Source organism: Lissotriton vulgaris, chromosome 3_2 (genome assembly GCF_964263255.1).
Source record: "Lissotriton vulgaris chromosome 3_2, aLisVul1.2, whole genome shotgun sequence".
NCBI lineage: Eukaryota > Metazoa > Chordata > Amphibia > Caudata > Salamandridae > Lissotriton > Lissotriton vulgaris.
Genome location: NC_141690.1, coordinates 64,879,949 through 65,024,127, shown reverse-complemented (window position 1 = coordinate 65,024,127; position 144,179 = coordinate 64,879,949). Strand labels below are relative to the sequence as shown.

Sequence of the window (144,179 nt, the reverse complement as noted above, 5' to 3'; positions counted from 1 at the left end):
AAAACACACAACAATCAGCACAATCCCATGCCATTCATGCCCTCCATGATGTTTACATTAAAGAGACCCCACAGAAAGACTCAATCCATACACCACCTAGTACCCCTGGGCAAAAGGCCCCAACAACAGCGCAAACATCCAAAATTCCAAAATTGTAGTTGCAGCAACTGTAATGCCCCAAACAAACTTACTTGTGAAATTTCTGATACAAAAGTGATCCAGAGAAAGTCAAAAAGGCCTCAAATCCAAATATCCAGCAGCATCCACAAAAAGTAATCCTTCCAGGTCAAGATCCAAACAAAAGTGACCAGCACATGAAAAAAGCCCTGGGGGGAGCCTGCTGGACAGGAACAGGAAGTTGGAGACTGTGGGGCACTTCCTCCCCCCCCCCCCAAAATGGACTCCTTGCACAAAAAAGTGCAGGCAAATGTCAACCTGAGGAGTTATTCTGATAAAAATCATAATTTTCAGAAGGTTTATGCTGCTTGCTGGTGGATTTCTTGTGCAGAATTGCAAATTTAGCAATTTCGCGAGTGCGAGATTGTTGCTGCCCGCCGCATCTACGTGTTCACAATTGCGAGCTCTTGCGATGCGTGCTGTGCAAGTAGGCAAGCTGCGATGACGTAATCGCCGTCGCCAAACTCCCGTGGGATCCCGCAGCAAGATTTAAAATGGTGCAGCACACGCAAAATATGGAGAAAAACAACTCTGCAAACGCTGAATGACGGTAAGTGAACGCCGCGCGCTGCAATATTGTATCACCAAGGAAAAAAATCCGCTCCGTGCGAATTCGCGAATTTGTGGCAAATTCGCGAGAGTTCGCGGATTGCGAATTTGCTGAAAATCCGCAAATTCCATGAGTGGAACGGATTTTACGCCCATGCTTAGTTATGATGAACTCTCCAATGAGTACAGATGTCAATGTGTGACAGGGCAGACCAATTCACAGTGATGAAGGTCTGACTACACATTGTGCATATGTCACTGTATACTTTGCTTGGCTCATGCATATACTTGTTGTTACCGCACAGACTGTGCTCATTGTGTTGTTGATGTGTGCCCTGTTTGACATACGCAAGAAGGTGTGGCCAGAACAGCAACTAAACAGGAGACAGAAGTGTTGCAGTTCACACATATGCTGTATGAACTACTCTCTGGGGCTGCTCATGCATGATGTGGCCAGATCCCTTTGGGAATTCACATAGTCAGATATTGTTTTTGAGATACTCGCTGTGTGAAAAGTGGACAAGTGCACGACTAGTGTAGCTGAAGGTGTCCCTACATGTAAGTTGTGCCATAACTGAACTGTGAGGACAGTCATTGTTTGTGTTGTGTCATTCAAAACTTAAGATGTTGGACACTCATCATGGTGGATTGCATTGACATTTGTCCCCTTTCATCGCACCTAGGAGGCGACCAAATGTGCATCGTCCTTTCACAGTGCTGGTAGACATGGACGGTGAGGAGGTCATACGGAAATTCTGTCTGGATCGGCCAACTCTACAAGACCTATGTGCTCTGTTGGATCCCCACCTGCGGCCTTGCAGAACATATCCGACTGCTTTAACACCAGTGTCTAAGGTGATGCCGGCCCTGCATTTTTTGCTACTGTATCATTCCAGTACACAGTGTCCAGCGCAGGTGGGATGTTGCAACCTATGTTCAGCATGGTGCTACGTGATGTCCTGTCCGCTATGATGACCTACAAGGACAGATACATCCATTTACCCAGGAGGCATGACTTGGCGGCTGTAAAGGCAGATTTTTATGCACTTGGGCACATCCCCAATGTTGCCTAGTTCCACCACAGGTACGTGAGCACATCAACAGGAAACATTTCCATTTCATCAATTTGCATGGGGAAACATCCTTTACAACGCAACTTTTACAACGCGGTGCCTTTACGACGTAACTTTTACAACGCAAACCATTACAATGCATTGCGCTGGGGGGCGCTCTAGGATAGGGAATACGTTTAATTTTCTATCCAACACCTTCCCTAGTGTCCACGGGGACTGGAGTTGGAATAGTAAATTAAAATATTCACTATCCAGCACCCCAAAGTGATATTCGTTGTAAAGGTTTGCGATGTAAAAACCGCGTTGTAAAGGCATGAGTGGTAAAAGCATGCGTTGTAACATCATACATCCATTTGCAAGTGGTGTGCCAGGCAGATATGATTATCTCCCACGTCTGTGACAAATTTCCTGGCTCGGCCCATAACTCGTGCATCATGTGTAACAGCATTGTGCCACAGATGATGGCTAATCTGCTTCCTGAACGTGCATGAATTGTGGGTGAGTACGCAGAGTCAAGTTGCATGCTGTGTGTGTGTGACATTCTGTCCTCTGCCACAGTTGATTTACAAAGTTGGTCTGCATAACTCACACTTAGGTGACTCTGCATATCCCAACCGTCCTTGGTTGCTGAGGCCACTGAGGAATCCCAAGACCCCAAGTGATGTCCGCTACAATGATGCCCATGGGAGGACACGTCGTGTGGTGGAGCGTACTTTTGGCCTCCTAAAGTCATGATGAGGTGCACTGATGTACTCACCCGAGGCCCCCGCTTGCAAACCAATCCATGTCCAGTGACGAGGATAGTGGAGAGGAGGAAGGTGTCGACTTGCATCAACCGCTCATCAACCGTTACTTCACTTGAAGGTGAGTGACAATGTACAACAGGGCCCTTGTCTGCTGATGTCGTTGTTGGTGTAAAGGTTTGTGTGGGCTTTGTGACTGCAGCATGTTGTTGACTCAGTGCTAACTGCCAAAGTTTCTGGGACAGAGTAGTTATGCACAGCTATAGGATGTCTATTTCGGTACTGTTGCTCATTGTAATGTGTGCAGATTGGAGTACCTTGATGACAAGTGTTGTGTGATGGCTGTTTTGGCACCGCCTGACTAGTGAATGCTGTTCTGTTGTGTTCCCTTCAGGCTCTCCTTGCCTACAAACGATCCGTGCTCATGGTACATTGTGATCATAGTGAACATTACACATCCTGTGATAAACACGGAGCAGACACAACGACATATAAAACAATAACCTAGGCACACATAATAGTGGGTTAAACAGTATATAAGTAAGTACAAGAACCACAGCATAATATCAAACATTAAAAGAAATATCTTCGGATATGTTGAATAATGTTCAGTCTTTTAATTTGTTTTTTTAGTTAAGAGCCAATGACCAGAAGAAAACCAGCCGACACGTGTTTCATTGCATGTGGAAAATAATTCCACAACTTCCTCAGGGCTGTATACAGAAGATGAAAGTCTTGGTCATCGCTCAGCCGGTGATAATTCCAACCCGGCTGGGCTTGAACATTCAAGTAAACTTGGGTCGCTCTAAAGGTATCAGACGTGCCTTTTGGATGGGTTGACTACAATTAATCAGTGGACGAGCAGGGTAACTGTAGCCTGTGTGGCGGGGCACAGTGAGATTTGCTTGTGGAATGGATAATTCCAAGGACGTGGGTGATCTTAAGGCGAGTAAGCCAAGGAACCAGGGTTGTGGCCCACCAGGTGGAGGTGGAGGTGTTATTTGTACTGCAGGCCTTTCCCTCAGAACTGCCACTAGCTGGCCCAAGAGGTCCACGATGTGGCCCATACAGGTGTTGATGGACCTCAGCAGCAGGCGGAGCTCAAGGGAATCCTCCTAAGCCTGGCCCATTTGTCCCTGGGCCCGTTCATAGGCCCCTAGGACTCTGGTGATGTTGTCCGGGGCTTCGGTCCCGGTGTCGGGTTGTCTTTGACTCCCCCTTGCCCTCCCACCTGCCCTGCTGTCACAGACCTGTTGCCCCACCACTGTATGCACCCACCTATTCTCCCTAGCCTCCTCAGTTGGTGGGGTGGTCATCCTCTGGGGCAGGGAGATTTTTGCAGGCAGCACTGGTGGTGGAGGCCACACAGGTCGTAACAGCAGGAGTCAGCATTGTTCTTGTTGCTGATATGGTGGTGGGGGCACAGTGGGTTCCTGGGACCTGTTGCGCCCCGGCATGCCAGGTGGGCCAGCTCCTTGCTCCGCATCCTCGAAACCCAGGGAGTCATCATCAGAGAGTCCATGTTCCGGGGGTGGAAACTGGCTCTGCAGGTTGGAGTTGTCATCCTCTGCAGTCGGTTTTTAATCACCGACGGGACAGAGTGGAAATGGTAATTGACATTCACCCCTCAAGTTTGGTGTTCACTGTATCTTATTTCCAGGTTATGCAACAAACAGTTTACTAGTTCTCACATTGTATGTCTGCACAGTAATGTGCTTCATGACATGACGTGGAGGTACATATATTATTTTTCCATGGGGTGACGTGCCAATGGGTAGCATGCCTCACGTGCAGATTTTGTGATTATGAGGACACGTCATCTGACAACTAGCAGCACTGCGACTTGATGTAAAACATCTTTGCTGATTACTCTGCCTGTCAGGCGTTACAGCTGCTCATAAACTAACCATTGTTATCCCATTTATACCTTTGCCATATCGTGTGCTATGATGTATTTGTTCTACAGACCATGCTTGCTTTGTTTTCATATGGCCCTTCAAGCTCAGCCCCCATGGAACTTACAGACTGCATTCAGTGCTGTGCATGTTTTTGCCCTGATTTTCTCCAACATGGGATTTGGTGAGTCACACTTTTGTTTCTGTGACAGTTACATATGGTTAGCTGTCTGCACACTGTAATTTCTTATTGTATCAGGGTATATTTTGGTGGGATTGGAGGGCTGGTGTTGTCATTTGGCTCCATGCTTTTTGAGAGGAATGGTGTGTTGCATGCACTGTCTACTCACCTGTTCTGTTGTCATATTGGGGTGTACTTTCTGACACATCTCTCTGGCTGTGTATTTGAGTGCTCCATCCTGCTCACGGGTGGGAAAGAAGCCCTGGTGGGAGTTGTGGGGCAGGACTCACACTCCCAAACAGCCCTCCCTAGGAAGATGGCTACCTATCTGTAAGTTTGTTTGCTGCAGTCCAATGGCTGCCACATGCTTCTGGGTAGGGGGTGTGCTACATCCTGTTCAGGGATGTGACATGGGGGCCTAGTGGGAGTTATAGTGCTGGCCTCCCACTCCCAAACAGCCCTCCCCATTAAGATGGCTATCTACCTGTCAGTTTGATGAGGGCAATGCAATGTCTGCCACATGGTTGGGGGTAGGGGATTATTTTATCCTCCTCAGCTGTGGGACAGGGGGCCTGGTGGGAGTTGTAGTGCAGGCCTCCAACCCACCAGCAGCCATCCCTGGGAAGATGGCTACTTACCTGTTAGTTTTTTATGAAGGGAATGCAATGGCTGCCACATACTTATGGGTGGGGGTGAGTGCTACATCATGCTCAGGGATGTGACATGGGGACCTCGTGGGAGTTTTAGTGCTGGCCGCCCACCTCCAAACAGCCCTCCCCATTAAGATGTCTACATTCCTGTTAGGTTGATGAGGGCAATGCAAAGTCTGCCACATGTTTGGGGGTGGGGGGAGTGTTCTATCCTGCTCAGCTGTGGGACAGGGGGCCTGGTAGGAGTTGTAGTGCAGACCTTCCACCCACCAGCAGCCCTCAGTGGGATGATGGCTACCTACCTGTTAGTTTGATTAGTTAGCATCTGCTAGAATGTTATTATCTTCTGCTCAGCAGACCAGCCTATCTAATAGGATGCATCCAACCACCTTGACCAATAAGGAGATTGGCCTATAGCAGTGGGTTCTGTCTCTATTTCACTTTTTTAAATACTGGGATTATAGTAGATATGGCCCAGGAACCAGGGAGACGGTCCTTACCACAGCATCAATGACCGCTGTAAGGGCCAGTACCCACAAATTCAAGTTGAATTTGTAAAGATCGGGGGGATCCCATCTGGTCCTGGTGCCTTTTTACTGGACAGCCCAACAATTCCTTTTCTTACTTTTTCAGTTGAAAATACCAAGGCAGATTTCTTTTCACCCAATCCAGGAGCTGTGATCTTGTCAGGGGGACACTAAAACGTGTCCTCAAAGTAGTGCACCCATTCGTTCTCTGTTATATTGGCCCAAAGGCATTTTTGGCATCCCCTGTCAGGAACTGACTATTTATGATGCTCCAAAACTTGATGCTTCTCTTTAAGGTACTTGCCTCGATTCGTTTCCTGAATGCTTCCTCCTTCAGTGCAGCCTTTGACCTTGCTAATTCAACTTTATAGGACCTTTGACTAGTCTTAATTAAAGCAATGTCCCTCAGTCATTGGCCAAAGGCCTCCTTCAACTTCCTCAAAACACCAGACCAGGCAGAATCAAACCATCTGGGGGCCAATTCGGAAGGTCGCCATGCAGAGGCACTAAGAAGGTCTGTTATTGTACAAGAGATTACATTAGAGGCCTCTGTGATATCACATGGTTCCACCAATGGGGTTGTGCAAATCGCTAGCTTTTTCTGGTAAAAAGCAGATAATGTTGCATAAAGGACTCTGAAACCAAATGAACGCATTTTAGCCTTCTACCCTCATCTGTGGCTTTCAGTAAACCCCTCTTTCCTGCCCCCTTAGTTGGAGCTAATGGTGGCCAGCTAATTAGAACACATAGGGGATTATGATAGATATATATATATATTTTTTTAAATTTTCGCGGGGTAAGCGATGGGTGCATTCCCGGGTACGCTCTCTGGTATGCGCACCCTGAGCGCACCACGGGGAAAAACAGTGAAAGAAAATAGTTTTTAATAATAATTTGGATTGCTTAGAGGTAGGGTAGCTCTAAAAAGAGCTGTTGTGTTATGTCGGTGATTTCAGTACCTATAAGTAGGTACTGATGCAGAGTCTAAAATTGAAGAGCAAAACTCTGTTTTCCTCATCTGAGAAATGTATATTGTTTCCTTTGTAGATATCTTGCATGTTGTAATGCAAATTATTGTGGTATATTCAAATCAAACCATAGACTCAGGAAAGCAGAAACAGATCCTTTTCGGACCTCCTGAGAAGGTCTAGGGGGTGAGGGGCACTCTACCCTGCTCCCTTTTCAAGTTTTGAAGTATTACATTTCACTCTTTTTGGGAGAAGGGAAGTAAATGTTGCACTCTATACTATAAGTCTTACTTCATACAACAATCATTGTGCTACTATCTCATAAATTACAAATAGAATAATAAAAAAATGTCTCAAACAATTTATAATTTCTAAATATAAATTTATTCTTCAGAATTTTCATAATTTGAAAGAACTTCTAACATTAACTGATCAGGAATCTCCTCATCAGAAGTCTCCATACATGAGTCCTGGAACTCAATATAGTCCAAACATTTGATTAATTCAGCATCCAAAGTCTCATCATTAAAATCCCCCATTCCATCATCTCTCAAAAAAAGGTCTTCTTCATGGATAGTGTTATCAACAGGATCATTCAAGACCTCAATAAAACTCGCCTCAACAAAAGTCGCAGAAATTTCAAAATTAATATCAACGGTGTCCTCATTCAGATCCATATTCTTTTCAAATTACTTGCTGTAAATTGCAGGGAAAAAAATCACTTTAATTTATCGTTTTCCGTAATAGATAATATAAAACTAGCTTTATCAAGTATTAAATTCCCCTTACAAATTAACAACTCACCTTTTAGGAAGCAGTAGAAGAGTTAGTACTGTGTAAATTTCACACCAGAAATAGAACACCAAAAATTCTTCACAAATGTACCTCAAAGAGTACTATCACGAAATGGCTGTGTTTCCCTCTCATTTTTCATGTATATTCATGTAGAAAACCAATGAAACTTCATCACACACAAATTTAAAACCAAAGAAACATTTTAATTGGTTCTAAATTTCAAAAGCTAATTGGCTCTTGGGTGTCTGTAAACATTCTAAATGGTCTGCATAGTCCGTCATCTTGTGACTCTGAAGAACAGAGACACAAGAGGTGAAAAATAAAAGTGGAAAACGTTGATAGAGGGCAGGGTAGAGACACCCTGCCCCCTTTATGTTTAATCAGGGGGGCCTAGGTTGACTCCTAAGAGCAAAAAAAGTTTGAGTTTAAAAAAAAAAAAATTTGCAGAGTAAGCTCAGGGTGCCCGCACATGGGTGCTTACTGGTACGCGTACCCTGAGCGCATCACGGGGAAAAACAGTGTAAAAAATGAGAGTGAACAAAATAATTTAGAGTGCTTAGAGTGCTGTTCCCTTACTCTGGTTCCCTCACTACCCTTCATTCTCTATCCTTTATTCCCCTTCCCCTTACTTTCATTCCTCAGTCACGTTCTCTTAGTACCTCTGCTTCAGTCCTGTTCCCCTCTGTTCCCTTTCTTCGCTCCCTCATTCTTAGCCTTTCTCTCACTCACCTTACTCCGCTTCACTCACTCCTTCTGTCACTCCCTCTGTCCTGTCACATCCTCATTCTCCTTCCCTCACTCCCTCTGTTTTAGCCTCACTCCCTCTGTCCCCTCACTCTCTCAGTTCCCTTTCCTCATGCTCACTCCCTTTAACTCTCCCACACTCCCTTACTTACGTTTCTTTGCTCCCTCTTTCCTTTATTCCCTCTTTCTCCTCACTCTCTCAGTCCCCTAGTCTTATTCTCACTTGCCTTTATCCACCCTCTATTACCCCTCTTTACTGATCCTCACTGCCGGTCTCTCACCCTCCCTCACTCCTGTTCCCTTACTCTGGTTCCCTCACTTTCCTTCATTCCCTATCCTTCATTCCCCTTCCCCTTCCTTTCATCCCCCAGTCACCTTCTCTTAGTACCTCTGCTTCAGTCCTGTTCCCCTCTGTTCCCTTTCTTCGCTCCCTCACTCATTGCCCTTCCCTCACTCACCTTAGTCCACTTCACTCACTCCTTCTCTTACTCCGTCTGTCCTTTCACATCCTCACTCCCCTTCCCTCACTCTCTGTCTCTTAGCCTCACTCCCTCCGTCCGCTCACTCTCTCAGTCCCCTTTCCTCATGCTCACTCCCTTTAACTCTCCAACACTCCCTTACTTACCTTTCTTTGGTTCCTCTCTCAGTCTCCTTCTCTCACTCTTTCCTTCACTCCCTCTGTTTCCTCACTCCCTCACTCCCCTAGTCTCACTCTCACTTGCCTTTATTCACCCTCTATCACCCCTCTTTACTCATCCTCACTGCTGTTCTCTCACCCTCCCTCACTCCTGTTCCCTTACTCCGGTTCCCTCACTACCCCTCATTCTCCATCCTTCATTTCCCTTCCCCTTACTTTGATCCCCCAGTCACCTTCTCTTAGTACCTCTGCTTCAGTCCTGTTCCCCTTTGTTCCCTTCCTTCGCTCCCTCACTCTTTGCCCTTCCCTCACTCACCTTACTCCACTTCATTCACTCATTCTCTCACTCCCTCTGTCTTCTCACATCCTCACTCCCCTTTCCTCACTCCCTCTCTCTTATCCTCACTCCCTCTGTCCCCTCACTGTAACTTCCCTTCAATTACCCTCACTCATCTTCAAACACTGACTGTCATCAACTTACTCTCAATCAGTCCACCTTCCTTCTCCCTCACTCCCCTTGCCTTACTCTCAGTCCCATTACTTTATCGTCCGTCACCCTCTTTCTCTCAATATCAATCCCCTTTTTTCACCTTGACTCCTTTCTTTCTGTCACTCCCTGTCACTCTCCTTTGTTCTCTCCACTTCAACTCACTCTTGTTTACAACTCACCTTCACTCACTCGTCTTCAGTCACTTGATCCCTCTATCACTTTCTCCCCTTCATTCACTCATTTTATTCATTCATTTATTCAGTACACATTCTCTGAAAAAAAGAATTGTACAATATGTAAAGAATACAGCTCTTTTTTGAGAATTGGAGGTAGTTCTGAAAAGAAATTTTTTTTCTTCTTTTTTTATATTTGTTTATACTTTTTTATAACGATTTTATATTTTTTGGTATTTTTTTCAGGGGAAAAACAAAACCAAGGGATTTCAAAACTGCTCAACAGGAACAAAAAAAGGTGAAAAATTAGGGACGGGGAGGGCAGCGGTGTCCTCTCTCTTCCTAGCAATGAGTTCAACGCTCTGCTCCCCATAACAGAGCAGTTCATCACAGTCCACGTATCGAAATTTTATGCCTGCAAACACCGGCTGCATGTTAGGGATCATTCTTCCACGTGGTGTTCCCGAAGCTGTTGCTCCACCAGTGGAGGTGCTGCCGCCATCTCTTGCTGTATTCCGCACCAGGTCCCTGACACTCTCCCTGGCAAAGTTATTTGGGGGTCTTCTCTGGACATGCCTAATTAAAGTGGCATTTCCAAAGCTATATTTCCTATTAGGATTGCCTCTGGATAAAGTAGTGCCACATATCTTGCAGGTTACCTTAGCAGCATTAACCTTTTTTTTTCCTGCAGGGATGGAAAAAAACTTCCAAATGAAGTGGTCTTTTTTTTTTTTGCTGAGGAGGGTCCTCAGGCAAAAAACCATCAGAATCACTGATGGATGACTCCATTGCAGCCATTGCTGTAGATCAGAAAACTTTGAGAAGCAGATAATGCACAGAACACCTCTTGCTCTCTCCACGTACAAAGCAATAGTGAGAGAAATGGGTGGGGTTCTCAATATTTGGAAAAAAAATGTTTTGAACCAATGAAAAGTGTTATTTTAAGGTCACATGGCTTACGCTACGCGCCCCGGAGCGCTTCTGGTGCGCTTACGCGGCACGTACGTGGGCGTTTCCTGGAGCGCTTCCGGGGCGCTTACGCAGCACGTACGTGGGCGCTTCCTGGACGCTCTTGGGGGTGCTTACGCGGTGCGTAGCAGTGACGTTTCGCTTGTTTTTCGGGAATGCGTTTAAAGTTCAAATACGGTTCTTACATATTATAAATAGTACTTTTATATATTATTATTTACTTTTAATACATAAAAAAAAATTCGATCGCGATAGGGCGCTTTCGCTGCACGTACCGGTGCGTGCGCCGGTATGCGTACCGTGAGCGCACTGGTGCACAAATAATAAAAAAAACATATATGAAAAACATGTAAAAAATAGTTTTTTACAAATATAGAATTAGGAAATAATTTGAAAAAAATAAAAAAATTAATAGATATAATAATTACCTATCATTAAAAAACAATATTTCAATTAAAAATTGTAGTTTTCAAACTCGTTAAAGTTACGAATTAGCTTTTTAAAACATTTGCAAATTCACTAAAAAAACATAGGTTTCACACACGTTAAAGTTAGGAATTAGCTTTTAAAAAACCTTGGAAATTCACAGAAAAAAACCATAGGTTTCACACATGTTATAGTTAGGAATTAGCTTTTAAAAAACCATAGAAATTCACAGAAAAAAACCATAGGTTTCACAATCGTTTTAGTTAGGAATTAGCATTTAAAAAACCTTTGCAATTCACTGAAAAAAACCATAGGTTTCACACTCGTTATAGTTAGGAATTAGCATTTAAAAAACCTTTGAAATTCACTGAAAAAAACCAAAGGTTTCACACCAGTTATAGTTAGCTGAACTTTTTACTCACACAAAACCATTGAAATTCCCACGTTATAGTTAGTTGGAATCACTATAACTCGCGCGCCCGCAATCCACTGCTGATGATATCACATATTACATCATTCATGACATGGTCAGTGGCATCACTGATGACATCACTGATGACATCTCAAATGACATCACTGATGACATCACTAACGAACTACCTGATTAGTGTATTACGCATTGCATTGTTTCTGCCTAACGAACTACCTGATTAACGTATTACGCATTGCATTGTTTCTGCATAACGAACTACCTGATTAGAGTATTATGCATTGCATTGTTTCTACATAACGATCAACCTGATTAGCGTATTACACATTGAATTCTTTTTACATTGCAAAGTGCCTGATTCTAGCATTACGAGTTGCATTAGTGTTACATTGTAAAGTGCCTGCTTCTAGCATTATGAACTGCATAGCATTGTAATAGGACTGCAGTGGAACATGCAGAAATGCTCATTAATATCGCCAGAACTGACAAGGGCTGGCTCGCCTAACAACCGGCCAGTAGGAATAGCACAAATACGCATATGTTGGATTTATATTGCGTGGTCTTATCGTACATCTCGTTATATAAATTTACACTCATTTTTATGAAACTTGTGTGGAGTCTATTTGTGGTGTCATCATTGGGTTGCTGTGAGCGTGATTACAAATACTTTGCACATTGGCCTGGCTGCTTGTGCCAAGCTGCAAAGGGGTAAGCGGGGGCTATCTACAAAGGTCACCTTCCTTTCTCTGACGTGGAATCGTGGGTCACTATTTGGCCTAAGGTACCTACCTCAGCCAACCAGGGATCCCGGGTCTAATAGGCATTTTAAACATTTAACAGAAGCAGTTTACATGACCATCATCTCAATTACAGTGATCTCAGTCTATCTGTGGGCAACACAGCATTTTAATTATTACTGCTAGAGAGACATAAACAGTTAAACTCCAATTGGATCTGCCCGACCTCGAGGGGATGGAAGGTACTAAAAAAGATGTATATCTCTCCAAGAAAAAAGCTATTCTCGGTGGCCATGTTTCTTGTAAACAAATAATGTTGATTTTTTTTATGAATAAAATTCATGCAGGATCTGGGAACTTGTTTGCCAGAACAGCAATGTTCCAAGAGATGAGGTTACAATCCTTCCCCTCCAAGGGACAACGGCCTTGCAGTCGTACTGATTAGTTGATATCCCTGGTTAGAAGCTTCCCCACGCAGTCAATTGCAGGTACCCATGGAACCCAGAGGAGTAAAGCTGCTAGAACGTTTATGACGGGGTGACCAACTGCACACCATGATAGGCCTGTTTCCTGCGAATCATATTACTCCTTGCAGTAGGTGGGGGTTTGTATAAGAAACTAAAGGGGAGGGCCACAATGGTCGAGTGAGTGCCAAAGGGTGAGCTAAGATCCTTTCCGCAATCTGAGGTCTATTAAAATTGATGATAAAACAGTCTCCATTATAAGTCTTTTTAGACCTCCCTACCCAGTTAATGCTATGCACCATGTTAATACATTTTCCTGCCCTTAACCCCAAAGTAGCGTTACGGGTCAACCAGTGCAAAACTTTGTTCTTCAACTGAGAGAAATCTTCTGTGACACTGGCACATTACCCAAGACCACAACATGCAGTGTAAACTCTGGTTGGAGGTTTAAAGTAAGTGGGTTCTGATTAAAGCACCCCTAACCCCCCCTGACTGGAGCACCCCTCCCTCTCTTTTAGTGTATCTCCCACATTGTGATTTCTTGAAATTGTCAGAAAATGAGAACTTTAATTAATTTCATGAAAGCTATTCCATGACCCAATGATCTGGATCAAATAAGAAAAGGTTGGTGGATACGTTATTTGGACCTGGACATTTTGCTTTATTCTTTGCCTGGAGTGTGAAAAGGGCCTCTTTTGCTTTGAAAGGTCCCAGATTATGTATATCACTCACCCAGTGCCTGTTATCACCATCATAACCCATTCTTTCAGTCCACACAATGTTGTAGATCAGACTTGAGGAGTGACTAAGTCAGTTACAGCTATAAATATAGTATTCTAGCACACTTAAAGAAGACAAAGACCCCCCTCCCAACTTCCAGCTATTGTTCCTTTCAGTTACGAAGATCAAATGATGTATTTGTGACAAACTATTTGCATAGTAGATGTAGTACAATTATTTACTTTAACATAACGCTTCCCAGAACTGCACACAAGCAAATGACTGAAGCTATAGCGTCATTGCTAATTATTCTTAGTTTCTTAAATGCATTCAAGAGTTTTTCCAGCTGCTTTACACTCCTGGTCACAGCAGTAAAATGTTTTCTATTGTATGTTGTCTTTCTACAGGCTTCATATTTCCACTTTTACATTGTGCAACGGGTCTTAGCAAAGTAAGAAGTAGGCGCTAATTATATGTGGCCTGTAAATCCCAAAGGACACGGTAACCGAAATACACCCAAGAAAAACTGCAAAACAATATTAAAACACATAAATTAAAGTATAACATTTTAAAAATATTACAATATAAGCATCCCAATTAAATATACTGCATTTTCTATCATGTAATTACTATTAAAAGCACAAATGCAACTTATAAAAAAGAAGTAATATACCTTTTAAAAAAAATAAAACAAAGCATTAAAATACTCCCCATTTAAGTCCTCTAGTAAAACATTGTATAGTCACGTTTGAACCAGAAAAAGAAAATTATACAGTCTAAAATAGATGAACACCATCATTAAAACACATATATCTCTTGAATATATTCTTTTTTGTAAAACAAAAAATAGTTTGTTATTTTTAATTATGTATTCAATAATCTACCCAAAAACGAACCCTTATTGAAAAATATGTTCTTTAAAGCAATTACCATAATTACATTTAAACACACAAAAATTACGGCCAAAGGTAGGCTGACACAGGAATTCTCTTTTTTTAATTTTTTTTATTGCTCTTTATGCAAACAACAGTACGGTACAGTACATAATTATCAACATTACACAGCAGCTTCTGGGGAGCCAAAATACAGTACAGTAGATATTACCCAGAAGTACAGTGGCATCTGCCAACCAGCAGCAGTGAGTCAGTCAGTCAGTCAATCACTTTTATTCGATTTTTGAGAATCATAAAAAGACACAGGATACAGTTCATGAAATACACAAGGTATAAAAAGACTGTATAAAAATATCTACATATTATATCTACATGATAAATCATATATCAAATCATCAAAAAGTATTTTAGAATAACATGTACACAAACAGTATATTAAGGAAAACATTCCAATTCTTTAAAAAGAAGTGTTAAAACATTTTAAAACATCATAGTATCTATTATAGATGCGTATAAGATATTTCATTTATAATTAGTCCATTGGTACCTTTACTACGCATTTTATTAATACGAACTCCTGCTACTAAGAAGTTAGCAACATGGAAAGTAATTTGTGCATTGTGCAAAAGTTGCAAGAATAGGAGCGCTGGCCTAACTTGTAAAAAGGCAGCCTCTCTAAGGATGGGAACAAGATATTTTCTTCTGATTTTAGCGTAGTGATCACAAAACATAATAAAATGTAGTGTATCCTGAGTTGAGAAATGATCACAGTCGCATGGCTTATTGTTATCAGGTGTATCCCATCTGTAATATGTGCCCAACAGTGAGTCACCGACAGCACCTCCTCCATCAGAATGAAGCAACCAGTAGCAGTCTCCTCATTACATCATAAAAACAGTAGTCTGCGTGCGCGGCACCGAATGTGAGCAGAACATTTCGAAATAGTATTCAAATATCCCTTGGCTGAGAGGATGCAGGCAGTAAATCACTGCACAGTTCCATTTGTTCATTAATGGGGCAGTGTAATTTGGGCTCCATCCGTACACATCACAAATAAATAACATGTATGTGCACTTAGCACTGCATACTTTGTGTGTCCTGACGTTATTAATGTTGAGTGTTGCACTTACATTCAGTACTGAAGTGCACTCACTGTAGAACTAAACGCTGATATATACTGTGTGCTTTAACCTTATTAACATGCATGAAATGCAGACTTTAGAGATTGGATAAACCATCCTCACACTATTAAAATGTATTTACTTCAGAAATTAGAAAGATTTATGCAAACATGTGCACTAATGTTTCTATGTTCGAATTTGTAACATAATTCTCAGTCGCATTTATACTCGTATTCAATGTTACATTACATTTTTTTAAACTGCAACATGAATTTAGTTCTGAATTTGTCTACTGACATTTTTCTTATATTTGTAGTTACATGTCCACAAATGACACATATTAATGTGCAAGAAGGGTTGTTACTAGACACACAGCTATTTTCCATGCAGAAATTGCAATCACTGCAACAGTGTAATTCAGGGAACTACTATCAACCACCCCATGAAGGGAAATAAGATTAAGGTCAGAGCCACAGCGACCTGTGATACCTCCAATGCCATTTATATGTTGAAATGCCCTTGCGGCAAAATCTATGTCGGACAGACGGAGAGAAAATTAAAAACACAACTTAATGAACATAAGTCCAACATCAGAACCAAACAAACCAAATCATCTGTCGCTCAGCATTTCTTAGAAGCAGGCCACGGCATTAGTCAAATACGATATTGCGTTTTAGAAACAGTCACCAAACTAGAAGGCAAAGACAACCACATTGAACTGCTTAGAAGAGAAAATTATTGGATTTTCACACTGTCCAGCATGAAACCACATGGTCTCAATGATCGTGTGGAATACTTATGTTATTTGTAATACGCTGACTTTCAGCCAATAGCTCCTAGAATGCGAATAGTGACTAGCTCTTTCACTCTGTGGTCACACCTTATTGTGCTAGTAATGATGAGATTTACTTTATGCCATTTTCTTAATCGTTGTTTGTTTATTTTATCACTTATTCAATATACCATGTGGCTACTCATTTACTGATTAGAATACCTTCGCAACTGTATCCGATTTGTTACATTTCTACAGATTTTCATAGATGCATGACACCAAGTCCACTTTTTTACGTTTCCCTTATTGATCGTCTTTTCTTTTCACACTTACTGAGATCTTGTAGTTTTTCACGAGCGTCACACAATAGACACTCTGCACCTTTAACTAGGCGCTCAACGTTGCTTCGCAACCACCTGGGTTTTAAGTACATCAGGGTACTAGTCATGCCCAAACCCGGTCGAGAACCATTACACTCACGGTTAAACCCGTCCATGCACGCCACGGTAAGCCGCGCACATTTTCCTATAACTATCTCTTACTCTTTTTAAGTAACCAGCATGTGCCTGAAACCTTTTCTGTTTATACTTTCACCAGAGCACCTCGGATTCATCGCATTTTGTTTAACCACGGGTTTCTGACTTCATAAAGTCACTTCTTAACGCGTAACACACGCCATTTTGTAAAAAACCACGGGGCAATGCACCAATAGGAGTCACACTTTTCAAACTATCGTTCATCCGCATGATTTCTGTATCACGCAGTTTAGCGTTTTAATAATTTGTTTCATTCATTCAATACCCCTAGTACATCTATGTTTCTCTTTGTTGACAGAACATATCCCCAGAAGAAGGCATGATCTAAATGCCGAAATGCATTGGGATGGTTTGAGTGCATTTTTCGAATTGAATGTATACTTGTGAATACAACGAGATGCATTAAGAACACAAGATTAAAAATATGAGCATCACCAATATTTGAACTTTGCTGTTTATTTTATATGAACTTTAAAGGAAACCTTCATATAAGGACACTTGAGGAGCCCGGAGGACATTTCTCAATTTTGAGAGTGCTACCCCACTACATAATAATGTGCACCATTGAAAAATATGTTAAAGTTGCATAAGTAGGCCTGCATTTTTATATGCATCAAATACAGCTTTTCCATTTCCGCTTGCATGCCTTTTTCCTTGCAGGTAAGTTCACATAGTTTGTTAAATTGTACTAGTGATAAAGACCCTAAGAAGAGGACCTTGACAAATAACATGGAGAGCCAAGGAATTAATTGACAATCCCTATTCAGTAATGTATCAAGGAGTTGTAAGTACCCAAAGTAGATATTGTTCACAGGACTGGTCTGGGTGAATCCACTAATGTTGCAGCTCACAACGTGAGAATAGAAAGGACAATGGAGCCCATTGTGGTGTGAACAAGAGTTGTTACCCAGAAGATGTGTGTGGTTTTAACTGATGTTCTCACAGGTTGATGTTGGCCACTTTTCCTTTGAGCTTTGAGAGGTACAGACCTCTATGATTTCGCCTTTGGTTCTTTGCTTAGTGTGGCTTAGGGTAACACTTATTTGCTTATACCTAGAAGACTCTTGACTGAGCTTCTGCAATGATGACACCTTCCTACATTTTTCTCTTTTTCTAAAATGTCACAACTTTTTAGGCCCCTTTTGATTTAATCACCCTTGATGGTTTAGACTCTAAATTAAATGACTTAAGCAATTACTTGTGTTTAAGAGAGAGGATCGGACTCTCTTCTCAGAGCACTAGATTCCATTATTAATATTCAGAATTGCTGTGACCCTTAGGTCAATCATTTCACCAGTAAGCGTGTAATCTGTGACCAGAAGTAATAGATCACCTCAAATCGCCCTGCCAACGGAATAAAGGTTGCCTCGTCCCAGCCGCATGGAGTGCAGTTAGAGTTGCCCCTCGAATTCCCATTTGTACAGCTTCCAAGTGGTATAATAGGCATGGTGGAGACAACTGAAATGTATTAGACGCAATGTACTGCTAGGGAGTAATTCAGGACTGGAAGAAGTAACTAAAATTCTATATTCACAAAAGCAGTGATATATCGGTTCAGCTTGTGGCAGCAGAAGATGAATTTTTTCCACTGGAGTAAGCACCTTAGTTTACTTTTAATGAACCAGGCACACAAGAAGGTTTAAAGACTATGATGTCCCTGAGTCTTTGAAGAATGGAAGGCTAGTCAACTAACTCTGGGTCAGGTGATCGCTCTAGAAGATATGTAGACAGAGCATGGTCAACTAGACCAGTTAAAGTGATTAAATGGTAGCGCTGTTATAACCCCACTAGCTGACAAACAAGAGTTCTCCTTACCTCACCGTCGGTACTCCTGACCGGCGTCCTGGCCATCTGGGGAGGTACCGACCAATGGCGAGGTGTTGTTAATAAACCCGATCGTGATAGGGACATGGGTCACGTGGGGTATCTTGCTCACGTCTAGCTAACACCGTTTAGGCAGCGTGATACGGTGTAACTGGTCTAGTTGACCATGCTCTGTCTGCTTATTTAAGGCACAGGGGCTACCTTGTTTTGGCTTTTGTTTTTAACTTGTGCAACTTATGTATCGATGTGTTTTCTACATATATTCTAGAGCGGTGCTTCATTCTTCCCCTGAGCCACAGCCAGGTGGGGTGAGGCCATCTTACCTTACATGTTTAGGTAAGAGTTTATTACATTTGGCATCTACTAACTTTTTACCCAAATGTCTCTGTATCTGGTATGCACTCAGATAGTGCTTTTTACTAACATACTGCCATGTTCCAGTCCAAAGTATACTTGATGGTTGGACTATGAGGCCCATTTTTACTTGTAAACCTGTCTCTCACCCCTCCCCTACAGTGTTCTGCACAGACTGTAAGGACACCCAGAACGTTCAGGTGACTGTTTGCACTTGTTTATTGTTCTCAGGGTGTGGCCTTTGTTTCACATGGTGTAGTAGCTTATATTTATTTTTATTGGTCCTGAAGAAAGCAATGACATATTAAGTCGCAGAATTGCTGAAACTAGTCGACCACATTGTCCTGAGACTGTCCACATAACTGGTCAGTCAGCGGGCGTATTGTTTTTAACATTGGTACGGTAAGCACAATGGGAATAAATCATTGTTGGGTGCTTAGCCTTAACCAATTTTAATCCACTCCTTTTGGGTTTTTTGTTCTTTCACATTTTCTGCACTACACACCCCAGTCCCATCTTGTTTACCACTCACCTACATCGAGTGGTACACCACACTGTCATCCTCTTACTCTGGTGAGGCTACCCCCTACCACCGGGTTGACCTCCCAGGAGAGTACTGATTATCTCTGACGGGTGGTACGGATAAAATCCCAAATGATGAAGGGCGGATTCGAATGGTGACTGATGGGTATATGTCCTCATCCACGGAGAGCTCTCTGTGTCACTACCTGGTTGTAAGGGTGAGTTTTGGTCTGGTTTTCTGTTAATCAGATCCCAAAAGAGGTTCGGGTTCCTCCTACTCACTGCATTGGATAGGTCTTGCCAGTGCTGTTCCTCCCACTCACGTTTAGCCAGCGATAGTGCTTTCAGGTAGTCCTTCCTGGCTGCTCTAACCAGCAAAGGATCCCTAGAAAGCAGGGTTTTTGTCAGATTTTTCCTTTTGCCCTTACACTGGTCTGAATACCAAGGTCTATTTGAGATGGGAGGTGTAATAGTTTTTCTGTGACTTTTCCCTTTGGAGGTAAAAAAATGACCAACTTGTTCATTTATAGCTTTATAAGCTGACTCAAGGGAAGTGTGTGGAAACGTACTAGTCTGTTTTTCACAGTCCCAGGCCTCCAGGTCAGAGTACAGGCCCTCCACCAGGGATTTAATGGTTCCTAGGTCGTCCTCCTTCAGGTTAGCTTTGTCCCATTTCAATCTGCGGTTGTTATTGTATGGGATGATCTCTTTGGTTGTCTTTATGGGGGCATTCACCCTGCTGTCTTTAAGGATGCCCCAATTGAACTTACAACACAGGGGATTATGGTCGCTATCCTGACTTGGGAGCACCTCCATATCAATAAGGTCTACCTACAAACTAACATCCGTTAGGATGTAGTCAATTCGGGACGGCCCAGTAAGTCTATTGAAGGTCAGTGCACCTGCTCGGTCGGATATGGTCCTACCATTGAGGGCTCTTAACTTATGGTCCCTAGTTAGTGCATTGATTTGGATTGCCCTAGCTGACCATTTTCTAACAGGGGGCAGGGATAGGGTTGGAATGGACCATTTTGAATCTTCGTCTTCAATACCCAGGGGGTCATCTCCGAGGAGGGGTTCAAACGTGCAGTTGAAATCCCCCCCACGATGATTTTTGCTGATGAAGGGCAGTTAGCTAAGGCTAAATCCAGAGCAGTTAAAATTGAGGAGGCGGTGTCCCCTTGTACCCCTCTGGCATACACGTTAAATAGATCAAGCCTACTTCCCTCTGCGTTTCCTCTAGAAGAGAGGTGGAGTATGTCACTACACTCCATATTGTGGCGTGTGACCTCCCAGTCTAGAAGTATTTTTATCCAGACCATGAGGCCTCCCGCCTGTCTACCCTTCCCTTTACTTGTTGCTGGCAAAAAGTGGGTGGTGTACCCCGATTTATTTAAGGGTATTAGGCTCCAGGTCTCCTGAAACAGGCAAACATCGAACTTCTCGATGAATGTGTGCCATTCCGGTATATCCAACTTCCTTTTTAACCCCGCTACGTTCCAAGATAGCAAGTTTATTACCCGTCGACCCTTGGGCACTTTGGTGTGAACCCCCTTATTCACCCCCTCATTATCCACCGCGGTCATGCAGCTACCCACCTCCTGGACCAAGGGATTAGGATTTGCAGGGCAGCTACCCACCTCCTGGACCAAGGGATTAGGATTTGCAGGGCAGCTAGCCATGCTGACCATACTCCCAGATACCGGGGAAGCCTCAATAATGGTGTTAGTAATGGGAATTTGAGATAAAGGTGGTCTAACTTGCCCTGTGACTATACTGCCACGGAGTCGTGGAGCCTCCTCACCAGGGAGACCACTTCTCTCCCCCCTGGGCACTGAACATCAATCGCAATCTTCCAGCCCAGAGAGCTGTGAAAACTGATTGTAAGTGTCCAAGGGGGTAAAGGGTCTTAGATGTTCCATCCTGGTGACGTGGTTCATTGTGTGTCTATGGGGCACCGTGGACCAGGCAGAATGGTGATCAGCCACCAAGGCAAAGTGTTGCCCATACTGGGGGTAAATGTTGTTATAAGGCAAGGTAGGGGGTGGTCTATAGGAGAGGAACTTATTTGGATATTTAGGAGCAAGGGCCTCTGACCTGGGATAGAAATGCGTTAGGGCCCGAGGGATGATACGTCCCCGTTTCCAGGTGGCCAATTTAAGATATAATCTACCGCCCGAGTATCTCTAAAGTTAACCACCACTAGGTCCCCCTCTATATCTTTACTTCTGCTACCCAGCCAGTTAATCCGTCTGACATGGACTATATCCCCATCTATATTGGGTGCTATGGGCCTATATGTCCTCAACCAATGGATGATTTTATTTTTAAGATCAACGTATCCCTCCTTCTTATTTTCTGCTAATGGAGGGACCCCAGTCAAGACCACCACAAAGGGCACTGCTTCTGGGGGAATCTCCACTTGTGGCACCTTTTTCCGTGGGTCTCTAGTATATCTACCTTCCCCTTGGTCGTACTGTTTATTACTTGTCGGGCCCTTTGAGACTGGCTTTTTGGGGTCACCTCCTGTTTCAGTTGCTGGTGTGATTAGAAGTTTAGGAGGGGTGGATTTTGGGAGCAAGGGTCGACCCTACCCGGGGGCTGTGACTTGTGTTTGGCCGGCTGGGATGGGGCAGTTGGGATATTAGGAACAGTGGTTGTGGGGAGCCTGGCCGGAGGTGTGGAATGTGCCACCCCACTCCCCTGGGCTTTGGTCAGAGTAACCATGCTGTTTATAGCAGTCTCCAAAATGGTCAGTCTAATTTCAACCTTTTTAATGGACTCATTACTAGGTAAAAGGAGAGATCTCAGCAGAAACTCCAAGTTCCCTATTAATGAGGGGGGAGGTGGAGTAACTGATGCTATAGCCCCAGCGTTGCTGTCAGGAACCACGACCTGTGCAACTGCTTCAGGTGAACTGTTTTCCAATGGTGGTACTACTGCTGGTGGAAGATCCGGCCCCTCTGCTAGGGCACTCTCAATTTGATCGAGGGTTTTTGGCCCTTTACCAAAATCAGAATGCGGGATTTTAGCTTTACCTAGTGCCACCCTTAGTTTCCTCCTTTTTTTACTTGGTGGTGGGCGGTGAATCTGGGCAACAACTAAATGCTTAGGTTTCTGTTTCCTAGGCTTGGCTGTGACAGTGGTGCGACCGGGGCTAGGGGTAGGGGAAACAATTATAGTGTTATCCGAGGGCAAGCAAGGTGTGGATGAAAAATCACGAAACAAAAGGGGAAGGTATACACCTGTTACAACGCATTTGTTACAACGCACTACTGTTACAACGCGACTTTTACAACGCATACCATTACAACGCATTGCGCTGGGGGGCACTCTAGGATAGGGAATAAGTATAATTTACTATCCAACACCTTCCCTAGGGTCCACGGGGACTGGAGTTAGAATAGTAAATTATACTTACCACTATCCAGCACCTCAAAGCGCTATGTGTTGTAATGGTATGCGTTGTAATGGTCGCGTTGTAACGGTAGGTAGTTGTAATGGTATGCGTTGTAACATGGTACATCCGTACTGTCAGAGAGGGGTCTATTTTTCATGCTCTCCACTGAGCGACGCCGCTCAGCCCTGCGCTCAGCTAAGATAGAGTCCTTATCACCCTCACTCTGAACCTTGGGGAAATAATTGTCCAAAGACCCATTGCGTAGTCTTCCTTTCTTCCCAGGGGTTTCCTCTTCTGTCGACATAACCAACGTAAGACAGGGCACGGGCCACTGTACTACAGATGTTAAGGGATAGGCCCAGCCCAGCCTACTCTGGCCTACGAGGGCCTCAGAGGGCCCGCCCTTTGCCCGGGCTTCGCCCCGAGCTCCGTCCCGCGCGCGTCCCGCTGCGCGAGACGGTTAGGATGATTTTATACTCCTACGTAGAGGGGGAGGCGGGGCCGCTGCGGGAAGAGGCTGCAGGTGTGAGACTGCCTCGCAGTCCCGCAGCGGTGTGGGCGGTGAGGGCGGGTCCTTCCTCTGACGGCGGCAGCTCCCTCAACAGAGCCCCGTCCCAAGCAGCAAACGGGGGTCCAGCTTCAACGCAACCTCACGGAGCAGCCCAGCACACAACAGGTCAGCCCACAACTCGGATTGAGTAGCACCCGCGCAGCGGGTGCTGCGAAAGTTATAACAGCACCAGGCGGAGGGCGGGGCCGCTGCGGGAAGAGGCTGCAGGTGTGAGACTGCCTCGCAGTCCCGCAGCGGTGTGGGCGGTGAGGACGGGTCCTTCCTCTGACGGCGGCAGCTCCCTCAACAGAGCCACGTCCCAAGCAGCAAACGGGGGTCCAGCTTCACTGCAACCTCACGGAGCAGCCCAGCACACAACAGGTCAGCCCACAACTCGGATTGAGTAGCACCCGCGCAGCGGGTGCTGCGAAAGTTATAACAGCACCAGGCGGGGGGGGGGGCGGGCCGCTGCGGGAAGAGGCTGCAGGTGTGAGACTGCCTCGCAGTCCTGCAGCGGTGTGGGCGGTGAGGGCGGGTCCTTCCTCTGACGGCGGCAGCTCCCTCAACAGAGCCCCGTCCCAAGCAGCAAACGGGGGTCCAGCTTCAACGCAACCTCACGGAGCAGCCCAGCACACAACAGGTCAGCCCACAACTCGGATTGAGTAGCACCCGCGCAGCGGGTGCTACGAAAGTTATAACAGCACCAGGCGGGGGGCGGGGCCGCTGCGGGAAGAGGCTGCAGGTGTGAGACTGCCTCGCAGTCCCGCAGCGGTGTGGGCGGTGAGGGCGGGTCCTTCCTCTGACGGCGGCAGCTCCCTCAACAGAGCCCCGTCCCAAGCAGCAAACGGGGGTCCAGCTTCAACGCAACCTCACGGAGCAGCCCAGCACACAACAGGTCAGCCCACAACTCGGATTGAGTAGCACCCGCGCAGCGGGTGCTGCGAAAGTTATAACAGCACCAGGCGGGGGGGGGGCGCTGCGGGAAGAGGCTGCAGGTGTGAGACTGCCTCGCAGTCCCGCAGCGGTGTGGGCGGTGAGGGCGGGTCCTTCCTCTGACGGCTGCAGCTCCCTCAACAGAGCCACGTCCCAAGCAGCAAACGGGGGTCCAGCTTCAACGCAACCTCACGGAGCAGCCCAGCACACAACAGGTCAGCCCATAACTCGGATTGAGTAGCTGAGGCATGTTTAAAGTGCTATGTATGAGGGTGGCACAATCAGTGCTGCAGGCCCACTAGTAGCATTTAATTTACAAGCTCTGGGCACATGTAGTGCACTGTACTAGGGGCTTACAAGTAAATTAAGTGTGACAATTGTGGATACATCAATCAAACCATGTTTTAGGGGCGAGGCACATGCACTTTAGCTCTGGTTCATAGTGGTAAAGTGATCAGTGTCCTTAGGGCAACAAAAAGAATCAACAAAAATAAGAGGCAAGCAGGCAAAAGGTTTGGGGGAAGACCACCCTAAGGAATACAGGTCTAACACCATGCAACAAGTGTAATGCATCCTTTATAAGCTCCAGTTTTATAAGTACTTTAAACTACGACATAATTGAGACCAACTGGTCTGAGACACATAACCACTTGGAACTAAGTCCATTAGAAGTACAATTGACCATAGAGCGATTGGGCCATATAGTAGGATTGAAAATGCATTGGGGAAAAAGAGGGGACACTGAGGAAAGGATTGATGAGATGCATTAAATGCCCCCAGGGAGCTAGTCATCTCCACTGGAATTTTTCTCATTCAGGTCAAATACCTGTGTAAGACATATCCCCAATGGGTAAGACCCATTCCACAAACTGCATAGACAACATGTGGAAGTGGGGTTTTCTCTTACATGATATGGAGATGCTCAATTGTTAAAGAGCACTGGTTTGCTATCTATGACAAAGTGAATTAATAATTGGGGTGAACCTTGGCTCAACCCTCTGTAGCTTTGGGCCAGAGTAGACAGATTTAACTTAAAGAAGATGTGTAATGCATTTAGAGGTACTAAAACAGTTAAAAAGTCAAAGGCAAAAGCCCATAAAAATCCCACTAGAATTTATGAAAAAGAGACAAATTTCATAAGCAAAAAGACACCATAATAATAAAAATCCATTAAGAGGACCAGGGATGTGAATTTTTTTAAGACTTAAGTGGTAAAAGCACCAAGAAGAAGTAAAGCACCAATGTACATTAATAGGTGTGGTAGATTGGGATCAATGTGCAAATTCAGGCTGAGCACAGTGGAGCCAGGGTCGGATACAACAAGTAGACTGGTCCCAGTAAAAGTCTGAAAGTCAAAAAAGTTCAAAAACGTTTTTAAGTCCCAGGGACTTTGTCACTTTCTGGAAAACAAACATCGAAATGAATTTGAAGTCCAAATACAGAATGGAACTTTGTTACTTTTTGAGAAGATAAATCATCACGCTGCTGGTTTCAGCAGCGACTGTAACCTCTGCCATGGATACGCAAGCCAGATACCTGAAGCAGAATGTCCCTGCTGGTGCCCTGGAGTTTTGGAGATTTCTTTCGGAAAATGTAAGTCCTAACACATAACAGGATTTAGGGCCTGATTATGAGTTTGGCGGTGTGGGAGCATACAGTTCACCACCGCCCAGCTCCCACACCGTCAAACTCCACAGCTGACTGTCTGCCAGATTACAAATTGTAATCCGGGTGGGCAATCCTGCAGTTCCTGGTCCAAGGCAATGCCTTTCATAGACTCACAAGAGAGCCTTAGAAAGGCAGCCACAGCATGTTCCAGTATGGCATAGACACTAAAGTCCAGGCCGTGCTGGAACCTGGGGTGCAGTAGGACAGGGGGCACACCATGGGCCACCCTGCATGCATCCCCATGCACCAAGGCACTATGGGGGCCTGTAGGGCCCCCTAAGTTTTCTCACTGCTACCCTTTTCATGATGGGCTCACTGCTGAACAGACACCCAACATAGACACAACAGAGATGCACCTATGTATGGTAAACTGCATATTGACATTGCCCTCTGTTTTTCCTTTTTCTGCTCATTTCTTCTCTCTTCCTGCAGTTTCCTCAAGACCTGGCTTTTCGACAGAGACCTCGCAACCCAGACACCACCATGGGGGACAGTGCTGCACTTTACAAATGCTGATTGATTGATTGATTGATTATACGGTCAGGTGACAATTGCACTGTAAGCCAGACCTAAACATTTATATAGGTTAATGACTCCCCTCCAGGGGAGACCTTCCTGTTGTCTTTTTGAAACCAGACTGCTGGGCATCTCGATTTAAGGAGTTCCACGGCATGTATTGACCTTTGCTGCCTGCCTGCTTTCAGCGCCCGCCTGCACAGACACCTCTCGCGTTTCCCGCTTCGCGGGAAACGCTCGCAGCTGGGGTGCCGCGGATAGGGAGGGGGCATAGAACTACAACGCCCACAACAGACCTGGGCCTGAAGCCGCCTCCCCGCCACGCCCCCCACAGGTGGGATAAAGCCAAGACCTGCACCGAGCACTGTGGGAGACCTTCCTGTTGTCTTTTTGAAACCGGACTGCTGGGCATCTCGATTTAAGGAGTTCCACGGCCCGTATTGACCTTTGCTGCCTGCCTGCTTTCAGCGCCCGCCTGCACAGACACCTCTCGTGTTTAACGCTTTGCGGGAAACACTCGCAGCTGGGGTGCCGCGGATAGTGAGGGGGCATAGAACTACAACGCCCACAACACACCTGGGCCTGAAGCCGCCTCCCCGCCACGCCCTCCACAGGTGGGATAAAGCCAAGACCTGCACCGCGCATCGCGGTATGCGCGCGGCCGGCGCCGGGAGAAGCCCGGGACAAGGGCGGGACAGTCTTAGACAGTCCTAGACTGGCCGGGACTGGACTGGGCCGGCCACTCTGTCCATGCTACCACCAAAGCAAGCTGTTTGAAGTAAGACCATACCATCAAGGATATAATAACTGTTACCCTGAGATTGCACTTAGCACGCACTTATTTGGTTGATACTTGTTTGTCTCGTATTGCAGCACTTATTTACACCTGGAAATATGCCAAAGAAAAATGCAAATGGTGCCTTAGAGACGCTTAATACCATGGACAACTACATGGTTCAGGTAGTAAATGAAATAAATAACGAAAGAAGGCAATCGCTGGGCTTGAGCCAATCCCCTGTACTTCATCCAGCAAGCCCCTCCATTACCGCCCAAACGTCGGATTTACCATTGCAAGATCTTAGTACGAATACTCCAGATACCAACCTCCTTGACATTGGAAATCATGACCAAAGTGTAGATTTGTTGGTAGTCGTAGAGACAAATGAAGAATCTGACCCCGAGCCTCAGGTGGAATTTATAGCAGAGGAGTCCCTACCCACAGTGCCAGTGACCAGGGCGATGAGAAACTGTAGAAAAACTCAGCCTAAACGAGGGGAGCCACGATCAAGGAGGAAAAGGACTGTTTCCCCACCAAAACCTAAGGGAAAAAATCCGGACCATGAGGAAGATAACCTCAGACAAATTATAGACGATGACTTATTCAACAGGATAGCAGGCATGATAGATCATAAGATTAAGACCATCATCAAGCCATTGATTGGGAAAATAGACAAGCTTACTGCAGAGGTGAAAAGGATGGGAGGGTTGCAAAGTAAGGTTGCAGAAGAAATAGAGCATGTAGTAACCATAGTTTCTAAACCAGTAGATACCATGAAGGGAAACATTGGGGGCGATATTGTTGTAGAGGAAGGATTGTTAGAGACCCTACCGCCCGGTCAGGTACCACCAGTTGTACTTAGCCAGGAAGCAGTGAATGAGGCCCCCATACCTCCACCTACTGTACCTACACCGCCACCCCTAGGGGATGACCCCTCACAATTTATAATGGAAGCCTCACCACTGGTATTGGTACTAGCTAATGTACCCACTTTACCCCCTGGCCAGACAGAATCTATTTCATCCCTGAGTAGTAAGGCGTTACACTGGTTGACAAGTAATATGAAGATGACACACCATGGGAAAGAGCAGTTGGCAGGGGAAATTGTAATGGCGAGGAGGATGACATGGATAGGAAACAGGCATAAGAAGTTCAAGGGGGACTGGGTAGTGTTAAATTTTTCAAACGCAGCCGTGCTCCCAAACATCCTGTCAAATATATTTCCCCCCCCAACGAAGGAGTGGTTCTATAATCCCTCTTACCCTAAAATTCTTCTACAGTGAACAGCAAAACGCGATTCAGCCAAATATCCCAAGATCAGGGTGGCCCACAAGAAGAAACAGATGGGGTGGGGGCCTCAGACCTATACATAATGATTACAGTATTGGCCCAGTAAATAGATTTGGTACAGGGCCAGGTGACCAACAGAATGTGTTATTTGCCAGGACTCCTAGATCACACTGGAACACAATAAATAGGTGGGGTTGGGTGCCTAGATAAACGACAGTGGGAGCTGCGGAAATGGGCCTGGAGCCTGGTTGGTTGATGAGCAGTTCCCAATGCGTCCCAATACACCATTACCCGGGTGGAATGCAGTAACAAATTGTTGGGGATTGGGGGCCCCAACCTATGATTGGGGGTTTGGCACAGCGAACAGGTTTGGGGTCTTGGCAAACTTAAACGATTGTGACTGACGCAAGGGGGGTCCAAGTACGATCACAAATGGAACAAGGGTCCCATGCACAATAAGTAACCCCAAAGATAGGGGCAGAGGTTTTAGAAATGGAGTAAAAGGGAATGAGGATATAAATTTGGGAGGCTGTAAAGCGCAAGTTGCCCTAGAGAGGGAAATTGCTCCTGACCAAACACTGGCCAAGCATGTTGGCGGCCCCCTTAACAAGAATGTTAGTAATAATGAGAATGATATTCCTCACGATCTGTTAAGTTTAGTAGAGATAGTGAACAACGTATCGGCTAACGGAACCCCTGATCTAAATGCAGTAGAGGGGGCACCCTTGACCGATTCTGTGCCGGAGAAAATTGTAGAAACTTGTAAAATACTAAGTTGGAACGTAGCGGGTCTCAATTCCAAACGTAACGATAAAGAGTGGTCAAGTTTTGTTGTAAAACACAATATCATCGCCCTCCAGGAAACCTGGGATACAGCTACTAATCTGTGGTGGGATGGGTTCTCTAGCTTCACTAAGGCAGCTATTCCTAGCCGCACTGGCAGAGCCAAGGGGGGTCTGCTAATGTTATTCTCTCTAGAATTGAAGGGCTCCCTAAAAGAGATTAGCACAGACTCGAACAACATCCTCATAGTGGAGAGAAAGATCAACCCCACTAGGAGGACTTTATACATAAATTTTTATAATTCAGGGAATAGGGACAATAATGGTAGCAATATTGCCACCTTAGACGTTACACTAAGGTTAGGCAGCCAGAACACACAGCTGGATACAGAGTATATTTTATTAGGAGATTTTAACATTCATCCCTGCATGTTAGCATGCAGTTCTAACTACAAGGAAAGTGGCGAAGGCCCCGAGGGACCTCACTTCGAACACACCACAGAAGGAGAGGACTTAGAAGATCTTCTGGCAAATTTTAATTTGTATGAACCAGAGGGTGGACTAAGAATAGCTACATTTACTGGCACCAACCCAGGAACCATAATAGATTACATCTTCACCACGCAAGGTATCCTAAATCAGGTGATCTCCTATTGTACCGTCCCATCTCACCATAGCGATCACAACCCTGTCCTACTTGAAGTGGCTTGGGGAGATTATATGGGGCCAATCCCGGGGAAAGTGAGATTTATTTATTTATTTATTTATTTCTTAATGAAATTTTTAGAGCGCGAACAAAGGCCCTTAGGCGTCTCGGCGCTGTTGTGTCTGCAGAATTCAACCAAGGAGGGGAAGAGAGGGTCTACTGATTAAAAAGCCAAGTCTTGAGTTGTTTACGAAATGACCAAAGTGAGTGGCTTGATTTAATCGTAGGAGGCAGAGTATTCCAAAGTCTGGGAGCTGAGACAAGAAATCTTCTATCTCCCCATGAGACAGATTTGCTGCGTGGGACCACCAAATCATTCAGACTGGAGGAGCGTAAGGTTCTGGGCGGACACTAGGGGGTCAGATTTTGAGTGAAGAAAGCAGGTCCCATGTTATGCATGGCCTTAAACACTATGCATAAAACTTTGAATTTTATTCTATTCCTTATGGGTAGCCAATGTAGTTCTTTGATGGTTGCGGAAACGGAGTGAAATTTGGGGATTCTGCCCAGGAGCCGAGCTGCTGAATTCTGGATTAATTGCATTTTGTTCAAGACTCCTTCTTGAGCATTCAAGAATAGGGCATTGCAATAATCCAGGGTCGACAATACCAAAGAGGTGACCAATGTTTTGCCGGCAGAATCTGGGAGAAAAGGGAGGATTTTCTTAATTACTCTCAGTTTGTAAAAGGCAGCAGAAGTGATCTGGTTAGCATGAGGGAGAAAAGTAAGACGGTCGTCAAAAATGACTCCGAGGTTCCTCACCTTGCTAACGGGCTTAGGGGGAAGGCCCAATGACGCGGGCCACCAACAAGAGGACCATTCCGGTGTCAAATGACTGAAAATGACTACTTCCGTCTTGTCGGAATTTAATTTTAGGCAATTGGAAGCCATCCAGTTTCCAATTGCCACCATGCCTTGATTGAGGTCAGCTGCTTTTTTGTGTCCATCGTTCTTAATGGCAAGAACCAACTGTGTGTCATCGGCATAGGAGGTCAGGCTCATCCCGTGGGCACGAATGGTATTGGCCAGGTCCGACACATAAATGTTAAAGAGTGTCGGACTAAGGGATGAGCCTTGAGGAACTCCACATGGCAGCGACAGAGTGGGAGAATGGAACAAACCCAGTGTAACCATCTGTGTTCTATTGGCCAGGAAGGACGCCAACAGTTTCTTGGCGTTATGTTGGACACCAATGTTTTCGGCACGGCCAATCAAAGTGGCATGATCGACCGTGTCGAAAGCAGCCGACAAGTCAAGCAGTATTAGAACTGCAGTCCCCCCAGCATCCCGGATAGATCTTATATCATCCGCAGCTTTGATCAGAGCCGTCTCCGTCCCATGATATTGGCGAAAACCAAACTGGGAGTCGTCGAGGAGGTGGTGTTCCTCTATAAAGGCCGACAGTTGTAGGTTCATGGCCTTTTCGGCTATTTTTGCCAGGATTGGAAGATTGGCAATTGGTCGGTAGCTCTTTAAGTCGTCCATGTCAAAATGAGTTTTTTTTAGCAGGGGTTTGATGAGGGTTTGTTTTAGAGTGGACGGGTAAATACCTGAGGTAAACATAGAATTGCAAATGGAAGTGATGACAGGCAGCACCACTTCAATTACAGGAAGTAAAACTTTAAAAGGACATGGATCCAGAGCTGAACCTGATTTTATGGTGGATATAAGATCCTCTACCTGAGAGCTGGAGATGTCTTTGAACTGAGAAAGAGTAGGTCCAGTCCGGGGGGTAGTCGGTGAATTAGAGGGGGAGTTGGTGTTATTTGCAAAGGCAGCATAGATGTCGTTGACTTTGCTGTAAAAGAATTTGGCTAAGGAGTCGCATAGCGAATGAGAGGGTGGAGGGGTTAGATTTGGAGAGCAGCCGGCTAACTGTTTGGTAGTATCATACAGTGCCTTACTGGAGTTTTTTGCGAGTTCAATTTTGTCGCTAAAGTATTTTTTCTTAGCCTCGAGAATCATAGATTTGTATCTGACCAACGTTTCTTTATACTTAATTTTAGCCTCGGCGGAGTAGTCTTTCTTTGCTCCTGCACTGCTGTTTTTGAATTCTTAGTTCCTCTGAGTACCAAGGGGCCGATGGAGCAGATCTGTTCCGGGATCGTTGTTTCAGAGGGGCTAGAGAAATAGCTGCGGAACCTACCCACTCATTGAATTGTATGGTGGCAGTATTGGGATCATCTGAGAGAGAGGGGGTGGAAGTGGACAGAAGAGTTTTTAGTTTGGTGGCATCAATATCACTCCAAACCGGGAAAGACTGCTGTGGGGAATTTAATTTAATTTAATTTAAAGGAGTTTGTAGAGCGCCTGGTGACGCCTCCCGGCGTGTCCCCGCGCTGTGGAGAGAGTGAGAGATAGTGTAGAGGAACCAATCACAAGGTAAAGAGGCAGGTTTTCAACTTCTTCCTAAACATATTTTCATTATTCTCCATCCTAATATCCAAAGGAAGAAGGTTCCACTTCCTAGCAGCTAAAGTACGGAATGATCTGCCTCCCATTCTAGCTTTTTTGGGGCAGGTAGTTCTGAGCAGACCCATTCCTTTAGATCTAAGCGACCTGCTAGGTTCATAAACAGATGCCAAGTCCGACATATAAGCCGGTGCTCTGTGATGAATTATTTTATGGCACCATAGCATAGCTTTAAAATCAATCCTCTTCCTGATTGGTAGCCTGTGGAGGGCTGCCAGAGAGGGGTGTGATGGAGCTCTGCGGGGAAGCCTTAAGACCAGGCGAGCTGCCGAATTTTGTAAAACCTGTAGCTTTTTGATGTTTTTCTCAGTTGACCCCATGAGCAGCACGTTTCCGTAATCAATACGGGACGTTATCAGTGCTTGCGTCATGGTACGCCTGGAATTGATGGGTAACAGGTCAAGGGTGCGGTTCAGAGTTTTCATCACCCCAAAGCATTTGCCTACAGTTTTTCTTATGTGGCTATCAAAGGACAGTTTATTATCCACCCACACACCCAAATTCTTCGCCTCTCGAGAGGGGGAGGGCAAAGGACCAAGGCAGCTGGGCCACCACTCTGTAGTCCATTTGACCTCATTGCCACCAATAATGAGGACCTCCGTCTTTGTCCCATTGAGTTTCAGACAATGGTCATTCATCCATGTGGCAAGTTTGGTCATGCAGGCATTGAAGTTATCAGCTTCCTTAGAAGGGGCTTGGGTCAGAGATATAAGAAGTTGCGTGTCGTCGGCGTAGGAGACAAGCTCCACGCCGAACGACTGCACTACCTCTGCCAAAGGGGCCATGTATAGATTAAACAGGGTGGGACTCAGGGCAGAGCCCTGAGGAACCCCCTGCTCAAGCATCACCCTGTCGGGGAGAGAAGTCCCCCTTTGGACTTGAAAGCTCCTGTTGAGCAAGAAAGCTTTCAGCCATCCCAGTGCCTTATTGGTGACTCCCGCTTTATTTAGACACTGTAGCAAGATGGAGTGTGCTACCGTGTCAAAAGCGGCACTGAGATCAAGCATGATGAGGGCCATTGTCTTTCCCTCATCTGCTCCCTCACGTAGGGTTTCTGTGGCCCTCAGGAGAGCTGTCTCCGTAGAGAAACAAGATCTGAAACCCGACTGAGATTTATGGAAAGCATTATGGGTCTCAAGATGTTCCATCAGTTGACTGTTAGCAATTTTCTCTGCTAACTTGGCCACATAAGGTAGCAGGGATATAGGTCGTAAATTATCCATTATGTCCACACTGATGTTGTTTTTTTTCTTAATGGGTAGCACTATTGCCTGTTTCCATTCCTCCGGGAGACAAGAGGTTGAAAAGGAGGTTTGTAGTAGGTGCCTCAGATGAGGTTCCAATACTGAAAAGGCTTCCGCTAAAATTTTTGGTGGTGCCGGGTCCCGGGGCGATCCTGATTTAATTTTATTGCACATTTTGGACAGAATCTCATAGGAGGGAACTACAAAAGACTTAAGGCACACAGGAGTAATTACAGTTTTATCATTTTCAGTAAAGTCCATGGCCGGGGCTCCCTGTTTAGAAAAACTCGTGTAAATTTTACTAATTTTGCCAGCAAAATATTGAGCAATCTTATTGCACGATTCCACAGAATCATTTTGGGTGGGGGAGGACATCTCCACTATGGATATCTCTTTGTATATTTGAAACAGTTCCCTTGAGGAGTTGCCTGCTTCCGTAATACGAGTGTTATAATGCTCGGCTTTGGCCAGGCGAACTGATTTGTAATATTCTTTCTGTGCTATTTTATATTGTATTTTAGTATCTGCACAGAAGTTATGGCGCCAGGCTCTCTCAAGTTTCTTGCAAGCCGTTTTCAAGGTCTGTAGTTCTTGGCCGAACCACGGGGCAGTTTTCTGAGGCCTCCTAACATTGGACATGGTGCGGCTAGGGGCTGTGATGTCCAGGGCCTTAGTGACGTTATTGTTTAGATTTTCATTAGCTACCTCACAGTCAGCTCCTTTGGGAGGACCTTCGTCTTGAACAATTTGAATGAAGGAATCTAAAGTAAAATTCTTCCATTTCCTGCGTTTGTATCTCAGGGATAGATGACGAAAGAGCTCCGCTTTGTCAAGTTGAATTGAAATGGGAATAATGTAATGATCCGACCAGGGTATGGGTTTAGGATCAGAGGTATGCACTCCTAGCCAGTTTCCAAAGACGGGGTCTAGCAAATGTCCTAGTTGGTGTGAAGGTTCTTTATTTTTTAGGTCAAGGTGAACCGATTGCAGTTCCATTCGAATATCAACTGCGTCTTTATCTAAAGGATCTTCGAAATGGGCATTAAGATCTCCTAGAACTAACAATTTAGATTTCCTTAGTGCTAGATGGGTGACCGCCTCCATTAGGGTGGATGTGAAGTCATATAGTCTACCCGGTGGTCGATATATCAAAATACCAGAGATCGAATGATTGGGACCAGTGTTGATTGTAAAGGTAAAGGAATGGGAGTGTGATTTAGATGAGGCGGAATCATGAATCGCCAGCGATGCCAGGATGACATAATGATCTGACCATGTTATGGGGAGGATTTGGTCAACATGTAGCTCTGATAAGTTAGTGAAGATGCCATCCAAAATATGGCCTCCCTCATGTGTAGGGGCTCTGACCAGCAGGGAGAGGCCGAAGGTGGTCATGTCAGCCAGGATGGTAGCTGTGTCCTTGTCCTTAGTGTTATCAAAATGAAAATTGAAATCGCCGAGGACGGTTAAGGATTTATCCAAGGCGGAAAATTCAAGGGTTGCCCTAAGGTCCGACATAAATCCGATCCTTGACCCCGGGGGTCGGTATAGTAAAATCCCTTTAAAATTATAAGTTGGGGACAATTTAATGGAGAATTGTAAGGCCTCACATGATACTGAAGATATTGGGTTACTTCTCACGGTCAAATCATCACGTAGGATGATTGCAATTCCACCGCCTTTCTTACGCTGTCTATCCAATCTCTGGATGGAGTAGCCTTTGGGAACAGCGATCACTAAGTCTGGGTCGGATGAACTGTCCATCCAGGTTTCGGTCAGGAATAGTATATCAATTTTGTTGTCTTCAATCAGGTCAGCTATGTCCTGTCGGTGTTTGCCGAGTGATCGTACATTAATAAGAGCCATGAGATAGGTTTTGGATGATTTTGGGGATTTGAAGGTGTTAGCAAGAGCGGGTTTAATCAGGAATGGAATAGATGTTTTACAGCAAGAGCAGATGTGGGCAGAGTCACGAGCCAGGAGTGAAGGGTCGAGTGCAGAGCATGATTGAAGTTGAGGGGGTCGTAGCTGGTGAAGCATACTCGCGGAGTATGTTGTTTGTGAGATCATAGCGGGTGAACCAGGGGGGGTGGCCCTGGGCCCGGTCCAGGCGTGGACGGGCGCAGACGGGCCCGCCCTTGGCGCGCCTTCGGCGCGCCACCGGCGCGCCCGCCCGCTGCGCGGACGGGTAGATCTGTTGCTTTTATCCATAACTGAGCAGGGTGGGAGGAGGGTGGGAGGAGCGATCACCTGGACCGGCAGCCTTCCCCTACCCAAGATGGCGGCTAAAGTGGCTGTGCTCGATGTGAGCGCCTAATAACGGCGGCGCTGAGTGGGGGAACCAAGAAAAAGTCTTGGGCGAAGCAAATCTCGCAACAAGGTGGGAACTGAACAATTTAAAAGAGGCAATTTAAAATTTATACAATTTTTAAAATACGGGTTATTCGGCAATCAATAACTCACGTTATTAGCAGTATTGCACAAGGAAGTGCAGAGCTCCCCCGGCTTCCGCCTCAGGGGTTGAATACAGAATCCACGAGGGAGGTGGGAAGCGCCCTTAAATGTCCTGGGAGGGCGGGAGGAGCGATCACCTGGACCGGCAGCCTTCCCCTACCCAAGATGGCGGCTAAAGTGGCTGTGCTCGATGTGAGCGCCTAATAACGGCGGCGCTGAGTGGGGGAATCAAGAAAAAGTCTTGGGCGAAGCAAATCTCGCACCAAGGTGGGGACTGAACAATTTAAAAGAGGCAATTTAAAATGTATACAATTTTTAAAATACGGGTTATTCGGCAATCAATAACTCACGTTATTAGCAGTATTGCATAAGGAAGTGCAGAGCTCCCCCGGCTTCCGCCTCAGGAGTTGAATACAGAATCCACGAGGGAGGTGGGAAGCACCCTTAAATGTCCTGGGAGGGCGGGAGGAGCGATCACCTGGACCGGCAGCCTTCCCCTACCCAAGATGGCGGCTAAAGTGGCTGTGCTCGATGTGAGCGCCTAATAACGGCGGCGCTGAATGGGGGAATCAAGAAAAAGTCTTGGGCGAAGCAAATTTCGCACCAAGGTAGGGACTGAACAATTTAAAAGAGGCAATATTAAAATTTATACAATTTTTAAAATACGGGTTATTTGGCAATCAATATTAGCAGTATTGCACAAGGAAGTGCAGAGCTACCCCGTTTTCCGCCTCAGGGGTTGAATACAGAGATTGGAGCATACTCTGCGTACTACTGATCAGGGCAGGAGAGTTAAGTGGGCCAAGGTGGTCCCAAAAAACTTCTATGCGGAGGTTTTTCCAAAAATTAAGGAGCAGGTCGAGGTGTGCCAGAACCCTTGTGCCCTGGGCTGTGAAACCATAGGGGCCTTTGAGTCGATTTGTGGCCAGGTGGCGTCGGATCTCTTGGCGAAACCATTTAAAGGAGTTCCGAATAAGAAGCGCTGGTTTGACACCATATATTCCAACGCTCATAGGTCCCTGATGGTAGCCTTGAAAAAAGTACCAAGGGTAAAGGGTGAGATTGCCAGACTGAGGAAAATTTACAAGTCAGCTATTAAAACAAGAAAAGATAGCATCAAACGGGAAGCGTGGGAAAATCTCCTCTCTACGGTAGTCCTGAAGGACAGTCGGAAATTTTGGGAGATAATTAAACAACCATTCTTTTCCGACCAAAGTAATGAGGCCATGGACTGTGTCATCTCAGACGACAAGTGGTTCTCCCACTTTAAAAATGTATATGGGGATAATGATCAGGCAACCCAAGATTCCTCGCTGACCATCTTAGAAGCCACTCCAATACATTTCCTGAGCACAGAAGTAGAGAAAGCTATCTTGGCCACAACCAAGCATAAGGCCCCGGGCCCCGATGGGGTGCCAGCCGACTTTTTCTTACATTCCCCAAAGCTGTGGGCAGAGGTATTGGCCAATGTTTTTACTGCCGTTAATAGCAACCCTACACCATTCTCATGGGATATCTCAACCATCGTCCCCATCTTTAAAAAGGGCCAGCGGGACGATCCTGGGTGTTATAGGCCCATATCCCTCTTGGACTCGTCAGTGAAGATCTTAGGGAGAGTCCTTCTGTCCAGGTTAAGGGACAATGTGGAAAGTTGTGGAGGGTTGTCAGAGATCCAGTATGGGTTTAGAGAAAGGAAAGGCACAATTGAACAATGCTCTAACCTGCACCTGTTCATATCCAAGTATATGGTGGCCAAGGAGGGGTCCTTATTTCTAGCATTTATGGACCTCTCCTCGGCCTTCGACTTGGTGAACAGGGCCAAGTTATGGACGGCCTTGCTGAGGATGGGGATCGACAAGGCATTGGTAAGGTTCATGGCTTCCCTACACCAGGAGCTTTTTGCGGCTGTACGGGTCACAAACGAGGGTAGGTGCACGGCCCTCTTCAAATCCCTGAAGGGGGTAAGGCAGGGCTGTATCTTGGCCCCCTTGCTCTTTACCATTTACATTAACGGCTTGGGTGCATATTTGGAGAAGGAGGAAGTAGACGTTCCGCGTGCAGGAGCAGTTAAGATCCCAGCGCTCCTGTACGCGGACGATGCCGTGTTTATCGCGCGCACGGGCGTCGGCCTTCAACGCCTCTTGAATGCCTTCGGCACATTCATGGAACAGCTTGACCTAAAAATAAATGCTAGCAAGTCACATACCATGGTGGTGGGACGAGAAAGCCTCAAAAGGAGATCAAAAACCTTCACGTGTAGAGGAGATATGGTGTCTAGAGTCCCCACGTTCCCCTACTTGGGAGTCCTCTTCGACCAGAGAGGAACCTGGGGTCCTCAAGTAAGGGCGAAGAGGTTGCCGGTTATTAGATCATCGTCTGCCCTTATGGGCTTTGCGGGCAGGTTGGGGGCTAGACCAATGGAAGCGCTGTTAAAAATCTACAAGAGCAAATCGGTCGCCCTTGCCTCATATGGTTCTCCTCTCTGGGGCTATGTAAATGTGGAATCGATCCAGAGAGTGGAGAATAGATTTATACGAACACTTCTCTCTGTGCCGCAGTCAACACCAACCTATTCTATACACTAGGAGGTGGGCCTAGATTTTCTAACTGATGGGCTGAACATGGCTCCCCTAATCTTTTGGTTGAAGACGTGGCTTAACGAAGACCTTTCGCTGAACCATAAAATCATGTCCGACGTCCTGTCCCTAGATCACTTCGAAAAGATTCCCTGGCTGACCTATCTGTTGAAGGCATTTTCTGATCTGGGGCGACCAGAGCTTTTTACTGCCCCCCAAGACATTAGGGCCCAAGATATTGATCAGGTTAAAAAGCACTTTATGGGGAGGGCACGAGCATCCCGTGAGGAAAGGGAGTTAGTGAAACCATCAGTTAGGGGCCATTATCTACTTGTCAACTCATTTTCGCTAGCTCCTTATCTTGGTTTTGTCACAATCCCATTTCATAGGTTTCTTTTAATTAAGTTTAGGTTTAATTTGTTACATTTTTATTTAGGCACTTTTAAAACATGGGGACAACCGGACCTAGCTCTACCCTGCAGCTGTGATCATTTCTCACCCCAAGATACTATGCATTTTGTTATGTTTTGCGGGTTTTAATTAGAGCCAAGGAAAAAATATTTAGTACCAGTTTTGAAGGAGGCGGGCTTCACACAAGTGAGACCGGCCTTGCTCTTTTTACAATCATTGGCTAACCCACGCATTACCTTTTGTATAGCTAACTTCTTGGTAGCTGCAGCTAGGATGAAAAAACATACCCATTAGAACTATTGTTATTCCCTTTTCTTTTAACTATTGTATGCCTTCATTTGCTTTTGTAATCGATTTTACTGTTATATTTTAATATGTATGAAATGTAACTGTTTTTATCGTCATATTTTAATATGTATGAAATGTTCCTAAAAATTCCCGCATGAAATGTTTTCAATTTCTTTGTATGACTTTTAACTAAGTCGAATAAAGATAATTTGACTGACTCCCCTCCTCCCATGTGTGCTGCTGCCAGAGAAAAACACCATCAACTTTCTAGTTATCTAAGACACTTCAGTAGCATTACGGTTTCATGTATGTGCCTCTGAAAGTTCAAGCTCAGGCAGCTGGATAAATTAACAAAATGAGCACAGCTGCGTGAAGGGCGAGCACTTTTTTTGTGGAGGCACACATCTTTTTCCCAATCAAAACATTTACTTCTGGCTCTCCATATGTGAGTGGAGCCAAACCCCTCTCCTGATGATATTCACATAACGGTCTGGTGGCAGCTGCACTTTGAAACCAGATCTTAACATTTCTGTGCTGCATACCTACCGTACCCAGGCAAAATAAAATAATTAATCTGTTGGCAAATAGTACTTCTTTAAATGTATACAATAATGTAAATTGAACAGTGAATATTTTAGGACAATGGTGCATGTTATTTCACCATATGGTCAAACTCGTCCCTATAAATTTAAAAAACAAATGGAGCTCGATATAACTTTATACTATACGGGTAGCCTGCGTTCTGCACGCTGCTGTCGTCCACAAACGGATGTTCATTGGTCCTGGTACTGCAAGCTTATCGGGCACGGGGACATTGAACACTTGATGGCAGGCAGAGGACAGAGCAGTTATGCTAACACTGGAAGACAATTATCTGCTGTCCCCCATTGGAACCAATAGGAAGTGGAGACGAATGAGTGGGTGCAATTCTGAATGTTTGCATCATGGCAGCTGACGAGGCTGACTCATGGAAAGTATGATTGAAAAACGTACAGTGAAGTGGTCATTTTCACTTGTTGTTGCAGTGGACGTTTAAGGGGCCTTAGCAATATAAACTAGGGCATGCATGTCTAGAACTATGACCATGCTATAAGCGGCTAGTTTTTCTCTGGCAGGATCATGTACCGTGTATGCAAAGAAAAAATTGGGGCACACAGAAAATCGAAAGAAAATCCACTGGCTAAACCAAACATTTTTGGCAAAGCCATACAACAGTTACCTAAAATGTTAAAAATACAAATGAAAGGAGACATTAAGACATGTGCCCTGGCACAGAGAACTATATTGCATGCAAATATACATATGTGCACAACCAAAATGCCATCACTGACAGTGTGCAGAGCCCATAGCTCAAGTGGATTGACTCAGTGCTCCATGCTCCATGCTGTATACTCTGGTGGGTGGAAGCAGAAATTGAAGCAAACTGTAAGAAATGGGGTTACATGTTGAGGCTGTGAACCTCTACTCAAACAGAAACTATAATCCTTGTCAGGGTGAGGCACAAACAAACCCAAATTAACCTGTGTTCAATCCTTTGGTAACTTGACAAAGAGCTGTCAGGTTCAACTTAGAGACAATGTGTAAAGTATTTATGTAGCAATTTAAATAGTAATGACGTAAAAACACAACACAAAAAAACTTCCACACCAAATTACAAAAATAGAGTACATTTTGATAATTTAATCAAGACCAAAACAAAAACAATCCAATCAGTAGACCTAGAGATATGCAATTGTAAAGATTTCAGTTAATATAGCATCAAAAACCACAAAGCAACAACTGTGGATATCTGGCCTTGCTAGACCAGGACAAAGTCACAAGTTCAGGCCAGCCGTAAAGGAGCGCAGGCCAACTACAGGGACCCGGCTAGGCCCAGTGAACAAAGTAACTTAAATCCTGGTTGTGAAGCGTTGTGGAGTCCTCCATCGAGAATGTATCATTTAGACAAGGCGATGTGATGTCCTGGTTGTAGATGAGTGATGCAGCGTCGGTTCGGAGGAGCTCCAAGGCTGTGATGCAAGGTCCTACGCCATTGAGGTGGCTCTCAATAAGGGGGCTGTCAATCTGAAGTTTGCATCAAGGATGCATGGCTGGTTCCAATGAAGCTGTGGAGAATGTGATGTGGGGCCCTACATCAATTTTGATGCTGCCATCGATGAGAGGATTGCGAGACAAGGGCCTTTTGTTGGGGATGCATCATGCAGCAGCTGTTCTGATGGGGCTGCGAGCTGCAATGCTAAGCCTTTGAGTCAGGGCAGTCCACGCTGCTGTGGTGATGCATCAGTTCTGATTGGGTTGCGCCATGCAACAGAGGAGATTTACCGGTTCTGCTGGATCTAGAGATGGGGTGGCAGAGCACCTTCAGGCCTACTTGCAAAGGTACAGGACTGTGGTGGCACCACTTGGCAAGGTATGACTCATGGATGGTAGAGTCTGGGTGCTGGGTTCAAGGTTGTTAGAGTCTTCTGCCCCTGAGGCTCTAGTTAGAAGGCCAGGCAACTAGCCCTTGGAGTCATTCTGGGGTCCTGGGTTCAACAGATGCAGGTCCCATTCTTCTCATCCAGACAAATGCGAAGCATGTATCAGGTCAGCACAACTGGGGAGAAGTCCTCAGAGCAGCAGTCCAGCAGACTGGCAGCCCTTTCAGCAGCACAGCAGTACCTCTTCCTGGCTGGGAATCCACAGGTCCAGAAGTGTACGAAAGAGTTGAAGGTCTGGGGTCTAACATTTATGCCTGGTGCCCACTTTGAAGTGGAGGAAACTTCTAGAGGTTTCCACCCCTTGAGGTGTTCGGCTTCCCTTTTCTCCCTGTCCTGCTCATAGCTTGACTGGGGTGTAATAGACTAGTGAAAATCTCTTTGTAAGAGTGCTGGGCCAGTGCCTTTGTGATGTGCAAGTGTAGTAGATTATAGCTCGTCCCTTTCGTTAACTCAGAGGGGCCCATCCTGCCAACACCTATCTCCCCTTTGTCTCACTGTATGGGAGAAATATGCAAAGACTGACTTCCAGCTACACCTAGTCATATAACCCAGGAACAGGTTGCAGGCCCCAAATGGTTAGGACACGAAAATGCCAACTTTCTAAAAGTGGCATTCTAAGAATTGTGATTAAAAAGCTGACTTTACTATGAAAGAAAGTTGATAAGTACAATTCTTTAGACACCAAACTCCTTTGGAAGTGGTAGGCTTTGCAATAATGGAAAATTTATATTTAGGTGTTTTTCACAACCAGGGCATGTAAAACTTAAAAGTACATGTCCTTCTTATTAAATGCACTAAGCCCTACCCTCTGATCTGTTCAGGACCTACACAAGTGGTGACTTATATGTATTAAAAAGTAAGGTTTAAGCTTGGCAAAAGATTTATTTTGCGAGGTCGAAATGGCAGTTTAAAACCTGTACTTATAGGCTGCAAGTGCAGGCCCAAGACATGTTTGAAGGGCTACTTAAGTGGGTGTCACAGTCAGTGCTGCTGGCCCACTAGTAACATTTAAATTACAGGCCCTGGGTACATGTAATAATACATTGCTAGGGACTTATAAGAAATTAAATGTGCCAGTTGGGTGTTAGCCAATTCTACCATGTTTGAAGGAGAGAGTACAAGTACTCTAGTACTGTTTAGCAGTGGTAAAGTGTGCCGAGTCCTAAACTCAGCAAAAATGAAGTCAGCAAAACAGGAGGATTGAAGGCAAAACGTTAGTGGTGATCCAAGCCAAGGAAGCCAGGTCTAAACCAAACCAATGGATGAAGAAGGCTGGCTGAAAGGTCCTACAAGTATCGTATATGTATTTATTTTTCTAAAATTAAATTGTGTTGGCTAATGGCAGAGCTAAAAAATAACTGAGAGGCATGGACAGATGTTCTCAATTTAGCTAGCCGAGGATCCTTCTGTAAACATACTAAGATTTGGGTGCCATGATGGGGCCATTTAAACATTTTGAGTTGTCTAAATATAGTTGGGCATAAACTCTAGAATGCAATTTGTTTTATTAAAATATGCTTATCTATAATATGGATATTAGTGTCCTGTATCTCTGCCGTATCTTGCTACATCTACAAATCAATAAAGAGAATGTTATAAAAACACTACGCATCCAATACCCAATAACATGCACAATTCATAACATAAAAAATTGTGCTTCCCAAACTAGACTGACCCAATTAAATAAGATAATTTGAACATATTTAAAAATGAATTGACTATGGACAATAAACAAAAGTTTCTAACCATTTGAATGCAATTATGATTTACTAGGAAATTTAAATAAAACAATACCCATCCTAGCCCCCAAAATAAACCAAAACCCCAAAAATATTTAATAGGTAGGAAATAAACAAAAGTAACAACAATCGAGACAATAATTTAATTAACATATGAATTCATATGTATTACAACTACAACATTAGAATAACTATATTAAACACCACAGTATTTTAGTAAACAATATTTTAAATTATTGATATTATTTTAACTGCAATATTATGGTGAACAATATTTTGGAATTGATATTCAGGTACCAACTGACTCAATCCACCCAAAGAAACTAGATTTTCCACTGAGTTAACATCACATGGATATTTAGCATGAAATCTTTCCACTGATTTGACATCACATGGAGATTTGGCATGAACTAGTTCCACTAAGTTGACATCACATGGAGATTTGAGGTGAAGTTTTTATTTGGGAGCTATGCATGCAAGTTCACAAAATCCCTCCTGCAAAGAATTACAAATAAATGACTGACAGTCAGCCTGTGCTGTGGGTAACCTGCCAAAGCTTTTGCTATTGAAATCTTTTCAACAATCTAGAAAGAGAGATGGAGGCCAGATGGCACGGCAACAGTGGCAGTGGAGCAGCGAAAAAGTCTTATGGAGCTCACAGATCTGGCAGTCATGGTCCCTCGACAAACGTCCTAGTTGTTTGGCGAGGGCTTCTACACAGGCTGGCCAAGAAGCAGAGCAGACAAAGGGTCTACATAACAAAATGTGTATTTGTAAAGAGCGCGTTCACCCAGAGGGGTATTTTGGCACTGAATCACAGATGTTTATTGTTAGCCAACTCAATGGTACTCATGTTATCGACCTCAGAAGAATGAAAGACTGAGTGGACCTGGCTGGATTTGAACCTGTGAACTCCAACAAAGGTGGCTAAGCCCGATGTATGCACATCTATCCACTGTATAAGGCAGTAAAACACAACCAAATATTCAAAATGACACACAATGTCTGTCTTTGTTGTGGCGCTCTTGTGGTGCAAGCACTGAACCTCCTCAGGTGCAAATAAATTGTAATGCATGGCGGTACAGAACAATATCACATCAACAACGGCACCAAAGCACACACATTGTAGTATTTTGTCCCAAATCCCAATCCTTGATAAGAAAATCCAGATCAAACGTAAATTATGTGATGTTCTCTTTAATTTGTAGATGGTTCCAAGTATATCATTTTTCAACACGGAGCAGCCGACAAGTGTTTCGTCCTCCCGGATTTTTTCATGGCTGTATTGGTTTAAAGTCACTCATATGTCCAGTTCCTCATCAAGTTCTTCTCTTTTCCCTATAAAAATATGGCAATCTGTGATAGTCAATAAACGGGCATAGCGAAGGGAAACTGTCTCAGCTAGTATATCATCAATGTTCCCTGGGGGCAGCCATGGCTCTTCATTCCCCAATAGTAAACTTCCACTGGTATGGCCTGTGGATTTGTTGGTTTTCAGGTTCCTGATAAGCCTGTTATCCGTTTGTTCGACCCAAACGTATTTCATGCACGAAAGTCCAGCGTCCCGATTATTTTGTCTCAAATCCCCAAGGATTGGGATTTGAGACAAAATACTACAATATGTGTTCTTCGGGGCTGTTATTGATGGGATTTTAACCTGTGACCACGAGGTCGAACATATACCCCTACAGTGGAGGCTTTAGTCACTAAGCCACCAGACCTGGTCTATCATTGAGGTCCCATGATTACCTGAATGCAAGAGTGGAAGGCAGCAGGGCAGAATAGAGAAAGCCTCCGCAATACAGTTGCACAGACTGATGGGGCTTGAGGTCGTTGGTTTCTAAACAAACACTTGTCAAACTTGAAGAGGCCAGACACAGAAGGATGGGAAGCATGACAGATAGAGGTTATCAAACTGCATGCCACTAATTATAGCTTTTATAACTGGCCCATGCCCTTGTAGGAAACAAGGGTGGAGCTTACACACCACATCTAGTACAGCAGGCGCATGGCACCTCAGGAGAGCCACCAAACTGTTTCTTTGCTTGGAAGGGCTCATGCATAACCCTGAGCGTAGGACTATGCTATGTTCGCGGAGCATATTTAGTTTGCGCTACTACGCACTACACGAATTGCACGTAGCACTGTTAAAAACGCGTAGCTTAGAGGGCATTTTTTGCATGCGTGCGGTCCTCACCGTTAAGTTGGCGACCGCAAGCGAGCAAAATCAACATCCCGGCGAGACTTTTTCCTCGTTCGCGGTCAGCAACTTCAAGTTGCCCATCGCGAGCGTGGAAAATATACCTCCCGGCGAGATTCTCAATGCACGGAGGTCTGGTTTCTCATTGCGAGTGGCCGTGTATGCTGGCGATCGCTCACGATCAGAAACTACCAGTCCTCGTTGAGAAAGCTGCCGCTCGTGTACAAATCTACTCGAGCGGCAGAAAACAACCGCTTTTACTGTGCAAGATGCCGTTTGCAATGATGCAATGATTGCACAGTGCAGACAAGCATATTTCCGACCACACTACGCAGTTCACGTAGCTACGCGTAGCTTGCGAAGTGCACTTCGCGTAGCTATGGTTGGCGCTACTAAGCGAGCTATGCACAGGGTTACTCACGCATACGGTGGGCAGGCATCGAAGTAGACAAAGGTCTGCACTTAATTTCTTCAACTGGTCTTGACAGGATATTGCTTCTTTAGTTGCATCTGTTCCATATTGAAGTTATATTTCTGTTTTGCAATCAAAAGTGGATATTTTCCAGGTGACCTGGGTCACACCTCTGGTAGCAAGAAGGTGAATTGGTGCTCTGAGATCTGGCCTAACCTTAAAATGTAAGTCCCCCATAACCCAACCATTGCAGCCTGGCCCGGACTGGCCGTTGCGGGCACCGGGCAATCCCCCGGTGCGCCGCAAGGGTGGGGGCCAGTTTTGTGCCCCGGGGGGCCGTTTTTGTTACAGAGCTGTTTTGTACCGGGCCTGGCAAAGAGCACGGTTGGGCGGCCGAGCACTTTGCTGGGGCCGGTTTTGGTTCCCAGTCCGGCCCTGATTGCAGCCAGGAAAGGGAAAAGGCAAGCACTCGCGAAGATGAGGAGAATTCTTTAATACGACACCCCCACAGGGGGCACCTCTGCAGGGAAAGTGTGCACTGCACTGGGATCCGCCTGCAGACGCCCCATGGACACACAGGGCCTTCCCCCTTAGTCTCACCTGCAGTAGGGAGCAGTGCTTAAGTTGCACACCCGCCTTTTTAATTGGTGCCGGCTCATTACTGGCACCTTTGCTTTCAGTTTCATTGAGGACAAAGAGAGCAGTCATAGGAAGGCGTGGTACATGCCCCTATGCTACACACACCACTGCTTCCTGTCGCACAGCTCCATGGGAGTCAGATTAGCACCTGTGCAGATATCCACAGGCCAAACATGGCTTCTTTCCTCTTTTTTCAAAAATCAATCAGGTTTCTTGTAAAGCGCCACTACTCACTCATGATGGTCTTAAGGCGCTGAGAAGGCCATTGTTGTACCTAGATAAATGTGGTGAGCTCTGACACCAACATTCTGCGTGGCCATCTCCAACTTAACACCAGAAGCAGCCATGTCACTGGTTACAACAATGGAAGAAGTAAGGTCAAAGGTTCGCTTCCAGGAGCAGCGCGTCATTCTTCCTGAAGACGGCCATATCACACCTGACCCACCTGCATCAGGACCCGAGTATGGAATAAGTTCACCTGGCATTTATGAAACCACGCAACACTGAGGCGTATTCCAGTATCACAACAACACGTCGGCGCACGCATACCACCGCAGGACAGCGGAATTCACCCTTGTGTCCTTGGGTACATCCCGCACACCTTTCACTGGGAGGCCTTTGAGCTCCAAGAAAGCAGGGGGGGACTCCGGTGTGCATTGCTGCTGAATGGCAAAGCTTCTATGCCATAGTGCACTGTGCACTCATCATTCATGTGCAGCGCTTGATACCTTTGAACCTGCGCTCTTTCCGCGCATATGCGCAAATGGCTCTGACGTAGAGTTGCGCTTGTGCAATGCTTGATAAATGTCCCCTCTCAGTTTCCAGGAAAGGTCTCACCTTGGAAGTCCCAGGCTCCGATCTAAATCGCGCCTCTCCCCCTCCCCCCCAAACACCCCCCCCCCCACCCTACACACCCCCTGCCCACGGAGCTCCTTTATTTACAGACTTCTCGCTCGATGAAGCTGTGCCCCGGAGTACTTATCAAGAAGACCTGCAGATAAGAGCCTGCCGCAATCCTGACGGTGGAAAGAAGATTTCTTCAGCGCCCAGAAGGACGTGTTCCTGTGACCCTCAGTCCTGCTGATGGAACGTTTCCTGCATCCTGATAAAAGTGGACCGGCCTGAGGGTTCACTGTGGGAGTCTGCCTCGCTGTCACCCTGCGTGCCAAGCCGGCAGGTGGGCTGTACCTCCGAGGCGGTGGGAGGAGAGCAGATGACAGCCTCCACGTGTATATATAGCATCCGCGGAGGCACCTGCCGCATTCCTGCGAGCCACTGACTGGAGGGATCGGTAAGTCTCTGGGCTGCGCCTCGGTCAGGAGAACTGGTGGGCACCGCGGGAGCCAACTGATAGAAAGAAGAAACAAAGAGAGGAGAGGGAGAGGGAGAGAGAAAAAGGCAGAAGTAAAGCACGTAGGAGAGAAAGGTAAAATAAAGATGGGAAGGAAGAAACAAAAGTAAGAAAAGATGGAGAACAGAACAGAATAAAGAAGGAATGAATAAAGAAAGAAAGCAAAGAGAGAGAGACGAAAATAAGAAAGTAGCCACGGAAGAACAGGGTTTTCGCACTTTTGAATCTTTTTCACGCACTTTTCACAAGTCAAACGCTTTGCCAAGGTACACCTCAGCACATGCCATTGTAATCACAGAGTTTTGTTTGCTTAACAACCTCCATCCTACACTGTCCAGCAGAAACAACCTATTCCCCCTGGCAATGTGTTATACTGCAGTGATGTTACTTTAAAGCATCACTGAATGATTGGTACAGTCTTGCAACAAAAAGACGGCTGGTGGAAACCAAATGTTCCAGAAATCTTGATAAAATGTGTGTTGAAACATAATGTATTGCTAGCTTGAGTATTTCTGAGCGTTTCTTTGGTATGCCGTCGATGTCATTGAACATTGTCTAAGTCTAGGCAAGTTATTTTAGGTAGCAGTGTTGTCATCCCATATCCTCAGCAGCTGGATATATTATGTGAACTTTGTGGAAATGCTGTATTTGTGATAGTGATTGTGGGCGCGCTCAAATGGCCGTTTTGATGGAATGACACATGCTGGTTTTCATATGATAGGTGTCTGTGATTTGAACCAGCCTCTTGGAGAGTTGTGTTAAATCCAGAAAGCATTGGACTGGCAGCTTTATTCTGCTCTCTGCTGAATGACAAATGGGGCGCAGATCACACAGAGGCCCAGAAAGGTGATCTTGTTCTCTTTAGGTTGGGCCGGGCATCCTTTGATTCCCTCCTCTGAGTTTTAGAAACTGTCCTGTATTCGTCTGCATGGAATGTACATGTTTTCAACAAAAGTGTGTGTTTTTGAGCTTTAATTTAATATAATAATTTCAGCGTTTGCCAAAGAGCAATCCGTGTTGGGAGAGACAACAAACACTCAAAAAATACTCTGACTTTCCCCCCGGAAGCAGGGTATCTTTTAAGTGTGTGTTTGTGGCTCTGCTGTCTTGCTTGGTCTAGCGGGTGCTGTCTGCACAGTTTTGAGCAGAGATGAGAAGGCCCTTGTTGTTGTTCACCTGTGACTGGCTCTCTTAAGCAGTTTGCTCCGTTCATTACCTTTCTTTCATTGTTTCAAGTCACCACAGACACGTTTGTGTTGTTTTAAGCCACACAGGAATTTATTAGTGATGCACAGAAATCAGTGTAAGGAAAGTTGAGGGGACCCCCTGCAAAGTACACAGGGGGGAGGGGCACGCTCCGGACCCAGTCAGGAGCTCTTGGCTGCCACCCGTGCACAGTTCCCCCTCCCCAGGAGGTCGCTCGGTGCCGCGAGCACCGCGGGGGCTGCGGGGACTATTGCTACACCACTGACCATGACACTGAATGTTACTTGTGCAAAGTAGGTGTTGAGTAAGGCGCGCGTGATTGTTATTAGAACACAAGACGCAGCCAGAAGTGTGGAACTCAGCTGTAACAGTATCGGGTGGAACTGGAAGTGACTGTCTGCCCGGCAGTGACGGGGAACCGCCGGACAGACTCGGTGGCGTAACGCATGAGCGCCCTGCTCACCGGGGTGCTCACCGGCCCACATCACACAGCGCCGACTGCCCCAAAGAAAGGCGCGCTTTGTTTCCCTGCTTTAGCGAGAGCTTATTCTTAAAGTGCTCGTGATTTCTTGAAACAACAGGGCCTTCCAGAGCTTTTTAAGCACAGCCTGTTCTGGCTAATGTGTTTGTCAGCAACAAACAAAATACTGAGAGCGGGGCCTGGCCCGCAGCCGGCACACTTGAGATTGACGTTAAGGCACACGTGCAGGGTGGCAGTGGCCCTCCGGGGTGGCGGCCGGGCGTGCCCTATTCCAGGAGCAGCGCTGCAAGGGGACAGTTCTGTGCCGTGGTGTCATTTAGTGTCCACAGACGTGTGTCTGGGTTAATTGGCCGGATGCTCACTTGAAGGTCTGTTTCTGAACTGATAGATTGTTTGTGGCATTGATTGACCTGGGTTTCTTTAATGTAGAAGTCTTCAAACGTTTTTTTCTCTGAGGCCCCCAAACGCAAACTATTTTAAAGTACCCCCCCTCCCCCCCCCAAAACTCTATGGCAAGGACTGGGGGTGGAGGGCAGGGCTAAGCTCAGGGGTCCAGGGCTTATGAGATAATTTCATGGATACTTTTTCAGTAGCTCAAAATCCACAATAAATCTGAAAACTACAGTGGTGCAAATTTGTCCAACAAAAACAGAAATTGACCAACAAATTCTGCTCCCCATTATTGGTGTGTTGTGAACACCTGGCGCCTCAGCAACTACACCTGTTGCACAAGTGATACATAGCAGCGTCCCTGAGTAGAAGCATGTCTCTTCTTTCTCCTTCACCCGTCACCCACCAATGCCTGATAATCAATACAGTTGTGAAACAGCCTCTGTTTCTGTACCTTTTGTTTTTTAAGAGTTCTATTGAGTGGAAACTCGGCCCAAGGGCATTGGAGCACTCCTTTACATGAGCACCAGCAACATTACACAGGGTCCGATTTTGAGGCACATGGAGAATAGGTGGTTTGCCCCCGGGACCTTGAGTCAACATAGGAAGCCAGTAAAGGCTTGAACTAATGGAGCCACTTGCAGCTCCACAAAGGTTTTTTTTATTATTGAGAGGTATTGTGAGGGTGTCACCAGCAGTTATTGACTGCAATATTTTTAAGGAACACTCATCAAGATGTTTCTGAGTGTAATCTTATTACTTACTACTAGAATATATAGATAAAAATGATGACTTACATATTCACAGTGTTGTCTGTCAAAGGCTTGGAATGTTTAACACCATATATGCACATGCCATATTCCCCACTGAGCCAACTAGGATTCAGTTTTGTCATTTTCTGGCAGGACCATTGAAATTATGTGATTCTGCAGCATTTTCTGCTTAATTATGGATGTTGTCGCACTTGCCACTTAATCAGTCATCTGCTGCATAATCTGAACATTTAAAAAAAATGTTTCTAGCTAAAACAGATTAAAAGGTGTTAAAAATGTAGCAACATGTTGCCACGCACTTGACAGTCCTCCACAAAAAGTGATGTCACCTTTCAGGTTCTCGCTGGTGTATTTCGGTGGTAAACTCGTAACTAATGAAGTTAAATCTTGGCCCAGACAATATTCACATGTGTACAAATGGAAACATAATGAAATACTGTCATAAAATGTGCCACATTAAGTCGTATTATTTGCATTTTCTTGTAACATAATTTATTTAACCATCCTGCATACCTTTGGTCCTTTCCTGCTGCGTAATTCTAGTTGTGCTGCTTTCTTGCCACAAACAGACATCTGCCTTGATTGCATTAGGCAACTGAGGTTTCATAGTAAAACTGATTAGTTTAACTTGAATTTATTTTACATTTAACGTGTGGACATTTTTTTTTGTGCGCAGTTACCTGAAGGTTAGGAAAATAACACACCTGTTACAGAATACATTGCTCTTTTTAGCCACATCCTTCAGCCTGCCCCCCCCCCTCACTGACCCCATCTCAGGGAATCCAGGATCACAGTTCGTACTCTCTGTTGAAGCCCTTCGGCTGCTGAATGTAAATCAAGATTGCCTGGAAACGCACCAAATGAATAACGTGGCGCTTCCAGGCCTTCCTTGTTTGTAAGCCACACTGTTGGAAGAACTCTGCTTTAATGGTTGACACTTGGGCCCTGATTCCAATTGGACTGTACAAATAGGAATCTCTGCACAAACCTCTGTTTGCTCAGAGACATGCAGCCATTGCCAGACCACCGACATTTTGTCCTGGTCAATATTGGCAGGTCAAAGTCACTATCATTTACTCGGTGAAAATACATGTTAAATTCTAATAAATGTGTAATTAGGTTGGGAAAATACAAAATTCTGTATGCAATTCCTCATTTTCATATGAAGAGCTAGGAACTGGAGGTATTTACCTCCTCTGATAAATACCACAGTACCTGGTTTTGGTATCTGTTTTGTCTGCATTCAGTACCTTCACAGTGTGTACCCCACTGCCCTTCTCAGGAAAAACCCAGCCCCCCACACCTGAACCTGAACGCAGGCCTCCGCCCTCCTTGTAAATTTCACTTGGCCATATATTCCATCAGCAATCGGTAATGTCTGCAGATTAGGCTATGAGTCCGAATCTGCGGGTTGTGCCCACAGAAGTCACTTTTTGGACACCTACATTGAAGATAGTTTCGACACATATTTTGTGTTGTGTAACTTAGTATTTACATTTAATGTCCCTCCTACATTAATTGTTCACTCTGTGCTTACTAATATTATGCTCCCGGTGAGTACCTGAGGGTTTGCACTTTATCATGTTTGCATGACCAGTGACCATCAGCCCTACGCCTGTGCAGGACTGAGGGCAAAGCGTAATAACACAGGCCAATTGGTGAAAAAGCACTCTTTGAAGACATTGTCCTCCATCACTTAGCACTTAGGTCACAATCTGGTGTAATAATACACTCGATGCCTGAAGCCATTTGTAATTGTACCAGGGTAACTTCATGACCTAAATAGCCTCATCAGTCATACTTCAAAACTTATGAATCGTGTAGCATCCATTGTTGGTGCACTTTTTGCAATACTTAGTCATGTGTTTTTGATAATTCTGACCCTGTTATCAGCTTGGTATCTAAGCTATAATTGTGTTTAGAAATGATATGTGACTCGCTGCCTATGATGTCTTGTGTAACTATTAATCTCAGGGACAAAGCCTTTCTACGGATCTAATTTCTCAGAGTTTGCATCTGCTGGCTTTTCTGTCATGACTAGGAATGCATAGGTTAGCCCTCGTTATAATGCTCTCCAATGCACTCCACGTCTCCACTGTAAAACTATTATGCTGGAAGGGTATCACTGTTGGGATGAAAGTCCTCTGCTGTGGCGCCCTGCCCTGCCACGCTGTTGTGGAGTCTTGCTTTTTCACCCATGAGTTGAATCATCTTTAGAGCCAACTGGAGGCGCTCCGTGCAGGTCTGGGTTTATGGTGACGTCAGATCTGGACCCTGAAGATAGAGAGATACCCAAAGTGTATCCCCATTCTTAGAGTGGCTATCAACCTGGCGATGAGGCGACAGATGGCGGTGGCTGAGTGACCGACACCAGGGGCGGGGTCTCGTTCATCTGTGCCTATGTGAATACAATGTCTCCCATCCAGCTGCACCCAGTTCTTATATTTGGAATTCTTTGCCTTCTACATGTCCGGGGCATCAATGTAGGACATATGTTGTGTGTATGTTGGATGTGTGGCTCTTGGTTGGATGGTGGATGGACTGCAGGGTTGATCTGGACTCCTTTGATGTGTGCTGCATAAAATGGTGGTCCTCTCTGGTGCATGCTCTGGTGATGTCCATCGCTGCCCCCCTCCCAGACACCAGTGCATATGGTGAGCGGAGACCTGCCTGGCCCATACAAAGTGCAACAAGCATGGTCCAACAGACCACCTCAGAAAACCTTCAAACCATCCAATCCCACTTTTCAATACAGACAGACTCTTTAGACATATTAACGTATTTCGTCTCTGTATAAAGAATGAACTTTGAAATGTACATTGTTTAAACAAAACTAAAATAGAGAAATAATTGAAAGTTAAGTAAGCAAATGAACTACGTGTTTGTTTAGTCTTACGTGATAATTTTATACAACCTCAAGGGTAGGGGGCTCCGGGTTAGGTGAGAGGGTCAAAGGGAGAACCGAATCTCAGCTTGTGCACAGGTATACTTTCGGCGCCATCAATCATTAAAGATCACTGTTCTCTTAATTCAGCTAGGATAACTTTCCTGACCAATTATTGACTCCTCGGCGTGACTGATAGGCCAAAGCAAACACACCCTGCCTTCTCATTACATTCTGATGGATGCAGCCCTGGCCTACGCGTTTTCACATTGAATGATTGCAACTGTTTGCCAAGGACCGCAGAGAGGTCTCTAATATTAAAGGCCCCATCACAACACACGTAAGCACCCCAACATATGACGTAATAAGAACACCATCGGCAGCAATGAAGCCCAGGAGGTTCAGGGAGGGTGCCAACCCTTCAGGGGGCACCCATTTAGTCCAAGGCCAATGAATGTCTGTGAGATATGGGAGACTCAGGGGCCCCTCTTCACAGTCTTTAAGGGGGGTGGGCTTCATTTTGCTTGATGCCACTGGCCATCTGGCCATCACACACACACTAAATTGTCCCACATTTGCCTCATTTCAAACCCACATATTTTCCAGCCAAGCACAGCGTGCGATTTGCCCTTCAAAGTGCTTTGGTTCCTCTTAACGGGTTCGAAGCTCTATACAAATATGATACACCATCGCTCAGGCCATCCCTCCTTGCTCAGCAGAGCTTTCCCTGGCGTCTGTTGGAAGCCAAGCACAAAGGTGACTTCACTCCCATCATTTTCATTGCCAGGAATTAACTTGGTGCCCAATTAATATACAGCTCAAAGACTCAAGCGATGATGATGAGGGCAAAAAAGGATATGTGGCAACTTTTACTTTGAGGGTTCCCTGATAACCAGTCTGGAATATGACCTTTGGGTTCTGATTAAGTAGCGTTTGATAGCTGTGGTTGAGCAAGAGCGTTTTAATATATGTTAATGAATATGCATATTTGCAGATTTGTAATAGAGTTATAGAGTCTTATGCCTGTCAGGTAACCAAACCTAAAATGCAACAAGGGGTTTTGTACCTTAACTACTGGGAATGAGCATGGCTCCTGTGGACGAGAAGATGCCATAAATGATAGTAGGAAATATTTGGGCCCTAGTTAGACAGTGCTAAATGTTCAGGCGCTTCATTTTATTGCATTTAGCTATTTTGTAAGAAAACACGAATACCTTTCATTTATTCATGTGTCATTATAATACCTTGTCCCATATATTCTTCTGTTGTTGCGGTCAAATTATTTCTGAAGCACTGGTAAGCTGGAGCCCGTGTGCTGTCCTAGTCAAGACCCACCCTGCCCCCTCTTCCAGTGTGGTACTGAGCCTCTTGCAGCGCAGACTGGCACAAGTAGCGCCTGTGAGGGTGATCTGAATCCAAACCCGTGGGCACTCTCTTTTTGTTGGGAAGAGCACGTTTTCTGTCCATTTCAGTGCTTGATTCAGACCCATCATTCCTGACCCTAGGTACACATTCCATGCCTGAATGTTCTTCCGCAGCTACGGTTATAGCTCTGTGCTGTGTTTTCATTTAGGGTAGGCTTGTCTGCTTGAGAACAGGTCACACTCACTGCCTGCACATGTAATGTTTTAAGGACAGATTGGCGAGGAGAACTCCTGGGACTCTTGCACACAACTTTGACAAGAGGCCAGAATACAATTAGCCTTGAAAAAAGATAGCCTTGGAATCAGGTACTGCTTATGTCTTCATATGTACTTTGATAGCGGCAATGGCTTAGCAAGAAAAGCTCCATTCATTGTCTCAAAATCATAGCTAGTTGTAGAGTCCCATAATGTGTTAGTTGGCAGCTCCATGCCTAAAAATGTTGCTAGAGCCTCTAAATCCAGTTTGCTGTCAAGTGCAATAGTTTAGTTTTTGAACCACTAGTATACAGAGTATGCACCATGCACCAAAAGCAGTTTCAATTATGGAAAACATAGTTCTTTAGCATTGTATTGCTGCTGGTTGAAGACCTGGTAAACTAATTCACTGAGCTGTATTTTGATTGCAGAACTTGTGGAAGAAAGCTATCCTATTGCAACTGATTGATGAGCCAGGGCTGTTCCATATTCTTCCACAACAGTCCTGCCTCAGTTTGTATCACTGGTGTATTCTCCTTGGGTTTTCTGCATTCTGTCACATGTTCTAGAACAAGAGTGAGATCCTTCTGAAATGTGCCACCTGCCCTTGTTATGGTCACCCATCTTGTAACTGTACAACCTTCTCTAACACTTTTCAATCGGTTTGTAGATAGTTTCGCACTGTGTATGTTCCCGGCACACATCTTCCATGACTTTTTTTCTCTCAGTCAAAATATTCCTTTCATGGAATCAGGCAAAAAACTGATGCTTCGAAGGAGGTTAAACAATGTCAGTTTTGACAGGAGCAAATTATTTCAGGACCTACATCAGAACCAGGAGGTGTGCGTTATCCCGTCTGATAATGTAGCCAGAGAAGTAAGGATACGGCTTGCAAAGACGCTAACTTAACCAGGACCCAGTGGTGGTTTAATGTAGGGGACTTGCTCTTTTAGCAGGTGGTTTAAGGGTAATCCATTGATGAATGGGTAATGTTGTATTGGTGAATGAGCAAACTAGCACCTGCATTGGCACTGACCTGTGGAACGCGTTCAGGCCAGCCCTGTAAACCATGATGGGGGTTTCATTAGAAGTACAGAGGCTCCTGTTTAGTGATCCTGCTGTGAGCTTTGCAGGATTCTGTGTGCTTTTGATTAGCTCACTTTTGATCTTTTATTCTTTTAGAAAGATGGCACCTCTCCCTGAATTGCAAGTGTCTCAAGATGAAACCAAATTGGCGGCTTCCTCTGCACTCCCATCCCAGACTGGAAATGACGTGGCTCACTCCTCTGGTAAGTCCCGTCATGCTCTGAGACTAGGACAATACTTTTGTTGTCTTGCTCCGGAAGCACTAATGTTAGCTTATCCCATCATTTGTTTTCCCAATTTAGATAATATGGCGTTAGATGAACCAGATCCAGCTTTGCTGCCGGCTTACTCCACCCTCACCTTGGTGGATAAATCTACTGAGATTGCGGGCGATGGTGCAGGGCAAGAAGAAGTAGATCCATGGGACATGCCTGAACTGAAAAGTTCAGGGCCCAAGTGGTCAGGTAAATATACCATCTTTATAGTTGGGGCACTTTATCATTTGTTTGATACTCTGAACATGTCTCTTTGCATATCTGTTGCATTGGAATGTCCTGAGCTTTGAACGCGTGCGGGCCTGCACGCCACGGCTTGATCCTTTGACTAGGACAGAGTGTTGTGCATTTGTCTACAAAATCATACACCAAGGAGCTTTAACTTCCTTCAGATGGCTGATTCATTTGACCAAGAGGGTCTAGAGGGGGAAAGCAAAGACCAGCTCAGGACCTGACTGGCCTGTAAGACGCCAACGGGCCCGTGTGGCGCCTACAGATGACTTTTCCTTCTAAGGCCCCAGCTTTCCAAGCCAAGGAGCAAGCAATGAACATTATCTCTTCAGTGGGTTCTCCCTCTGAGGCTCTAGGTCACGATCCGCAGAAGATCCCTTGCTAGTGTAGCCTGGAGCATATGTCTGTTTGTCTTTTCTAATGATTGCTTCAGAAGACAGCTTACTTCTTGTTTAACTTACATTTTGGTTGTCTCATATTTTTCTAAATGCTGGACTGACTCACAAAAATGCATTATTAGCTATCCCTTGGCACTCATTTAGCCTGTTTGAAACCATAGCACTGCCGACCCTATCACAAGTAGATACAGGAAGGGTATACAGCAGGTTGCAGACCAATGGGGTACGGGGCTCTTTTCAAATTCAAATCTTAACTAGCCTTGTATTCATTTCTGTCCTGAGCTGGGAGACTGGCAGATGATCACAGTAAGGAACTTTGGGGCATATTTAAAAAGAAGTGGCAGAGCGTGTAATTAGCCTCCTTGGTTTAGCGACACGCTCCGCCACTTCTGAAACGCAGGGCTGAACCATATTGACAAGAATATGGTGCAGCCCTGCGTTTCCCCCTGCGCTGGTGCTAAGGTCAGGAGCCTAGTACCAATGCAGGCCCCCTTGCACCATAGTGCAAGGATATCTGCGTTCAGGGAAAGATTGTTTATGTGCAGGAAATCTTTAAATGCCACTTTGTAACTTTTATGTGTTCTGCAGCACACACAGAAGTTGCAAAACAGAATTTAAAAAAAAAAGATTGTTTATGTGCAGGAAGGGGGACCTTCCTGTACATAAATTAACATTGGCCCTTTGCTGTTTTCATGTGTGCTGCACAACGCAGCCCTCATGAAAACAGCAAAAACGAGGAGAAATGAAAAATGTCTCCTTCTTGCGCCAGAGTACGACCAGGTTTTCTCTAGTCTTAATTCTGGCGCTGCCTCCTATTTACGCCTCTCTTGTAACCGGGAGGCAGCATCAAAATCAATGGGTGTCGCAGTTGAGCGCCCACAGTAACACCCATTGCCCTCCCCATAGCGTGAAAGGGGGCCTTATTTGCAAGGCAGCGTTACGCCAGGTTATGTGGCTTAATGCTGACTTGTAAATAAGGCGCAGCCCGTATCGCTACCACAACGTCACTGTAGGTGACCTTGTGATGGGGACAGGAGTTTGTAAATATGCCCCTTTATTCCACATATTTTTGTAGTTTTATTTACACATTGTTCTCCAAGATTGTATTGAGGTATTAGAAGTTGAAGATACCAGCCATGAAGTTGGGGTGGGGGGGGTTAAGGATTCAGGCGACGACTGCTTGCAAGTCAATGAGGTCACATTGCATTCAAGTGAGGTTCCGATGGGTAAAATGACAGCCATTCCCAGAGGCAGGTTTTTTTGTAGGCCCACAACAACGCCTGTGTTAAAGATGAAAGACAGCAACATTTGAATGTCGCACTAAATACTGCTCTGGAAGCAAATATGGTTTCCATGACAGTAAACTCTAACCTCCTGCCATGAAGCCTAGTACTGTGGTAGTACTGCTAAAACCATTGGCTTACTAGAGCAGGGGGATTCAGAGTCGCCTTGAGTGGTCGTGTGGTGTTGATTTGTCCGCAGGTAACAGGTATTGAACGTCGTTCTGACAACCTGCAGTGTAGAGGTGATCGATGGATAACTCACGGGTGTCCTTTGAGGTAGCGATGCCCCTCCTGAAAACGCCCGCCTTTTTAGGCTTCAAGGGGCCTTTATTAGTGGATGTAGTTCCAGGTGTGGTTGTGGATCATGCTTTCACACTGCCTTGATTTCAAGATGTCTCAACTCAGTGTGGTAGAGATTTAAATGACGCACATGGGGCGCATTGTAGGCATGTGGGATTTTTTAATGCATGGATTTCAAATAGTCTTGAAGTCACAGTTGGGGTTTCTCAAAACCGCCTTAAGGCTCAAGTCCCTGCGTTGGTTGTTAGGGTGCTTAAAGGATCTACAAACTATAGTCTCTTGTACTCACCCTATGCTACTGATTATTCAATGGAATAGGAGGCGCCAGCATAATCTCACCAGGCTTGGAGACGTGTAGGCAAGTCAGGGGAGGTATGGTGTGCTCATTTGTGTATCCAATTTGCCTGGTGCGTGTCATCAGCATCTCCCAGCTCCTCTTACTGACACCTTTAGATCTAGACTCAAGAGCAACAGATAGGAACGAGTCACTTCAAGTAATGTCTTTTTTTTCTGCATTAGAAAACCATCTAGTAAAAACCTAGCATTTTTTGCATATTTCCTCTGAAAAGCCAACCCTGTGTTAAGTCCAGTGCTTTGTGCGTGGTAGTACTTTGCAAAATAAGGTAAATTCACTTTTCCCCATTTCCTTTTTGTGTGTAAACAGCAAAATCAGATTCTCACTTAGGCGTCCGCATCCAAAGCGCCTGCAGGCCCCAGCCCCTGTGTCCATTTCAAGCAGTGTTTACAGGGCAGAGTGTCATGAGCACAAGGACACAGTTGTTATCAAAGGGGCGAAAACAAGTATTATGATTGGTTAGGATAACAGCAGCTCTATTTGCGTACAATCATTTGGAATTTTGATGTACCCTGTATGTGTTTTTTTGCGGGTTTGGATAAAAGCAGCTCTATTTTTAAGCCTTGATGTATTTTTATGCATACACTGTAAACAAGCACTTGACATTTTGAAGCAACCTGTATCGTTTTCTGCAGGCTAGGATACATGCAGCTTCAGTCTTAACTTTGGCGATTTGTTTACGCGTATCATTTTTAATTGAATACCAGAATAGGGCAAACCTCAAACCCACCAGAGTAGGGCAAACCTCAAACTAATACAAACTACTGGGGGTATCGCCCGGATGATGACCGGCTCATCATACCGCCCATTGGGGGCACTAATCCAGATATATAAGGCCCAGGCTAGGGGAGCGATCATGTATGGGGCGGAACTGTGGGGTCATACACCTTGCCGGAGTCTGTCACTAACGGAAAACAAGTTTATAAGACAGCAGCGACGGCTTGTGGAGGGAGTTACGGTGGGGCAGGAGGGTGGGGAGCGGGAGGGGCAGGGTGGAGGTTGCTAAAAACCGGCATATGGATAATTGCAGGTAAGTAAACAATTTAATTAATACAACGAATTTCGTAGCTCGCACTGCATTGCATTTTGCGATGCAAGGCGCACTACGAAATTCGTTTTATTAATTAAATTGTTTACTTACCTACAATTATCCATATGCCGGTTTTTAGCAACCGCCACCCTGCCCCTCCCCCTCCCCACCCTCCTGCCCCACCGTAACTCCCTCCACGAGCCGTCGCTGTAAGACAGATAGCCGCACTCCCGCCCAGTACCCCGCTCCTCCCCTTGAGGCTTGATTTGGGTCTACGACCGCTAGCAGATGAAATAAGCCTGAGACCCATAGCCTTCTGGCGTAGGCTGTGGAGCAGTAATGATCTTGCAGAATACAGGGCGGAATTGGTTGAATTATTGAACCACCCAAAAGCGCTCCGCATCCCCTGGGTCAAAAACATCCAAGTCACTTGTATGGAATTAGGGCTCCCTGGACTTATGGACTGAGCCGGCGAATGCCGCATTAAACATCTCCAAAAGGTCCCTGGCTAATGTATACCATGAACAAAAATTAGCTAGGGCCCAAGCTACCCAGGCAGAAGGATCTCTATCCTCTGTGTTTTTGCAAAGCAAGGACCTTTATAGGTTTGAGAAGGTACTGGATCCTATTTCCCCTGTACTTGCTAGAAAGCTGTTTCTCCAATGGAGATACGGCACACTGCCCTTCCGGTCCTTTACAAGCACCTGGTCATCGTCTTCCATCCCAAAGCAGTGTCCGGCCTGTGATGCCATGGAGGAAACCGACTTACACGTGGCTTTCTTCTGCCCAGCCTACAAGGTAGCGAGAAAATACTGGCTCCTCCCATTGATAAGGAATATGGGCTGCAGGGAATATGCAACAACAACAAAAGAGTGTTCCTGTTCTGGTTAAGGTGGAAAAAGGCACAGAGCACAAGAAAACAACAAAACCCAATAGGTTTGTTAGGAAAGCCCTCACTCACCGACCTGGTCGGTGACTTGCTTCATCATCGGGCCCCACCGGGTGTGACCGAATGCCACCCCGGTGTGCTTCGACGCCAGAATTACTGCGGAGCTGGTTTTTGTGATGGGAGGGCTATGTGAAGAAGTACGTGAATAGTGTCAAGTGGTGAGATTAAAATTGCCTTGTATGTGTCAAAAATTTAATTTTAATCAGAGACCATCAAGGACAAGGTTAAAAAATGTGTCGGTGAGTAGGGCCAACTAATTGGATGGTCTTACTCCCACTAGCATTAAGTGAAGATGTGAATGGTCAACATGGACATGTTTCAGCCGGTGTGGTATCATTAACCTGGCATTCGTCAGGACCTATGGTGTTAAACCTCGGCGGTATGGGCACTCTAAGGCCCACCCTACCAGAGGACTTGAAAGTTAAAAGTCTGTGAAGTGCAAAAAAACAGGGGGCGGGCTTCACCACCCGAAGGTAGGACGCACACACCTCCGGCCTCTAAAATTTAGAGACCAAAAATAAAAGGCACTTCACCAGGGATGAAAATCCACCCCATAGACCGCGGGAGGGAGGGGACGGCGCATTTGGCACATCGCCCACGGCGTCCGTCTCCTGCAGATAAGCCTAATCGCCCTCAGGACCGGGTCTCGTCTCGGGAATATGCACCAATGTATAGGATTTTAAAATCTGATGTCTCTGGCCCAACTGTTTTCGCATTAACAAAATTTCTTACCAATGTTTGGCATACGCGTAACCGTATTTTAAAGATGTTGGATCCTTCCTAAAATTTTAGATGCACAGTTTTTATAGCATTTTTAGCATATGCATTCCAATGGTTTTATCCCTTTATGAACTGATTTATCTGTGATTGTATATGTGTATTGTTCATCTTTTATGGCCAAATGGCCGAAATAAAGATTGGAAAATGAAAATGAAAATGAAAGAATGATTTTATAATATTATATGGTCTTTTATAAGAATATTTATGTTAAACTTCTGGATATTTACTGCAATGTATCATTTTATGATGATTTTTATTAATCAGACAACAAAACGTACTTACTTGGTAATATGAAATCCACAAAAATCTGCTTGACGTAGGGTGCCTGGCTTCGGGCTTTTACTGTAAAATGTTACAGAAAATCTTGCATGCCAAACCAATGCCTGTGCTTCTGCGTGCTTTTTTAAGCTGCACAACAGCACAGAGGCCCAGCAGAGTCACCCCATAAAATGTGCATTTGTAATCATTGAAAAATAATACATTATAATAATTAGGGAATTGTGCAACATGCACAGATGTGCAGCTAGCATATGTTAAATTAAAATGTACAGCTGTACATACCTTGACAACAGTATGTTTGAACCTGCACCCAAAGTCGTTAAATCTTCCTCTTCAAACTTGTATTTTGCTTTTTGATCTAACATTGAGCAGCACAGATGACCGCTTCGCTTAATAATGGAGCCATTATACGTGCCAGGCTCCTTTAAAATGGCCGCTGCATTCCATGACAGGGGTGGCTGCACTTCTGGAGATGGACTCGAGGAATGGGAGTCTTACTTTGGAAGATGAATGCCTACAGGCAACGAGATCAGAAGAAACCTTGTTACCACGAGAAAAGGCCGCTATTGTTAGAAAAGTACCATGAGCTTATTCTGGGAGCGAGGGGAGAGAAAAATGATACCTCATTTACTTTCAAAGAATGTACATCGATACCAAATACTCTTGTGTTATTGGAAAGCAGTGATGGCATAGAAGATTCTGATTTAAAGAAACAAGTGATATTTTCTCCTAAGAAAGATTTGCTTAGGTCCTATGAACATGCTGCAAGCATGGTCAGCGACTGGCTGCCGCCCCCCCCCCCAAATGACCACACCAACCCCCGGAAACATGAACATGAAACATGGTTATCTTTGGAAGGCGGGGGTCGCAAAACCCCCCGGCCGTATTTATTAAGATATGAAAATTAAAAAATTTTAATAGCATGATAAACAATTTATACAAAAATCAGCAGGACATTAGATACAATATTGTCAACAAGTTTGAGAGACTAACCTTAACAGAAACTCTAATACAGATTGTTTCCTAACCGAATCTAACATCCTCATCTAGATTTTTGTATACTACATTTCTGGCCATATGGCAAGGTCGCTAACCGGTGTCAGGTCCTACTAGCTGCGCCTCACCTACAGATGTGCGCATGCGCAGCCGGGCCTGGTAATTACCCGGTCCACGCCGTGAACTCCATTTACCCACTAAAGGAGGGCCCTTACTCTGCGCCATCCGGTAATGTCATGAGTATGCGCGCGCGGGGTGGCTACCAGCCTAAGGAAAGCGTGACTACTCCAACCCGCGCCCCTTTGAAACACCAATTACCTTGCCCCTGAGGTTCTAGGAGGTGCCAGTGGCCCCTCCCCCTGGGTGGGAACCTCCATGGGATGATGCCCGCCCCCTCAGACCTTAAAAATAGCTGCTCACCGGTCATGACCTTACCGCATGCCCCATACCTAATAAATACGACGACCTATGGGAAAAAAGTCTAAAGGACAACTACTCTAACTAAATTACATCACGTATCAACGTATCGCTACAAAGGGAAAAAAGGCCTAACACAATCTGAACAATAAAACATATTCCAGCACATTTCACTAAAAAGGGGGAAAAAATTCCTAAAGAAAGCAGCATCAGAAAATATACAAACCACATACAGCTCGCTAACGCATGGAAAAGTTGTAACACTGACCCAGCAGAACACATCTACATCAAACTAGTACAGCATCAACCATATAGTTCCAGGGATGGTGGGAGGGAAAACAAGAAGCCCCGAGCGCGGGGCATGACACGCTGTGGGGGAGCGTCCAGAGAACAAGAGGGTCTCCTGGGCGCTCCCTGCTTCTTTATCCACAAGGGGCCAGGTGGGGGCGGTTACGCCCCCACCCAGCCCCTCCTGCGGCCCGCCCCCCTGACCCGGAAGTCCTACAATGACGTCCGGGTCAGGGAGGGCGCCAACCAATCGGTGGTGAGGCGCGCCCGGAAGGGCACGCCCCACCACCGGGAGGCAAGGAGGGGGGAGGCGGTCGCCGCGCCACCATGCTGGCGGGGGGGCCAAGAGCCCCCCCTTTTCAAATGGATGGATGGTTGAATGAAAGAATGAGTTTTTAAAGTGCAAATTTCTTCCCAAAACATAACAGTGCTAGAACTGACATCTACCAGTCAGAGTGAAAAAAAGTCAGAAAAATAGTGAGTCTTAAAAGTGCCTTTCTTAAAAGTCTATAATTCACATCTTTTTCAGATAAAGCTGAAGAGCATTCCAAAGAAAAGGAGGACCCGCTGCCCCCCACCCTCCCCCCCAACCCGGGCCTAGATCTTAGGAAGCAGGTCATATCCAAAAGAGACTGTTAAGCTAACTGAAGTGATCGCTCAGGGATACATCAAATCAGTGGAGTTGGCACAGAAAGGGGTACCCCCATAAAATGGCCTGTGACAAAGGCATGGCTATTAAGAACAAGGGCAGTCCAAAAACTGCCAGGAGCCAATGGCATACAAACACACCAACAAGAAATGTTTCAAGTGGAATGATGTACATCACAAAGATATTTTTGAAGTAATCAATCAATAGTAGTGTCGATCATATATATTAATAATATAGAAAAGAGAAAGAAATGGCTGGACCCATTCGTTCAATATACAATAATAGTAGTATGTTGCAAAGAAAGTGCTCTGTGCTCAGGTGATCACACAGTGAATAGCATGTCGACAAGTGTGTAAAAGGTATATGACAATGAAATAATATTAAATAGTAGTGGTCAGAACAATTCTCCATAAATGTTATGTTCTCATTGACATGTTCGTTGATGGCGTTTTGACCCTGTATCATTTGAGGGTCATCATTAGGTCTAACAACATTTTGGAGATGTTTGAGCAATGTAACTGGAACCAGAAGATTGGCACCAGAAATGAAGGTAAAAATGGAAAAAGTGGAGGAATCTGAAAAAAATTGATTTGATACATGGATACTCACGAAAGAAAATCACCCAGGCAGTCAATCTAATAAATGTAGGGATAATTCATGAAAGTCATATCCCTAGTAATGCATATGAAACCAAAATTGTCAGGTTTCTTATTTACTTTTAGAACTGCGCTTCGAGGCTGGTCTTTCTCAGCCTTAAGCGCTACTCAAGAATGCCCTCCCGTTTTCTCTCTCTATGCTTTGTCCTCTTAAGCTAGATATATAGGGTTCCACAAATTCAGGAGTGCTGGGGGAGGGTGATGGGCCCTGGGAAGGCAAACATCAGAAAAATAGCCCCAGACTATTTGTGAATGAAGCAGCATCAGTTGCGAGCCACCTTTTCCATCTCTCAGAACTTAGTGTGGAAAAGTCAGCCCATATGACAACCGATGCCCGGGCTGCTGGCGCAAGTCGCCTCTTAGTTCCCATTCTGAATAGTTACCAAAAAAAAAGAGATGGGCGCTGGGAGCAGGAATCACAAGAACAGAGTTTTATTTCTCATGAGGAGAGCCTGTCATTTCGGACACGAAACACAGTGTCTTTCGGGAGGTGCTCTAACAAGTGAGCTGAGACATCGTCTTTTATACCTTACAAAACACTTGGCATTACAATCATGACATTGTGAAACAAAGAAAAGAATCCCCATAATCCTCGTGTCAATCCTACCCCACATATGTTTACAATAGAGACCCTTGAACTGTTGATAAGAGAAGGGGCAATGACGCAGCTGAGTGTTCCGCTGATTATTAGGATATGTGCGCCTGATCGTAGCCCAGGGGGTGGGGAGGCCAGGATCAATAGTGGGTCCTTTGAGGAGGAGCGATTTCATACAAAAAGGGGCAGTAAACAGTGTCTCCCGGCTTAGGTGATGGCCTCGGACGTGTGTGGATAGTCCATCGCGGAGGGAGGGTTTACTAACAGAGGGGTTATTCATGAAAGGAAAGGAGGTGTTGGTCCGGCGCGGCCGTGACTCCCAAGGACAGGGTCTTGCAGAAGAAGAAGGTTTATGACTTGTCCATGTGAGGGAGAAGGAGGGAGCCAGGGTGCGCACAGGGACAGAGCCGCACAGAGAGAGAGGTCTTACGACCCGTACATAAGAGGACGGGGGCAGTCAGATACCGCTGGGGGGTTATGTCAGCTGAGGCGAAGGATGCTTCTTCGAGAGAAAAATGGGGAAGGGGGGGGGGGGGTGCATGGGTCAAGCAGGAGGGTCACCTTTCAGAGCAGGATCGCGCAGGAAGGAAGCCGGGGATTCCAACGAGCGGGCAAAGAGGCCATGGTGCCTGAAATGGCTGTCAGGTACATGCGGGCACGGGCCTTTACTGGCGGAGTGGCGCGGTTAACGTTCAGGGAAGGGAATGGGAAAGGACAATGAACGCCGCTTATGTACATTAATTTTGTTATTTTCCACATTCGCCGCTTTTTACATAACAAAGTTCATTTTCCTATCCTTCCTAGTTAAGGGGCGTACATATAAACAACAAAGTTCATTTTCCTATCCTTCCTAGTTAAGGGGCGTACATATAAACATGTGGTTGATGAAATAGCATTTGTCAATACTAACATATTGCATAAAATCATGAACAGTTGGTGTGATTGGCAGAATGCAGTACATAGGAAATTGCATTTGCAAACGTACTCCATAGCATAAATGCTTCTGACTTTCAAAAATGAATGTGACCGATGAACATTTTGACCAAGTGGTTGAGGGAGGAATTCAGTCCAATATTATCTCTTCGTCACAGTGTCTTTTCAGCAGTGAGCCATTACTGGTAGGCTCTAATCCGTGTCCTTTCGTTGGCGCTGTTGAGCACCGGCGGTGGAGCTATAGGTCCAGCTCGGATCCATCCTTACGCGTTGCAGGGTGCGGTCAGTCCTCTGTTGTTAGACCACAGTCCTGTTCCCTAAACAATCCTTTTAGGGGCGCCTTATGTTCGGCACCTATATTCCTGTGGCGTAACCCCATTTCCATCTAAATGCTGTTCTTCCTTTCAGCAGAAAGTCACGTGGAAAAGGGGGTATGGTTCAGTAGTCGATGGGAGAGAGAGAGAGAGAGAGAGCGGAGTGGGGTCAGATTTCCTGGGACACACCAAAGGGACAAAGGGAGCAAAGGATAACAAGCAAGCAGGCCCATCAATCGGGCTTAAAAAGGGGGACGGAGGCTTCAGGCACACGTGGGTAGGCGGACAGAGAGCTTCAGGACAGCCTTTCATCCTTTCGTTTACCGCATTGGAGAGTGCTGCCTCGTCCCGTATTTCTGTTGTGCTGCGGCTCCACCTTTGGTCGAGGTTGCATGTGTCCCATGATCTGCAGCCAGGCTGTGTGTCACGTCCGACCCTTCTCCTCCGATGCTCGTATATCTTTGAATGGGTAAAAACAAGTTTTAGAGAACTGGCAGGAGAAGACATTTTTACATTTGAATTCCACTCGCAATCCTAGTACCTGGGGGTTATGCTCATTGGTCATAGTCAGAAGTCTATTACCATGAAGTAAGTATGTGGGTATTTCTACTGTGTTCGCACCAAGTCTAATCGGCGTTCATTCATGACACATATGGACAGAGGTCAGACTCCTGTCACTTGCGTATTTCATCAAAAACTCCAAAATTGGCAACATTCAGGGGAGACTCGTCCTTCTAACCCGAGCCTTAACAGTCTTACATTTCCCTTTAGAGCTGGCTAACTCTTTCAAACAGAGCGGGGGTGCAATTATCGAAAGACAGGGTTGAACAGGTTTTTCTCGAGGGGCGGCAGTTACTCATGGTCATCAGTTTATGCGTCCGGGTCAGCAGCTGGGGTCAATCAAGTGGGGCGGGGACGCTTCGGGCATTCGCGCTTGAGTGCAAAGGGGTGGGGCAATCTGGGCATTGGGGGTCAATCTGGATATTGGCGCTTGTCTTCTAACGAACTGAAAAAATAGGGTGCCATTGACATATAGTTCCCCTATAAAAGGCCAGATTAGGGGACCTTAGTCGTCTTACCTGTCCTTTCTTTCTTAGCCAATTTGAGTTTATTCATTTTGCAGAAAGGAGAGGTAGTAATATGACAAGTTACAATCTTTTTAGTTTTTGTCAATTTCGCTGAACACCTTCGTGTTCAATAGGTTTCCAATCAGACTGGTGCCAGCGGGGCACAATTTTACCACAAGAAGGAAGATGGAACAGGGGGACTCTCGTAGAGAGCGAGAGTCGTCCGCAACCTAAACGAGCCATTCTGTACACGTATGACATGTAGAGAGAGAGAGGGGGGGAGAGAGAGATAGCTAGAGAGACGTGTACGGAAATAGGTCATTTAGCGCGCTCACAACACAGAACAGCAGGGGTTAGGTAGCAAGGAGACACGAACAGAGGGAAGACATAAACCCATACAGTACATACACACAAAACTCAGACGAAGGAAGACAGTACATGTATTACATACAAAGAGGTTCATGACAAGACATAGAACAGTTATTGGCCAAAAAGATCTCTTTTTGCATGCTGCGCATCTTTAATATCCTATTTATCTACGGGCTGAGTTCTGTTTACCTTTTCCTCCTTTTTCCTCTTGCTTGCTATTTTTGCGAGCATTCTCAATTGCTAATACTTACACCTCGGTCAGCCGGTCAAAAATTAACCTGGTCGGGCTATCGCCCACGGTTGGATCTTAAACCACTTTAGAGTTTCTTCTTTTGGTGAGAAGTTCTTCAGGCTGAGGCAACGGAGGGTATTGATTGAGAGAACAGTCGGACAGCTTAGTTATATCTGTAAGAGTGTGAGAAGGAGGTGGTACATTTTGAACATCAACAACATTCCTACTTTCCCAGACGGGTGGTGCCTAGGTAACCCTTTCCCCGGGACTTTTCCTTGTCCTTTCCCTATCTAGTTAAACGTCTAGTTGCACTATCTGGTGTGCTGGTTCGAGTCAAATTCCGTCATACAGTACTAACCCGTCAAGTTTCTATGTCAGTCCATTCTCCCAGTCGCTACGTTCTAAGGAGGAACGTCTAAGTCTACGTCTTTAAAAACTCGTTAACATAAGTACTATGCTCAGATCCCCTTTTTCTCCTTTTGTCGGTCGTTCGATCATCGCTCTTCCATACTTCAACCGATGTTCCGACGCGACCTGCAGAAGGGAGGAGAAAGAAGGGGGTGGGGGCAGCATTCAAAACACATCAACACGCAAAACCTGAAGAAAAGATTTTTACCTACCACATACTCGACCTATCTCCACGGGGTCCATTTTCTACCATCTTGGCGCTTTAAGCCCAGAGGGACCAGTAGTGTTAGATAGATAATCATCGATGGTCTGCATATCTACATAAATCACACGATCGTGGCCTTTTAGGTCATGTACAAGGGTGGTGGTCAGGTGGCATTTCTGTGGTATCGCTTAAGGGCGTCTAAAACACTTTTCCGTCTGCCTGTGACACATAATGTAGCTGCTAAGTATCAGGCCCTTTTAACCTTGAGCTTTAATCAGGCTTATTTTTTGCTCATATTGGAGACAGTAGTAACACATTCAAAACTCATTAATGCAACCACTACACTTATGCTTTTCCTCTTCAAAATACCTTTAATTAGAAATGTTGGCGCACAAATACGGGCCTACAACCCAGTGGGCCGGCTACGGAGAATGAAGTTGGTGGCCATTCATTTCGTAAAGTGCAGCAGTGAAATAAAATCGTATCGAACTTTCTTAAGGGGCGAGTATAATGCTTGCCAAGAATTCAAGCTTTCAATAATATCATCTCATTGCCCCACTATTTACTCAAGACCTAACGTTTATCAATTCATTTGTCCAAATGTTCAATCAGTGCTTATTTTATACCAATTCATTGCTTCCAAACATAATTAGCACCCACCCTAAATCAGTTCATTGTCCCAGCACATAATCAATATCCATCTTATATCGCTTTCTTTTCCAAGCACATACTCAATATCCATCTTATCTACTTTCATTGTCCAAAAACTGCATACATATCTTGGAGCATCAAGGCTGAGCAATCAGAGTGCAACAAGGAGTTTGAAAGTCTCATTTTGTATTGGCGCCATTTTGGGCGAGGTCAGGCATGTCCCAGTAGAGTCGGAATGCTTCCACTGACTCGTGGCTGGACCAGAACCTGTTTTGGTAGTTCAAAAAGTTTTTCGCAATGGGGTAACAGACTAGCAATATGAACCATCAGTCAAAAGTGGGGAGGGCGGCAACAATCTTTCCTACCGGGTCATTCTGGTGTTCCACCGGAACTGAACAAATCTGTATCTTTGCAGGATTTTAGTTATTTCCACACTGAGGCTGGCGCCGGCAGGAGTGCGCCGACGTCTCCTGGCTTCATCGGAGGACGGGGGCGGGGGGGCGCCTCGTGGAGAGGTCGGCCCCCCTGGCTCTTTTAGAATCTTCAAGGTTGAGGAGCACAGGGCGTGTGCCCGTCCCGGGCAAGAAAACCCGCTTTTTGATATGGACCCTCTTCAAGCAGGAGCGTTGGGGTGTCGCTGGAAGCCTCCACCTGGAGGGAGGTGGGGGAGGCTCGTTCGCGCCGCCTCCCCCTTCCAGCGACCCCGCGCCGTTCTTCGGCTCCAGCTCTTTGGTATGGCCATGCCAGGCAATGAAGATGGGGGGGGGTCGGAGGCAGCAAGACATCCCCCCTCGTCATGTGGCGGGACTACCTGCAACTGAAGCGTTGCCGCTGGCGGGACCACCTGCAACTTTCCAGAGTTGTCCAAGACATAATTGAAAAGAGGTGTAGTTGCAGCTATTATAGCTGAAAGAAGCGCCGCCGTCCTCGCCTTGGCTCCGGTCTTCGATGAGGGCCGGATCAGGTGAGAGAGGGGGGTGTGGGGGGTCGGTGGCTGAGGCAAGACATCCCCCCCCCGTGGCCCGCAGGGCAGCAGAAGAGGGGAAAAGGAGAGACCATTACGATTTTCGGGCCGCCCGCCCTACAGCCTCCCCTTCCGATGGCGGCCAGCCAGGCCCTGCTCTGCACGCGCTGAGGCCTCGCCTTCCGGATGGGCGTAACCGCGGACCTGTTGCACTTCAGGAGCTTCCGGAATGGGGGTAGGTATCTATTGATTTGTATCTATTTCATGTTACCGTTATTTGGGCGTGGTGGGCAATGAGGCAGACATGTTTGGAGCAGGAATAGGCAGCGGAGCCTAGCTACCTCGTGGCTGTCTTGCCGTCAAGCTTTCGCCATTTTATATTTCTTTTTACAAACTATTCCTAATGTTTCTTATTTTATTTTTAGCGAAGTTGATAACTCATCAGTGGCCTACTGATTTCGCTCGACTCTTTTTCTTATATTTTTATGCCATAACCTATTATAAGCTATAGCGACTAGTCCACACTTAATGAACATGTCCTTATTAGGTGTGCCCTCCAGTGGAGCTGGATGGTTCATCTCTAATAAGCGGTCCGGACTAAACAGGCTACCAATCAGTGGGGAGAAGATAGGCATGACGGATTACAAAGGGGACAAAAGTCTGCACTACCTATCTTATCACGGCGGGCAAAGACTAGACAGAATATTTCTATTCTCCGTTGTTTGCAGGCGGTGAATACCTCAAAAGAACCAATATCGAACAATCAATGTTCGGTCAATCAAACAATCAGTGGGGAGAATAAGTAGGTACGACGTGTTAAAGGTTTGCGTTACCTACCTTTTCGCTACCTGCAAAGAGAGACCTTGTTCTTCCCTGTTTGCAGACAGAGAATCTCCAGACAATAATCCACGAACAACAGTTCGGGAAACAGTGGGGAGGAAGATAGGCACGACGGATTACAACGGGGACAAAAGTCTGCGTTACCTATCCTTCACTGCTTGCAAAGGGAGAGCCTGTTGTTTCTCCGTTTGCAGACGGTGAATCTCCAGAGGAATCAACAAAAGAGTAATACTAGTATTATCCAAATCAAACAATCATTTCACAGTTTGTCGCATTTACGCGACCTTACCCGGACCGGACCGTGTGGGCAGTTCTTCCCCTTCCTCCTTCCAGCGCCCGATCGTTCTCTTATTCCATGATTTTACCGCAGCAGTCCTGTGGGATCCCAGTCAGGACAATGGGTCACTCGAGAGAGGTCCGTTCGGAATCGGTGAAGTTCATTCAATCAGCAGCCGGACGAGGGTCCTCTCAAGGCAGGTATACTCCGATCGTTTAGATGTTCACCCCATCGTCTGGACCTCTCTTACCGGACCTTATGTCGCTGATGGGCCCCGCGTTGGGACGCCAATTGTGGAAAAGTCAGCCCATATGACAACCGATGCCCGGGCTGCTGGCGCAAGTCGCCTCTTAGTTCCCATTCTGAATAATTACCCAAAAAAAAAGAGACGGGCGCTGGGAGCAGGAATCACAAGAACAGAGTTTTATTTCTCATGAGGAGAGCCTGTCATTTTGGACACGAAACACAGTGTCTTTCGGGAGGTGCTCTAACAAGTGAGCTGAGACATCGTCTTTTATACCTTATATACTTGGCATTACAATCATGACATTGTGAAACAAAGAAAAGACATCCCCATAATCCTCGTGTCAATCCTACCCCACATATGTTTACAATAGAGACCCTTGAACTGTCGATAAGAGAAGGGGCAATGACGCAGCTGAGTGTTCCGCTGATTATTAGGATATGTGCGCCTGATCGTAGCCCAGGGGGTGGGGAGGCCAGGATCAATAGTGGGTCCTTTGAGGAGGAGCGATTTCATACAATAAGGGGCAGTAAACAGTGTCTCCCGGCTTAGGTGATGGCCTCGGACGTGTGTGGATAGTCCATCGCGGAGGGAGGGTTTACTAACAGAGGGGTTATTCATGAAAGGAAAGGAGGTGTTGGTCAGGCGCGGCTGTGACTCCCAAGGACAGGGTCTTGCAGAAGAAGAAGGTTTATGACTTGTCCATGTGAGGGAGAAGGAGGGAGCCAGGGTGCGCACAGGGACAGAGCCGCACAGAGAGAGAGGTCTTACGACCCGTACATAAGAGGACGGGGGCAGTCAGATACCGCTGGGGGGTTATGTCAGCTGAGGCGAAGGATGCTTCTTCGAGGGAAAAATGGGGAAGGGGGGGGGGGTGCATGGGTCAAGCAGGAGGGTCACCTTTCAGAGCAGGATCGCGCAGGAAGGAAGCCGGGGATTCCAACGAGCGGGCAAAGAGGCCATGGTGCCTGAAATGGCTGTCAGGTACATGCGGGCACGGGCCTTTACTGGCGGAGTGGCGCGGTTAACATTCAGGGAAGGGAATGGGAAAGGACAATGAACGCCGCTTATGTACATTAATTTTGTTATTTTCCACACTTAGAAGATAGATATTCACCTCCTCCAGGCTCATTACTTGTCCGTCCTCCTTCCTAGCTGGGTTCTTTGTTGCTTTTTGCAGTGCAAGACGCCAAGCAGCTTAACAGTTATCACACACTAGTGTGAAAGAAGTGTGCTATTACAAAGGCTCTCCTGGTTTCTGATGTGGCCTGCGTGCTCCATGAAAGACTCTTCAGGGTAGAAGGGTGTGTGTGCCGGGGCACATGTCATTAATGGAATGGAAATGAAAGTGGTATCTGTTGTAAGGTTGATTCCTCTCTTCTTTCTTTACATCAATGCTCTCTCTTCTGTTCAGCCTGCATGGCTGGAGAATGCTGTATGATGTAATGGAATGTTGGTGTGTGGATTATAGCCTATTTTCCATCTTGGCTTTATCTAAGCTTCCCGTAACTGAACTACAAATAAAGATATACCTGGAGCCTACAACCTGACTTCCTGAAGATTCTTACTTTGTATCAGTGTCCCTATAGTCCAGGGAATCGAAACGGAGCACTGATATACAAAGTACTATCAGTACCAGGATGCATCACGTTGTGCAGGTTGGGTAACCTTCCTCGTAAACCAATTAATCCATAGACCGCTTTTTATGTTCCATATTTAACAAAGTTTATTGTTCGTTTGTCGAAATGTTCAAACCAAGGTGATTTCAATTTTCAAATGCATGCATAATGCCCAATCGCCTTTAATACAGCATGTAAAATCCCTTGCTCCAAGGAAATGTGATAATGTTTAACCCAATGCATTTCAAGCCTTTCTGGCCCTTCGTCAGGGGTTTCTATCTGTAAAGTTAAAATCAAATATATTGCCATTAGCATCTTAAACTTGTGTTCACATATCAGTTAACGTTGCATGTCATGTTGTACCTCCCATACCCAGCGTTTTCCCGCTATAAGCAAAAAATGCCGTCTACATGAGTTACTGAGGTGTTTTTTACATTATGGCATAATGATTATGCCCTCTATAAGAGAATAAACCATGATGAACTTGTTTAAACTGGTGTGCGAGTCACCACCTCAATTTCCTATAGTCCAGGGCCCATAAAAAGACTAAGGGATTCCAAAGGACTAAATAAATATGAAAAATTGGAAAACGTGTGCATTTAAAAAAGTTATTTAAAAAAAAAGAGGATTTGTCAGAACACTTTAATATGCACAAGACACATGACGGGAAGGGGTCATTCAAAGAAGATAGGCTCTAAATAAAAGTGCACAAAAGTCAAAGCTGCGATATGTTCAACCATGAATTCGATATGGCACAAGGAACAAGTTATGTAGTACAACATAAATAAGGACCATGTCGCACATCATAACAAACATAATAATTTGAGACAATACAAAGCATAACCGCGAGTTGCAGTATTGCTAAAAAATACGCTCAACAACATGAATTGTATACAGAGAAATGATTGAGGGTAGAGAAATATCAAAATATTTAGGAAAGACAACATGGATGATATAAGAGAAACAGCAGTTGCTCGGTTGTTCAGACTGAATGTGTTACAAAAGTAAAGTCAGACACATGAGTATTTGTATCAAGTAATGAAAACATTGAGGACAGAGTGATTGTATATGAAGCCACGAAGCCTAATTATGTGCAATGGAGTGGCATTCCTCAATAGCATTAAGGCCATCCATAATGCTGCTAGATTTTAAGATCCACAACACTCAGCTTCGTTCAACAGGCTCTGCAGATCTCTCCCTCACATTGTGTTTTTTTACTACTTTAATAACTGGCCATCTGATGTAATTTTCAGTAAGGTTTTTGTCAGCAAAATGGTCAGCCAGGGTTGTAGATATCACCTTGCGCTTAACTGTGCTGTCTGGACCTAATCGTCTGCAATGTCTGCAGGGCCGGACTGGCTACTGGGAGTTTTGGCATGCTGCCGAGCTGGGGGCTGATTTTGTTGATGGGGACCTGCGTGTGCTGAACGAAATTCGTTTTGCTTTGTTTATTTTGAAGCCCACACAGGTCTCCATCAACGAAATTAGCCCCCACCGCAGTGGCATCAGCCCCCAGCTCGGCAGCATGCTAAAACGTCCGGTAGCCAGTCCGGCCCTGAATGTCTGGCCAATGTAAATGACATTGCAAGGGCACCAAACTGCATAAATAACCCTACTATGGTTACACTTTGTTGTTGTTACAAAACGTTATTAGTGCTGATGGCATTTCGACCCTCTACCATTTGAGAGTCATAATCAGGCCTAACAAAGGATACAGGGTTGAAATGCCGTTGAAGACCATGCCAATGTGAACATATTAATTATGAACATTTTGCACCCCAGGATGGGAGAATTGCTCTGGCCGCCATTATTTAATATTGCTTAATTATCATATATCTTTTACACACTTGTACACACTATTATTCCACTTACAGCCTTTGCTGTTTATGTGAAAAAAGCAGAGCATCCTATACTGGACTCATTTGGGAAACCAGTAGCCTTTGACATGTCTCCAAAACCATGTAGATGTTTCTTAAGGTATAAATATATACATATATGAATATATATACAAGTTGGTCCGTGACTTCACGAGGGGACATCATTCACTGGTGTGATGCTCCGATGATCAAGCTGCGGTTGGCGGGGGGTGCAAGGTCAGGCCAGCAAGTTTTGCCACAAGTAACATCCAGGTGCAAGGGGAGGAAGAGGCAGACACCGCCAACTTGGGGGAGTACAGACGTTGAGTGACTGCCTACGTGAGACTCGGAGTGCTGAGTTTCGAGATGTTCCCTTGTGCCTGCCAGATGACTACAACCAATCGCAGTAAGTCATGCTGGTTTAAAGTGGACATTGGTCAGCATTCGTATTTTTAGGCATTTGAAAAAGTCTTCCGACGAAACGCGTCATGCCCTGAAAGCTGAATAAAACCGAGTTGGACCTGATTACCTGTGTGGCTCTTTCTTCCTGTGAGAGAGGAGGATTTGGATGGATATATATATATATATATATATATATATATATATATATATATATATATATATATATATATATATATATATATATATATATATATATATATATATATATATATATATATATATATATATATATATATATATATATATATATATATTTATATATATATATATGTATATATATATATATATACACACACACATATATATGTATATAAGATTTTTTATATGCTGAGGATTTATTATATACAATAAAAAGAGAATTTTTACACTATACAGGATCCAGTGTACTGACCCAATGTAGCACATGGATAGGTGCTGTAGGTGGACCAACAAAGCAAGCACTGACGTAGTAGAATGTACTATACTATTGAGGATTAAGCTACCACTGGTTTAATAGCAAGTTAAGCCATGTAGGCAGATATTGTGAATTGCTCCGTTGCGAATACGTGATTCTTGTAAGGGGGGACATTCAGGAGTATGACCATGATAACTTCTTGTTAGGCACCCATGCATACAAATGTCTACAGTGTACACTTTTGGAATAAGCGAAATTACACATAGCTATTGGCTTGTTTTTCAGAGCTGGACACCAAAGGGAAAGTGTTTTCAGTGCTGAAAGGAATCGGGAAGTTCATAGTCCTGCTAGGACTGCTCTACTTTTTTGTCTGCTCCCTGGATGTCCTGAGCTCAGCCTTCCAGCTGGTAGGAGGTATGTGGTGATTTTGCAACACACAATCAATGTTACCCAACACAATTTAATCAAAATGAAGTCAAAATGAATCAGACAACATATTATTTTCAACCCCGCAACCACCTTGAAGATACCTACAGTAGTAGTTTTGTAGATTCATCTATCAGTGATTTAAACCATAAACCACTTCTATCAGTAATCGCTTTACACACCACCAGTGGACCCTTTTATAGCACTGCCCTATGAACCCATGTGCATTTTGTGGTAACACGTACAAAGTCTACTGACTGTGTACGTCCTTGTTCATTTTTGAAACAGAAAAGGATGTCTCTGTTACCAAGGTTTGGTGAAGGTGGTGTTCAAACATGTTGGTTGTGTCTCATAGGGAAAGCAGCAGGAGAGATTTTCAAGAACTCGGTGTTGTCCAATCCGGTCGCTGGTCTGGTGATCGGGGTTCTGGTGACGGTCCTGGTGCAAAGCTCCAGCACCTCCTCGTCTATCATCGTCAGCATGGTGTCATCTAGCTGTAAGTAGACGATACAAGATTTCCTGTGTATGCCTGTGCTTAAGTGACCTGTCCATTGTTGTTCCAGTTCATTATGAACAAAACATAACTTTATTAGTTTCAACAGCTCCTCCTGTACTAGTGCACATTTCTCCTTGTGTGCCAGTGCTGACACCCATATTACCTAGGTTTGTGGTGGATAGGTTTGTGTCTGTGGTGCAGCGATACACCATATTTTAGTCTACATTTCAGTAGTTGCATAACCTTGGATTGGGTGGCAAATTGAGGAACACGACCATTAAGTGCACAAGAAACTAAGAATTAGAAAATCCTGAGGATATGTAACACTTTCCAATGACCTTTGTTATTCGGCTTTTACACAGACATGAAAGTGTCACTTACTGTGCCCTATCTTGAGACGTTCTGTTTAGTAACACTTTAATAACCGATGACTTTGCAATGACGTGCATACACTGTATGACAAATCATAAATATCAGATTCTCTAGTTGGTAATATTATAAGCGGCTTGAAAAGATGTCATGCTTTAAAAACGAATAGGTTGCAGTGATTGTCTCATTCTCTAGAAAATGGAAAATTGAATGAACCTGAAATACATGCAGGGCCCTCTGGGTAAAGGGTCAAGTGTGAAAGGGAAACGCTGCAGCCCCTGTAAGGCTGCTCCTGTGTCTGGAGCAGGATTCTGCATAGTTTTTTTTCACTTGAGTACCTCGCGTAGAACCTGGGGCCTCATTTATGAGAAATGACGCATCGCTGCGTGAAAGCAGCGATGCGTCACTTCTCAGTGCGCACTCCTTGCGACACCAATGATGCGTCATATTTAATGTATGACGCATCCTGTCGCAAGGACTTACAGATACGTCAGTATTTCTGACGTATCTGTAAGCGCAAAAGTGACGCATTGCTGGAGTGTGTCACAAAAGTGACCCAACTCCAGCAATGCGTCCTTTCACTTGGGGAAAGCCCCATGTGAAAGGGCTTGCGTCAGTCTTACGCCTGCTGTGAGGCAGGCGCAAGATTTTGACGCAACAGCATCCTAAAAGTGATGAAGTGAAATCTCATAGATTTCACTGCGTCACTATTACGAGGCTTTTTGCGGGGGAACGCCCCCTCTGCATACATTATACCTGACGCAGGTATAATGTGGCGCAGGGGTTTAAAAAGTGACGCATCTACCTAGATGCGTCACTTTTTAAATATGGCGCAACAAGGCGCATATTTTACGCCGCTGGTGCGTCACAAAAAGTGACGCACCGGCGGCGCAAAACTGACGCAAGGCCTCATAAATAAGGGCACTGATTTTTTGCCTGTTGGTAGTTTGCAGAAAATCCTGCCTTTCATACTTTTTCCCTCCTCATAATTTTCTCCACAATTTGGCAATATTTTCTCTTGAATGCTAGCTGGGACTGGTGGCGTTTTTACAGATTTTTTTTTAAAAAGGGACCAATTTCAACGGTAAAAACAATAGTTTTAACACCACACCTTGGAGAACATTTGTGGCTTTTTAGCGAGTCATAAAGGCCATTATTTACGGAATTTGACGTAGGGAAGTGCAGCAAGTCACCTTGCGGCACTGCCCTACGCCAAAGCGAAAGGGCAGGAATGCACTGTATTAAACCAATATGGTGCGTTGCTGTCCTTTCCCCCCTACGGTGGCGCCGTTTCGGCAGACTAACACCAACACAGGCACCCCTACAGCATGATGGAGGGCTGCCTGTGTTGTTGGCAGGATAGCTTTTGTGCAGGAAAGGCAACCTTTCTGCACAAAAACAATCCTAAGAGGCTTTTTCCTCTTCCTACGTGTGCTACAGAATACAGCACACATGGAAAGAGGAAACAAGCATTTACGGTGCAATAGATCTCGCAATTGAAAGTTTTAGACCTGGTGGCATTGTAAATGGTAGTGCCTTTTATAATATTAAAAGGCATTGCCATTTACAATACAAATAGTTCATACTTTGCAAAAGCAATACCTATTGTATTGCAGAGCGCAGTGTCTGTGAAGCTGGCACCGCGCTCACTATTAAAGTTAAAAAGAAACAGAGCACTGTGTCTCTGAAGCACACGCCACGCTCATTATTAAAGTTTTTTTTAAAAAATGAAACCAAGTGCGGTGTCCCTGAAGCGGGCGCCGCGTTCATTATTAAAGTAAAAAAAAAAAGAAACAGAGCCCAGTGTCCCTGAAGCGGGCACTGCGCTCAACATCAAAGTTTATTTAAAAAAACTGAAACTGAGCGCAGTGTCCCTAAAGCAGACGCCGTGCTCAGCATGCAAGTGAGAGAGACATATCGCTCTATAAGAAAAGCGGCCGCTATTGTCCTGTGTGTTCGCGCTGCAAATACAAAAAGCAGCCGCCGGTGTGCACATCAGTGTCAATTAAAAAAAATAGTGCTCACCGACTTCTAATGCAGACCTTGCAACAAGCCAAGTAAAAGGTCCAGTCGTTATGGGAGTTAACAAATGCAGACAAGGCGATACCAAGGAGGAACTAACAAGCCTATTTACAAATCAGAAGCCAGCATTTATGAAGGAGAATGACACAAGCCCATGACAAATATGGGCGGAGAGTGGGCTGGCTTCCAGTGCATACTCCAGTACAGCATGCCTTGCAAAGCCAGCAGCATATATGCGCTGCAGCTAGGCTCAACCTAAAACTGAGAACAAATAAAGGTATTTCTCCTCGTTACTCCCCCCGCAGGAGGTGGGAGGATTTGGCACTTTCCCAGGTTTACATGAGCTTGTAAATCTGGCGCAGTGTCAAAATCCATGGGTGTTGCGTGAGAACACCCACCACAATGCACATGGAACGCCACCCGAGTGCAGAGTGAAGCAACACAGCGATTTTCGCTGCCTTGCCTTACTCCATATCTATGAGGCCATCCAAAGCCACACATAGTGGCTTTGCGAGGCCACATAGATACGATTGAGTAATCTGAGCAAAAAGTGACGTTATAAGCCTCAAAGAATCCAAGGTGTGCGCTAGGAACTCTCCAGCAGTCATAGACATAGTCCACTGAGCACAATTTAAACCTACAAAATGTTCATTCAATAGATAATTGTACATGCACAAACGTGAGGCAAATGTGCCTCCGCACATCACTACATTTTTCTCTGTGAAGAAACCCAGTTCTTACCTGCAAAAAAAGACTGTGTTTCTTCACTTTCCAAAACACAAAGAAGAGCAGATCAGGTCTGGGAATGGTGTGTGACTATGCTAATCACTGTAAAACAGTTGGATAGATGTGTGCAAAAAACGATTGAGAAACATACGCTAGAACCAGACCCATCAGCCCAACCTTTATGTCGGAGTTTACGTCATGTGGGGGTTTTCTGGTTATTCATCACCACATCCAGTCATATAGTGCCGGTGCGGGACAGAATGTCAATACTCTAGCGATGTGACTCATCGTGGAGTAATGTAAATAAGGTGCAGTGCTCAAGTGTTTGTCATGAATAAAAAATGACTACACAGATTCAACAAAGAGTTCGAATAGAAGTCTGAGTGTCAAGAGTTAAAATCACGCCGAGTAGTAAGACTACTCTTTGGCGCTTTGCAGGACGGTCGACATGTTTCAGCCTAGTGGGGGACTTCCCCGGCTTTCTTCAGGACCCTTAGTCATGGAATAGCTACTGCAACTACAAAGTATGTGAAGTGAAAAATCTCAAAAATATACATATCTACCAGGAACTTAAGGGATTGTATGTCCACTGAAGGGAGAGACGTACGTCTTCTTCCTATCAAGAAACGAGAAATTACTATCAAGTACAGAAGGTTGCACACATACAGCCGCATGAATACACAGAAACCGCATAGAAAAAACACCTGCATGAACAATTTATATTCTGCATTATAAAAGAAGCATATTAGCTTAATCACATTGAGGCATTTCCTCACAGTGATACTGACCCAGCTTTTTGTGGGTGAAGACCTCACCTCACCCGGCAACCGCATTAAAAGTGCACTTACTTCTGCCTTTAACAGGAGCAAACTTGTTTGTGTTTCCAGACAAGAAACCTACCTACATGAGGTAGGTACATTCTTATAAAATAGCAAGTTTGTAGTGGTTCAACTCCTTTTGAAGGGTGTATCACATGGAACTGCCCACAATCATGACACAAACGCTAGACTTGCAAATACAGCAGTTCAGCCACAGTGTCTGACCATGAACATTCGTCTGTGCGCATTCCATTCCAAAAGTAAAAGTCCACCATTCCTTGTGCTATGAATCAGAAAAAGGTATTTACTATCAGTTAAGTTTGATTTTCACATTATTAAGTTAAAAGTCAGTGCATAAAAACATGGTGAGTCAAGTTAAGGGTAAATTCCTAGAGTAATATTCAAATACAGTAATAATTTGACAGCTGGATTCACACTGGATTTCAGGAGGATTTAGAAGTGGGAGCAAAAAATGCAGTAAGTCGTTTACTGTCTTTTATTTCATTACTCTCCTCTACATTACAAGCAATAGAAAAGCTGTTAGCAACAGAACGAGAAACATACAGCAATACCAAGGTAACCTTGCGTACCTGTGAACAGTGGCGGCTCGCACAGGTAAGCCTGGTGTGGCAGTGAGGCGGGGTGGGGGCGGGGCCAGGTGGGTGGGAATGGTGGAATTCGAAATATGACGGTATAGTGAAAAGTAAATATATAAAACCACTTACCTTGCACTTGCTGCATTGCCGACTTAGTGATGTGTCAAGCGTCAGATAAGTGGTTTTATTTATTTATTTACTTTTCACTATCCCATCGTATGTCATTCTCCACCCAGTGCCACCTTGCCCTGCCTCACAGCACTACAGTGTTTAACTGTGCGAGCTGCGACTGCCTGTGAATGCGATTCCAGGGCAACCAAGCAGTAACCCACGGCCAGATTTATCAATATGTCACTCAACATAACACAACAAGACAACTTGCTGTGCTGTACTCCGAAATAGGGAGTGAGCAGAAATGCGCCATATCTTCTAAGATATGACGTATTCCTGCTCGCTCCCTGTGCTGGCACACTGAGTGCTGCCTACCGCCAATGCAGCCACCCTTGTGCCATGGTGCAAGGGTGCCTGCATTACAGGCAGGAATGTTTTTGTGCCTGTTGGGGCACCTTCCTGCACAAATACCATCATCAGAGGCACATTCCTCTTTCTGCCGCACACATAGAAAGAGGAAATAACAATGAGAAATGAAGATATTTATCCTGTTATGCCTCTGTTGGGAAGGCGTATCACTTTGACACAATCCTAGGTTTACTACCCCTAGCAAATGTGGGATTGCGTCAAATTCCATTGGTGGATGCCTGGGAACGCCAGTGCTCCACCCATGGAACGCCTTCCCAATGCAACATTAAGCAGCGATCTGTGTGACCTTGTTTTACTCTGGATTTACTAACCCCCATAGAGCCATGCAAGTTGGCTTTGTGCGGCTTAATAAATCTCACCTAAGCCCCTGCGTTGCCTTGCATCCCCTTGAGTGATGCAGGGGCAATGCAGGAGCTTAGTAAATCTGCCCCCTGATTTCTATACATTTTATAACTAAGGGGCTTATTTACAATCCCCTTGCACCATTGGTACTTCACTTTTTCCCACGTTAAAATTGACGCACGAGCAGCGCAAGGGGCTTGTAAGGCCCCTAAATATTCATAACCACAGCATTACAAATAAATCCATGTGCTTTTGAGTATACGTGTCAGGCTTGAAGTAAAGTTTATTCTGTAGTTCAATAGTATTTCAAAGAAAGAAGAGGGCGTAAGGACCCTCAAGCTCAGAATTTAGTTCAATCTCTCCTCATCTTCAGAAAAAAGTAAAAGTCTCTTTTCCATCAGTGCCTGAATTGATCTGAATCTTCCCTTCCAGTTCCCCTTCTCCACCTTTTCTGTCACTTTCCTTCCCCCGCATTCCTCACCCTTTGTTTCCTACGCCTGCTGTTGTAAAGTTATGCAGGCCAGCTTCTTGTATGTCATTTTTTTCCTTTTGATGTCAAGCCCCTAAATGGTCTCTGAGTGCTAGCGCACAATCCAAGAATGTCAGGTTAATAAATATATTATATATATATATATAATAATATAGGACTTTGTCTGAGAATGGGGTGCCCCTAGGGAGAGAGCTAAAAAGAGGTTCTGGAAGAAGGAAAAGGGGAGAAAACGAATGCTAATTGGCAAAATAGCAGAAGAAAACAATGCTGTGAAGTCGATTTAGCACTATATTGGGCTGCTCACACTCAGAAATAGTGAAAATTGATTATAACGCCATCATATCTGGAGACTCTACAATGATAATGCATGTATGTATATGGCTATATTGGGTATTTATTAGCTAAGTCATAGGTCAATAGTCAAGTACGTCCCGTAGAAAGCAAAAAACGGATTTAAAGTTAAACTTGTGGTGAAAAACGACCCCAAATCATGTGTGTAGTACATAAGTTAGTCCAGAAAAGAAAGTTGAATCCTTATATTGAGTTTGTGTGTCATGCTGATTTGTTTAAGTACCATACAGATACGAAACACTTTGCAGACCAAATATAATATGAAATTACCTTCCAGAGAAAACGTGTAATTTCATTGGACTTCACTAACATTGTGTGCTTTGAAACAAAGCAGTTTAGGGTGGGTGTGATGATATCTCCGCTCAGTATTTTCAGGCTATCAGGTTTTCTTTCCACGGGCTAGATTGGCTCAGCAAAGCTTCAAGCTGACATGAGTCAACATTTGATCAAGGTCCATGATGCGCTTAGCGAGCATCGCTCACTGCCAGCAATGTTTAACCTTTGCTGACCCTTCACTGATAGTTATTGACCTGTGCACGCACAGCTATCAGGCCTAAACCCAAGGCAGGGAGTAGCCAACCAACTCACCTACTGCCTGCAACCAAGCGACGAATCCGGGCTTCCCAGGGGCGAAGTTCTTCTTTGGTTCCCCGTTTCTTTTGCCACTACAACGGAGACAGCCTGCAAATATAAAAACAAGCATTGGCATAGCCAATAGGTCTCGCCTTTGGGACCATCTAAGTGCACCACTCCACTTAGAATACAGCAACAAGATGCATTTGCTAAACATTATATACGTAGACGTGCCCCTTTCAAGCCCAGTGAGTCCACACACACAGCCCCCCAAGAAAGTTGGTGTTTGCACATTAAGACCATCGGAAGCATCACTTTGCAGAGCCTTTCTAAAGGGCAGCATCCACAGTGAGGTGTGCACTGAGAACGGACTTGCTTTGTGTTTTCATGGGCTTGTTAGATTTTACGAATGGCCACCTTCCAGACAATAGCACTGTTGTGCCTTTTCTCTCCTGTGCTCAGCTGATACTAACCCTCCCAGGAAGGTGGACGAAAGCAGAAAGCGCAGACAGAATGGGACGCCGATTCGACGAAGCCTTCACTTACCTGTGAAAGCAAAACAATTTTATAGATCACTAAAGCGAGAGCACAAGCGGCCTTTCACAGCTGAGCGCGAGCCGTAGCCCTGACCTGCGATGCGTGGTGTGTGGATAAGCGTGCTGCAGGAAGCACCGGAGAGTATGGCGAGCGCCCCGGAAGCCATCACTCTAATCAGCCATCATTAGCCTTTGTTAAACATTATATACGTCGGCGTGCCCCTTTCAAGCACAGTGAGTTCGCATCCACAGCGCCCCAAGAAAGCTGGTGTTTGCACATTATGACCATCAGAAGCATCACTTTGCAGAGCCTTTCTAAAGGGCACCATCCACAGTGAGGTGTGCCCTGAGAACGGACTCACTTTGTGTTTTCATGGTCTGGTTAGACTAACCGAATGACCACCTTCCAGACAATAGCACTGTTGTGCCTTTTCTCTCATGTGCTCAGCTGATACTAACCCTCCCAGGAAGGTGGACGAAAGCAGAATGCACAGACATATTGGGATGCCGATTCGACAAAGCATTTGCCCTACATTTTGCGTTATGCAAAATGCTCTTGAAAATCACTGTAAATCATACAAAAACTGAAAATGTTGCCAAAATGCCCGGCCACAATTACTTTACAAACCACATGGTCATTCTCAAGTAAATGGTTGTTTCAATCCTGCGCTCACAAAATTTCACTCAGTAGGGAAAAAAGATATGTTTCTCTTCTTAACCCATAGATTTTCACATAAAAAATTGCTACTATGGTAAAGTGTTGCAACCACTTTGCTCCTTTTGTGGAACAGTAAATTCCCCTTGGGATCTGCTACTTTTTATGAGTATATCACATTTCCACTGCATTTCTTTGTCCCCTCACTTGCAACCGGTCTGCTGTAGTTTACTCTGCATGTATGTATTTCGCATATGTAAAGAATACTTCATGTACTCGCAGAGTAATTTATGCCAGTTTCAGCTCTCAGTTTTTCTTATTGTGAAACAGGAGCATTTTGAGAAGAGGTACAAAAGGTATTTGAGCTTCTCTGTATCAAAACCTTCAATCCACTTCTGTTTCTCAAAGTATTTACTGTGAGTTCTGTCTTACTCTGCACTCAGGTGTGACTTATTCCCGAATTTCCAGGAGTAAGATATGCTTATGAAGCACATGTTTCGTGATTTATAAAGCTTTCTCTATGACTCAGCATGTCTCACAGCTAGAACAGGAGTATGTCACGTCTATATTTGGAGTAAGAGAGCACGTCTCAAAGATAAAGGTTTGCGAATTTGGCACCTCCATGCTAGCAGAAGGGTGAGGAAGACTTTGAAGAGGGAGCATTAATGGCTCATTAATTGAACTGATAAAACCAGGTGTGTGCAGCCATTTGTGCATTGAAACTAAGATACTGATGAACATGTGTGTGGGGGTTCTTCTATTAGGAATAAAGTTGTTTCCACTATAGGGGTGGTGGTGGCCAACTCATCAGAGGTAACGTACTGTCTGGTTTTCATTATCTCTACAATGTGCAAGTATGAGAAGAAACCCCATAAAATAAATTACAAATGAGATCTGTTGGTTGTTCTTGTAGCCTGTCTGGATGTCACACTTGGTAGGGTCTTCATTGAACCTGAAAGCCCTGAACCTGTGGATATGAATGGAGCTGTGTCCTATTCTGCTCTAATGATAGCATTTTCTTTGCTCACAGTGCTGACGGTCAGAGCTGCCATCCCAATAATAATGGGGGCGAACATTGGGACCTCGGTCACCAACACTATAGTGGCTCTCATGCAGTCCGGGGACAGGAATGAATTTAGAAGGTACAGTACTCCTCCCAACATTGCCGTTTCTGAAGTAGTCTGACATGCTCGAAAAGTGACAAATGTAAGAATTGCTAAAGACTGTCCCATAAGAAACAGCACTTTACAGAGAGATTGAGCCAATATATCCACCATAGGCAACAGCAGAATCACTATAGATCCGGCTCTGGTTTTCATTGAAGTCCATGTGGCTTAAGCCTCACATAGGTAATAGTACAACCAGCTTTGATGATGTTCAGTTGTTGAATTCCATGGGGCTTATTTCCAAGCCCATTGCGCCTCCGATGCGTCACATTTTTGGACACACTGGTGGCGCAGTATGTCTGCCATATTTACACGGCCTCGTAAAGCCACCCTGTGTGGCTTTTCATGACCTTGTAAATATGGTCCCCTTTCACGCATTACTCTGCGTGAAAGGGGCATTCCATGGGTGTTGATGAGGGTGTTCCTATGCAACATCCATGGAACCTGACGCATTCCCAAATTTACAAGGTTGCGTAAACCTGGGAATGCGTCAGATTCCTATGCCTCCCTAGGTGAGGCATAAGGGATACACAACGGGGAAAAATAGTTTTACATCTCCTCATTTTTCCTTTTTCTATGTGTGCTGCATTTAGCAGCACAAATAGAAAGAGGAAAACACCTCTTGTGATTGATTTTGTACAGGAAGGGATGTCTTCCTGCACAAAAACAATCACTCCTACAAAACAGACACCCTTGCACCTTGGCGTAAGGGGGCCTGTGTTGGTGCATGGCAGGCTGTGCTTAATTTGTAAAATTATTAAGTGCCAGGGCTCTGACCAGAAGGCCACTGCAGCTTGCACCACCCATCGCCCCTGTCATTGCTGCATAAACAACTACTAACCATCTCTCTCACATGTAAATAGGTAGTTCAGATTATTCCAGGTCCAGAAAGCTAAAGGAATGACTGGGGAGGCAGGTATTAGTCTTTTTTTTAATGTATATTGTTTTCTTAAACAACTGTTATGCTGCTCATCTCTAAATTACATGAGCAGCGCCACCTTGTGGCAGACTGCCCTAAGTGTTGTAATGATAATTAGGTGCTGGTGGCGCGCACTGGTAACCAATTAAGTGCTGGTGCTCAGCACCGGAAAGCTCTGGCTCAAATTAAGCACTGAATTGGCAGGAAATTGTGTGCCAGCGCTGGGGAAAAGGACAGGAATGAGCAGTATCTTGTAGATACATTAATTCCTGCCGTTTTCTTTTGATGCACGGCAGCGCACCAAGAAGGCTTGCTGCGCTGACTTGAGTCAAAATATTGCAACTGAGGCCCTGGGTTTTGGTCATGCTGAGAGGATGAATACTGTACAAGACGTATGTAAACACTCCTTGTGGCGCACAAGTCATGAGAACAAGTCATATAAAGAACTTGTCTTTTTACATAGTGTTTAATACTGTAGTTTTGCCTCTTCTACGTATTGTAAGAGACAGATGGTAATATTATCCAGTTTAATATTAGTGTATGTATTTTATTTTTTATTTTTTTAGGTTTTTATAGAGCGCGTAGTCACCCTCGAGTATCCCAGCGCTGAAACCTCGGGCTCCTAAGGGGGGGGGCAAAGGGAAGCTGCGGATGCATCAGGGGAAAAGCAGGGTTTTGAGGGACTTCCTAAATCGTAGGAGGTTTGGTTCAGCTCTGAGGCTCGGGGGGAGGGCGTTCCATTTTTTGGCCGTGTTTACCGAGAAACGGCGGCCGCCGATGCGGGCTTTCTTCACCCTAGGGACAACGATAAGGTTTCCCTGTTCAGACCGGAGCGCTCTCGTCGGTCTATATGGAGTGATCCAAGTGCTCAGAATGGGGGGGCCAGCGTTGTGCAGAACCTTGTGGGCCAGGCAGAGGGCCTTAAAGGCGACTCTTTCCCTCACGGGGAGCCAGTGAAGTTTCCTCAGAGCAGGTTTGGCTGATGTTCTTGCTGGGGTGTTCGTGAGAAGGCGAGCTGCGGCATTTTGGGTTTTTTGCAGTATTTGGAAGGTGGCTTCCGGCGCCCCGAGGTAAATGGCGTTGCTATAGTCTAGCCTGGATAGCACTAAGCCTTGAATTAGCAAGAGACGGGACTGGAGTGGTAGTAGGGGAAGCACCTTTCTGCATGATCTGAGTAGACCATAGCAGATGCCGGCTGTTTTCCTAGCCTGTGTCCTGAAGGTGAGATCTGTCTCCAGCCACACTCCCAGACTCTTAACCTCAGTCTTAGGAGAAGGGGGTTCACCCATACAGGCGGGCCAGAGGTTGGAGGGGAGGCTTAGAGTTTTGTGGCCGAGGAGCAGGATCTCCGTTTTTGACCCGTTTAGCTTTAGGTCAGAGTCGCTCATCCATTGATGGACGTTGGAGAGACAGTCTCGCAGATTGGAGGGCTCTATCTTGGGGTGTGAGAGGGTCACCACCAGCTGAGTGTCGTCAGCATAGCTGACGATCGTGACTCCGAATGGGGCGACCAGCTCCTCCAGTGGGGCCATATACACGTTAAAAAGCGTGGGGCTCAATGAGGAGCCCTGAGGCACACCACACCGGAGGGGGATCGAGGGGGAGCGGCTTTCTCCTTCCCAGACTTGGAAGGAGCGTCGGGAGAGAAAGGATGTGAGCCACTTCAACGCACTGTCTTTCACGCCAGTGTTATCCAGGCGCTGAGTTAGGACCTGGTGGCTGACAGTGTCGAATGCTGCGCTAATGTCTAGGAGGACCACTGCCACTGATCCTCCAGTGTCAATGATTTTCCTGGCTTTCTCTACGGCCGCCAGGAGGGCAGTGTCCGTGCCCTGACCTGGTCTGAAGCCTGTTTGGGAGTTTTTCAAGAGATGGTTTGCTTCTAGGAAGTGAGACAGCTTTTTGTTTGCAAGCTTCTCCGCGACCTTACCTATCCAAGGAGGAGCGAGATCGGTCTGTAGTTGGATAGGTCCGCGGGGTCTAGCGATGGCTTCTTAAGAAGTCCTTTGCCGACGGCCTCCTTCCAGCTTTGTGGGACTTCTCCTTGGACAAACGAGGTGTTGATGAGGGCCGTGAGTCTAGCTGTGATGGTCCGAGCGATGTTTTTAGTGAACCGTATGGGAACTGAATCGCTGGGAGCACCACTCTTCGTATGTAGGCTTCTATAGGCTGATGCCCACCACAGCAAGGCTTATAAGTAAGTAATATCAATCAGTAGCGGTCGGTGGTGGGAGTAGCTGCCAGGCAGTGATGTGGGGAGGGGGAGGGGCAGGGGCAGGGTGGGGGATAGTAATCTATGGATTAGGGAGGATTACAGGTAATTAAACAAATAAATAAATAAAATGAATTTCGGTGCACACACTGCATCCCCAAATGCGATGCAGTGTACGCAACGAAATTCATTATATTTATTTATATGTTGACTTACCTGTAATCCTCTGTATTCCATAGATTACTACCCCCCACCCTGCCCCTCCCCTCCCCACGTCACCACGCGGCAGCTACTCCCACCACCAACCGCTACTGATATCAATGAATACTGAACGACATCCCACACACCATAGGTCGGAAGTTTTATAAGGTTTGGTGCTTTGAATGAACTTTCAATAACCTGTAAACCACCTGTAAAACAGGGGAATTCTGTGTTTAGTATTACGTGCCAGCCCAGGCCCAGCGCCTGGTAAAGACAAGCCTACTCTGACTGTTAAATGACACTTGGTATGCTCTCTTTTGATCCCCCTTGCATATGCGGTTTGATTTTCATGGAGATGTTTGTGCTTTGCCTGCAGGGCCTTTGCTGGTGCCACTGTGCATGACTTCTTCAACTGGCTCTCTGTGCTCATCCTGCTCCCTCTTGAAGTCGCCAGCGGCTACCTTTACCTCCTCACTGACCTAATTGTGAAAACCTTCAACATTCAAAGTGGCCAAGATGCTCCTGACCTCCTGAATGTCATCACAGACCCTTTAACTGATCTCATTGTTCAGGTAGGGCATGCCACCACATCAGAGCGGTACTGTGCAATTCTCTTCTTCATATGAAATTAGTAATTCTTTTTAAATGCTGAAAATTTGTCTTCCCCAAGTTTAGCTGTAGTCACATGGTAATGTTGAATCTGAAGAAGCAGTTCTGCTCAATCTCTCCGTGGTCTAACCAATAAAAGAGCATGTGCGATTTGTCATGCTACTAATTAAGGGCCACATTTATTAATATTTCAAGCAACACAGCAAGACAATGTGCTGTGCTGGCTGATAGGCAAAGGGCGGGAAAGCATCATATTCACCAGTATATGGCACATTCTTGCTCTCTGCCTGATCACAATCTGCTGCCTAGCGCCAACACAGGCACCCTTGTGCCATAGTGCAAGGGCGGCTGCATTGCAGACAGTACAGCTGTTGTGCAGGAAGAGACACCTTACTGCACAAAAACAATTCTTAGACTTTGTTTCCTCTTTCTAAGTGCAACACATCTAGAAGGAGGAAATAAGAAGAAATAAAGATATTTCTCCTTGTTGTGCATTTCCCAGGTTTACCGGTCTTGGTAAGTTTAGGAATGCACCAAAATTCATCGATGGATGCAGGCAAACACCCAGTCTCCACCCATGGAATGGCTTCCCAGGGCAGAGTAACCCAAGGCAGCAACTTACGCTGCCTTGCGTTTGCAACTTACGCTGCCTTGCGTTTGCAACTTACACTGCCTTGCATTTGCAACTTACGCTGCCTTGCGTTACTCCAGATTTATCAAGCAATGCAGGGCCATGCAAGGAAGCCTTCTGTTGCTTAGTAAATCCGACTTAAATATTCGGTTGCCCTGGTGACACCATGTGTGAAGCAAAGACAATGTAATACAATGATAGATCTGGCTATTAGCCTCTTTGGGTCGAGACTACCAGACAGCACAAACTGGGTGTGAAAGATCTTTTGTGGGCTTACTGAAAACCTACAAGGGTTTAGAGCATGCCCATTGCTTATCATTGGTTGGCCTTATTGTAGTAGTGTGTAGTAGTGTGGCTCACTGGTTAGAGGCGGCAGACCCGAGAGCAGAGGACGGCCTGGGACCAGGGTTCGAATCCCGGCACGGCAGGTTTCTGGACCAGGGTCAGCGGACTCGATAATTCTCTTGCCTCGGTGCCCACTCTGATCAGCGATCACACTCGGCAACTCTGGGCATTAGCTTGCCTCATCTTCACTAACGGCCCCACCAGACCGCCGGGGATGCCTGGTCTCACCCTGGAGATACCCATTAAGGGACCATCTCTCAGGGAAGCCAGGAAGTGTTTCGCAGCGGTCAAAGCGCCTTGGGACCCTCCGGGTAAGTAGTACGCTATATAAATGCCTATACATTTACATTTACATGTACACTCATGCACTTTTTATTTGATGGCTTTCCTTGTCCATCTTGCGTTTGTCCCTCCCCTAGAGTATACCCTCTTTACTGTCCTCTTGACTGGCTGACTTGTGTCCTTACCCTGCTCACTTTTTGGGAACTACTTTTTAGGTCTTGCTTGTAGACAGCGCGCATTCACTGCCACTTGGTAACAATCTACTGTTTGTAAAAAAAAAAATCTAAAAAGGGGCTTTCAGCCCACCCATTACTACTATTGGTTCACTGTATGGCCACTCTCATTTCCTTGCTTTTGAGCAGTCAGTGTGTGCAGACTTCACTTCCTCTTGTGTGCTCCCCTATTAGTGGAGCTTGGACCAAGCACGGATTAATGTATTTATTGGTGTCATTCCGCCTGTCGCACTGAGATGGAGGCCCTTTTATATTACTGCTCTGTTGTTTTGCTTGCTGCCTCACTTTCTCCTGCATTGTTGTTTATACTTTTTCTTTGAATCATTCTATGAGAGAGCATGTGATTTAGGGCTGCTGTCTGCCTCGGTGCAACCCACACCTGTACTACTTTCCCTCTCCCCCGCTCCACATTCGGCCTTCTTGTCCCTCCCTTTTTTGGGTATAGCGCAAATTAAATTTGAAGGTGTAGAATCTGTTTACAAGGGCACTGGCAACATTACAAAAGGTCACATTCTTCATTTTATTGAATCTTTCTGGATGATGGCTATCCCAACCCTGGGCCTGCCACTCAGTGATTCCTTCCAATTTTGAATACTGGAGACAGGGCCTAAATCACGTCTGGGAGGGACCCTTCGTGGAATCAGGTTTCTGTGAGGCACATCATGTCCAGTTGCTTTTCACAGATACACGTGTAAATATCTAATATGACACTAGAGTGCTCTGAAGTTTATACAGACCATCAATCATTTATTATTTTCCTAGACTGTTAAGCTATTGGTGGGGACCTCATACGGTCTAGGAAGCATACCATACCTTGTCTACGCTTGGTTGAACAGCTTTCAGCTGTCCAGATGAGTAAATTATCCTCATATGTGGCAGCGATACAGGGATTCTAGCCCCTGGTTCCAGCCAGGCAGAGATGGGCACAGACGGGCTTGTCTTCGGCATGCCTGCGGCGCACCCTGCTGGGGTCTTGCTTTTGTATGCAGCCAGGAGAACAACCTACCAAAATGGCGGCTTCAGTTGTTAATGTGGTGGAAAGTGCAGTGCAATACTTCTGACTAATAACATTTTAAAAAACAAATTGATTTCAGCCTCCCATCACCCGAACACAGTTAAACACCGTTCCCAGTAATAGCGTAAAACTTTAAAATGATGCTCTCAGGTCCCCAGCACCCCAACACAGTAAACAGAACTTTTTATTTCAGGTGAAGTGTGTCCGCGCCGTGGCCTCTCTCCCCATACGGATGGGAGAACAAATAGAGACCGTACCAAAAAGATAGCTCTAGTTGTCAATGTGGAGTAAAGTGCAGTGCAATACGTCTGACTAATAACATTTTAAAAAACAAATTGATTTCAGCCCCCCATCATCGGAACACAGTTAACCACTCCCATGCTGGTGACGAACCCCAGCCGCCACGCCCCGCGGTGGGCGTGTGCTGATGACGGCTGGGGTTCGTCACGGCCCGACCTGTTCTTTTGTTTACCGCACAGCGGTAAAATCGCGGCAGCAGCGAAGGGGTTAAACACATTTCCAGTAACAGTTGAAAACTTTAAAATGGCGCTCTCAGCGCCCAGCAGCCAAACACAGTAAAGCGAAAATTTCCTTTCATAATAATTTACAAAGATTAATTCATACATGTGGACATTTTAAAGTTCTCTCCAGTTTTCTGGGCCAAACAGATGGGCCCTATTGTACATATGTCATTTGATAACAGCTGTGCAACTGATTTCGGGCAAGGTTCTTTCATTCACCCACTGCAGAAACAAGCATTAACAAAGCCAAATGGTCGTGCCTTCTGGTTTGCCAGTGCTTTTTGCCAATCCCAGTCAACAATGATAAAAGGAAAAAAAACATAGTTACTGACGATGTTGAACAGCATCAGCAAAAAAAAAAGAAAGCATTGGGAAGCCAAAAGGCTGTGCAGAATGGCTAAATGCTAAAAAGATTAAACAACGCTGGCCACACCATAGGGGTATTTTTCTTTACTTTCAATCACACTGCACAGCAGCGGCACTGCTGTACCACATGACTTATAAACATCGACAAAGCCAAAAAATATAGCAATTTGGCTTGGTATTTCTTTGCCTTGTTGTCCAGCAGTGCAGCTGTTGTGCAACATGGTTCAAAGTTAAAAGAAAAATACATTGGCAGTGTTCACCTCATCAACATGTTTATTTACCTTTTTTCCATGATTGTACAACATGACTTAAAAAAACACATTGACAAAGCCAATAGATCTTGCATAGATAACACTTTTGGCTTTGCCAATGCCTGTTGCTTTTCTATTCCGCACTCCATCATAATGCATGCTTTTTTTCCAGCTTTCTCCTTCTTCTTTATTTTTATTTATTTATTTAAGCTTTTACCGCGCACAGCTACCCACAGTGGGTTTCCCGGCGCCAGGGACAGACTATAGAAGAAAGGACAATGCAGCACCTGACTTGAGGCCACAACCAACTATTGACTGCGCTTGGTGAACAGAAGAGTCTTCAGAGTCCTTCTTCTGATCCCCCATCCCCTAAAGTACCTACCTCTATGCTCTATTTGTTCTCTCTTGAGGCGGCTCTCTCTCTCTCCTTTGTAGATCTCCTCCGCTGCATGCCCCATCCCATGTTCCCTGTTGCTGTCTTCCTCATGTGCTTCTCTCCCGCCTCCTGTGTTGCTGCATACCTTATGTGCTTCTGCCAGTGCCCCTTTGTTGCTCTCGCCCTGGTGCCCCTGGTCACTTCTCATTGTTTTCCTTCACCCCAATTTGGGAAGGCCAGGGAGCAAATTAGTACGAGTCAGCAAAGAAGTTGGCTGCCATGGCACAGGATGGCTTGCAACACATAGGTTTATAAGCAAGATGACAAACGTTTGGTAATTAAGTTATGTCTGTTTTCTGAGAACACCAGCATATACAATGAGACTAATTTTGTTTAACGCTCCGGAATCAGTGCTTAATTTGACCTCGGTGTTTGCAGGTTGGGCCCACCGACACTCAGTTTGAGGGCTCACACTTATATAGCCATAACAGACTAAGGCTAAGTGAGAGAAAAACACAAAAGTTGGAAAGTAGGAGGAAAAGAAAAATGGAAAGAACACTGCCAAATGGAGAAAGCAGGCATGAAAAAGAACCTTGCACAAGTGAAATAAAGAGGCAAGCACTCTGGTGGGGCCATTAAAAGACAATGAGGTGGAATCAAGGTTTAGCAACCTTGGTATTGGGTACCTTTGAAAACTCCATGAGCTTCTCAGCAAAACTTTGAGCACCAACGCCTACTGTTTTACAAGTTAAGCACTGCCTAGAATGGCCAGGGATTGTGTTTGTGCCATATTTACGAGCCGGTGTGTGACATGTTTGTACCATGCAACATGGTACATGTGCAACGCAAACCTTAAGTGAGATTTATAAAGCCACGCGAGGCCACTTTACATGTCCCCCTTGGCTTCATAGATTTGGAGTAAAGCAACGCAAATCGCTGCGCTGTCTTACTCAGCGCAAGGGCTGCGTTCCATGGGCGCTGCATGGGTGTTCCCACGCGACTCCCATGGTTTTTGACGCATTGAGATATTTACCAGAACTTCTAAATCTGGGAATGTGCTAAAAAGATACGCCTTCCCAGGAGAGGCATAACAAGGAGAAATATCTTTATTTCTCCTCCTTACTTCCACTGTCGACGTGTTCTGCATTCTGCCGCACAAATAGAAAGAGGAATATGCATCACAGGACTGTCTTATGCAGGAAAGTGTCCCTTCCCGAACAAGAACAATCCTGCGTGCAATGCAGGCTCCCTTGCACCATGGGGCAAGGGAGCCTGCGCGGGCGATAGGCTGCCTAAAGGGCACAGCACTGGGGAAAAGGCAGGAATGCGGCCTATTATTTTAAATATGGCCCCTTCCTGCCCTTTCTCTGTCACACAATGCATCAAGTTCATAAACCTACCCTTGCGTCTTCAGTGGAAGCTTGCAACAGGGCTGCGTGTAATAAACAACCAATGAATAGCACAATAGGCAGCTGGTACCAGCAGACATTCTCCTTGAACTTTGCATCTATTACTCGTGAGCTCTAAAGCCACTTACCGACCCGTGGTAAGTAGCTCTGCCTCGAGTCTGGAATGTGGGACACTGCAAAGCAAACAACTTTCCTTCTGTAAACAGCAGGATGGATGTTCGACCGCTCGTTCATCTTTGACCATATAGACACAGTTTAGAGGAGGTGTCAACGTGCACACCAGGGTGAGCCCAACCACATAAAGCCCGCCCAGCCCCGCCCCAGGCAACCTATAAAAAACCCATAAAAACAGATACTTGCTTCAAGCTGAGAGAGTGCACTTTGAAATAACACCCGTAGGCTTTGGAGAAAGTCCTTGATCTATGGAACAGACCTGAATTTACACGTTTTTGTTGAATATTTTTATTATGATATAAAATAGAACAAGGTAAAATATACACCAATAGTCATGTAACCCATACATTTTGTTGTAATTTTTTTAAAATGAATACATATGTGCTCCTAATCATTGACCCTGTTCTCTGAATTCACACTTAGCATGAATATCTGTTGTGACCTGGGGTATGGGGGGGAGGGGGGGGGCGAGATTTGATTAGTATAGCAATAGAAACCCCCCTAACAGCGAATCTTTAGAGAAGCATAAACTGACCTGCAGAATGGCGGCGATGAGGCTACAGGATCTGAAATTTGTAATATTGGGCCAATGTAATTTGTAATATTGGGCCAATGTGAGTACTTCCAGGAGTGTCAGGCCCCGGAACTATTGGGTCTGCAAACTCCAGACCTGATCATTCCAGGCCCGGAGCTACAGGGCCCCTCAACGTTTCTGCAGGACAGTGGATATAGACAGCAGCATTGCCCCGACCCTGACACCCCCGCCCCCTCATCCCCCCTGCAGCAGTCTGATGGAGCAAACAATGCTCCCCTCAGACAGACGTAAGTGTGCCAAGCACCTATACCCACCCCCAACAACACTGTGGCTGACACTTTCTGCCAGTTCGAAGTAGGTGGAAAATGGCAGCATTGTGTAACGAAGTTTTGAAAAACTGTCGATTAAAGCACCCAGGGTCAGATTTGCTAAGATTTTACTCCGTGTTTGCGTTACAAAAGTGATGCAAATCGGGGCTAAATCTTTTTGTCCGATTTTTGTTCCAGCACAAAAGGGGCAGATTTACAAGCCACTTGCGTCACTTTTGCACCGTCATTGCATCACTTTTGTGAGGCAGCGGCGGTATAAAAGTTGAGGGCCATTTACAATGTGACGCATCTAGGGAGATGCGTAATGCGACACGACTCCAGCAATGCATGACTTTTCTGCCAACAGATGTGTCGGAATTTCTGACGCATCTGTCAATCCTTGGCCCATATTGTAAATACGGCGCATCCATGGTGATGCAAGCGTTTTGCATGGTGGTGCAGGGAAAGGGACGCATCTCTACAGATGCGTCACTTTCTTATAAATCTGCCCCAACGTTTTTTTAGCACTAGAAATAACATGAAAGTAACACGGAGCAGCGCAAGCACTGCTTAGCGTTACTTAGCACCAAAGGGGCGTACCATGTGTGGTTCCGTTCCCATACAATCACCCAAGATTTCTGATGCTAAACCCAATGTACTAAATAAAGTAGAAAGGGTTTAGCGTCAGAAAATAGCGCACCCTTCAACTAGGCGCTATGAAGGAGAAATGCCTTTTTTCTCCTTTATTTTCCAACTTTGCATGCGTGCTGTACTGTACACCTCACATACAAAATGGGAACATGTTTAAAATTAGTCTAAGCATAGTATTTTGTACTGGAAGGTTAACCTTCCAGTACAAAACGTATGCTTGACTCACGTAGACACCCCTGCACTATGGTGCAAAGGTGTCTCCGCGGCTCACAGCAGCTAATTTCAGCACCAGTGCTAGGAAGAGGGGAGGCGAGTGCGCTCTCCTGGTCTCTCCTTCTCCCAAAGCGCAGCGTAGCATTTGAAGTGGCTGCACCGCGTGCGTGACAAATTGGTAAATATAGTCCTAGTAACTCTGGGTCCAAATAGTTATCCCCCCATTCAGGAAAAAAAAACTTATAATAAGCTGACAGTAATGTGGAGCTACCCATTGGTAAGGTAGATTCTGGGCCCCAGGATCTCTGCACCAAAGCCTGGCCAGGTCATAATGAGGACCTTAAGGGGCATGTGTAAGGTTATTGTTTTTGATTCTTCTTTGCCATCCATCTGTCTGTCATGAAAGAACACAAAAGATGGACATTGCAACGATTTATACTCACAATAAATTGCTTGAGAAAGGATCCAGCCTTGTTTAACAATGTGAAGAGTGTTTGTGATTGCAGTCCCCTAACTTGTGGATATATAAGGGCATATTTATCTTGGAGTATGTAAAGTAATACTCCTGTAGTGCTTTTTAGGGCCAAATACATAGGTTTATGGATTGGCCGAAAACTGGGGAATATTTAGGGTACAAAGTGAAAACCTGGTGCCCTTTTTGCACTTTTATTGATAGCTAGATTGATGTTTTGGGGGCGATTCACAAAGGCATCAGTGCACATAAAAAAGTGCTTTTCGGTACTGCTACTTCTTATCATAAATGCTTTGCTGACTCTGCCCTTCAATAACATGGCAGACAGATAACTGGGAGACCTTGATCTACCCAGCCTTAGAGGTAATAGTACATAACTATTCTTGGTAGGATCAATATATCACTCAATCTAACTTCTGAAGAAATTTTTAAACTTACTATGGGGCTTATTCTTGAGGGCCCTGCATCACTTATACACCACATAATGTGGTATATGAGATTTATGAAGCCATGCAAATCCACCTAGTGTGGCTTTACGTGGCCTCATAAATCACGAGAAAGGCGATGCAGCTCAAATCGCAGCATCGCCTTACTCTGCAACCGGGAGGCATTCCATGCGTTGGAGTGTGCTTGCCCACATAACACCCAGGAATTTGACAGTACCTGAGATTTACAAATTGATGTAAGCCTGGGAAAGTGTCAGATCCATACGCCGCTTGAGGTGTGGTGTAACGAGGAGAAATATGTTAATTTCTCCTCTTTCTATGTGTGCTGCATTCTGCGGTATACACAGAAAGAGGAAAACGCCTCGTAGGGTTGTTTTTGTGAAGGAAGGTACCCATTCCTGCACATAAACAATCCTGCCTGCCACCGAGGCACCCATGAACCACTTTATAAGGGTGCCTATGTTGGCGCTAGGCTGCCAAAACCGTGCAAGAGCAGGCAGAAAGGACAGGAATGCTTAAATATGGTGCATTCCAAGCCTTTCACTTTGGCTTAGGGCAGCGCAGCAAGGTGCCTGGCTTCACTGCCCCACGCCAAAGTGTTATAAATAAGGCTCTATGGGTCTCATTTATGAAAAGTGTTGCATCGTTGGGGAAGAACAGCGATGCAACACTTTCCTTGGCACCGTCCTTGCAACACTATGGATGCTCCGCAGTTACACTAGGGCGCTCCATGTCACAAGGATTGACCGTCTGACGTATCTGGTGGCGCAGTATGATGCATTGCTGGTGTGTGTCGGTAAACTGTCACGACTCCAGTAATGTGTCGTTACACATGGGGAGAGTCCCATGCAAAAGGCCTGCGTCACTCCTACCGCCTGTTTGAAGCAGGCGTAGGATTGTGATGCAGTTAAGTCATAGAAGTGGCGTGTGGAAATCTCATAAATTTCACTGTGCCACTTCTACACGGCTTTTTTACAGGGGAATGCCCACCCTGCATACATTATACCTGATGCAGGTATAATGTAGCACAGGGCTTTACAACGTGCCGCATCTGCCTAGATGCATCACTTTGAAAATAGGGCGCAGTGTGGCGCATATTTTTACACCGCTGTAGTGTCACCAAAAAAAAGTGACGCAACACCAGTTTAGGCTCTCATGAATAAGGGCCCATGTATTTTAATGCCAGAAACTGGTTACTCATGGTGCGGATGTGCGTGTGGTCTTGTTATTGATTTTTTCTTTCTTTTTCGCTAGTTGGACAAAAGTGTGATCAATGGAATTGCAACTGGGGATGAATCAGTGAAAAATAAGAGCCTTGTGAAGCAGTGGTGTGTCGTTGACAAGTTCACGGTAAGTGATGATTCATCGTGCCTGGCGTGTGGTGCGTTGAAACATTCAGATGACTGCACACGTTATCATTGTAGAAATAAAGGCTTTTTTCTGAAGAAGATACTTGTTTTGCTGTGTATGATTTGATGATATCAACATTTTACCGGAGCCATCTATCAACTGTGCAGAGATTGTGCTGTCAAATTTGAAAGCGTTTTTGAGATACCTGGAAATTAACTATGCATTTCGATTTCCATTTATTAAAAGCACTCTGAGTCATGTAAGTATCACTTTTAGCCTAGTATTGGTTAACAGACTAATACAAATTAGGAAAGGGCCCGGGGCATCATGGGAGGCCGAGAAGAAGTCCTCACCGTGTGTTTTGTGGGCTGTGAATTAAAGCCAAATGCCTGCAAATGTTGTGAACCGGGTCACCGTGGCCCGGAGTTGCGTAGTTCTCAGTGACGAACAATGGTGTTCCTAGTAGTTCTGCTCTATTGACTCAGCACAGGCAGTGAACATGAACATCATTTCATTTCTCTACTATTAAGCTTTTGATCAACACCCTGCTGTTTGAGCATTTGAATGAAGGAGAGTAACCTGTTTGCTACATAGCACTCACTATCACAGTTTTTGCCATTTCTAGGAGCTAGAAACAACAGGTGGCATTATTATCCAGCTTAGTGACCATGGAAGGATGAAAGTATAAACTGGCCCTGCAGATCAGAACAGGCGCTGGTTTTTATGTTGTGTTTAACTATTTCCACACTGCCTAAATTACAGCAGCGGCCTCAGCATCTCATTACATACAGTGCGCATGCCCGCAACTGCTGTTTGCACCCACCTTTTGCACCATCCACTCGCTTTGATATTACAGAAGGGGCTGCAGACGCTTGAGTACCCCATTCTGTAATACGGCCAGCACAGCGAGCCCCATGCAGATGAGGGGACGCCTTTGACTCTGTCATATGGCAGAGCAGGCGCAGGGGAAAAGAGATGTTGGGAGTCGCGCTGATTGTATGTGACATATAGAGTTGAATATAGTTAGTGTGTTCTCCGAGGACACCCTGTGGGTACCTTTTGTGTTTAAAGTAACACCCTAATTAGCCAATAGCATGCCCAAATGTGGCACAGGACCAAAGCTGCACATTAGCTGCACCCGACTGAAGAGGCCCACTTAGGTCTCAACTAGTCTTGTGCTGCTGGCTTGACAGTCCTGTTGGAAGAGGACCGAGGCATGTGCCTAGATGCAATGTGAGGTTGCATAGTGAGCAAAAGAACAATAGGTTGGATTGCTAACCTGGGCACTTGCAAGTGGTTAGAACATTTGCAAAGAATCCTCCCAACGTTTTTTGTCTATTTGAAATACGAAATTATGTGCCAAAGTACAACTCTTGTAAGATTTTAAACTGGAACAAGTAGACATGGATGCAATTTTGAGCACCATATGTAATGAGGTGCATACAAGTGACAAGCACTGAATTTACTACTCCACAAAAAAATGCAAATAGCATGAAACCTGGCTACAAATGTCAACAGTGAGCATTTAACTCACAGAATCCTCCCACTGGTACTAAGCTGAGAATTCCAGCTAATTCGTTTGTTCAATCATTTTACTTAAAATCCACTAGTGTCGGGCACATTTTGCACTGGTTTGCAACCCATATTTTAATGACTGAATATTGAAAAAAAATGCTTCGCAGTGGTCTGCCAGTGCAAACATCATTTTGTTTCACGTCCTTAAATGTCAAAGCAATTTTATTTGCAATTTAGGCAAAATTGTACTCTAAGAGTGCAATGTACGTGTGTATCATTGTGCAAATCAGTTCAACCTGTGTATATTTAACTAACCCAGCTCGATTAGATAGTAGCTCAAAACATATTTGACTGGAGTAGTTATTTATTGTAAAAAGAAGATATTTCAGCATAGCAGCAAGGAATTGTTGTTGAAATGGAGTCCAACTTGATTCTAAGAACTGAAGGGGAAGTCTAATGAGCGAGTTACACATCACCCTCTCCCTATCGGCAGCAAGGTTTATTGGCACAGTTATAAACCAGGTTATAGTACCCTTAACTTCTGCTTTCCTGCTTCTGCGTGGCACGACTAATCACTGGTATCACCACATGCGTCTCTGAATGAAGGCACAACCTTTGTTCCTCCCCAGCTTCTCCACGAACCTATCAACCTCGGAGGAAATCAGATCGTCATTGAGGGATCTGGGCTGTAAATATATCTAATCACTCCTCTTTTATTGACCCTTGGCGGAGGTTCACTCAGTCATAGTGAAGCCGTTAACATCTCAATCTGCCAGCTTACATATTCTGAGAAAGAAGGCTGTGAAGAGTGATGACTCAAATGAGATAAAGCGAATATCTGCTGGAGATGATCTGCAGGCTCAGCAACAAGGACAATTTCTTAATAATTTGTCCCTTTTCCTTTCAGCCTTAGATGTTGTAGCCCCATGAAAGGGTTACAATTTTTCACGTGTCTATAGTTATGATACTTTAGTTCTACAACATCTTATCAACACATACTTTAATAACTAAAGTTTTCAGGGTTTAACATGTTATTGTTATCATTTGTTCAGCATCTTCTACTCGCTGTATGGGTTTAGATACATGGCTGAGGGGACCCTCTTGTGAGAAAGTCTTAGCGTCAATGCCAAGGTGTATGCCAAAATCCCTTATCCTGCTAAGGGCCATGGAGTGAAGACTGTTTGCTAAGAGGGAATTTGATACCAACTCTCCCGTACTGACTGTAGATTTCCAATTACACCAAAACTGGTCTTGGGTTGCTTGTGTTCAGGTTCAGAGGGTTCCTGGCTTGACTGTCCTATTGAATCATGTAATGTGAGGTTGCATAGTGGGCAAAAAAAATAGGTTGGATTGCTATCCCGGGCAATTGCAAGTGACTAGAATATTAGTAAACTATCCTTCCAGATAAGAAACACATTCATTTAAAATCTTCTGGCTCACATTAAAAATCATCCTTGTAAAGAAAACACCCCATATGACCGGTCTGCTTATCATCTCTGTTGGTCAAAGAGGCCTAAGGGCCCAAAAACATTTTCATGTGGAAACCCCGAAATTCAGGGCCTCCTAATCCTATATCATTCTTTCATACGGGATGCAACTGACTATGAATCTCTCTGCCTATCTAAGAACCCCCCAATCTGTTGCATCTTAATTTAGATTAAAGTGGACTCACTTCATGGTGTGTTACCATCAGTTTCCTATGTTTCTTTCTCCATTTATAGCGCCCTAATATCTTTTCTTTCCTGTTTCCTTCTTGCTTTTTGATTTTAATGGTTATAGCACGAATATCCTGCAGTACTGTTACACAGGGCCCGATTCACAGAATGAACTTAAGACTCAATCCTAAACTTACTTCTATTTTGGTATTCACAGAATGCACTTACTACTTTTGGCATTCACAGAATGAACTTACTACTTTTGGTATTCACAGAAGTTAGGATTTCGTCTTAAGTCTGTCTTAAGTCTGTCTTAAGTTTGTCTTAAGACAAACTTAAGACAAAATCCTAACTTCTGTGAATGCCAAAAGTAGTAAGTTCATTCTGTGAATGCCAAAAGTAGTAGGTGCATTCTGTGAATACCAAAATAGCAGTAAATTTAGGATTGAGTCTTAAGTTCATTCTGTGAATCGGGCCCCCAGTTCCAAAGTATGATTGGGAGTGCTTGCAAACCAAAATAAATACATAGTACATTTAATCACTATATGATGCATGCGAGCTTGCAATTCCTTCTTTAAAAGCTCGCCTCTAATTTCCTTGCAACTTGTGGCACCCCTAGTCATCTGAGTTGAAAGGCAGATAATTAAAGCTGCAATTTAAAACATATAAAATCAAAGTTGGCTTTTCCTTATACAGGTCTGTTTTTCTGGATGAACAGTCATAGTCACAATGGAGATATTTATAATTACATGTTTATGTTTTGTAGGAAACACAGAATCTCTCTACATGTTCTGCACATTCTGAGATGCAACATTTTTTAAAACAATATGACTTGTACTAAACAGATTTTAATATTTTTTGCATCAAATATCTAACTGCATTTTGGTGTGTTTAAGTTTGCACAAAAATTCAAATTTCACTTTTCATGTTTACAAACATCCCATCTCTTTCATATCACAGAGCACCACACCTTGGATAGAAATAGTTTGTGGTAAGGGGTATGGTGTGACCACACACTGTAAGGAATAAAGAACCTCCTGCCATACATTACAAGGACATTACCAGACACTTCAGAGGTCCATGACCTTAAAAAATAACTCAGCCTTCTACCTTGTTTCGCTATAAGGTCATGTAAATCCTCAGTGACTTGCAATATCCATATAACGCATTGTAAAGGGTACTTTATACTGTATAATAATTCCAACTCACTTCATTTTGACATTAACCAACATAAATCATTATAATTTTTTTTATCTACTAAACATATACTGTACAATTAAACACAACCAATCACCCACATGGGATGTACAAAATCCACAAACGTTAGAAGAACTTATATAAATGCTGAAAAGAACACATAGCCATGAATACTGTAAAAAGCATCAACCCCCCACTGTTGTGGAAAGCTCAAGAACAATTGCTAAGTCATTTTGTTTTCATCATTATTAATGGATGTTGGAAGGTGGATCATTAGGCCACAAATGCAATATAAATTCCAGACAAGATCTCAATAAATTATTCCCTCGCTCAACCTTTGGTAGCTGGCAATGAGAAGGCAGGCTTAGTTCAGTAGGCAGGTGTTCAAAGCATTTAAAAACACAAATACAATAATGAAGTAAGACACAACACACAATAAAAACCCAACACCAATTTATAAAAATAGGGCATATTTTTATCTTTAAAAGGATGCCAAAATCACAGAAATCCAATGTAGGGCACTGGAGATATGATTTTTTTTAGCAATAAACACTTTCTAGTGCATAAAAATTGATAGTAACAAATTGGGACATCTGATATCGCTTGACTGAGACTAAGTCAAAGTTTGAGACTGACCGCGATGGAATCCTGGTTGAATATGCTAAGCAGGAGTGTCCATGGTCAAAATGTTACCTTCACACTTAGAAACTTTTCTGGAGGACTTTCTCTGAAAGTCGAGGGGCCTCTCCAGTAGGCCAGAATCGCAGTGGCTTCGTCGGCTTAGTTTACCCGGAGCCTCCAGTCAACTCCTGGAAGTCTTGAGCTCCTGAGCTTTCAGCAGGATGAACCTGAAATCCAGGCCGGTTCGTGGTTTGATGTAGTTGGCTTGACTCTCGACATCGTGTCGGTCATTTTTTGGTGCTTTTTCCAAAAGTTGATCCAAACTTCCAGAACTTCTTGCTGAAGTTTCTGTTGGGGGTTCAAAGTGTCCACTACTCAAGTCTAAGGTTCCAGAGTCTCTGAGTTGCTCCTCAGAAGTTGGGACTACAGTTTCCAAAATGCACCTGGCCAAATCCTTTAAAATCTAGCTGAAGGTGGTCAGCTGGGTACTCCTTGCTGGAGATGATGCAAGTGGAGCTCTTTTAACCTGTTGCTTTCAGAAAGTCTACCCCTTCTCTTTTAGAGCCAAGGCAATGTTGTTAATGATGTAGTTCCCTAGTGTACAGCAGGTGCAGTCATTCAGATTGCAGTCTTGGGCGAAAAGCAGGGAGGCATCCCTGAAAAATGGGGCTCAGGGTACCTCCCAAAAGTATGACAGCTTCCTCCAAAGTGTGGCATATTCTTGTCCCGAAAAGCACTGTACTTGGAAATTCAAGATGTGGGACACTTTCTCCTTCGGGTCAAGATCAGGCTAAGCCAACCTACTGATTTGGTTTATTTCACCTAATACTCCACTTCCAGACCACCTGCAAATGTTGTTTCTGGGGCTCCCATCTGGCTTGGGGGTAAAGGAAGAGGGGGTAGGCCTGGCTTACAGTCTTACTATTGTGCTCTCGTTGAAGATCAGTTTGCCTACCCAGCCCCATTCCTGGCCTGTTTTCCGCAGCTGCAGATCTCCCCCCCCCCACCAAATAACCTCCGTATCTACGCAGGCCACTTATCACCTCATCAAAAGCAGTTTGGCTCAGCCTGGCAATACTGACCAATTAGAAGAGGCTGCGAGAAGGCTGAATTTTGGCTCACAGAAAAGAAAGTTGTATAACCTGTATTCTGTACTAGATATGATAAATCCGACAGTGGCAAGTTGTCGGATTTATCATTACCAATCTTCTAAGTCCTTGAAATATTCTTTTAGCCCACTTCTGTCAATAGTTATACTTTATTAAAGTATTCCCATGTTAGCTTATGGAGCTTAAATGCTACAATGAGCACAAACAAAATTGGTAGTTTTTCCCTCACCAGGGCATATAAAACATCTTTTAACATGTCTCTGCTTACTTTTACATGGTATCCTACCCTGGGGGCACTTAGAGTAGACCTTAGTAGGGGTGACAAATATGTACAAATAAGGTAGTTTAATACTTTGGAAGTACCTTTAAATCCAAAGTCAAATTTGCATATAATTTCAATTTAAAGGATTTATAGGTAGGTTAGCAGTACCAATTGAAATTATACCTAACTGATCAGAGCACAGGCCATGAGTCTGGTTAGCAGAGCCCAGGACACAGTCAGAGTTAGTAAACCAGCACATAGGCACTGATTCTGAAAAATGTCACAAACACAGCATAGCCCACAAAGAGGTTGAACTGTGTTATGTTACAGTGAGACGGCAGGTGAGTGCCATATTCCCAGAGATATGTCACTCTCCTCCCCTCTCCCTAGCGCAGACCCTGATTTCAGCTGCCATGCACTAGGCCCACACCTTAGCACCATAGGGCTAGGGTGCGTGCCTGGGTGTAGCATAGGGTTTGCACAGGAAGGATACTCTTCCTGTACAAAATACTATGCCTAGACACACTTTAAAGCTTTTCGACTTTTTATGTGTGCTGCACAGTGCAGTACGCATGCAAAGGCCGAAAACATTTCTCCTTCTGATACCTGCTTTACAGCGGCACTCATTTTTGCAGCTAAACCCTGTCTACTAATGTTAATAGATAGAGTTTAGCGTTAAAAATCCTGGGTGGTTGCATGCGACCACCCATGTACCACCCATGTAATGCACTCTTGACGCAAAGTAATGCAAAGCAGCCTTTTGCGCTGCTTTGCGTTACTTTTCTATACAAACCAACACAAATACCAATTAGTGTTGGTTTGTTAATCCCTAGATAGGTTTGGCATCGGGTTAGTGTTACAAAAGTAATGCTAACCCAATACTAAACCTTTGTGAATCTGGGCCCCACTAGTCAAAATGCAGGCAAAAATTGGGGGGACACTGCAAACAGGTCCTAATTTCTCATAATAGGTAAGGCAAAAATCGTGCAATAATAAAATATATATTATGTTTTTTCAATGTGAGTGGTGTGCGGGGGGGGCAAAATAAATCTATATTTGTCACTGTGTGCTTCCAATCGGATACTTGTTATCACCTCTAATTCCGAAAATCAATCTGCTCCTTACACTGTTGCAAACCCCATTGTTTCATTATCTCTTACAGGTTCTGAAGAATGTCACCCTACAAGGCAACGAAACATGTGATTCGGGAAATTGTTGGATCGAAGGAAACACAACATGGATTGAGAAAAACGTAACCGAGACCATTAATGTGGAAAGATGTACGTGTTCAAAGGGAGAATAAGTAATACTGCGCTTTTACATAGCTGCAAAAGAAAAGAATGATCTTCACAACTAGTGCTTACTCAAAACAACGGTGTGATAGCCACAAAGTAATTACTAACGTAGAAAGATAGTGAAGCGCCAGCCAAGACTGTGACAGAATGTAGAGGTGACTATACTTTTTCAAATGTTGACATTTTGTTCAAGTCCCTAGAACTCCCTATCCCCCAGCCCAGCCTTTTTAACTAACTTGCTGGCTGGACTTTTTCGAGGAGATAAAAACAACAGGTGGTACTATTATCCTGCTTAGGGACGATGGAAGGATGAAAGTATGAACTGACCCTGCAGAACAGAACATGCCTTGGTTTGCATGCTGTGTTTAAATGTTTCCATACATCATTATTCACAGCAGTGACCTCAGTATCACATTGCTTGTGGTGCCTGTTTGTGCAACTGTTGTTTGCACCCACTTTTTGCATCCTCGGTGCACGTTGATATCAGGAAGAGTCTGCAGGCGCGTGCGTACCCATTCTGTAATAGGACTAGCACAGTGAGCCCCATGCAGATGTGGAAATGCCTTTGACGCTGTCATATTTCAAGCAGGGGAAAAGAAGTTGTTGCGAATCGGGCTGATTGTAGGTGACACATAGAGTGACATATAGTTAGTGTGTTCTCCTATAAGGGTGCTTTATGGGGCTTATTTACAAGCCCATTGCTCTGCGGGTGCGTCACCAGTTTTTTTTGATGCACCGGAGGCGTTATGGGCTTGCCCATATTTACAAGGGCACGTAAAGTCACCCTGCATGACTTTTCATGGCCTTGTAATTATGGGCCCCTTTCACACATTACTCTGCATGAAAGGGGAGTTTATTGGGTGTTGCTGTGGGTGTTCCCATGCAACATCCATAGAACTTAGCGCATTCCCAGACTTACAACATTTTGTATAGCAAGGATTGCGTCACAATCCTACACCTCCTCAGGGGAGGCGAGGGAATGGTGCAATGAGGAGAAATACTTTTATTTTTTCCTCTTTCTATGTAGAAAGAGGAAAATGCCATTAATGGTAGTTTTTTTGCAGAAAGGTGTCCCTTCTTGCACAAAAACAATCATACACGCAGCGCAGTCACCCTCACAAAATGAGGCAGGAGCGCCTGCACTGGTGAATGGCAGCCAATTTTGCGCCATCACAGGGGAAGCATAGGAATGCATCATATTCTTGTTAATACACACATCCCTGTTCTTTGAAAATGATGCAGCACGGTGCAGCTAAATGGCTCCTGGCGTGGAGCTGAGTCGTTTCCTTTGTCTTCAATGTAACACCCTAATTGGCCAAGGCTGGAGCACCAACTCACAGTAGGTGCTTCTGTCTAGCTTTTCCTATAGATTCCGACTTCAGCCAGGACAGTACCAACCAATGCCCTAATGGACAGTGTGGTGGGTAATGAGGACACGGAGGGACAAAAGGACACACAGTACAAAACATTGTGGATGACTTAATGGGTAGAACCATTGACCAGTTTGAGCACCATGGACTGCTCCATGATTCAACAGTACTGATTCTGCACTCTTATCATGTTTGATGCCCCTCCCTGCTTCTCCCTGGGAAGGCATTGAAGAAAATCAATAGGAAACGCCAATGTGTCTTTAGTGCTGTTTTGTATGTTTATGAACACACCATGGCTGTTTATAGATAACTGAAGATGACCATGCCGTAACCCTAATTGGGCCATTTCTTCTGCTGGCAAACACAGTAAAGGACACAATATTGGATCAGCATCAGTGTTTTTTTATCTCCTTTTTCTGCAGGTCCACACATATTCGCCAGCAGTAACCTCCCAGATCTGGCAGTCGGGCTCATCCTGTTGGCGCTGTCCTTATTAATTCTCTGCACCTGCCTCATTCTCATCGTCAAGCTGCTGAACTCCATGCTGAAAGGACAAGTGGCCGTTGTCATTAAAAAGGTGCTCAACACAGGTAATGCCGGAGCATTAATGAACAGCATCAGCACTAGAACTACATACAGTGTATTTGTTTGAAACACTTGCTGTATCATAAGGCACAATTATATGCAGGTTGGGAGGACGTTTGCATTGTAAAGGGATGTACTCAGGGTATCCAGACTCATCCAAGTGAGTTATGGAAAACAAAAGTCTGAGATGAACAGATGTTACCCTGTGATACATCGGTGATTACCTAGTGCACTTGGTCCAGGGCCATCATTAAGACCGTGGTTGTGTGTCATGAGACAAAAGACTCATTGTTGTTCTCTGTTGAACAGTGATTCAGCATGCCATCTATCATTGGCCTCAGGATTTGTCCACTTGATAGTGCCTGCTGTGTGGTTGAAATCTAAAAATGTAGATGACATTTTAGTAGTAGCCCTTTTGCAATGGATGTTGCTCCGATGATCAGTAATCCTGATTTTAAACGTTCTGGTGGTCATCCCTACATAGCCAAGTGTGCAGGGGCAGGTGATAAGGTAGATACAATTCCTTATATTGAAATTTGTGTGGCTCCTTTGTTACCATGGGCGGGTTTCCCCCAGATCAAGGGTCTTCATTGTTTGCGTGAAAGCACATATAGAGCAAACCCCACACGGATAATGACCTGTTTTAGGTGGTAGTCCTCACAATGTCCGCTGGGATTCCTTGGGGGGAGTTGGGCGTGTGTGCACAAGGAGACCTCTTAGATTGTTTGTGCGCCTTTGTACGCAAAGAAGGGGCGAGCAACGTCTAAGGTGCCTGTTTCAAGAACAGCCAGTGTTTCTTCAGGATTTTTTTAACTTGGAAGAGGGGGTAAAGGCTGTCACACAGGTGAGGTTGTCGACAGGTTCCTACATTTTTGTTTCCAAGACAGATTCACAGTGATTATTTCTCACTTTCTTCTATGCTTGGTTAATGATCCTGGAAGGGTAGTAGCCTGCAGTCAAGATGGTACTCAGCCCCCTTGCCTGAACATCGTAGTCCTTGAGGGTGTTACAGTTCCTCTTTAAGAGGAAAAATTGCCCCACCAGAAGGTTATCTTGTAGGGCCTTAGGGTGGTGGCTGTTATAGAGCAGGTGACTGTTTTTGAAGTTTGTAGTTGACAGTTTTCTGGCTTCTTTGGAAATCCATAGGTCCAGGAATGTTATTGTATGCTCCGACACCAGATTATCAGATAACCATCGATGAGGATACACTTTCACTCCACATTACTGTAGATAATGAAATATAACTTGGCTAGTGAATTATATCAAACACCATCTCACTGACCAGTATAAATAAGGACATACTTTAAGAGATATCTATAATGAATTGATAAATGTACATTTACAGTGATGATGCCTTTATATAATGGCATTATTCTGATCAATTGCTACCAAACCTTACTGCAGGAACTTTGTGTTTGTGTTCCTCCTCAATTAATAATAACCACTAGTTTCCGCTAATGCCATTCTTTTGGGATAAAACTATAATGTACTGTCAATGAGAGGGAGAGAGAGAGTGTGCGCGTCCAGATGTGTGTGTGTGTGTGTGTGTGTGCGCATGTTTAATCCACTCTGGACTAGATCGGTCCTTGTAGTGTCGGCAAACTCTGGCCGAAGCAGACAAACACCATCTTTGTGAGAACAGGTGTGCTGAGGACCGGTCAGCATAGTGTTTTAGGTACATTCAAGCAGCTATATAAAAAAAACAGAAGAGTGCAGTTATATTTGCTTCGATTTGATTATATAACCTACCCCAGTGTCAAAGTGTGCATGGTGTTTGAATAGTAAATACACATGGGCCGATTCACAAAATGTATTTTGAGTACATTTAGTAGTACTACAATTACCATACTACAAAATGCTATTCACAAACGTATGTGCAGAGATTTTCAACCCAACTAAAGAGTCTCTACACACAAAAGTATTCATTTTACCAGTAAATGTCAGAGTAAGTCCAGCACAACACATGGCCAACAAATGGAACTGCAGCACCCTCCATAGAAAATAATTGAGATTCGGACTTAAAATAACACCCCATAGGAAATAATGTTTAAATGAAATTAAATAATTTAAAATTTTTACATTTTAATTCTAACATATGTTTTAGCATGTTTCTATTTTAAAACGACCTTTTTAATTTTAAAATAATATTGTTAATAAAACATAATTCCATTATGTTTAATTCATTTAATACATACATTTTAATAATTATTAATGCACAATAATAAATACAGTCGATTCTAATGTATTTTTCAATTTAAACTTCAGCAAAATAGTTTTATTTAACTTAATGTATTTAAATTAAATACATATTTATTTCAAAATTAAGTTAATAGTGCTGTAGATCGCAAGAGCAGTGCTTACTTTTTGCCGGTATTTGCGAGTGTGAGTTTGCGAGTGTTTCACACTTCATTATAACACTAAACCTCATGGTGGGCTGACTATTTTAGAACACATAACATGAGCACCAGCATGTGTAGGACATTCTTACAACTTTTGTAACCTTAAATAGTACAAATAGTCAAATTTATTGAAGTGTGATGACATTTGAGACTGCTGGAGTAGCAGTGAGTGGTGCAATTTGTAGTGGGTTCCTGCAAAATATCTTGAGCCCTGGTAATTATTTTTCCTCAAATTAAGCACTGCTCCAGAGTCTTCATAAGTTCAAGTAGAGGGAAATCTTGGAAAAAGTTAGCAAAATTTATGTTCAATAATATTGTAAATTTGTTTTACATATTTATTTTAAATGTAAAACAGAAGAAAATCTGCTACAGTGCTGTAACTTAATTTTAAATTAAATTGTTATTTAATTTAAATATTCATTTAATGCTAAAATAATTTTAAATTAAAAAGGTGATCAAAACATTTTAGAACTAAAGAATAAATGTGCATTCTTTTTTAATTTTTCAAATGGTACGTTACATTGCTTTATATTTTTTCTTCTTTCAAATAATTTAATTTAATGTAACATTATTTACAATGCGGTTTTATTCTAGGCTTCCAGCTCCATTGTTTTCTGTGGGAGGGTGTTGCAGTGTCAATCATTGGACATGTGTGTTGCTGGACTTACTACAGTTTTTTCTTGGCATTAGCTGCGTATGCTATAGATTTGTTCTACGTATGTTTTGGGGGCAGGGATGTGTAAGTCTACACTTGTGAGTAACTTTACACTCAGATTTTGTGTATAGCCCAAAGCAGAAAAGTTACTCAGAGGCGTAAGAGTAACCTTATATCTGTAAATTACTCACAAGTGTAAGTTAAATTTGTGAATAAAACAAGGCTCCATTGCAGTCATTGGCTCGTCTTCATGAATATTGTATTGAATTTGGTTGGTTTATGTCCATCTGAACAACTTGTAGTAAAGCAATGTTCAGGATATTCTATACACTAATGAGATCATCATGCACAATTCACCCAATAAGAAGCTTTTAAGTCTAGTAATAATTAAATATAAAAATATTAAATATTATGTAGCCACAAGATTAGGCACAATGGACAATTTAGAGTGTTGGTCCAAGAAGACCATAGCCATGACAAATGTTCATGATAACCACAGAATATGACACTGATTGCCATTTATGTTCATTTGGAATCCATTTATAAGTATTAACCTAATTAACCTAATGTTAATATTCAGGCTTTACATCATCTGACCATTTTGTCAGCTAAAAGTAAAGGGCATATTCCTTGAACAGAGAAGTATGAGATTTTATTGAGATATGAGGAGATTTGGAAGCAGTGTAGATTGAAAGTACAATGTTATCAAAGTGGCCAGAGTATATCATAATTGGGTATGTTGATCTTGTAGAAAGCGCTGACATCCATTGAAAAGCATTTCAAAGAGTTGGAGCCTATTATCATATGAAACTAAGTAGACTATTTTTCAAGTCATTTGCGTATATGTACAATAAATGTATAATCTGTACCATTTACTTTAGGTTGTATTATAAATAAACACATTGGTAGTATGTTTCATTTGTTAACTATGAAATATAAAGCAACATGTTTTGCAAATCTAACCAAAATTAACATTCTTCTTTTCAGATTTCCCATTTCCATTTTCTTGGGTCACTGGATACTTAGCTATTTTAGTTGGTGCTGGAATGACCTTTATTGTTCAAAGCAGTTCTGTTTTCACATCTGCCATCACACCACTGGTTGGTAAGTCCTTTCCAAATTTACTAAATTCAGAATTTTCATGTTCACAAAATGTAGGCATGAACCATTAAGAAGACTAATCACTTACATGTTCTTTCCCTTCTTCTAGGCATTGGTGTAATAAGCATTGAGCGTGCTTATCCCTTGACATTAGGTTCTAACATTGGTACGACAACGACTGCTATCCTAGCTGCCCTAGCAAGTCCCAGTGAAACACTAGTAAACTCATTGCAGGTTGGTCAATTTGCATTATTAAATAAGATTTGAACTATAACTTTATTATAGGAAAACCTCAACTGGCAGTTTTTGTGATTCTGGGTCAAACTAAGTACTATACCTGTGTAAATCAATCCAGTTGTTTCAGTTATTTCCAAGTTTGAATCAAATTCACTATTTGTGCAAATAAGCTTCTAGATGTACTTCCATACAAGAGAATGACGATCCAACAGCCGCGTGGTTGAAGGTTCCTGCATGGGGTACGCTGCTGAGTTCCACATAACATGGATAGCATTCAGCATTTCCCAAATTAAAATGTTTTAATTGGTGTTTCTAGATATCATTGATTGATATATATATACATTGATTGTATTTATTGAAAAGTGTTGCATGCTCTTTTCACTTTTTCAAGGTTTTTATTATGCACTATAATAGATTACAGTAACACACAACATTTTAGAGAGAACTAATTAAATGAGAAAACATACAAATAGAAGCAATCATATTCTAACTTTTTAATTAACGATTATTTTGTTTTATTTTGTGCTGCAGATTGCACTATGTCACTTCTTTTTCAACATATCTGGGATTCTACTCTGGTATCCAATTCCCATCACACGAATACCGATCCGGCTTGCCAAAGGCCTGGGTGAAAAGACAGCCAATTACAGATGGTTTGCAGTAGTTTACCTAATCCTCTGCTTCATAGTCTTCCCTTTGACTGTCTTTGGATTGTCAGTGGCAGGTTGGCAAGTTCTTGTTGGAGTTGGAGTACCCTTTGTTGCAGTTATTCTTGCAGCAATTATTATCAACGTAATACAGAAAAAGTGGCCTAAAATTCTTCCAGATTTTCTCAAAACTTGGGATTTTCTTCCTAAATGGATGCATTCTCTTCAGCCTTGGGACAGAATCTTTTCTGGCATGAAATTATGTTGTGGTAGATATCTTTGCTGCTGCTGTAAATGTTGCAAAAAGAATGAAGATGAGGAGATGATCAAAAAAGATGAGACAAAAACTGCAGAGGTGTATGAGAACACAGTTTCAATCGATGATGAACTGCCCAATAGTAAAACAAAGGTGTCTACATCAGTTGATGCAAGCACTACCTTCTAGTACATTCTTTGCAGTAAATACCAACTTGACTCTCTATCAAAAAAAAGATGAACAAAGATGTGACCCTTGTTTTCTTTGACAACTGAATAAACCCTGCAGTTAGGAATGTGCAGAGATGGTTACAGTCTCGAACTATATCAAGGAAGAAGATACAATTTTTTAGAGGTAATCAAGCATCACCTAAAAGGATCACTTTAAGCAAGCTTGGAGAAATCTCAGGAATCATACTTTTCAAGCCATAAGATGGGTGACCAGAATAACTGCAAATGTGGGACAGGCACCATGTTTGGAGCTGTAATAGAAGCATGATAAAGTAGCATGATGAAAGGATCAGAGAAGCTCGAGCAGGACTCTGAATGGAATTATGAATGATACTAAATATGAATGATACTAACCGAACAGAAGTGCCTTATTTGTGCCTTGTGTATGACGTAATCTTCTGATTCCTAAAAGATTAGACTAATCCACAAAACACTCCTAGCAATTCATCCTGGAAAAGAAATGATGTAAATACACCTATATCTTTTATGGTTCTGTACTATTCCAAAATTGATCATTTAAACTATTCGCTCAACAACATCATCATCAAATATGAGCAGACTATATTTCAAGCAAAATACTTCACTATAAGCCGGGCTACTATAATATTACCACAAACCAGGGTGTAAATTTCTAACCGTGGTACCTAACTTCCACAACAGGATATTTTTAAAGTCCAGTCTCATTTCATTGCAGTTAACTGGTATATTTAGTTTGTCAACTCTCATTTTGCACATAAAAGGATAACCCCATAACAATATTTTCTGGAAGTAATGGAGTTAATAAACAGAGAAAACTATGCATTGAAAAAACACATTTTATAAGATTTGTTATCCCCGCCCATTAGAAAGCATTTTGTTTAAAATTCAAATTAAAAAAAAACAGTATTGTAGAAGGTCAGTGGACAGCCTCTCTGAACAAACAATATATATTCCATTAGTTGAAACTGAATTTGACACCCACAGATGTTCTTTTTACTAAGAGATATAAAAAGGTGAACATTTCAGGTCTACTAATGTGGATCGCTTGTCACATGAATATTTAAAAAAGCCAGCCAATGTTACTTCAGTTACCTTCACCATAATAAGTCCTTTATTTTTGCTTAGAAATATTTTCTAACTAAATAGTTTGCTACCTCCTGCACATGTGTAAATTTACATTTGTTTTGTTTTGGCATTTATCTTTTTTAACCAGCCCTTAAATCCTCATCATCCAATGACTGGGTGTTAGATCACTCAAATTGAAGTGGCATTGTCATATTTGATTGTTCTTTAACTATTACAATGTAAAAACATGATCCATCAGGTACTTTATTTAAATTAGAACTAGAAATACATTTTTGGAAATCATCAGTGTGAAGGGGCTTCTTCCTTAGAAGGTATACTTACAAGGCAAGCTACATAATTGTATTTCACAAAAATAGAGTCGACAATTAAAATATACAATGAATGTACTCATATATTGCTAAGTTTAGAGTTTATTCATGCGTATCCCGACAGGTATATCGTGTAAAACGAATCTACTGAACTATACTTTGATTGCAAAATTTATAGGTATTGACATATGCCACAATTTCTTTACCATGTGTTTAGAAATGTTGGATAAAAAGGTAAATTTCAATTTAGAAAAGGAGTGATAACCAACATACCAAACTCAAGGTCATATGTCAGACTGTTGGGACTAAAAATATTATGCTACAAAACCATAGATATGTATAGATTTGCCATTTTTAACTCTACACCTGAGTTCCAATGAGATATACACATCGGCAAGTACATATGTAGAGTTAAGTATAGTCAATATTCTGGCTACAGTATCTCTGTAGCAGAATATTTAGAAGTTGACATTTTGGTAGTATACCCAACACCAATTTGTTTCAACATAGTTAAAAAAATGAATGCACTGTACCCTTTAAATAAAAAAAGTTCAGCTATAATCTGGATTTAATTTTACTTGAGGCCACACTCAGTATTAATATACAGAATGTTTATTCCCTGTACTTTCCCAAGTCACTGCCATGGCTGATATGAGTGACCCCGTCAGTGCCATGCCTCAGCAACAAGTCTGTTCGTTCAGAATAATGGAACACTGACCCCTTCTTCTACTTTTATCAGTATTTTAAATTAACACCTGGGGGTAAGGTTATCACATAGATTCATGTCATTAAAATATGGTGTCCCAGTCCTGGGCTTTCTTTGCCAGCCTTGTTTGCTGATTCACAGTGGAGTGCATCTATTGATCCAACAGGCCTACGCACCTGATAACAGTGATTTGTGACACAAAAGCCCAGAATGCAAAACATGTCCTAACAACATGGAGTTATCCCGCCAGCTCTAAATTGAAGTATTTTCGGTCATGGTTGCTATGTTGTTTCTGCTTTTGCCTTGCCATCAGCAAACTAAACACTCCCTTGATTTACTTTCAACTCTGCAGTCGAATAATTCACGTTTTTGAGGGGTTTACCATCAGGATTCATAGGACAATCTGATGTTTTGTCTACTAAAATCCTCAGCTCTGACAATCATGACACTGAACTGGTCAAACACTGAAAGTATGGCCACATACAAGGTACTTTAAACACTGTTCCTTTAAAAACACACCAATACTTTCCTATATCTTATTTATTATTATCTCATTGTAGAATATTTCCTAAACATATCCAAGGAATTGACTGTATGCCAACTTTTTGAAATACAGTAATTCAGCGTAGGAAGGTACTGTATGTAATGAGTTTGTTAATGAAAATATTTTTGTAAAGTTGTGTAAATGTATGTAAACATTTGATACCTCTTCTGTGTATAACTGTTACTTATGCAACTGATAACACTAGTCTTGTAAATAGATGAATTTTATTTTCAGACATTGAAGAAAGTAAATAAATATTTTTAAATGTTACAGAATGTGTTGTGTTGCGAATTTGCGTACAACTATTGCTCAAAATTGAGAAACCGTTTACTCATCCACTAGAGAAGGCCTGCCTGCCCTATCCAGTGGTCCCAGTTAGTGTTCCACCCAGAATAGTCTATAGCTTTACTCTAGCTTTTCCACTACCATTCAAGTGTGGTTTCCATTCAAAGATATGGTACATTCAGTGAAATATGTTCCTCAACTAAAGTATCTTGGAGAATTTTGTACACAAGCAGGCTAAAAAGTGTACAATTTCAAAAGTGGGACATATATTAGGAATAATAGTCTTCAAGCCTTCAGAGACCAATGCGACACACAGCAAAGTCCCGAGGTCAGGCAAAAGGTGCTTCACATACAAAGGGCCAGACCAGAAAATGCCACAAGCCCAAGATTAAATGTAAAACCTCTGTCAAAGTGAGCATGTAGATCAGGTTCAAGTGCATCGCTAATCAACCCTATGACATTTAAAATGGTTTGCAGATTGCAAGGTGCTGATTTCTTTGGAGATTGATGATCCAGAACAGTTCATTTGTAGTTAGTGACAGAGGCCGGAGAGCGAATCAGTACAGTTTGCACGTTGTTAGATAAATATGTTTGAAGGAGAAGGCTAGTGTAGCCTCTGGGGATTTCAGAAAATCCTACCACAGTCTTTTATCCCAGATGCAACTACCATTCATCCAAAGAAATATTTATCTCCATTCAATCTGAGGGATCACTCTACCATACCATAGATCTGAGTGTTAACACAGAAACTTGCAGTAAATGTATTAATATATTGATTTTATTAAAATAATACTACAAAATTAAAAACACTATGTGATCTTCAAAATACTACGCTTAGATAAACCTTAACACTGTTCTCACTTTGGAAGTGTGCTGTACAGTGCTGCACACATGCAAAGTCAGGAAAGTTTGGGGAAATAAAAACATTTCTCCTATATTGATGCCTCCCTTAATGAGGTACTATTTTGTGGTTCACAGCCCTGTCTACCATTGTCAAAATCCATGGATGGCTGCACTGGAATGCTCATGTACCACTAATGGAATGCCTTTTGCCTCAAAGTAATGCAAAGCAACTCACAGCACTAATTTGCATTACTTTCAGGCAACTTTTCAATGTGTTGAGCTGGAAAGTAAATCCCAAATAAAAAAATGTTACTGGTATGCTATATGTTTGTGGTGAAAAGCTGCGCAAAATATATATATGCCTTTGTGTGTTCAATGCAGCCGGGATGCTCAGTCTTGCTTAAAAGGTAACACATGGATTAAACTTTACCGCTGACAGGGTAGGCCTAACATGTGGTGTCCCGCAGGGTTCCTCCCTATCCCCTCTTCTTTTTAATTTATACCTGACCCCCCTTATCCGGCCCTTACGAGGCAATCATGTCACCGCGTTTAACTACGCGGATGACATCCAGCTGATCTTCAATATTGATGGCTCGGCGGAGTCCATCCTTAATTTCCAGTCCACCCCCTGCCACATCAGCGACTGGATGGGGGCTAACCACCTTAAGCTTAACCCCGACAAGACAGAACTGGTTCTTGTCGGGGGAGTTGCCAACCCATGGAAATCCACCTTTTGGCCTGCGAGCTTAGGTCTTCCCCCTAGTCCAGTCGACTCAGCAAAAAGTCTGGGAGTCATCATCAGTAATGATCTCACGATGAAGCCCAGATCAACGCTGTAGTCTCCTCTAGTTTCTTTCAGCTCTGGAAAATCCGGAAGATTGTCCGTTTTTTAACCATTGCGGCTCTCACCTTAGTTCTGTTAGCTTTAGTCATTTCGCGGATTGACTACGCCAATTCACTCTATTTAGGTATCCCGTCCTATTTACTGAAGAGGCTGCAGCTCATTCAGACCCAGGCTGCACGCCTCATTTACCATCAACCTAGGCACCAACATGTTAGTCCTCTGTTAAAGTCCCTTCATTGGCTCCCCGTGTCCGAGCGGTGCAAATTTAAGCTAGACTGTACCATCTTTAAGTCCCTCGCCGGCATGAGCCCTTTTTTTATTTCCTCACTATTGCATCCTTACATTTCTTCCCGCAATCTTCGTTCCTCCCACCTTGCCCTACTCAAGGTCCCTGCTTTTACACGTAAGAAACATGGAGGATTAAGATTTTCATTTCTTGCCCCTTCCTTTTGGAATTCACTCCCCCTAAGCATTAGCAAGAGTCGCCTCTCCCAACGCACGTTTCAGGTCTCTTCTCAAAACTCACTTGTTCTGTAATACCTATCACTAGCGCCTTTGTTTTGCGGACTGTCTACCCCCTGTTGCTCGAGCGCCAAGAAACCGCTAGGTGTTAGTTGCGCTTCAGAAGTAATTTTTACATTACATTACAAACTCCTTGTTCACTGACCTCTGGGAAGAATCGATCAATACCCAATTAATCCTATGAATACCATTGATCTATCCACTAATTTTTTATAAATCACATGTCATGAACCTTGGCCCATCAAAAATCAAAACAATGAAATATGTTTTAGATGGGCAGTACATCAGAAGGTTGGATAAGTTCAAGTACCTCGATATTCAACTCGATTCTGAGCTTAACTAGCACTCGCTCATTAATCAAAATGTTTCCTTTTTCAGTAGGGCTATATTTTGTGTCAGAGATTGTTTCCGCCAATTGAGGTGCACCCAGGTCTAATTGGTTCAGGGCAAAATGTATCCCCTTAGTGTGTAATGGCAGCGGAATCTGGAGATAAGGCCAGGTTGCTCTACTTCAAGTTGTAGAAAATAAGTTCTTAGGGAGTCTCCTGGGCGTTTGCCAAAGCACACCTTACGAAATCATCCCCGAAGAACTAGGTATGGATTACCTAGCTGACCGGCTTCGACTTAACCCACTAAAACTTTGGAATATGACCAGGACAGAGGAGGAGTTGAGTTTTAGTGGTTTTTATTGCAAGACAGCCTACAGCTAGACAAGCCCCCACAGATACCATGACTGGCGTTCGTGGCAGGTAGCTTGTGGGCTACAGGGAGGCTGGATATGTTTGTTAACACCACAAACATAAATCGTGACCCATTTTAGGTTAAACTTATTTCACCGACTGGTCCCTTTTAATCTGGGTTGTTTCAAAAACTCAGATCTGCCCTCCTGCAACTGTGACAATGTGTTGATTAATGACACAATACATATGGTTATGTTCTGCACAAAATATAGTTACCTGCGCTAAAATTTTATACGGCCAATTTGATCACCACTTAATTTAAACCAAGTTAGGCCAGCCCTACTTTTTTACAGTTGTTGAATTCACCTTTTACCTGTTCTTTCTGGTAGGAGTTTTAAAACATGAATGACTATGATGCAGTTATTATATATATTGTTTTTAAATGAAATGATTCGTCTTTTGTATTTTTATCTATAAAATGGAATAAAGATTATTATGATCGTGAACCCCTTGATTGTCCTCATGTGTATAAAGGGTGTCTCTTGGATGCCCTTATGATGTATAAATACACCGTAGAATGTTTAATCAAAAGACCCAGCTCCCATTCTTTTACAACTATATGTGTGCTTATTCCTTCTTAGGGTGCATAAACCCAGCTTTGTCCTTTAACAAATCTGTATGCCTGTGCCCCAGCATGGAGCCAGAAACTCAGTATTTTATCTTAGGCTATGCAAACAAACAACAATTCTTGTTTTTTCTCTTTACATCTACTTGCTGTTTTTATGAAAAATATGTATGAAACTCAGGGGAGGTCTCTGAAAGCTATAGCTTTCTGAAAGTAGGAAATAATCGAATTGAGCAAAGGGTTATTTGTGTAGATTGCTCAAGGTTCTTCCAAAGAAGCTAATCATCAAAATGAAAACATAAAATGCAGTGGGCAAGAAAGAGAAATGGGTACAGAGATGTTCAGCTGTACCTAAATCCACAGAAAGTCAGTATACAAAAATAATATATCATTACATCCATTAGACAGTTCCAGTCACAGAGATTAGCAGGGTCTGTAGTTTGTTTAAAACCTTATGATATCCAGAGCCAACATGGATTACCATCTTTTTATAGATTTCTCATTATCATTATACCAGTATACAACTTGTACCAACTGCGCATCAATTGATAATCTATGTATTTTTTAAATGCACCAAAGTATCTGAGGAACATGTGTACAAGCCCCTATCGCCACCACAAAGTCACTTTTAGTGAAGCTGTGGTGGTGATAGGGTCTTTGCCTTATTTACAAGGCAATGGAAGACACTTAACATACTTAACGCTGCCTTGTAAATAATGCACCCTTTCTTGCTGTACTTAGCATGAAAGGGGAGGACAATGGGTGTTGTGGTGGGTGTTCCACCACAACACCCCTTGATTTTGACGCTGCCTCTATTTACAAGGGTGGCATAAATAGGAGGCAGCACCAAAATAAAAACCTGGGAAAACCTGGTTTTACACAGGCGAAAAAAGGAGAAATGCTTTATTTCTCCTTGTTTTTGCTGTTTCCATGTGTGTTGCCTTGCGCAGCACAGATAGAAGCAGCAAATCGCCATTGATTGTTTATGTGCGGGAAAGTGACCGTTCCTGCACATAAACAATAAAAAAAATGTAAATGGCATTTTGCAACTTGTATGTGTGCTGCATTAAGTTTCTAAAAACGTCATGAATGATTGTTTATGTGCAGGAAGGCAGACCTTCTGGCACATTAACAATAATTTCCCCCAACGTATACACCCTTGTACTTTGGTGCAAGAGTGCCTGCGTTGATGCTAGGCGTGCACCTCATTCTTGTGAATACGGCGCATCCATGCGTTTTCATAATAGAGAAGTGTGGCATAAGCAATGTTGGCTTAATGCTACACTTCTCCATTCTGTTGTATATATGCCTCTGAGTTTAGGAATATGAGTCCTTTGTGCCTTTCTGAATTCTCAAACACCCATATAGCTAGCTAATTTTTAGGACTTTTTTTAAACGTGTATTTTTCTATTACTTACTTCCAATGGAAAGCATAAACCATAGAGAAATTCAATAGATAACAGCAAATCGTTATACAATCAGTAACTCAAAGTAACTCACAAATGTAGGTGGGCTTATCAGCCAGGGCAGGAAATGTCCAAGAATGTGACCAAGGACAGCAAAAGACAGAAGCTTGCAATTAGGCTAATTTTAGGATGTGAGTAGCTGTGATGTTTTGGATACATCGGCAGGCACCCAGGAGAGGATACAATCCCCACAATGCTTTGGGTGGTTCCAGGTGGTGCAGCATGTATGGATTCCCCCACATTTTCCTACCCTGAATGCCCTGCACGCATATAATTTAGAAACAAAGTTTTTTCTATTTCTGTGACAGAAACTTCTAGAATTTGCGGAGAACAGCAACATGACCACCACCTAGTGTTATGACACTTGTGTCCATAAAAACAGATATAATATTTGTGTGGATTGGCCTATCATAGCAGAGAATAACGGGCCAAAATTGTGACTGTGTGAAGTTAATGTAGTGTCAATATGGGCTTTATATGGTCATGGTTTTGGCTCACTCCAGTTCATGGGTGGTATTTTGTTTTATTGTGACAAGTGTGGAAAGGACTAGATAGGAACATTGTCTTTTTTCACAAGTTACACTTTTTCTGTTATAGAAAATGTAACAAATTGTGATTCCTTTACCCATCCTTTGAGATTATCAGAGCATTAGAGGTAATGAAACATGCTTTCACTCATGCAAGCTTCATCAACTTTGATTTCTCCAGATTTCTTGGTTTTAGAAAGTCTGGGTTTGGTAGGTTTCCAGGGTTCCTGGCTGACCTCTGGCTCAAATAATTCCATTATCCCTCTTGGAAGCCCCTCCAATCGAAACCATTCCTTGTTGCCTAGTGGATGGATCCCTGCTCATAGATCTGGTAAACCTACACCCATATAGCTAGCTAATTTTTAGGACTTTTTTTAAACGTGTATTTTTCTATTACTTACTTCCAATGGAAAGCATAAACCATAGAGAAATTCAATAGATAACAGCAAATCGTTATACAATCAGTAACTCAAAGTAACTCACAAATGTAGGTGGGCTTATCAGCCAGGGCAGGAAATGTCCAAGAATGTGACCAAGGACAGCAAAAGACAGAAGCTTGCAATTAGGCTAATTTTGGGATGTGAGTAGCTGTGATGTTTTGGATACATCGGCAGGCACCCAGGAGAGGATACAATCCCCACAATGCTTTGGGTGGTTCCAGGTGGTGCAGCATGTATGGATTCCCCCACATTTTCCTACCCTGAATGCCCTGCACGCATATAATTTAGAAACAAAGTTTTTTCTATTTCTGTGACAGAAACTTCCAGAATTTGCGGAGAACAGCAACATGACCACCACCTAGTGTTATGACACTTGTGTCCATAAAAACAGATATAATATTTGTGTGGATTGGCCTATCATAGCAGAGAATAACGGGCCAAAATTGTGACTGTGTGAAGTTAATGTAGTGTCAATATGGGCTTTATATGGTCATGGTTTTGGCTCACTCCAGTTCATGGGTGGTATTTTGTTTTATTGTGACAAGTGTGGAAAGGACTAGATAGGAACATTGTCTTTTTTCACAAGTTACACTTTTTCTGTTATAGAAAATGTAACAAATTGTGATTCCTTTACCCATCCTTTGAGATTATCAGAGCATTAGAGGTAATGAAACATGCTTTCACTCATGCAAGCTTCATCAACTTTGATTTCTCCAGATTTCTTGGTTTTAGAAAGTCTGGGTTTGGTAGGTTTCCAGGGTTCCTGGCTGACCTCTGGCTCAAATACTTTCATTATCCCTCTTGGAAGCCCCTCCAATCGAAACCATTCCTTGTTGCCTAGTGGATAGATCCCTGCTCATAGATCTGGTAAACCTACACTCAGGAGAACCAAGGGAACACAGATGCAGGTCAAGTAATATCAAGGATGTGTTCCTGCATGAGGAAGGCCGAACGGAATTACCAGGTTCCCCAGGAAAGGTGTTGACAATCTGATGAATGACATATTCAATGTGTTGCCCCCAGCAGTCAATCAAAGTGAGGGGTTTCTATCACCCATTAAAAGAAACCATATAATATGTAGAAGTTGAGAATGTGTTTGTTGTAGGTTTTCATACAGCCAGGGGGTGGTATCTGTAACAAAAATATAGGTACTCTCAGTTTCAGTCAAGGACTGGGCACTGAGAAGGTCTGTTAAGTCCTTTTCTTGATTGCCCAAGGAAATTGCAAATCATGTTATGTTGTGTGATTATGATTTGTAAAGCACACATATACCTGGGAGTGGCTTGGAACTGCTTCAACATTGCTACGATCAGACTTTGTGATACATGGGTGAGTTCCTAATGGTTAAATAGTCAATTTCGCAAAGCTCTCCCGAAAGGTCAAAGGTCTAGAATAGCTTCAATATGAGCAAGAAGAGCATTCCAAAGCCTGGCTGCATTGGGAATCAAGCTCTTACTTCCCCAAGAAGCATATCTGAAGGTTGGAGCAATGACATTGTGAAGTACCATAAGAATAACATAAAGGGCTATACCTACCAATAGCCCCAATCCCATTACCCAATAATCAGTCAGATTGGCAGTGAAGAAAATTCAATCATTTATTAAGCAAAAATACTCTATAGAGGAGCCTCCCCAACCCTCATCCATCAGGTGTGCAGAGAAGACTGTTGGCTTGCATTTAAACATACGATTATATACTTTTCAGTTCAACACATATAATCACTGTAAAAGGAAAAACACCAGTTGGCCCTTGAGCTCCAGGAAAGGATCATATATGGCACACATGATTAGTTCAAAGCTTAGCTATTTATTATCGGGGAGGTCAGGAGGGGTGACTCCCTTTCGTCTTGGTGCCCGGGAGTGTAGGGACGGCGCCTCCAAGAATGCGCTTATCACGCCCAAAGCCAGATGCGACCTTGAGTCTCAGGACAGTTGAGCAAAGCTGCTCCCAGTAATTCAGATGAACTGGGGCTTGACAACTGCGGGAGACTGACACGTGATCACAGCTTGTGTTCGAGCATAGGCTCAGAAAATGGAATCTGTATGGTTCTCAGCCTACTCTGTGAGCAGGGTTAACACAAGGAGTGAATAGAGGCTGTTCTCCCTGCAAAAGTTATATAGATGGATATATATATATATATATATATATATTTATTTATTTATTTATTTTTCATTCATGAATGATGTTATGCAAGGGATGCTAAAACTGCTGGTAAAGCACGCATGGAATGATAGGACCAAATTACAGGAGGAAATCAAGGACATTGAAGATAAGATAAGCGGCGACAAAGATACAAAGAAGTGCGAGGAGTTACGCGATCAGATGAAAAAAAGATTGATTGATTATGAAAATACAATCAAATTGAGGAAAGAATCCAAGTTCATCCGTGATGAAAAAGACTATGCAAATGGGAGAATATTGACATTTGCACGGAAGTACGACGCTCCAAGGAAAACACTACAACAAGAGAAATTAAAAAATAGAACTTCTGCCAGTACTGAGGAGTCTGAAATTTCTGAGGACGAGTCGGTTAAGGCGAAGAATACAGGAGAATCCAGAGGTGCAGAAGGGGGTGACGACCATTTAGCAGCAAGAGCAGCCACTCCAGAGTCCGATCCTTTTTTCGAAGAATACGAGGTAATCAGAGGACTCAGACAGCGACCCGCAGCAACCACACACCCACCAAAAACACCAAAAGGAAAACGAGGAGGGGCAGGCGGGGGCACCCAAGGAAGATCCACCCCAGTAGTGACAAGGAGCACCCGAGGGAAGAACTGGAAATGAATGTGACAACTCCGAAAGAAAATACTATAATAAATCTATCGGATAGAGAACTAACCTCAAAGGAAGAAGAACTACTAAAACTTGGACTAACCTTTTGCCCGACTCCGGCATTTGATTACACGCAGACACGAATAGATCTATTTAGATTTATCAGAAAATTAAAATTGCAGAAGATACACACTCTTAACCCCAAAGTAGATGATGGAACCATAACTGAAGAGACTGGCCCACTAGCAACGATAACGAGCAAAGACTTACAAGCTATTGCGGTGGCACAGACTATGATTGGAACGAGCCACTCGCAAGATTGGGATGTTCAACCCACACAGACTTTGGAGGACTGTGGAATTACACAGCAGGGTTGCAAGAGTGGAATGACCATTAAATCAAAAACCAATCCGAGGACACCGCATGATGGAATCGACACTTTTCAGGAAATAGTTATTGACGAATTGAAATATCTAAAGACGGAGAGTTTCTACTACAACAGGAAAAATCTGAGTAAGGAGGAATGGGCTGTTATCCAAAATCTCAAAGAAGATGAGAATATCATCATAAAACCCAGTGATAAAGGGGGAAATATTGTCATCCTGAAACGCAGCCAATATGAGGATGAGGCCCTTTCCCAATTGAATAATGGAGAACATTATGTTGAGATAAAGAGGACAAAATACACAGAGAGTATCAAAGCCTTCAATGATTTGATTGAGAAATGGAAGGACAAAGGAATATTGGACTTTAAAGATTGGAAGAACCTGAAGTGTGATTTCCCTCAAATTGCAACGTTCTATCACCTACCAAAGGTGCATAAGAGCAAAATATGGCCTCCTGGTAGACCAATCGTGTCTGCTAAAGACAGTTTATTGGAGAAAACTTCGAGCTACATCAACAGCTTCATTGCCCCATTTGTGAAAGATCTCAGCTCGTATCTGAAGGATACGAAGGACTTTTTGAGAATTATACAGGATGTAAAATGGGAAGAGGACATGATCCTAATAACTTTGGACATTGCCAGCCTATATACGTCTATTAGACACGCAGACGGTCTCATGGCAATGAAAAGCTTCCTAGAATACAGACCGATTAAGTATCGAAGCCACAACGCTATGTTGTTGGAGCTCACAGACTTCTGCTTAAGAAATAACATCTTTTTGTTTGCAGGCAAACTGTATTTACAACTGCAGGGGACCGAGATGGGCACGTGCTTCGCCCCCAGCTACGCGAACCTATTCGTGGGCTGGTGGGAGAAGCATGTGGCCTGGGCGGGGGGAAAATGACAGGTGGATGGACAACATTGTCCTGTGGACCCGCTACATCGACGACTTGTTCTTGGTGTGGCGGGGACCACAGAATGAGGCTGAGAAATACATTTCTGAATTGAACAAAAACAATCTGAATCTCAGTTTCACAAGCAATGTTAGCAAGAGTGAGGTATTCTACTTGGACCTCCGGGTCTATGGGGAAAATGACCGAATACAAACCGCCGTCTATAGAAAACCAACGGCGGGCAATACTATATTGCACTCACGCAGCTACCATCCCCGCAGTGTCATAAATAACATCCCTTTGGGAGAGTTTTTGCGAATGAAACGCAACTGCTCAACCACACAGGAGTTTGAGAGAGCCAAGGAACAGTCAAAAAGAAGATTCTCACAGAAAGGTTATGGGCGAGGAATTTTGGATCAAGCAGAAGTGAGAAGTAATCTAGTGGAGAGAAAAGATCTGCTAATTGATAAATCCAGGTCCCCAGATACTAAGATCAGACTAATTACCGATTTTTCGGAAAAATCCCCAGAAGTTTTCAATATAATGCGGAAAAACTGGAAGATTTTGAAATCAGATTCTGTAATCGGGAAGTCAATATCTGATTATCCTCGAATCACATATAGAAAGGGAAATTCTTTTAAAGATCACCTAGTGAACAGTCACTATGAAAAGAAAAGAAAGAGAAAAGTAACTGTTTCAGGCTTCTTTCCTTGTATGAAGTGCAAGGCCTATAAAAACTCTCAAAAGGTCAAGGAATACCAAATTCCAGGCAGGAAAAAGAAGGGTAAAATAACGAAATTGGTAAACTGTAACTCTGACTATACGGTCTATTGTCTGACATGTCCCTGTGGGAAGAGATATGTAGGGAGCACAGTAAAACAAACTAAACTCAGGGTCCTTGAACATATGAGGGCTATTACCTCAAAGGATCCAAGCTACCCAGTAGCTCGTCATTTCTAGCAGGCACACAACAGCAATAGCAATCTCTTGACCTATTTCATTTTGGACCAACTAGTCAGAACAGAAAGAGGGGGCAACTGGGTGAAAAAACTAAGAACTCTAGAATCAAGATTTATCATCCAGTTACAGACCAAGACCCCGGGAGGGATGAATAATGAGGAAGAGATGTGGACTCACATCTAAATAATCCCTTCAAGTCTCTTACTCTGTTTTCTTGTAAACCTGGAAAAATAGACATTTATACTGCCTTCTTTTAGACAGAGATGTTTGTCCCGTTACCATATATATTTTTCGAAAAAAGAATTTATTTTGTTCATGGTGAATCACGGTGACAATTCCAAACAGTGATTGTTTGAATGGTCAAATGTATATTGTTATGCCCATTCAGGGCTTGATTGTATTTCATTTCAATAATTATGGTTTGTCTCTTAATGGGCCATGGTACTGTGAACCTTTTAAGATGTTCATTGAGGAATCGCAGTGAACACCTCGTTTTAAAGGCACCCTCGGCACAGGCGCCATTAGAATACAAATAGGAAGCATAGGATGCTGCCAACTGATGAAAAAGTAATTTCAGATGTGATTATGTTGAGATTTATACTAAACCAACATTTTGCTCCGAATGCATTGCAATTGATAAACTACAATTAGCACATTAGTCGTTATAAGATGGTCGCCGTGAAAGTGATGAAATAATTACAATGACGTGCCTTTCTTTATGTTGATGTTTATTTTCGTTGTAAACACGTGACTTATGACAATCACGGTTTCGTTTAAAATAATGGCAAAAACCAATGTCAGTTTACACTGAGGAAGGCGGCAACGCGGAAACGCGTTTGTAGACTGATCTTTGCTGTAAGGTTTTGTGAATTAAAGATCTGGCGAGCCTACGCTATATTGGCTTGGAGTGCTCTCATTTTTGGAAAAACCCGAGGATTGGGGGATTTCGGCGTGGTTATATATATATATATATATATATATATATATATATATATATATATATATATATATATATATGTGTCAAGCAAAGAGGGTACATATAGATGCATCATGCTAACATAATATGGTCCGATACTCCTTATGTATGGGAAATCTATTTTTTATCCCTCAGAAAGATCCCTTTAGCATGATGTAGCTAACTAAAACAGCTTAATCTTCAAATATTCCTTCATCAATCTGCATTAAATCTATGAGCTCCTGCTGAACCAACTGAGCCTTTACTGCTGCTGGGGATGGACTGGTCAAGGAGGAGGTGAGTTTAGTTGCGCAGTAGGAGCAACATGTAGGTCCACATTGTACACAAAGGCAACACGTGAATATGATACCGGTTATACCTGCCAGCACCATCAAACTTTTCCATCCCCAAGTAGACAACAGACCCCAGAACCACCCAGAGAGGGACCACGTACCAGTCTCTACATGTATTTCGGAAGCCAAACGATGTAGCTTCTGGATAGCCAAATGAAAGGAGGGGGCGGAGTCAGGGATATAAACACAGCAAGAGCTGCCAATCTCACGGCATGCTCCTCCTCGATCTGCCAAGATAACATCTAAAACCATACGATTCTGAAGCAAAACGAGCCTCGTCACTTCCAGCTCTATGGTTAGATTCGTCAATATTCCTGCAGTGGTGTTGATTACCCCTTCAACTACCCTGGACAAATGACGTACTTCTTTGATGGTGATTGTAGGCCTCCAGATGGGAAACACTCCTTTTACAATATCGGTAAAATGCTGTTCAGGAGAATCTGTCTGATCTATATCGATGGTATCTATCATTCTTTTATTTTTCTGAAGAAGCATACTTCGTTTATCTAGGCGGTGATCCTTGTGATAATTAGAAGGGGCGATATAGACTGGTGGGTACAGAAAGGACAGATAGCAATGTCCAGCCCAACCTCGTGGAAGCCAAGTATAGGCATTCTCTCCAAAAACAAAATATACATTAGGAGGGGTTAGCAAAGGGGGACTGCTAAAGGTATGCAACCGATAAGTATAATTACATCAGCTTTCTCCTACTGATATGTACCCTACTCCCTGAACACAGAACGCAGAGATACTATTTAGTATAGGCACTAGAATAGCCTTATCTTCAGTAACATTTCGGTCTTGAAAATGTCAAAAATACTGAGTGAAATTAAACTGTACAAAATCCAAAATCTCATTTTTCAACTAAGTGGTATTTTTATGCGTTGTATACATATTCATACATGCATTCGGATCTAAGGTTCTCTCTCCATTATTCCCCTCGGGATCGAATCCTTGATGAACCTCAATATATGCTAAAATAATTTCATAATCCTTTTCCGAGAACCTTTGAGTGTCCACAGTATAATGCATATACTTCATTGACAGTAATTGAAACCAAGCCCCACAGCTCCCCAGATGAGACAAGGGTAGGGATATAAATAAGTTGTGCTGGTGCATAACAGATGGTAAAAGACCGCAGACCCAACAATTTGTAGTACTGGTGGCACTGTGTGTTTGATGAAGCATTTCAACAAATACATTTTTCACATAAGTCTGACGATGCCTTTCCTTATGTGGGGCTAAAGTATAAAACACATGTTCCCGAGGTGGGGCAGTTGTTCCTAAAATAGTATGCATAAGGTGACGAAATTCTAAATAGATGAATACTCCCATCAATGTGATTAATAATATTGCTATAACAACTATAAATGCAATTTTAACTCGTTGGGTCCAACTAGAAAAGACAAGCATATATACAGGGAAATAACGTGGTACAAAAGGACGTTCCTCTTCAGGAACGAAACGAGAAAAGAGATACATTCTAACTAAAAGTCCAAAAATAAACTCGGGCAATGCAGTCCAACCTGCCAGAGGGTGCTTCTTTCCTGTGTCCGTTTAGAGCCTCACAGGCAGACTCCTGTCGTTCATCACAAATAATACCAAAGCAAGCCTCTCACGTTGGAGTTGTGTTCTCACACAGCCCTTGAAGGAAACACAACCTGGGCCCTCTTAAACAAGAAGTTCAGTCTTTCTTTATGAACAAAGCAAGCAAATGTTCAAGGCTCTCAGCACGTTCAGTCCAGTGTCTCGCTCAGTACCTCAGAAGAGCATCTAACAGACATTCGTGGAGCAGGTCTGTACCCTGTCACTCAAGTCTCTCCCTACTTCCTACCATGTTGACCTGGGGTAGCCCGCTGTTTTCTGGGCCGCAGGTTGTATCGAGCATGGCCAGGCACTTCTTGATCAGAGAACAAAACAAGGGATGATTAATCCGGGGCAACAGGGGTACTGCGGGCCTCTCGTTTGACTGTAGGGGCAACATAATCTGGGGCAATCACTTGTGCTGAGGACAGAGCCCCTTCCGAGCCCGGGACTCCTTCTCCTTGCCCTTCTCCGATTACCTGGGTGTCAGAAAAAGGGACGAAACAAGGAACTCGTTCACTTTCCTGGGTCAGAACCCCTTCCTGAATTCGCTGATCATATGGAAGCGGGAAAGGTAGTTTTTTCATATGTGACACATGGATCTAGTGTCGCTTGCCATTCACCTTTACAGCCGTCCGCGTAGCCAACAAGATTTGAAATGGCTCAGACCAACGGGGATCCAAGCTGGATTTTCACTGGTAATTACGGACCAGAACGCACTGTCCTGGCTCCAAGCGATGTCCGGGACTATCCGGCAGGGGCTGCAAAACTGTTGAGACCTGTTGATGAATGAAACGAAGATCTTTAGCCAAAACATACAGATAGTCTGTCAACATAGGATACTCTATATCACGAAACGTTCTGGGTTTTGGGACGCCCCAAACATTAGCAGGGCGCCCAAAATTAACCTCATATGGAGATAAGCCAGAGCGAGAATGTGGGGTAACCCGTATTGACATTAGACACAGCGGTAGAGCATCTGGCCATTTCAATCCGGTACTTTCTTGGATTTTTGCCAATTTGAGCTTCAGTATCCCATTCTACTTCTCGACCAACCCAGCGGACTGGGGGTGCCGAGCCGCATGGAATTTCTGTTTAATCTGTAATCCATTACAAATGTGACTGATAAGATCTGCATTAAAGTGTTTTCTGTTATCACTCCAGATCACCCGAGGCAATCCATAGCGTGGGAAGTATTCCTTTACCAATGCCTTTGCTATTGCCAAAGCATAATTTTTCTTGGTTGGGTAGACTTCCACCCATTTACTGAAAGTGCACACCACGATCAGGACATACTTCAAATTATTTACACACTCCAGCTGGATATAATCCATTTGAAGCACCTCGAAAGGCAAAGATGGCGGTTCAAAGTTTCCACTAAGAACAGGATTATATCGTAAGCAAGCCAGGCACTATTGCACCAAATGAGCAGCGGTCCATGGAATATCGGGATTGTACCATACAGGATCTAATAATACACAAATACCTTTCGCCCCAATATGAGCCGAACCATGTGCCATTGTTACCACCACATTCACTAATGCATTGGGCAATAACCATTGCTGTTTTTCTGTCAAATCAATCCAACAATCTTCTGCGTCTAATTTTCCCACTTTCCCTTTCCAATGAGCCAGCTCCATAGGGGTAGCTTCTTTCTGTATTTCTCGGACACTCTCCATGGTGTTATTAAACATCTCCGTTTCAGCCACCCACCTAGCAGAGCTAGTCACAAACATTGAGGTCAATTTGGATTTTGCAGTTTCTTTAGCTACTTGATCAGCAAAGGCATTACCTTCACCCACTGCATCAACTGCTGCCTTGTGTGCGCTGCATTTAACTACAGCCACCATCTCTTGTAACGTCAATGCGGTCAGCAATCGCAAAATCAAGGGGCCATGCTATATTCGCTGACCATGGGAAGTGAGAAAACCTCTTTCGGCACAAAGTCGGCCAAAGCTGTGGGCCACGCTGAAGGTGTACTGGCTATAGGTGTAAATATTTACTCTTAATCCTTCACTTAACTCACAGGCCCAAAGCAATGCCACTAACTCAGCAGCCTGAGCTGATTGATAGGGTGCCCGAGAAGCCTCAACTACAGTGTGAAGTGTAGTTATCGCATATGCAACAGTTGTCGTGCCATCTGGTAATTTGAAACAAGAGCCATCAACATACAACTCCCCTTGAGGGTCAGATAGAGGATTGTCTTTCAGGTCTACCCGTCCCTTCGTCTCTCCCTCTGTCAGAAATATACAACCATGAACATCATTGTACTTTTAGTTCAAAGGGAGGGTTAGTAATGTGGCAGGGTTCAGAGTGGCACATCGTTTAATCATAATGTGGGGAGCAAACAAAGTCAATAAGTAACCTATAAGACGCACACTTGTAAGGTGCTGGGTCTTCGTTTTGTTCAATAATGTATCCACAGTGTGCGGTACCATCACTGTGAGGTCAGTGTTCAGAACGAACCCTTCCGACTGTCGAATAGCCACCGTGACCGCAGTAGTAGCCCTTAAACAGCTAGGGAGTGCTCTGGCGACACTGTCTAACACCGCCGAGAAATAGGCACAAGGTCTCAGCTTACCACCAAATCCTTGTGTTAACACAGAAAGTGAGCAACCGTCCACTTCGTGTACATAAAGCACAAAAGGTTTTTGGTAGTCAGGGGTACCGAGAACAGGTGCAGAGCAAAGCGCAGATTTCAAAGAGTCGAAAGCATTTTGGCAATCATCAGTCCAAGGTTAAAGTTCATGCACATCTTTAGTGGTTAAATACGGGAGATGTTTAGTAAGAAGGGAAAAATGAGGGCTCCATTGGCGACAGTAAGAAGTTATGCAGAGGAATGCACAAACATCACGCTGATTACGAGGTACAGACATATTAGATATGGTAGTCAGACGCTCAGGGGTTAATCCCCTCCCCTCTTTCGACAGCAGATGACCCAGATAGGTCACCTCCTGTCGACAATATTAGAATTTAGAAAGAGATACTTTATTGCCATTTGCCGCCAAATAAGACAATATTTGTACAGTGGCTTCCTTACAACCCTCCTCAGTATCGGAGGCGACTAACAGATCGTCAACATATTGCAAAAGGACATTACCAGGGGGCAGGACCAAATTATCCAACAATGTCTACAAATCTTGACTATAAATACAAGGACTCTCCGTGTACCCCTGGGAAGCGCAACTAAACCGGAAGCTGCAACCAGATAATGAGAAGCCGAAAATATGACGGCTACCAGGGTGTACCGGAATGCTAAAGAAAGCATTCTTTAAATCGATCACAGAGAAATATATTGCAGTGGGAGGAACCATGGTAAGAATAGTGGTGATGTCAGAAACCACAGGGTATTGGGGCACCACTATTTTACTAATTTCATGCAAATCTATCACAAAGCGATAAGTGTCAATATAGTCAGGATCACTTCCAACAGGGGCCTTTTTTAAGATCGGTAAAATGGGGCTATTGCATACATTAGCAGCCGTCTCTTCCACCACACCCCATTTGATCAAATCTTGTATGATGGAGATCAAAGCTTTCTCGCCCGCTGGCGAAAGTTTGTACTGAGGTATATGTGGAAGCCAAGCATTTTGTTTCAGAGTAATAGAAACAGGGGGAATCCTCAATAATTGTACGTCTGTGTCTCCAGTGGCCTACAGCGTTGCTGGGATGGCAGCAAACTCGGGAGGGAGGGGTTCATTTTTGGGGAAACACTGCAAAGTATGCTTGCCAAGGGGATTAATAGTCAAATAAACACCATCAGGTGAACAATGAATTTATGCATGTAATTTCTTCAATAAATCCAGGTGATATGTCCAACAGGCCCACGTCATTGGGACCTGTTGCCCACAAAGACTCAGGAAGAGAACTCAATTCCGGTGGAGAGCTTATCATTTGACAAGTACATAGGAAAGATCACTCTTTGACCCAATGTAAGCTCCACTCCCGCAGGAGAACAATACAAAGTCGCATATAACCGTTTCAACAAATCCAGGCCCAAAAGATTCTCACCACAACCAGTAGTTAAAATCAAAGGAGCTTCTAGCTCACGAGGCCCAATTGTAAGGGGCAAAGGGCTAGAAACCGGATTGCTAACGGGGGCGCCAGAGAATCCAACGGAAACATTCGTTAAGCCAGACAAAGGTGCGCCAGGGAGTTTTGAATGCATGATGGAACTTTTCGCTGCACCAGTGGCCAACACAAAAGGCTCAACTAAGCCCGATGTGGCAACTGCGACGTAAGGCCCTCTCTGATCAACCGGAACTGATACTACTCCCTCTCTTTGTCTGTGGCTGTCCTAGTAATTACCGTCAGCATCGATATCATGCTCGACGTAATAGTTGTCCATATGATACTGTGCAGATCTACCAGACGATGAACCACGCTGATCAAAGCAATTATTCGAGTCCGATGAAGTGGTAGAACGCTCATTCTGATTCTGAGTAACACCACGACCTCTACCACGTGATGCCCGTTGAGGACCACTACGACCTCCTCGAGCCGAAACACCATTATTTCGGTCACGTAAAACTGGACAATTAAACTTCAAATGGCCCTCACCCCTACAATATGCGCATTGATTGTACCCAAGCATAGATCTCGGTGTAGAGGAGTCAGTACGCGACTGCGTCCTAGAAGACTGTGATTGCGATCAATTTTGCTGCTGTGAGTCATTTGGATTCGAGCGCGGAGGATACGCTTGTTGCAACAGAACCTTAGTTTTAAGATCCTTCGTTTTCTTATCTGCACGATCACTTTCTTCCTTTTCTCTGTTTTCGTAGTATTGAGCCGTGGCTAATATTTGAGCAGTGGTAGAAACAGCCCACGAACTTTCAGAATTCTTCAATTTGTTGCTGAGTTCAGGCAACAAATTCGACACAAATTTATCTACAAACAGTCGCTGACCTCCCTCAGTGCTCATATCCTGACCACTGTGATCGATGAATGCCTCCTCAAATCTGGTAAAGAAATCGGAGACACTCTCGTCCTTCTTTTGCTTACACGCAGACAATTTATCCCAATTAACTCTCATTGCTGGCATAAGTGTCTTCATAAGGGTAATTATTCTTTGGGGCAGATCCGTAATGAGCTGTTCAGGCTTAGCCCCACCGACTTGTCGTCCGTCAGCCGCCGCAAGAGCAGCCCAATCACCGCCTAACTCAGCTACGTGATTCTCTTGACGGATTTTTGCCCAAATTGGTTAAGGTACTACGTTACCAAACATCATATCAATGTCGGCAAGGTTCATAATAGTAGCATCCACTAGCTGAGATAACTCCTTGTAATAACCTGCTGGATTTTTCCGGGGGTCAGGCAAAGATTGCTTCACCTGCAAAACTTCCGATCGCTTCCATGGGAGGTGTATCCAAACTCTCTTGAAGTGTGGTAAAATTGGAGGGTTAGCACCAGGATTACCTGGCATCCACACTGGAGAAACTTCTCGCATGGGAAACTGACCAGCTTGTGCCATCCACTCCTCAGTTTCGTCATTAAACAATGCTCGAGGTTGTACTGTAGATCGAAAGGATAAGAGATGCTCTAAAGCACGTCGAACATTACTACCCACAATCATACCGTTCGAAAACTGATTCTGGAGTTCAGTCATTTCAGACGGTACATTGTCTACCTCATTATTATCCCACTCCTCTCTTAGGGATTTACACATTTCCTCAAACACAAATCTTTGTGTGGGCTCATTAAATTGAGAGAACGTGTTGAAAACTATGCGCGTGGTGTATTTAGCAGGATGCCTAATCCATTTACGCGTCATTTTCACTAACGTCTCACTCTCCTTACCACCAGGAATTTGACTTCGTCTCTGAGAGACATCAGAAACATCGGACCCAAGGATCGGTCCAAATGGAGAGTAAAGATTGGCAACAGCATTAGGTATGCGACTACGGACAGCAGGAGAAGAGGAGAAAAGTACAGGGGCAACAACATGAGGGCTCAAAGTAGACGCAGTAGGAGTAGCCAAGAGAGCAGAGGTAGCGGGAACAATAGACTGAGAAGGTATAGGCAGAGGAGCAGTAGGAAGAAGGGCAGGTAAGGGAGCAAGGACAGCTTGAGAAACAAGAGGATTCGGAGGAACAGGACCAACGGCAGGCCGACCAGCAGCTGCCGGAACAACAGGTTGAGGGACAGGAGGAACCACAGGAGCCGCAGTATCCTGCGCGTATGGAGGTGGTGATTTTAGTAGATAGGACAGCAAAGGGTCCTCCACCGCTTCTTCTCCCTTCCTATCAGAACTCGACGGTAAAACAGGATAACACTTATCAACCGCCATATGTTGCAGTCTAGCAAAGACTTCTGTTTCCTTCTCTTCTTTGTCTCGCTGAAACTGCTCTGCATTTCTCATCACCGTAATGATACCTTCTCTCTTATTTTTCTTAATCTGTTTGATTTCTTTCTGCTTGGCCTCTTTGCGCCATAACCAAAAGGAATCAAACATGGCCGGCCTAACTTTCTTTTTAAACAATTTTGCTTCGAGATTGTCCAAAATTGCAGTTTCGAAACTACCATGAGGTGGCCAACTAAGGACACCATCGTCTTTAGTGTAGCGAATCCAATAATCATTATATACGATACGACCCACTCCATGGCGACTATAGAGCTCATAGATCGGAGTTCCAACTGGAGGTATCGGACATGAGTCCTCCAATCGGGAATCCGTACCGCAACATTTATAGAAACCAAACAAAGTACTACGGCCAGGCATCGTGCACACTAACCGAGTTTACAAACTTCAAGGGTTATCGAATTGCGATGTCCTCGCAAAAATGCAAGACCCTCGGTTTTTGGCAATTGCAATCGTCAAATAAAACCCAACAACTAAGAACCAACAACTAAGAACCACAAATGCAATGGAACCATGCAAAACAACCAAGTTTCAACAACAACCAAGGATTCTGGGAGCGACCCACAAATACTTAACTGAAAGAACAATGGCGTCACCAGGAAGGCCCGTCTATCGTCTCGCCGTACAAAGGACTATGCCAGGCGCCAAAACAGGTCGACAGTCAGGGCATCAGTCCGTCGCAGCCATCAGGAGGCGGGAATCTTCGCGGGAAAAGTCTTCGGGCCACTTATTTCGACAACAGGATCGATGAAGCGGGTGCACCTTCCCTCGGAGATTTCACACGAAGTTCCTCACGATCGTCGGGCTTTGGACAGGTACCGCTGATTCTAAGGCCCAGCGGTGCCAGGGGACAACACCTGAAACCTTCGTGGGTTACCTGTTCCGGCGTACAAATCACAGAGACACGGGACACTTCCTTCGGCGTCAAAGATCAAGGTTTATTTACTGCAGGGATACAGAAATCGCAAGAAGTACACTACGTGTAGGTTCTGAGAGACTGCTTCGATTTGCAACTGTGGATCGCTCCTTTTATACATATTTTAGTCATAGCACAACATGGCGAACAAAGGGTTACAACTCGGTTCCCACAGTAAAACTTCAAAAGGGTTGCTTTCATGTATTCAGAAGCCCGGAACATAATTACAGTAGCATCGTCGGTTCCCAACTGTAAAAGTACGTTATCCCACCATTAAGTACATTCCATTCTGGCTGTAAACGAGTTAAGAAAAGAAACAGAAACAGGTGCAAGGAAGACAAAGATAGACAAAAGATTGAAAAAGAGTGTAGGGGGCAATATCGGAAGCACGATTGCAAGATCAAAGGATTTGTGCCTAATGCATGCACGACTGAAACAATAGACCGGCACGGCAAGATGAGCCTCGAGCGCGGCCATCTGCCTTTGCAGTGTCATCCCCCTCATCATAAAGACACCCTCAAAGGAACACGTGTCTTCCGCAAGAGCTTGGGAATCCCAGGGTCACGAAGCGGACAGTGTCCGTTCGCTGGCTACTTGAGGGCAAGAGACAAAATGGATGCCGTATCTAAAATGGAACCCGTGGGTTCAGATGGAGAAACCCACGAATAAGACGAACTGTTCAAGGCAGCGTAGCAAAAACGCGTACACCCACTAAACTCGTCATTTGCGGTTCATAGATACCAAACTCGTCCATATTCGAACGAGTCAAAAACGCCATTTACGATTCTCACGGAACCTCATAGGGTGCTGAGATGCCCATGAGGAACATTTTTGGTGCATCCGCTATCAGTAACTTAACAAAACCTTGACATTTTTGTACACTTCCTCTGGTCTAAGTTCGGACTTATGCGCCCTGTCCCTAATATCATACATCACTTGGGGGGGCCATTCCTCCTGGAAAATACTGTTCCCATAAAGTAATAAGACGTGGCCATGTATTTCAGGGCATGTTGCTGCATAACAGGCTTGAAGTCTCGGAGCATGCTCCATATATCAGTTATAGTATAAATAGGATGTCGCATCCACTGGGATGACTGATTTTCAACCATCTGTTTCTCATTTAGTCCTACAGTCGAACGAGTAAACAACTTTTGTGTGTCCAAATCCCCAGGAGCACGAGCTGCAGTTGAAGCAGCTAGGGAAGGAGTCGTGCTTGCGGACTGGGAAGCCCATGCAAGGGAAGGGGGAGACAAAACAGCTGTGGACATAACCGAAGATGGTGATGTAACAGACCATAAGGTAGCCGTCTCAGACACAGAGGGAGACAAAACAGAAGATGTTCCCAGAGAGACAGGGGAAGAGGAAACAACAGGGGCTGAGGCTAAAGAGACCTGTACTGGAGTTGGGGAGACAACAGGATATATATGTTGTGGGGCATAAGGTGGAGGTGGACGAGTATCCAATAAATCCTCCATCTCATCCTCCCTTTCAGTCCTAGCCACATAGGTCTTATCCACTTGCAATCTAAATTGTCTATCTGCACAATCAATTCCCAGTTCGGTTTGAGATTTATCGTACGCAATTGCTTTCTGCGTAATCGTCTGACCTCCCTTCATTCTGCATAATTTCTCCTCCCGTATCCGTCTACGGTTAGCTTCCTGCTGCCATATGTTTAGGGAATTAAACACTGACTGTGGACTACGCTTATCAAGCAATCGATCTTGCAGAAAATGTATCTTTTTTTCATCAAAAGACCTGGTTAAAGGCCATTGCAATTCTACATTATTCTTATTATACTGATGCCTTAGTGTGTTAAACAAGATAGGTGTAATACCAGGCTTTACATACATATCATAACTCGGGCTGCCGTCAGGCGGGGCAGGTTGACTCTCAGCCAAGCGCGTATCATTAGGACAACAACAACATCCAAAACAACTCAATTTGCTAAAGCATGGCATAGTGATCGTTGTCAGGTATTCCTCATTCAATCATGAAAACATACTTTCAAACATGGCCATGTTAAAACAATCACAACATATTCAATCCCACTCTTATTCGAACACACACAGAACAATAATATATGTACAAAAATAAAATAGTCAAAACAACATGTCTTTTTTCTGTCTTTCCAAACAAAGAACAGAGCCCGTCGACTCCTGTTCATGGAGAATCGATCAATTCAGATTCCAGACCAACATATACCAAAATCAAGCAGTCCGAAGACTACCAAGAGACAGGTATAACCACAGACTGTCCTACAGACCATCCTGCAGTCTTCCTGGTTCACCCCTGTGATTATTCTGATTAAGCCTGCTTCCTTAGCATCGCTTCAGATATGTCCCCAAGGCTGCCCCGGTACAACCACAGGCCTTTCCAAGACCAGTCTGGCCGGGTGCGCACCAAGCGAGCCACACCAGGGCGTCCAATAGGCATCTCTATTATTCACAAAACCAGTCCGTGGTGCATCTTCCCATGCAGCCACAATGCTGGCCGTCAGATCCCCCAAGATTCTCAGTGGTACACCGACTACCAAATCCTACACAGTTAACTGCTTCAAAAACACTGCTCAACAGCGCATTCCAAAAGACATCAAAAACAATCCACTCACCTGGTGTACGCAGGTTCAATTGCGTATTCTCTACAGCCAACTCCTGAAGACCAACATGGTCAGCTCCTGGGCTACGCCCGTAGGACTCCGACGAAGAGTCACTAGCAGCTGGGGCACTCTGCTCGCGAGAGCGGAGTAAGTCGAAAATGTTAGGTCCGTCCACTCGCTCGACCAGAGCTCCCCTTTCTTTGTCCTTTCTGACCAGTTAAGGGGGGAGGACCCTATCACGGAGTCCCACCAGAGTCGCCAACTGTTCAACACATATAATCACTGTAAAAGGAAAAACACCAGTTGGCCCTCGAGCTCCAGGAAAGGACCATATATGGCACACATGATTAGTTCAAAGCTTAGCTATTTATTACTGGGGAGTTCAGGAAGGGTGACTCCCTTTCGTCTTATTGCCTGGGAGTGTAGGCACGGCACATCCAAGAATGCGCTTATCGCACCCAAAGCACCCAAAGCCAGATGCAACCTTGAGTCTCAGGACAGTCGAGTAAACAGCCTACGTTCAGCTGCTCCCAGTAATTCAGATGAACTGGGGATTGATAACTGCCGGAGACTGACACGTGATCACAGCTCGTATTCGAGAATAGGCTCAGAAAATGGCGTTTGTATGGTTCTCGGCCTACTCTGTGAGCAGGGTTAACGCAAGCAGTGAATATATGCTGTTCTCCGTGCAAAAGTGATATAGATGGCTACATATATATATATATATCAAGCACAGAGGGTCAGCGACCGCTGAGCCTCTAACCAGGCGAGGTCGCCCCCACACACCACTGCTTCAGCTTCGATTTGCCTGCCTTGTGCATCTTGCCTGCCTGTGTGATTAGCCCTTCGTTTTTTATCTCCTCTTCTCCTTGTTTCTCTGCTTCAGCTTCAATTTGCCTACCCTGTATGTTTTGCCTGCCTTGTGTATCTTGCCTGCCTGTGTGATTAGCCCTTCAATTTTTATCTCCTCTTCTCCTAGTTTTTCTCGTTTCCGGGATGACCCAGCCGCCGCTGAGCCGCCCTCAGACCTCCTTTCCCGCCGCTGACTCCCTGCGGCCCCGCCCCCCCCTGCCCATTCGCCGCCCCGCTCCCGCCACCAAGCTGCTCCTCCCTCCCGGCTCCTCACTTAAGGGGACAGCACAGAGGTGCAGGGAGCGACCGCTGAGCCTCTAACCAGGCGAGGTTGCCCTCACACATCACTGCTTCAGCTTCGATTTGCCTGCCTTGTGTGTTTTGCCTGCCTTGTGTATCTTGCCTGCCTGTGTGATTAGCCCTTCGATGTTTATCTCCTCTTCTCCTCGTTTCTCTGCTTCAGCTTCGATTTGCCTACCCTGTGTGTTTTGCCTGCCTTGTGTATCTTGCCTGCCTGTGTGATTAGCCCTTCGATTTTTATCTCCTCTTCTCCTAGTTTTTCTCATTCCAGAATGACCCAGCAGCCGCTGAGCCGCCCTCCGACCTCCTTTCCCGCCGCTGACTCCCTGCGACCCGCCCCCCCCCCCCTGCCCATTCGTCGCCCCGCTCCCGCCACCCAGCTGCTCCTCCCTCCCGGCTCCTCACTTATGACGCCCACGTGAATGCGCAGCAGTGACGCGCAGCGGGAGTGCCGATTGTGCGCCGAAGGCACGCCAAAGGCAAGCCCGTCTGCGCCCGTCCGCGCCTGGCCCGCGCCCAGCGTCAGAACCCCTGGCCCTTGCCGTTGCCAGCCCACCCGACGGACCTACGCCGCCGCCACCCTCAACGCACTCAATGCCGGCCAGAACCCCGCCTGCTGCCGGGCCA

The 144,179-nt window shown here is 44.2% G+C and overlaps 1 protein-coding gene across 2 annotated transcripts; it reads left to right on the top strand.

Annotated features, from left to right (window-relative positions):
- Positions 1 to 47,872: 47,872 nt before the first annotated feature.
- Positions 47,873 to 118,666, top strand: LOC147725336 (sodium-dependent phosphate transport protein 2B-like). 2 transcript variants are annotated; one of them, XM_086964009.1, is made up of 13 exons: positions 47,873 to 48,199; positions 56,795 to 56,901; positions 57,001 to 57,162; positions 77,300 to 77,428; positions 77,796 to 77,936; positions 86,985 to 87,096; positions 90,829 to 91,024; positions 100,544 to 100,639; positions 108,161 to 108,278; positions 110,086 to 110,253; positions 114,290 to 114,406; positions 114,513 to 114,637; positions 115,172 to 118,666. In XM_086964009.1, exons 2-13 carry the CDS (start codon positions 56,799 to 56,801, stop codon positions 115,730 to 115,732), a joined length of 2,028 nt encoding a protein of 675 aa, XP_086820135.1. In that variant the 5' UTR covers positions 47,873 to 48,199; positions 56,795 to 56,798; the 3' UTR covers positions 115,733 to 118,666. The 2 variants fall into 2 exon arrangements, with proteins under 2 accessions (XP_086820135.1, XP_086820134.1); XM_086964008.1 differs by having other exon boundaries at positions 48,168 to 48,334.
- The last annotated feature ends 25,513 nt before the right edge of the window (positions 118,667 to 144,179 follow it).

What these genes read in the sequence shown, in the direction of transcription:
- LOC147725336 (XM_086964009.1), top strand. Translation starts at nt 56,799, where the DNA reads ATGGCACCTCTCCCTGAATTGCAAGTGTCTCAAGATGAAACCAAATTG. An exon ending in CAGCATGGTGTCATCTAGCT is followed by an intron (nt 77,937 to 86,984) that starts GTAAGTAGACGA and finishes CTTTGCTCACAG; the next exon opens with TGCTGACGGTCAGAGCTGCC. An exon ending in TAACTGATCTCATTGTTCAG is followed by an intron (nt 91,025 to 100,543) that starts GTAGGGCATGCC and finishes CTTTTTCGCTAG; the next exon opens with TTGGACAAAAGTGTGATCAA.